Source organism: Lampetra fluviatilis, chromosome 8 (assembly GCF_964198595.1).
Source record: "Lampetra fluviatilis chromosome 8, kcLamFluv1.1, whole genome shotgun sequence".
In the NCBI taxonomy this organism is placed as follows: domain Eukaryota; kingdom Metazoa; phylum Chordata; class Hyperoartia; order Petromyzontiformes; family Petromyzontidae; genus Lampetra; species Lampetra fluviatilis.
Genome location: NC_136282.1, coordinates 15,748,287 through 15,887,355, shown reverse-complemented (window position 1 = coordinate 15,887,355; position 139,069 = coordinate 15,748,287). Strand labels below are relative to the sequence as shown.

The 139,069-nt window shown below is 55.1% G+C and overlaps 5 protein-coding genes across 29 annotated transcripts in view; 3 read left to right on the top strand and 2 right to left on the bottom strand.

Moving 5' to 3' along the window:
• The window catches only part of TP53I11 (tumor protein p53 inducible protein 11), a 54,787-nt gene extending 42,473 nt beyond the window's left edge, over positions 1-12,314 (bottom strand). For 8 of the 9 annotated variants that reach the window (XR_013637112.1, XR_013637113.1, XR_013637116.1 and 5 more), the window contains exons 1-2: positions 11,929-12,314; positions 10,411-10,582 (exon numbers count right to left, since the gene is read on the bottom strand). Coding sequence is in view for 2 of the 9 variants with exons in the window: in XM_078859332.1 (XP_078715458.1) it covers positions 10,411-10,539 (129 nt within the window). In the remaining 7 variants the exon portion in view is untranslated. Of the gene's footprint in view, positions 1-10,410; positions 10,583-10,771; positions 10,864-11,928 lie in introns of all 9 variants that reach the window. The other variant, XM_078859334.1, reaches the window with a different exon arrangement.
• A 15,685-nt stretch (positions 12,315-27,999) lies between these two features.
• Positions 28,000-81,135, top strand: LOC144933954 (deformed epidermal autoregulatory factor 1 homolog). Of its 17 annotated transcripts, none has more exons than XM_078859306.1 (12): positions 28,000-28,275; positions 32,869-32,954; positions 39,753-39,882; positions 40,630-40,776; positions 41,296-41,435; positions 52,235-52,300; positions 56,562-56,682; positions 58,936-59,088; positions 76,034-76,395; positions 76,924-77,013; positions 77,404-77,545; positions 79,074-81,130. In XM_078859306.1, the coding sequence occupies exons 1-12, from the start codon at positions 28,200-28,202 to the stop codon at positions 79,307-79,309; spliced, it is 1,749 nt and encodes a 582-aa protein (XP_078715432.1). In that variant the 5' UTR covers positions 28,000-28,199; the 3' UTR covers positions 79,310-81,130. The 17 variants fall into 17 exon arrangements, with proteins under 17 accessions (XP_078715432.1, XP_078715433.1, XP_078715431.1 ...); XM_078859307.1 differs by having other exon boundaries at positions 56,568-56,682; positions 76,921-77,013; positions 79,074-81,129; XM_078859305.1 differs by having other exon boundaries at positions 76,921-77,013; positions 79,074-81,129.
• A 17,298-nt stretch (positions 81,136-98,433) lies between these two features.
• LOC144933953 (D(4) dopamine receptor-like) lies at positions 98,434-109,846 on the top strand. Its single transcript, XM_078859304.1, has 4 exons — positions 98,434-98,975; positions 101,102-101,214; positions 103,295-104,091; positions 107,341-109,846. Exons 1-4 carry the CDS (start codon positions 98,556-98,558, stop codon positions 107,547-107,549), a joined length of 1,539 nt encoding a protein of 512 aa, XP_078715430.1. The 5' UTR covers positions 98,434-98,555; the 3' UTR covers positions 107,550-109,846.
• Positions 109,847-114,673: 4,827 nt separating this feature from the next.
• On the top strand, positions 114,674-124,320 carry LOC144933952 (interferon regulatory factor 5-like). The gene is made up of 9 exons (XM_078859302.1): positions 114,674-114,868; positions 116,232-116,396; positions 119,176-119,353; positions 119,980-120,029; positions 120,737-121,082; positions 121,532-121,791; positions 122,212-122,371; positions 123,648-123,778; positions 124,089-124,320. Exons 2-9 carry the CDS (start codon positions 116,235-116,237, stop codon positions 124,227-124,229), a joined length of 1,428 nt encoding a protein of 475 aa, XP_078715428.1. The 5' UTR covers positions 114,674-114,868; positions 116,232-116,234; the 3' UTR covers positions 124,230-124,320.
• A 2,229-nt stretch (positions 124,321-126,549) lies between these two features.
• The window catches only part of LOC144933951 (uncharacterized), a 46,672-nt gene continuing 34,152 nt past the window's right edge, over positions 126,550-139,069 (bottom strand). The window contains exons 11-19 of the mRNA XM_078859301.1: positions 138,544-138,585; positions 136,479-136,617; positions 135,341-135,404; positions 133,575-133,818; positions 131,488-131,960; positions 130,948-131,041; positions 129,757-129,831; positions 128,773-128,964; positions 126,550-127,296 (exon numbers count right to left, since the gene is read on the bottom strand). Of these exons, the coding sequence (XP_078715427.1) occupies positions 126,778-127,296; positions 128,773-128,964; positions 129,757-129,831; positions 130,948-131,041; positions 131,488-131,960; positions 133,575-133,818; positions 135,341-135,404; positions 136,479-136,617; positions 138,544-138,585 (1,842 nt within the window). The 3' untranslated portion in view covers positions 126,550-126,777. The remainder of the gene's footprint in view (positions 127,297-128,772; positions 128,965-129,756; positions 129,832-130,947; positions 131,042-131,487; positions 131,961-133,574; positions 133,819-135,340; positions 135,405-136,478; positions 136,618-138,543; positions 138,586-139,069) is intronic.

Sequence of the window (139,069 nt, the reverse complement as noted above, 5' to 3'; positions counted from 1 at the left end):
GCAAGACGTCTGCATAGCGTGGAAGAGTAGGCCAAATCCACTGTAGGGGGGCTCTCCGTGGTGGGGCAATCCCATCACCACGTGGGGACCGCGTCAAGTCAGCAACGCTCATCTCGGGCTTCATCTCCGAGCGTGGTGATATAAACTCCACATTACAGTGGCCGGGGATAGTCCATCCATAAGACGACGTGGATAACATTTTGCGCATTTTAATCATCTATTGAAAACGCGTTATGCAAATGAGCCCATTAAGTGTGTAGTGGGTTCAACTTAGTCACAGACGTAGACTTGGAGGCAACACATTTATTCAATCCAACACACGGGGTAACTTTCCCCTTAACAGAATAACAACCTATGGCAGTGACCACCAGGCTAGCTACACTAGTTACTACACTAGTCACCACCTAACTAGTGTAGTTAACCGGGTGGTGACCACCAGGCTACCTACACTAGTTACTACGTAACTGCGACTACGGACCGGGACCAACAGCTTTGGCCCGTTCGACGTGTTGGAGGATCGTTGAACGGAGATCGTAGACGAAGGTTTCTTCTAGGATTAACAACCCTGGTCCCTCTCGGACCCGGCTGATATTCTCTGCGGCATGGCCGGCTCCGCCCTTGGCCACGACCACCTTCCAGAATCCTCTGGAAGGATCTGGGTCCCAATCACGTGACCACCCCCAGCCCCCTCCTGGGGCCTCTTTGTAGACTTAACCGGTCACGTGTCCTCCCGAGTCAACCAGAGTGCCATGGCCTCTAATGACCTCATCCCTCGGCCGGCACTCACACACCCTGTCCTGTAGGGACTGGCACTGCACGCAAAGCGTGGCGCCATCCGGCGCTGTCAACCAGCGCTCACCGGGCCCCTCTAGGGCCGCACTGCACCCAGCATGTTGACATCCAGCGATGTCACTTCAAGTGTAAAGGCCGTCTCTGATGAACTGGAGCCATGCGGCTGCACGTCTGCTGTGGGCCCGCGCTGCCACCGGAGACACTTCTAATGCCGCCGTCCTTCAGCAAACAAAGGAGGAACGCCGAGGCTCGGCGGTTCTCACCCCTACACCCGCACATCCCTTGAGCCCGGAATGGGGAGCCTACGGGCCCTGTAAGCCGCACACGGCCCGCGACTTCGGTTCAGACGACCCGCGGGCCGCGTGGGGCCTACCACTTTGAAATTCGGTACGGCTCGCGAACTCGATTTACCCACCACGGCGGCAAACAATATGTTAGCCGTACTAATCGGGTCCTCGAGGGGTGTTGGACTGGGCTGCGGCACCCGCGTTTACGATTCCCCTTCTCTCAGTCGCCTCTGTCACTGAACGAGCCGCTTCACACTTCGTGCACGCGCACGTTCTCGTCGAGGTGGGCGCGTGCGTGTTCACGTGCGGGGAGCGGTGGCGCAGTGGTTAGCGCTCTCGGGGACAAATCCGGCCACCCCGAGTTTGATTCCCACTCACGATCAATGTCAGGTGACGAGCATGTGTACCGGTACTGGGCCTCACCTAGGTCGACTCAGCCTTAAACGAGTATCTGATGCGATGTGTAGAAATCGCCACGAGGAAGACAAAGGCGGCCGGGTGTGTTGCTGGCCACCCACCCCCCTCGTGTGTTCGTGCCAGCCTTCAGAGGTGCACGCTAAATGCACTTGCCCCAACAATCTGTTAAAGCTATACGGGGGGTCTTTGTCGTTGTTCACGTGTGGTGGCTGACACATGAATTATAAAATGCTATTTGGCCCTCAGTAAAAAAGAGGTTACAACCCCTGCCCCTAACGTCGTTACCCCCACCCTTGTGACCGTCCAACAACAACCCGCGGGGAGGGGTATTGAGGTCGGGGAGGGGCGGGGGTGGGGGAGGATGGACTCGATTTGTGCGTAAATCTCATCTCGTCACAGACTTCCTGGAACATTTACTCGACTCGTATACCCCACAAACACCACCACAACAACGATGGTAATACTGACGAGAAATATTGCCGCTTGCGTCTCCAGGCCAGACTCGCCCCGTGTGAGTTCTCGTTTTGGCGATGGGTCTGTGTGTGGGGTGGGTGAATGCGAGGGCAATGTCACGGTTTAAGTCATCCAGCCCCCAGCCTCAAACACCTCCTTTTGTCCCCCACGTTACCCAGATTTTCCCATCATTTGACCCAAACTGCTCCCACCTCTCAACTCAAACACATCACCATCACCGAAACCACAACCACTACAGTCACAACCACCACAGTCACAACCACCAAAGACAACGTCACCAACATTCTCACAACAACAACCACCATCACCGCCACAACCACCACCACCACAACCACAGTTACAACCAAGAGCAGCTACCCCCATCACAGCGACATCCACCATAGCTCGAGGCAGAGCTGCCGTCAGCACCACCACCACCACCACGCCCCTGGCATCCCCACGCACGCCGCCAGGGTGCGTGGGGATATCGCCTCTCTCGCCGCTCCCGGCGCAATCTCTGAGCAGCAGCAGCAGCGGGAGGAGGACGCACCACGACCCTCGGACGACCCCGCGGTCGGCCGCGGGGCCTGCGGTGGACGTCACGCGCCACCAGCCCGCGGATGATTGCGCGCGGGAGGGGGAACAGATCCCACAAAGTGACGCGCGTCATGCGCTTGGAGCTCAACGACGATGACGACGACAAGTTTGAATGAGGACACGCGGAGATTGTGTTCACGCGTCACGGGGACCGTGTTCACGCGCCACAGTTCGGATGTGAAGCGTTGCTGCGTTCGCTCCGTCTGTGTCTGTGACGCGGGGTCACGGTAACTCGTTCCGCTGATGCGATGTAAACGAAACTTCACTCCCGTCGATCTGTGTCTGGAACCCCTCAATGATGACAGGGGACAGCAGAGCTTCGTGGGGGATTCGGTGGCGGCTTCTCAGCGCTCCTCATCTGCGGAGTCGTCCCCTCTCGCTCCGTCTCTCTCTGCGAGAGCGAGCGAGCGAGCGCCGTGTTCGAGGTGACATTATTATGAGTAGGCACTTGCCCTGGAGGCAACCGGCCACATTGATCGATCGGTTTCCCCAAAACGTGCGGCCACAGCCGCTATCCGAGCCCCGTGGGTGATCGCGGCGTGTACAGACGCCCTGTTACCAGCGCACGAGGCCTCAATGCTACCGGTACCGGGGTTTATGACATTACAGCGCTAATGACATTACAGCGCGTACTTCGTAACATTACTTCCGAGAACCGAGGCATGTTGGGGAAACAACGCGGTTACAGAAAAAAAAACACGTTTCGGAATCCCCACACGGGCACGATTGTTCTTCCTTGTCTAGACTCCGTGGTCCCTCTATGACCGTGCGATGGAGCACTCCGTGACTCACGACGCGGGCACAGGCCGCAGGACGCTGCGCCATCACTTTGGTGTTCGCATCGGCCCACGCTAATCCGCTTCAATCTCCCCCGCCGCCGCAGCAGCAGCCGCAGCCGGCGAGAGCTCCTCGTCCACACGCCGCTCTCTGCTGCTCTCTCGCCCATTGTCTAGAAGCTTCCTCCCGCCCGCGCGCTCTCTGCAATGTCAAGACTAACGATCGTGCCGTGCGGCGATGTTGTTGTTGCACGGTTGCTGAGGACATTCCAAGACAACAACAAACAACAGCTCGCAAGCGGACAGCAACAAACAGCACGGTGACAATCAAGAGCGAGATTCCATCGTGACAACAGCTGTTGATGTCTGCTCCCCCCATCGCCCTCCCCTCCTCTTCCATCCCTCCTCTTCCATCCCCCCTTTTCCATCCCCCCCCCCTCTTCCATCCCCCCCCCCCTCTTCCATCCCCCCCCCTCTTCATCCCCCCCCCTCTTTCATCCCCCCCCCTCTTTCATATCTCCCTCCCCCATCGCCCCCCCCTCCTCTTCCCTCCCCCATCGCCCCTCCTCCATTGCCCCCCCTCTTCCCTCCCCATCGCCCCCCCCCTCCCCCCATCGCCCCCCCCCCCTTCCCTCTCTCATCGCCCCCCCCTCCCCCAACAGCTCGCAAGCGGACAGCAACAAACAGCACGGTGACAATCAAGAGCGAGATTCCATCGTGACAACAGCTGTTGATGTCTGCTCCCCCATCGCCCTCCCCTCCTCTTCCATCCTCCTCTTCCATCCCCCCTCTTCCATCCCCCCTCTTCCATCCCCCCCCTCTTCCATCCCCCCCCCCCTCTTCCATCCCCCCCCCCTCTTCCATCCCCCCCCCTCTTCCATCCCCCACCCCCCTCTTCCATCCCCCCCCCCCTCTTCCATCCCCCCCCCTCTTCCATCCCCCCCCCCCTCTTTCATATCTCCCTCCCCCCATCGCCCCCCCCTCCTCTTCCCTCCCCCATCGCCCCTCCTCCATTGCCCCCCCCTCTTCCCTCCCCCATCGCCCCCCCCTCCCCCCATCGCCCCCCCCCTTCTTCCCTTCCTCATCGCCCCCCCCCCTCCCCCATCGCCCGGCGCTCTCTGTCCTCCTGCCGGACCCCAGCTTGATGCACAGGAGACGCGCGACCCGATTATTGCCACGGATATTAAAGTTGTAACCGCCTCTCGAATTGGAAAAGGTTATTTATTCTACGAGGATGATGATGATCATGGGCGGAGGGAATTCTAAAGTGAGGCAATACGAGGGGAGAAGCGGCCAGAGAAGTGTTGTGTTCTGCGGTGCGGTGAGTGAGTGGGGTGGGTGAGTGGGAGGGTGCGTTGTTGTGACGTGCAGTGTGGTGAGTGGGTGGGTGAGTGGGTGGGTGAGTGAGTGGGTGGGTGAGTGGGTGGGTGAGTGGGAGGGTGCGTTGTTGTGACGTGCAGTGTGGTGAGTGGGTGGGTGAGTCCGTTGTTGTGACAAGCAGTGTGGTGAGTGGGTGGGTGAGTGGGCGGGTGAGTGGGTGGGTGGGTGAGTTGTTGTGACATGCAGTGTGGTGAGTGGGTGGGTGAGTGGGTGGGTGGGTGGGTGAGTGAGTGGGTGGGTGAGTGGGTGGGTGGGTGAGTGAGTGGGTGGGTGAGTGGGTGGGTGGGTGAGTGAGTGGGTGGGTGAGTGGGTGGGTGGGTGAGTGAGTGGGTGGGTGAGTGGGTGGGTGGGTGAGTGGGTGGGTGAGTGAGTGGGTGGGTGAGTGGGTGGGTGAGTGGGAGGGTGCGTTGTTGTGACGTGCAGTGTGGTGAGTGGGTGGGTGAGTCCGTTGTTGTGACAAGCAGTGTGGTGAGTGGGTGGGTGAGTGGGCGGGTGAGTGGGTGGGTGGGTGAGTTGTTGTGACATGCAGTGTGGTGAGTGGGTGGGTGAGTGGGTGGGTGGGTGGGTGAGTGAGTGGGTGGGTGAGTGGGTGGGTGGGTGAGTGAGTGGGTGGGTGAGTGAGTGGGTGGGTGAGTGGGTGGGTGAGTGAGTGGGTGGGTGAGTGGGTGGGTGGGTGAGTGAGTGAGTGGGTGGGTGAGTGGGTGGGTGGGTGAGTGAGTGGGTGGGTGAGTGGGTGGGTGGGTGAGTGGGTGGGTGGGTGGGTGAGTGAGTGGGTGGGTGAGTGAGTGGGTGGGTGAGTGGGTGGGTGAGTGGGTGAGTGGGTGAGTTGTGACATGCAGTGTGGTGAGTGGGTGGGCGGGTGTGTACACGTGTGTCTGTACAGTACGTTGAACTTTTTTCGCACCGTACGTAGCCAACCCGTGCAAATCGGAGGTGCGGGGGAATGACAACAAACGAACGCACAAGGAAGTGGGTTGTGACCTGCAGTGTGGTGGTTGGATGAGACGAAACTGTTGCTCATTATCATCATCATCAGCCATAATTAATCCACTGCTAGATGAGGTTCTACCCCCAAGGAGCCGCCACATCTCGCGATCCTGCGATGCCAGGAATACCCCCAAGATCTCCTCACGAACTGCTTTAATCGCTCCATCTCCCTCGGTAGAGGACCTATCGGACGCGTTACATTCCTTCTAACGTGGCTATCAAACGTGTTTAGACAGCGTGTCGTGTTTCCAGTAATAATAATGATAACACTTAACATGTTCATCCACTGCTGGATGAAGGCCTTCCCACGCCGTGTCAGTCATGCGGGTTATTTGACCATACTTCACCGCGCTGGTTGTGAAGGCGGCGAGCACAAGCACGCTATTTGATTTTACTGCAGTGCCCCATGCTACCCACAACGCAACCTCTCACAGCTCTTAACACGATCGTCCATCTTCACCACACTGGTCAGCGCAGGTTGATAAAGTGCGGGGGACGACGTGGGGGGGGGGGAAATACCCAAGCCCAGTTCAGATATCACCAATATCAGCCATGGCCAGAGTTCCTCGTACAGTGCGCTAACCACTGCGCCACCGCTCCCTCTCCCACCGCACGCAGGGTTCACGCGGTTCATGGGAATCGTTAACGTGGAGCCGAGCTGAGGATCGACCCCGGCCCCCGCCTGGAGTCACGGAGAACCGCGGGGGGACTTGGCACAGAGATGTTGGGCACAGGCGTCCGGCCAAGGAGGAATGAGTGCAAAGGTCGACCGACTATCGGCTCGCTTCCTCCAATAATCCCGCGTGTGCCGCTGGACGGAAGGTGGCGGGGGAGTAGCGTGGTGATGACGTTATCGGCATCATCAGCCGCGTTACGCTGGGCACGGCTTGCCGGGGGTTTCCCGCCTTCGAGAGTGGACCGAGGAATTGGACCACAAGAAAAAAAAAGAGTTGATTAAAGTTCCGAGTGGACGAATGAACATTTCGGGTCGTGGGTGTGATTTAACCGTATTTCACCAGACTGGTCAGTGCAGATGTGTCCGCTCTGTAGAAGGGCCGTTGCCCGACACGTCTGCCTTCTATAAATATGTTGCTACAAGGTTGGTGCCATTGAGTTGGATTTGGTTCGTTTCGTAGGAGCGGGCTCTCGGTCATCAAATAGATAGTTCGTTTAGGAGACAAACGAGTTTTACTCCCTCGGGCGGTGCTGATTGAGATCTCTGCCCCGAGGCTGTGGGACAGACAAATATAGACACATAGATGATGGTCTTTATTTATAACCGGTGATGAACCGGCCGGAACCCATCGATTGCCTTGGCGATTTCCCCCCATTGTTAGTGGTGCAGACATCGTTACGTGTTTTTTATATTACCAAGGATCACAGAAAATTGAGGAACATTTTTCCCTCCGAAGCATTTTTGGCACGACAGCTACCTCGTCAGGAACTGATTGAGCAACTTTCCCGAACCGATGAAGCTCCCGGCATGTGTGCAGCGAAACGTCGGACGTCGTGGCGAACAACACGACGCGAATCTAAAGTGCAAAGTACGCCGCCACACATCTGCGCAGCACAAAAGGGCGACGCTGACCCACATCTCCCGAAGTGCCCGCGATCTCATCAGACCGCTGTCTACATGAAGCGCATCATCTGGTGACGCTGCTGCAGCGTTGGCAGTGGTGCATGAGAATAATCAACAACAATTGTCAACAACGCTGGCTTAAAACACAATTATATTTGTATAGCATCGGCGACGTTTCGGGAAATGTCCCTTCTGCGTGATGTGCAATGAAGAAGGGAAATCGCCCAAAATCTCGCGGATCATATTCATAGAACAAGTTGCTATAGGCTGCTGCCGGGCTAGATTGTGGGGCAATGTCGAGCACAACAACAACATCTACTGTTGTACTGTACTATTCTCTCACGTCTAGACGCACCTTGTACTCTGGTGGTAGCGCGCCTTACGCCGATAATCCTTACTACAGCCTGAGCAGCAGCGTTCCGGAGACTATTGAGTCATTGCACGGCACACGCGCACACACGTGTGCACGCGTACACGTGTGCGTATAGACACGCTCGTGTGTGTGCGCGCACGCGTCACGGAGACCGCTGTCTGTTACGAAAGAGCCGCGCGGCGGAGCTCGGTTGCGGGTTGGGCAACCCGGGCGTGCGGGGACCCACGGGGCGCGAGGCCGGGGTAAATGCGCAGCAGCTGCTGCTGCTGCGGTGGTGGTGGTGGCCGTGGTGGCGAATTGTGAAACATTTGGAAGACGTCCACGCAGCGAGAGAGAGGGAACCCTTCACGCAGAGCACGGAGCGGACGGGCGGCTCGCTCGCTCGATCAATTACTTCCCTTGTGCGGACGCAGCTGAGAGCCACTTGATGAAAGCGCCCGTCTCTTGTGAAGGTTGAATAATGGTAATGGCCATGATACTAATAATGACGATGCTGCTGCTGCTGCTCTGGATTTAAAGCCGAGGGAGCTTCACTGAGCCACCCAAGGCCTGGAGTGTTCTTTGTTTTCTCAGAAGGGTTCAGGTCAGACAAAGCGGAGAATCCGGGGAAACCCCCCAAGTGGAGGGCAGAGGCAGTGGAGCGCGCTGACAACCTCGGCTACCCCAGTTCGATTTTACGTTTGAATATTTGAACCGGTTCTGGGCCACCCCTAGGTCGACTCAGTCTTAAATGAATACCTGGTGCGGTGTGTAAACATTGCCACTGGGGAGGCAAAGGCGGCCGGGCGTGGTGCCGGCCACCCCACTTCTTAGGGTCTGGGCTAACAGCACTTGCCCCAACGATCGGCTCAAGGCTACACGGGCGATCAGATTCACTGGAGTGAGGCTTCGCGTCTGCGCTGCCCCCACCCCACTGGCTCCCATTCACAGACCTGGGGCAGCGGGAGGAGACACTGCGGGCTCTGTCTGCCGAGTGCGCCTCTTGGCTGCGCGCAGGGCGATGAGGCCGCTCGCACCACGCGAGGCGGGAACAACCTGCAGCTGCGAGGTTTGGCGAGGGAAAGATGCCAACCCCCCCCTCCCCCCGCTGCGGTGCCAGTTTCATCATCATTGTAGCACTGCCCCGTGTCGATCCCGCTGCTGGATGACGGCCCACCCCATGACCGTGTCGCTCACAGAGGTTGTTTAGCCATACTTCACCGTGTTGGTCTCTCGCGCGAGTTGGTGACGAAGTCGGAGGGGGGGGGGGCACGCAGGACCGGTTCGGAGCATCACTCGCCGCTGATTACAGCCGTGGCCGCGAATCGAACTCCAACGTTCGGAATCACAGCGCGGTGCGCTCACCGCCGCACCACGGCTCATTGCCGTTCGCGGTGTTGTGCCAATGGCTGCGATTACAGCCACTGGCACAGCGTGCGACGACTGCAATGGGGGCGCACAGTGAGCCCCATTGTCACCCAACTGCTGGACCGGTCGAACCTGCACGCGTAACAACGCACAGCTGTCCTGCGTATAGCCTTAGCAGACTGAGGGGGCAAGTGCTGTTAGAGAGCAGCGCCTATGAAGGCCGACAGGGCACGCGAAGGGAAGGGTCGCCAGGACCACGTCCGGCCGCCTTTATCTTCCGAGTGACAATGTTTACACATCGTAACTAAGTACTAATTTGAGGCCGAGTCGACTTAGGGGAGGCCCAGGACTCGTTCAGATATTCGTCACTGACGTTGGCCGTGAGCAGAAATCGAAATCGGATCGCTGGGTTCGTATCGCATTGCGCTAACCGTTGCACCACCGCTCTCCAACATGCACCCACATAAAACGCACACGCGTGCAAACACACGTAGACACTTAAACGACAACACACACACACGTGTGCACGCAGCGTGCACCACCCGTGTACACACGGAGAGCACACACGGAGAGCACACACGGAGAGCGCACACAAAGGCACGCGGTGGCCGCGTCGGTCAACCGTCCTCCGTGGGACAACACGGGGGGGAGGGGGGGGGGGGCTTTGTGTGCCTCGTGGACTTCGCCTGTCGCCAGACTCCTCTGTCGCCTCAGTCGCCGTGGCCGGCGTGCAGAGGTCGCGCGCGTCTCGCCGCGAGGGCACTGCGGGCACGGGAGGTCGCCCACTGGCGGCCTGGTGAGAGCGCCGCGAGGGGCGCCTGCCGGGTCGCTGTGGCCACAGCGACCCGGCAGGAGGTAGCCACGTGGTGTGGCCACGGTCGCCGTGGCCACACCACGTGGAGTGAGGGGCACAGGGGGGGGGGCGGGAGGGTCCAGGCACCTGTCGCAGTGCCGAGCAACAGGGGCGAGACCCAACCTGGAACACGACCCGCGTCTCCCCGCGAGCGTGTCGCGCTGAATGGAGCTCATCAGCAGCTCGCGGTGACCTCTCGCTAGCGCAAAGTGATCGCCACCATCAGTAGCACTTCACCATCACCAACACCATCACCACCACCATCAACATTGTTGTGATCGTTACGTACTCGATGACTCATCCACGCGCTATTGTCCGCAGGCGCTGTCTGACGCACGCACAGCCATTCTCACCATAATACACATCGCCTAAAGCCCTACAGAGCTGTTAGCGAGAACCTATGAAGGCCGGATCGGTACACGAAGGGGTGGGTGGCCAGCACCACGCCCGACCGCCTTTGTCTCCCCAGTAACGATGTTTACACGTCGTAGCCGGCACTCCTTTGAGGTCGAGCAGACCAACCACCACCTCCACCAATGTCGCCACCACGAATCGATGCCGCTGCTCACCTTCGAGCGATGAACTTCGCCGTCGTCATCCTCGCCTCCCACGCCGAGGATCTTGCGTGTCTTGAGCCGACTCAGCAGATCCGTCTGGCTGTGCTTCTTCAGCAGCGGTCCGTGCGTCTTGGTCGCCATGGGCGCCGCGAGCCTCTCCGAGCCAGCGTCTCCACTCCGTGCCCTGCACGAGCAGCGGGGAAGAGCGGGGTGGGGGAGTCACATCCACCGCCTGACGAGTGCTGACGCTCAGCCCGCAGAGTACGGAACGCCGAGTTATTTTAGAACCACACATCCATCTCGCGTGAGTTGTGAACTGCTCTATATTCTCACAAATTGGTTCATAATTTAGGGTTATTATGGATAGGCATACCGAGTATTCTAGTGGTGGTGCCTTACGCCGATACTTCCGACTCCAAGCCAGCCCACCTCCCCCTCTCATCTCCTCTCTCGCGCTCTCTTCATCTATCACACAGACAGAGAGAGCTGATGCTGTGATGTGAAGTTTTCGCTCTCCGAGAATGTTTGTGTTTTGAATATTCCCACTGTATAATCCCTTGAACATCTCGTTCGCAAGGGTGACCAGGGTGTCAAGTGACACGCACAGAGCACACACACCGACACACAGACACACCAGCAGACTCGCAGACCTGCACAGCCACACACCTTTACACAACAACAATAAAGGCCTACCCCAGTCTGCATTCTGTTTGGGACAATTGCCGTTAGCGAAAGTCGAAACAACGCACAAGGGGGTGCTGTGGCCAGCACTGATCCAGCTCAGACCCAGCACTGATCCAGCTCAGACCCAGTACTGATCCAGCACTGATCCAGCACAGACCCAGCACTGATCCAGCTCAGACCCAGTACTGATCCAGCTCAGACCCAGTACTGATCCAGCTCAGACCCAGCACTGATCCAGCTTAGACCCAGTACTGATCCAGCACTGATCCAGCTCAGACCCAGCACTGATCCAGCTCAGACCCAGTACTGATCCAGCACTGATCCAGCACTGATTCAGCACTGATCCAGCACTGATCCAGCAACTAATCCAGCACTGATCAAGCACTGATCCAGCACTGACCTCGCAGAGCTCACGGCTCCAGTAAACTCCAGCAAAGCGGGACCCACCAAGGGCATCGCGCAGTGAATTGCAAATGCGTCGCGCTCATTATGTATGCATGCGTGTGTCCCTGTTTACACGTGCGTGCGTGCGTGTGTGCGTGGGTGTATATGTACAGACGTCTGCGCGTACACGGACTGTGTATATACGTGAATGTGTGCATATACGGGACTTGTCCCAACAGTCTCGTTTGGGTAAGGCTATACGGGGATCTTTGTATTTGTATGCGGTGGTGTGTGCGTGCACGTGTGTGCGTGCACGTGTATAAACGTGTGTGTATGGACACGCATGCATATGCGTGCGTGCTCCCTTTGTGCATGCCTGTGTTTCTGTATCGCCTGTGTGTGTACACGTATGTGTAAACGCATGCGAGGACACGTGTGTGCATGCAGACATCATCTCGGCACCTCGCTGGATAAAGACGCGTCGCGTCTCCCGCGGCCTCGTCTCCCGCGCGCGGTCCCAGGGCTCGCGAGTTCCTGGATGCCAGCCGGGAGTCGCGCGTCCCGGGCTCCCCCCTGCAAGAGCGAGTGGCCACCGGAGCTCCCTGGAGAACGCAGCGCCCACGGAGCGTCCTGCAGCGCGAGAGAGAGGGAGACCACGGACGCGCCCTGCGCTGCCGCTTGGCCACGAAGCGCCCTGCGCACGCGGGTGGCCACGAAGCGCCCTGCGCAAGAGAACTCGACGAGGCAGGGAGCGCGGCCCGCACGACGGCGCTGGGGCGGCAGGAGAGTCAAAACCGAGCGGTCGATTCCCAGGCTGAGACGAAGCGAGTGGCTCCCCCCGCTCCCCCCCGCGACTGCCTGTGGCCCCCCCTCCTCCCCCTCCGAGCGCTCCCTCTCGCTACTCCCTCCCTCGCTTCCTGCGCTCGACGCGTGGGAGTCTTTGTGGGAGTCTTTGTTGTGCCGCGGGTGACGTTGGTCTGCGCGGGCGGGCGAGGAGGCCAGAGTCGGCAGGACGGGGGGCGGGGGGCGCGTGGTTTGGTGAGAGCGTTGGGGGCTGAGGGCGGGGGGTGTGGCAGTGGTGATGTCGTGGTGAGCGCGACCCCAGTTCGACACTCCCTCGTGGTCAGCAACAGTGGTGATTATCTGAACTGACATTGGGCCTCTCCTAGGTCGACTCAGACTTTAAATTAGTACATGGTACGATCTGTAAATATCGCCATTAGGGAGACAAAGGCGGCCGGGCGTGGTGCTGGCAACCCACCTCCTCGTGTGCCGTGCCGGCCTTTATAGATGCTCGCTAACAGTACTTGCCCCAACAGTTTGTCCAAGGCTACACAGGGAACCTTTGTCGCTGGAAGGGGGTGGTGGCATCTGTGGGGTTTTTGAGCGCAGGGGACGAGCGCAGGTGGTGTCACGTGCCGGGTGTCACGTGCCGGGTGTCAGGTAGGGGAGGAGGTGCGTGGTGGATTGCAGGAGACGGAGGTGTGCAGGGTGCAGAGAGTCGCGGGGTGCACGGGGCGGGGTTGGGAGGCGCAGGAGAGGGAATTCGGGGAGTGGAATGGGGGTGGGGTGGGGTTCGGAATGTGCGAGTGCGGTTTGGAGGGGGTGGGGGGTGCGGGCCGTGAGGTTCCGGCTGTCAGTGCCGAGTGGGTGGGTGGGGGTCGTGGGCACTGAGGGTGGCAGGCGGCGCAGCGTGCAGAGGCTGGGGGCTTCCTGGCAGCGTCGGGTGATGTCGCGTGCTGCCATTCCGGTGGCATTTCGTTTGTTGTCCTTCTCCCGCACCTCCGAGTATCACGGTTGGCTACATACGGTGCGAAAGAAGTCCAACGTGAATACAATTGCCGCTATTCAGTGGTTTCTATTCGGCTCAACAGTACATTGTTTATTTAACATTGTGTTCAATGTAGCGGCCTGTGGCTGGGTGTGTCACGGTAACCCATTAGAATGCAACGTATCGTCATCGCAGGCACTCTCTATCCACTGCTGGATGAACGCATGCCTACGCCACCCCCTCCCCCCACGCTCCAATGCTGCCGTCACCAATCTCCACTGCTGCACGAGAACCGATCCCGTCGCTCCGTTCCCACGGTGGCGTGCGGCTCTCCGCGCTTCTTTGCGCACTTTGCAGCAGCAGCTGCTGCAGCAGCAGCAGCCGCTCGCTGTTCAATGTCTCTCCGTCAGTCTCCGTGCCTCTGATCGGTGCCGCAGCTGCGAACGCGCGCTGATTAAACGCCTTCTTCTCGACGCACGCGGGACGCTCCTCCTCGTTACCACCACGGCCACCCCCACGGCGGCGCTCGCAATCTCCTCCTTGTCCCATCACTTCGCTTTGATGCAACAAAGATGCCGACGAAGCAAAGCACGTCGGGACTCTTCCCTCGCAATTCTTAAAATTCACAATCGTGAAGCTTCGCCATCGATATTTATCATCGACTAATCCATGCGTGACTGTGTTCCAAGTTACTGCGATGTTGGGTGCGTGGTGCAGGGCTCTGGGTGTGTGGTTCAGGGTTGCAGGGTGCGTGGTGCGGGGTGCGTGGTGCGGGGCGCGTGGTGCGGGGCGCGTGGTGCGGGGTGCAGGGTGCGTGGTGCAGGGTGCGGGGGGCGGGGTGCAGGGTGCGGGGTGCGGGGTGCAGGGTGCGTGGTGCAGGGCTCTGGGTGTGTGGTGCAGGGTGCGGGGTGCAGGGTGCAGGGTGCGGGGTGCAGGGTGCGGGGTGCGGGGTGCGGGGTGCGGGGTGCAGGGTGCAGGGTGCGGGGTGCAGGGTGCGGGGTGCAGGGTGCGGGGTGCAGGGTGCGTGGTGCAAGACGCAGAGCGTCGCCAGCTGTTTATGGAGATCCCGAACCGCTGATGAGGCCAACACCGTCTCCCCGTGAAGGTGATGATTATGCTAAGTGATGATTATTCGAGGTGATGATTATTCGAGGTGATGATTATTCGAGGTCACCGTCTCCAATTAACGCGGCTCTTTACCGAGCGCGCCGCCGCGATAATTGGGCTAATTGGCAGAGACTCGGCAAGGAGCCCCCCCCCCCGCGACGCGTGTCTCGCCTCGCAAGGCGTGACGGTTAATGCCACGTGGCTTGGTCCATTGGCCAGGGCGTTAATTTTCTACCACGTGGACCCGGGGTAAGTCGTGGCTTTCCACGACATACCCCGAGTACGCGTTTCTGGGGTATCTTATCACAATAATGATCATAATTCACAAGACTTTGTCAATTCACTGCTGACTGCCACCGATCCACCCTTACCAGCAATGCTCCGTTCAAATACATATGAAGTCGTTACATGCTGCACGCGCCTGATGATTGTTACACGCGCCCCACCCGTGACGTGGGGAGCGCTGATTTAAGCGCACGTGGGGCACATACGTGCACACAAGCACTACACTGAACTCTGATTATAACCCAACGAGCCAACCAGCTACTCGTCCTGATTCTACCCCTCACCTCCCCCAAGTATCCAACCAGCCACAGATGTTTAGCATTTACGGGTCAGTAAGTTGCAACAGCAAACAATACATCAAACGATAGGAGTGAAACAGTCGAGAAAATGGTAAAGAAAGTCGCTAAATAGAAATATATTAATTATATAAGTCGGATGTATCAAGATTGGGCAAAGGCAGCAAAAACAACAACAAAATAGTCCGAGACCACGCCAAGATGCCCCACACAGCAATAGTCCCTCCATACAATGGCACATTAACATTGAACGATCGACACAGAGGTAATGATCAAAGTTAAAACGACGCTTGCAAGTATCCAAGCAGCCAGCAGCACGAGGTCCACACATTCACCGCAGCCCTGCCCGGAATCCATCCCCGGGACCTTTGCCAGGTCTTCTGATTCGCCTCCTCCACCCATCCTCCTCCACCCATCCTCCTCCATCCATTCATCCTCCATCCATCCTGCTCCATCCTCCTCCTCCAATTCCCGTTGTTGCTTTGTTGGGGTCGTCGCGGGCGGCGCGCAGCCACGTGGGGCCTCGCCGCCGTGCGTCAGACCTCGGAGAGGCAGAAGGAGAAGTCGCCGAGACACATCGCTGCGTCGCAGTGGGAGAGACACTTCATTTGCCACTTCTGAACTTGAAAGTCGGGCACAGTGGCGGCTCGTGATATGTCCACTAGGTGGGGCTGTTGTGAGTGACCTCTGAAAATATGGTGTTATAATTAAGAAGAACCTGGTCATGTTAATGGACTTCTCGTGAAAGTGATATAACTGTCTTATATACCAACGGTATGCATCTATAAACAATACGAAACAAAACAACAAAGGACTCAAATGCTGTCCCCATGACCCTCAAGTCCACACGACACAACCCCTTGGAGACTGCCAAAAGCCGAGAGCGTGGAGACCGTGAGCTGCTGCTCTGTTTGCAGAGTGCCACCTCGCGTCGTGACGTCGTCTCTCATCACAGCCACAGGCGACTTTTTCACCGCCCTCAATGGGTCTCACACGGCGTGGCTACCACGCTACAAGCTGAAACGCAACAGACGAAGGGGAAATCTCTCGCTCGGACGACGCCTTCACAGCCGCCCCGAGACCTCCCCGAGGCACAAATCAGACTGTGGCGTTGCAGCGGCGGTTTCTAATACAAACAGCTTCAAATGTTATCTTCATTAGATAATTCACGTTGAAAGAATCATTATATATTCATGTTTGTAAACGCAACAAAACAATTTATAGAAAAGTATTTTTTATTAGAAAAAATATTTCTCATCTCCAGTCGCCTGGTGGGGTGGCGCCCCAACGCCCCGAGTGTGCGAACCGCGCCTGGTCTGGCACTCGGCGGCTTTGTGAAAGAAAAACAAACATTAAAAAACCCCAAAGAACCAGAGAGTATACACATTTAAAATTAACGCCACCGCGAAGAGAAGCTCTGAGGACCCCAGACTCACTGTTGTCGAGTTTCCCAGTCTCTACCCATGCAGTGGAACACATTCACCATATCACTGCTGAGCAAACGCGCGCAGTTTGTGCTGTGTGGGTTGGCCGATGGGTTTTCGCGTCGCACCGCATGTTGTTCGACGCAATGTCCGACGTTTCACTCCCGTACCGGAAGCTTCGTCATTGCGCGTCTCGGTAACTGCAGGTTGAGAAATCTGGGGCCATGGTAAGCATGTGTGCCGTTCACAGCCAGAACCTTTTGTTAATCGACCGTGCGGGTCGTGGGGTTATTTGGCGGCTCTTCACCGCGCTGGTCACTGGAGGCATGTCCGCTCTGATGAAGGGCCGCTTACGAACGTCCACCGTCTATCAGGAGTCCTACTACAAGGCGGCGTGAGTGAAATATGGCGAATAAATGTTTTTGTTACAAATGAGCTGCCTATCACTCACCAGTCACAGTGCCGGTTGGCGAAGGTGCGGGGCATGGACCACGGGGAGCATAGAAGTACAGTGCAGCTGCACTGCCCCCTGCTGTCCACGTCGCCCCGCGGTGTTGGCGAGTGTTTCACTCCGAGCCACGCAGGGCAGGAGCCGCGCTCTCGGTGGCTTTCAGTTTCCATCACCGCGCCCCACGGTGATTGGCGCGCACGGTCCAGCCCACACCGACCTCGCATCCAGCATCTGCCGGGCAGCACCCCTCGTCCCACCCCCCCCGCCCCCACAGAGTGGACGTGTGGGGACCCCTGCGTTCCTAGGGGGGGGGGGTGTTATGGTGTCCGACGGGGGTCATTGCCCGCACGCGCCTCGTCCCTAACAAATGGGATTGACATTCATCCACGGCTATAAGCAGCGAGGTGCTACTTGGAAATAGAGCTGTATCGATTGACAACGTGTTTGTACTCGCGTTACCGTAAAAAAACTGGATTTAAAAAAAAAACGAGACTACAGCATGATCAGTTATTGGGCGAAGATTCCTCGGTAAATGATTGCGCCTCTCCTCGTCTGGAACAAACAACAGAGGATATAGAGACGAGAGCCAAGAGCTCAGACACTGAGCACAGAGTCTCAGCCACATAGCGCAGCGCACAGATCTCACATCTTCGGACACATGTATCATATATCAGCGTACAGATCTAAGGGCTTGGATCTCAGATCACAGTTCGTAGAGCACACGTCTCAAATCTCAGAGCACATATCTCAAAGTAGAGATCTCACATCTCCAGAGAGCGCAGATATCACATTGCAGGGGAGGGATCTCAGCTCACACGTCGTAAAATCTCAGGCGACAGAACTCAGATCCCAGAACCTCGGACCTCAGCGCGTAACGCACGGAGTGCAGAAGCTGTACGCGTCTGTGTTGGCGTCCAGGTCGCGGCCCCATGACTGCGACGAGGAATGAAAGCCGCATGCCGCATGAGTGTTTGTGTATTTGTGAATGTTTGTGTATTTTCTTCTGCCTTAGTGTGTGCACACGCGCGTGGTCGCACACGCATGGCACGATCCCACGGGGTGGTTGAAAGACGAATTGAACGCGCAGAGCCGCTACTCGCTGCGGGAAACAGATAATGTATCGTGCAACACGGACGTGTTGATATAAGTGCGCAAACCCAAGCGCGCACATACTCCCACGCTCGCGTTCACTTACAGCGATGCGTTAATTTATTTTGATACATAATACGACAGAGATTCCCCTCCTCTCGAGGATTCAATTTTAACCGGTCGACAACCCCAGAAAATGTTTCCGCACCCCGGCACATCAAATCCACAAATACATCTCGACATGGCTGTGGTTACTCCTCGTCGCGTGTTCCTCCCGTTCTAATGGCACGTATGCGACGCACGTGCCGATGAAGGTTGCAGACCGCTGCAGCACAGGGACAGCTGCCACTGGAGTCCCCTTGGCTAGACTGTAGAAGGACATAGAATGGTTGAGGGGAGATGTGATGGAAGTTTTTTTGAGGTGCTGGGTGATTTAAGCAAGCGTCACTATAAAAATGCCACGACTCATCTCTTTCCTTATGACGTTGCACGACACGTGGGGAGAGTAGAATATGACTCACGCAAGATTGACATTTTTGGATTTGACACATCCACATGTGGGATCAGAGCGCCCCCCCCCCCCCCAATTCTGAGATTTGTCATTAAGAGCCACGACTCCATCGGGAAGAGAGGGAGAGGCATTATATTATCAGACACTTCATTAGAAGCCCATTCATCTTCATCATTCAGAATCCCATCTGCGCGCGGGGTTCCATCCCAGAGCCTTAATTAGCCGCGAGGCTGGTGGCGGGGGAATCGACGGCTCACCGGGGTGGGAGGGAGGGAGGGACTGCATGGGGCTGCGTGGGACGTTCAGGGATAAAAGCAGCGGTCAAAGCCGAGACTCGATGCGATTGTCCGTCACTATCCAGGAAAACCTCAAGTGCCACTTGCCACATTGGGATTCACGGCCAATTCCAATTATTATTGAGCGTTTGACTTCTTGTGGGAGGAAACCTGAGAATCCGGAGAAAACCCGTCGTGTATAAACACGAGGGGGTGACACTCAGCACTGTCATCTCCTAACAACATCCAGCAGCTCCACGCCTACAACAGCTGGCAAGCAGCGGTGGTGGCCTCCATTGCAAGTACTAACGCGCCTACATCCTGCTTAGCCTTCGAGGTCTGACGACACGGAGAGCAGTCACCGCGGGGTGGCGAGGTGGTTACTCGGTGAATCAACAAGACTTGCACACCGAGAACCCAGAAGCTCGACTCCGCGCTGATGACGCCACCCCGGAGTCGCCTCGCTGCCCGCGTCGTGGGAATTCTCCGCGGCGATTGCTGCTGGTACAGAGGCTGCGTCTCGCATCGATTTCCTTTCGTTTTTCTGAAACTTCACGTTGAATCAGTGTCTGGACCGCGGCCTTGGGGAGCCGCGGGGAGGGACGGGGAGTCGAGACGAGGCGCAGGGAGCCAAGGGGAGCTCGGAGGAGACACGATGCGACACGATGCGACGCAGAACGTTACAGAAAGCAACCGCGAGCCAGGTGGGCGAGAATGATGAGAACCAGGCAGCCATGAGAAGCCAGGGGGTCGGCATCATCAGGTGCAGCGTCAGCGACAGGTAGTTGGTTACATGAAGCCGCTGGGGGTATGGGAGCCCTCTGGGAGACATGAAGGGGCGCAGGGAGCCGTAAGAAATAGGGGGGAGGGGGGGGTCAGAGGCAGAGCCATGTCGAGACACGGCGAAGGAAAGTCTTGACGAGGGGGAGGCAGGGGACTACTGGGGGGCAGCTGGGACATGGGAGGAGGCACAGACAGCCACTTAGAGTGACGATGAGGAGCGGGAGACTTGGAGAGAGAAGCTGCGAGCCACTGGGAGGTGCCGAGAGCCACGGGCGGAGAAGTGAACTGCGGGGAGAGAGACACGCGAAGATGAGAACAGAAGAACGGAGAGACGCGGGGAAACACAGCGAGACACGGGGAGACACGGGGAGACACAGCGAGACGCTGGGAGACACAGTCACACACAGCGAGACACGGGGAGGCAAAGTGGGGCTACCGGCAGCCGACAGTTGTGTGTGTCCGCGAAGTGATCAAAACGCGCACGGTGAAAGGAGCACGGGGATCGCGCCGGCTTCAAAGCGGTCGCTACGAATGTGAGGCGTCGCTTTACGCGATTGACGCATTCATTACGAGCGCGGCTTTGAACTTAATAACAACAATAATCAGATACGGGCGGATTGATGAAGCGTCCGAGTCAGCAATGCCGCGCGCCGCTCCGCGTTCGGGGCCCCGCCAATGATCGCATCTCGCCGTGTAGATGAATGCTTTTCATCATTTATGATATTCTGGGGGGGTTGGTGGCGGGTCGCTGAGGACATCGCGGAACTGTGAGCGAGAGTGGGGGAGGGTGGGCCGCTGTGTTTCGTGCCCGTGGCGGCGGCGGCGTCTCGCAGCCCCACGGCCCGTGCCAGGGTCCAGGGGTCTCGTCCCCTCGTCTCGTCGCCTCGTTCCGGGCAGGCATCGCGCGCCCATCGCGACAGATGAGCGAGACGAGGCGGACACCGCACAATCTGGGAGCGCGCAGGTGATAGCGGCGGGCAGCGGTGGTGACACGACGTTGGGCGCACTGCGCTAAGAACTCGGCCACCTGAGTTCGATTCCCAGCCACGGCTAACACCAGTGGCGAGTGATGTGTGAACCGGTCCCAGGCGCACCCTCACCCCTTACCCCATTCCAGCCCTCTCCCCCACTGATAAAACATACAGACACACAACGTATACACACTCACACATACAGACACACAACATACACACACTCACACGTACACACACACAACATACACACAATCACAAACATACACCCACACAACATACACACACTCACACATACACACACACAACATACACACCCTCACACATACACACATACAGACACACACATACAGACAGACACAATAAAGGCAAAGCCCCCGGGTAAACCCGTTAAGAGACCGTTGAGGCAAGTGTTCATTAGCGAGCACCTATTAAGGCGGGACGCGGCTGGCTGTCTCCCCAGTGCTGATGCCTACACACCACACCAGGTTCCGATTTAAGGCTGAGTCGACCTAAAGGAGGCCTAAGACAAGTTCAGATATCGATTGCTGCTGTTGGCCGTGAGTGGGAATCGAAGCCGGGTTCGTAACGCAATCTGCTAACCACTGCACCACCACTCGTCACTAACCATCACTAACCACTGCGCCACCACTAATCACTGAACCACCACTAACCACTGCACCACCACTAACCACTGCACCACCACTAACCACTGCACCACCACTAGCCACTGCACCACCACTAACCACTGCACCACCACTAGCCACTGCTCCACCACTAACCACTGCACCACCACTAGCCACTGCACCACCACTAACCACTGCACCACCACTAACCACTGCACCACCACTAACCACTGCACCACCACTAACCACTGCACCACCACTAACCACTGCACCACCGCTAACCACTGCACCACCACTAACCACTGCACCACCACTAACCACTGCACCACCACTAACCACTGCACCACCACTAGCCACTGCACCACCACTAACCACTGCACCACCACTAACCACTGCACCACCGCTAACCACTGCACCACCACTAACCACTGCACCACCACTAACCACTGCACCACCACTAACCACTGCACAACCGCTCACCACTGCACAACCGCTCACCACTGCACCACCGCTCACCACTGCACCACCACTAACCACTGCACCACCACTAACCACTGCACCACCACTAACCACTGCACCACCACTAACCACTGCACCACCACTAACCACTGCACAACCGCTCACCACTGCACAACCGCTCACCACTGCACCACCGCTCACCACTGCACCACCACTAACCACTGAACCACCTCTAACCACTGCACCACCGCTCACCACTGCACCACCGCTCACCACTGCACCACCACTAACCACTGAACCACCTCTAACCACTGCACCACCACTAGCCACTGCACCACCTCTAACCACTGCACCACCGCTCACCACTGCACCACCGCTAACCACTGCACCACCGCTCACCACTGCACCACCGCTAACCGCTGCACCACCGCTCCCCAAGGCAGGCAGGCGGGTGTCCACACGCTCCTGCCGCAGGCTGCACGCTCGTGTGAGTGTCCCCGGTGTAATATTGCTCACGCGTCAATCTCACGGCTCCATCGTGCTCGCCTCTACTTAGCATTCCTCAGCACGGAACGGGAGAGAGAAAGACGCCACACGGTGCGAGGTTTCGGGTGGTAAACACGGTGGAGTGGTGGAACAGCGGTTAGCACACTGGAGGGTTACGAACCCTGTCACCCGCATTTGAGTCCCGGCCACGGCGCACAGCAGCGACGAGTGATAAGAGGACCGCTCCTATGCCCTGAGACACTTAACGTGGCCTCAGCGTGCACCGAGCCTGGCACACTCGCTGCGGTGACGCCACCGCTAGTCGGTGGCCATTGGCGGCTGCCGTGTGTCACTGTGTGCCTGTTTCTGCGTGGGGAGCAGTCGCGCAGTGCTCTACGATCCCGGCGTCCCAAGTTCGTTTCCCGACCACGGCTAACGTCAGTGGGGACTATCTGAGGTCTTCCCTTTGGGTCGACTTAGCCTTAAACGAATACCAGGTGCACGAGATGAAGCGATGAAATCAGTTTAAATTATTAGTTCGTGTGCAGGGGCTAGTGAGCGAATTGTTACGCCTCAGAATCGTTCGATGTGACGGCGGCTTGGGGAGAGAGGGCTTCATCCAGCAGTGGATTGACCAGGTTGCTGATGATGATCAGGGCGCGGTGTGTAAACAGCAGCAGCGGTGAGGCAAAGGCGGCCGGGCGTGGGCCTGAGCACGCCGCCCGCTCTTGTGGCATGCCAGCCGTGAAATAGGAGCTCGCAGACAGCAGCAGCAGCATCTCGCGTGGGCTCCATCGGGCATCTCTCTGATGGAGGAGGGGTGGTGAGTGGGAGGCAGCACGGGCTGGCTGAACCATTTCGGGGAGCGTGTCGGTGACAGCCGCCGCCGCCGCTGGGTCCCGCGTGATGGAACTTGACATTGCGATAGTGAAGACAGAGACGCGTGGGCCACAAATGGAAATGCCTCAGTCGCCGTGGAGACAGAATTGTGGGCGTCTTGCCATTCAGGACTGAAAGGTCGTTCATTCGAGAGCTCGCAACATCTCCCACAACCACCTCCATTGTCACCCCCCCCCCACTGCCACCTATTCTCCTCTTTGTTCCCTCGTCCTCGTCTCTACTCTTCTGTTTTCACCAGCTCGCGTCTCTATCGGCTCAGCTGCGTCCCCGATCCGTTTGTCTGAAAGGCGAAAAGTTGAGGCTGCGCGATGGGTGCAGGGGATACGGGAAAGGCGCGAGAGATTGGTTCGATGCAGGGCTGATAACGCATGCAAGGCTGGGCGGAGGGGAGGGTGGCAGCAGCCTCTACCTCCTCCGCCGCCACCGCTCGTGGTAACGGCGTTTGTGTCGATGGGGTCTGGCTAATGGGTGATTTATGGCGGCACGGCTCCCGCAGATGCGCGCCCACGCACCAGCGAGCGGGCGGTGACCAGAAAACTTGAAGTAGCATTGATTGATGGATTCGTTAATTCGTTCAACGCGTACACATCGTCAGAAAGAGCGACGCACGAATTAGAGTTGAGAGCATACACAGGTCAATGACATCGTGCAACAATGTTAAGAAACGTTTAAGTGGGCTTGGGCAGGACGCGCCGCTGGAAGGAAATATGGGCAGGAATAATGTATGCGTGTTGAACTTCTTTTGCGCCGTACGTAGCCAACCGCGCTAATCGGAGGTGTGGAGGAAGGACAACAAACTGAGCACAAACAGCAGTTATAAAGAAATTAGTTTGCAATGTAGATTTAGAAGTGCATAGCTCCAGTGACTTCCTAACAATAATGGAATGGCAGGCAATAAATGTAACGCATACGCGTAGGTGTCCACCAAGAAGATGGAGAAATGAAATCAGCTTCGCGTGCAGGAAGTAGAGGTCGTTGTATTACAGGCTCGTAAGAGATGGCGACAGATTGAGGAGGCATTTCTTTAACATTGTTTTATTCATTCCTGATGATAATGGGAAATCGTCACGATTTTTATCACGGCATGACCATCCCTCACCATACTGCGATGACAGTCTCACTCCTGCAGAGGACTAATCTCATCGCTCCGTCTCCTCGGTGGTCAGACTCTAGGGCGTGTTCTCTCCTTTTACTAAAAATACCTTTTTTATTAACTTGTCATTTATTTAGATATTATATAAGTCCAACTTCATACTAATGAAGCCGCAACTTCATACACGCTCCCCTGTTCAGTTTCAGTAGTGTTTATTAGCACGGCAACAAGGGGCTTTGTATCCTGGCAAACGAAGAAAGAACCGCTTTAGTAAATTTTTTGCCACAGGCCAATTTCAGAAACCCTGGGATAAATCCTTAAATTTGACGGATGTGGGCCATGACACCCACACAGCGATTTGTGCTGGTGGCTTCCACTTCTATAGAACACTCCGCTTTGATAACTCCTCGCAGCCAGAGGCGGTGGGTTGTGGGATTCCCATTCTGCTGAATCTCTGCAAATTGTTGCATCAGTACTGTTGCAAGCAATAAGCTCCTGGCACGGCCAGCCATTCAGCAACTGCCAAAGTAACATTGGGCACACAAATACATCGTGCAGCCCTTTTGTCCATCCACTGCTGGATGAGGGTCTCCCAAAGCCATAAGGGTCATAGTGATTAAGGCGCCCCGGTGGCGAGATGTTATTTGCCTCGCCTGGTATACAGGCAGTGGGTTAAATTCCAACCTTGATGCCTCTATATTTAGAGTTTGCATGTCTTTTTCCACGTGGGCGTATGGATTTTTCTCCGGGTCCTCCGATTTTCCCTTTACGTTGAGAAACATGCATTTAGAGTATTTGGCTGCTATAAATGTCAACATGATAAGCCACTTCGTTGATATATCATTTGTGGCCAGATTTTTTTCTGAAAAAGAGTTAAAGAGCTCAGTCAGCCTTACCTGGTCAAATTAAAAATTGTTTAGTTGATTATTTTACTATATTTTCGAGATTGAGAAGGCAGGGAGCACCAAAATACAGCACCCCAATGGATTTGACTGCACTGCATTCTCCTCCCAGCCGGCTCTGTGTGGAGTGGTCACCCACGCAAGCACCGTCGAGGCTCATAGCTGCTGAGCGTCTGAGATCTGACGAGATCGGGCGCATTGCAGATGATTTGGTCCACGAGTGCACACACATATCAAACCTTGCCCACGGCTAAATCGATGCCCTTGCTAGAGCTGACCCCTTCTGCATCAGCCCGGCGTTCTGACATTTTGTTGACAGCTCCCGGTCTGCTTGTTTCAGTGCTACTGATCGGTTGTATATAAAATATATATATATACATTCCCTTCCTTTTCTATCCAAATAGATATCAAATAAGGGAACATTTTACGTCGTGTTTTTTTATGCATCTGATCACGGGCTTCCATTGCCCAATGGCTTTTGCTTGCTGTCTGTCACGGTTTTTTATACGTTTCTGAGCACAGGCCTAAAATGTCAAGTTGCCAGTAACAACGAGCATGATCGCAGTGGTATAGAAGATCGTTGTAATACTTTTATAAAATTTAGGAAGCTCATAGGAGCTTAGGGGGGGGGGGGGTGGGGGGGAATTAACAACTGGAGGAGAATTCCAAGGTGGAACAGTGCGAGAAAAGAAGCAGAAATACAAGTTTTGTGACCTGCAGTGCGGTGGTTGAGTGCGTGTGGATGATAAAACAGTGAGTCTGGTATACCGAGTCCTCAATATGGGAGGTCAAATTAGGAGAGAAGTTAATGGGAAGAGTAAACCATGCTGATAGCGATATAAAAGTGATACGGTGTTAACTGACCGCCGGTGAGCGAGTTACTTGAGTTCATCAGTGAGTGCTGGAATCACTGAGTCAAACCACCCACGGCAATGTAAATTCATTTTCATTGTAGTCACAGGGAAACATCCTCAACGTGTCAACACCATCTCGTATGTTCCTACAGATTAACCACAACCTTATTCCTGAACCCATATCGTAATAATACCAATTAATAAAATGTCGATTATTTACCATTAAAGCTGCACTGAGTGTAGTACGACTCAAGTTTTGGAGAATACTGTATTGCAATATTTGGCCAAATTCATGAATGTTTGGAATGCGAAAGGAAACCAAAGTGCATTATTTGGAGCAAACCTCCACGAATGGGCGATTCAACATTGCCAACCCTATAGCCCGACGCCTATAACGCCTGGCAAGCCCTGCTGGTCACACATCCAAGAACTCACCAGGTACCAACCTGCTGAGGTCCAACCAGATTGAGTGCGTTCAGGTTGATTTGGTTGCAGTGTGCAGGCGAGAGATCCATGCACTTGAGTAGAGTCCCTAATGTATTTCTTAGATCGACCTGATGTATTCTGGAATGTTATAACATAATTTTAGAACATTAAAGTCAACACTTAGTAATCCCAGGGGATGGGAAAGAGGGGTGTACTCGTGAAATATGTCTTAACACGTGGCGGCTTGTTGGAGGAAGGCGATGCAATGGGAGGGTGGGCAGCGGTGTTCAGAGGAAAGGGTCAATTGACCCTCTTGCATTCTGAAATATTTTCTTGCACCGCCATCATATTTGCCTTTAATTTCAACTCCAAATCCCTCATGTTTGTTTTGGCTCCGTTATCAAGGGATAGGGAGTTTGAGCGGGTAGGCGCTGGGTGTCTCTGGAGAGGATGCCTTGTGCACACATGAGGGAAATGCCCTGCCCCCTGATGACAAAGTATTCGTACGCTACATCCAGCAGCCAGGTCGAAATTGCCAGCCATTACTGTGGCCCATAGGCGTTAGGCAGCTGATGGAGGAGCCAGGATCAGGATTGTCTTCCTTGGGTTGAAGGTCCAAAATGTTGTGAATTGAAATAAAAACTGTAATTTACAGCCCCTCGTCAATCTCAAGTGTCGATCATGGGGGTTCTTTGACTGCCCCACCATGGTGGGCAATGGTGATGGGGACCGGCAAAGCCAGGACCAGTTCAGATATCACACGTAGCCTGGAATCCAACTCGTGTAACCGATTTGAGAGCAGTCAGGTAACCACTGCACCACAGCTTCATCCTAGAAAGACGACGCATAATGGCTCCTTGTTCAACCCTGTACCTTGTTGAGAGCCTTAAATATAATGTATTCTGTTTAAAAAAAGTAAACTTTCATAATTGCACCGTCTGTCAAGGTCGTGAACCAATGCAGTCAAATCAGCAGCAACGCTCCTCGCTGATTTTCCTGTTTGCATTTCTATTCAAACGTGTTGGGTAAAAGGTTGGAAAATCAATTCAAATCAAAAACACACACACAAAGGAATATCCTGTATCTAATTAATAAATATCATGTTCAGGACCATGGGCCAGTTTGCTTAAAGGTGAAGCGAAAATGTGCCTCAGTTTCCCCTCACTAATCATTGGAAAACGAGGGAAATTATGACTTTAGGTATTGTGTGCTCACATTTAAACGTCCATAATTTAATTTGCGGACCGTGTCCCAGGCTCAGCTAGCATTAAGAAATGTGACCTGCATGATGATGAATGAGAAATACGATTTTAATTCATTATAACAGTGCAATAACCTCTCATATACTCAATGTAATGGGGGCACAGCGTGATGCCCCCGAGTGTGGAGGGAGCGGTGGCGCAATGGTCAGCGCACTGCGCTACGAACCCGGCGACCCGAGTTCGATACTCGCCCACGACCAATAATAGTGGCGGTCCTGGACCTCCCCTAGGTCGATTCAACCTCAAATGAGTACCTTGCTTCGGTGTGTAAACATCGCCACTAGGGAGACAAAGGCGGCCGGGCGTGGTGCTGGCTACCCCCACCTCCTCGAGTGTCGTGCCGGCCTTCATGGCTGCTGCTGCTCGCTGACAGCACTTGCCCCCACCCTCTGTGAAGGCTACAAGGGGGTTCTTTGGTGTGGGGAGGAGGAGGGGCTTCCCCCGCATTGCTCCGCCCCCCTCCTACGCGTTCTCTATGGCAACAGCGCCCCCTGGCGCGCGCCCTGCGTTTTGGCGCGAACGGGTGACGTCACACCGCGCGCGTGACGTCACCAGCCCGGACGCGCTTCGACTCTGTTCGGGCGCGTCCGCCGCGCTTCGGGCGTCGCGCCGATGAATGCCGAAGCGCCTCGCAAATTCTCGAGAGGGATTTTTTTTCGCGACGCAAATCACAGCGAGGGTCGCCCCGTGCCGCGAGAAGAAATAATCCGGCGGCGCGGGTAATTTTTTGCAGCCGTCAAGGGTTCGGCGAATCAAGCGCCCATGGACTCGGACGGAGATGGCGATGGCGGCGTCATGGCGGACGAGCACGCGCATGCGCACTCGACGCATTTCCCAGGTGGGAGGGGTTGACGGAAAGGTGGGGGACGAGGGGGAGGGAGATGTGGTGGGGGGAGGGAGACGTGGTGGGGGGAGGGAGACGTGGGAGGAGGGAGACGAGGGGGAGGGAGACGAGGGGGAGGGAGACGAGGGGGAGGGAGACGAGGGGGGAGGGAGACGAGGGGGGAGGGAAACGAGGGGGGAGGGAAACGAGGGGGAGGGAGACGTGGGGGAGGGAGACGTGGGGGAGGGAGAGGTGGGGGAGGGAGACGAGGGGGGAGGGAGAAGAGGGGGACGGAAACGTGGTGGAGGGAGACGTTGGGGAGGGAGACGAGGGGGGAGGGAGACGTGGGGGAGGGAGACGAGGGGGAGGGAGACGTGGGGGAGGGAGACGTGGGGGAGGGAGACGAGGGGGGAGGGAGACGAGGGGGAGGGAAACGAGGGGGAGGGAGACGTGGGGGAGGGAGACGAGGGGGGGGGAGACGTGGGGGGAGGGAGACGAGGGGGAGGGAAACGTGGGGGAGGGAAACGTGGGGGAGGGAGACGTGGGGGAGGGAGACGTGGGGGAGGGAGACGAGGGGGGAGGGAGACGTGGGGGAGGGAGACGAGGGGGGGGGGAGACGTGGGGGGAGGGAGACGAGGGGGAGGGAGACGTTGGAGAGGGGGAAGGGGGTTCTGGGAGGACGGGGAGGGGCAGGGGTTCACAATGAGTCACAAGTGCCATAAATGTAACTGCAGGGAGTTTTGAACGATGAGTTATCCCAGCTCAGAGCATTCTGACAAGTCCAGTAGTTTTCTTCTGTACCTATGTTTTTTCCTTGTAAGGGGCCGTCCATAAATGATGTCACACACCTAGAGGGGGAGGGGGGTCAGACATTTGGGACGATGTGTGACGAGAGGGGGAGGGGGGTTTGAGAAATGTGACGTCACATCAAAATGCGCAACTTTAAATAAATATAAACAATAGAATTGCTATTCTTGGTTCTTTCGGTAAAGTCACGTAGAAAGAACCAAAAATATGAATCCCTGCAGTCACGAAAGCTTTAAATCGAAATATAATTGTTATAACAACACTAACTGTGATTAATTTTCATTATGTTTTTGTTATTTAAATGTACTGAGGTCACCTTTTATTATGGAGAAGCAAAATGCTTCTTCATGGAAGAATGGAGAAGCATACATTTTGTAATTTTTTTTAATGATTGTTAAACATTTTGATTTTAATGATTATACCAGGGCTTTTCATTCTGTGGAATGAATATATGATTGTTATAATTGTACTCTCCATTTTGCTTCGTTCTACTACAATGTTTCAAGTATTTGTTTTATAGTTATAATAGCTTTTAATATTTTATAATTATAAGAGAATTTCAATATAATATTCTGAACATCTGCAGTTTTAGTTAGACGTTGAATATTTTCAAGTGAATTTTATGCAAAATTTCATCTTTCCAACGCCTTTTTAATAAATGTTTTCTCCTACAACATCAGAGTGCAGCGCCACATTAAATACGCACTACAATGACAATAGCTTAAAGTGATTTGAAGCATGTTTTATTTTAAAAAATGGAAATATCGTTTGGGGGGGGCAGAGCTTTATGACGTCATATCTGAGAGGGTCTGACTTTTTGTGACGCCGTGTGACGAGGGGGGGGGGGTCAAAAATTCGTCAAAATCACGTGACGTCATTTTTGGACGGCCTCCAACGCAGCAGCATCACCAAATAATTTGTTTTTTAATAATCATCATCGGCCCCTTTTACCCTTCCCAATGACATAAAGTTACCCGATTGGGCGCACCTCAACTGCGCGAGGTTCATCTTCTTGGTTCTTTCGGTAAAGTCACGTAGAATGGAAATAATAAAATAATAAAAATAAAACATAATAAAATAATTCTCACGACGTTATATAGACGGTGAAGACGTTGAAGAAGGATAAGTAAACGCCAATGATAAATCTATTCTTAGTTGCAAAGCGCAGTCAGGCTTCCACAACCCTCATCACTGTACCCTGAAAGAGGCGGGGCCTAAATAATAATGGCGGGGCACAACATTAGAGGCGTGGCCTAAATCAGACGAGGGCGTGGCCTGAAAAGGAAAGGTGCACAGATCCTTTTGAGGAAGAAACTGGCTGTAAGTGGCCTCAATTCTAGAAATGTATTTCCCTAGTAAATCCCATTGAGCTAATAATCTGATTTTCAAGGGTGACTTGGCCAGCAGACAACATAAAAGCATCCCACAATAACAGATTAAAACAACCCTTAATGATAACAGGTTCCAAAACTCTGGGACAGCTATATAATATAATTTTGATTCAGGAATGCGGGCCTATAGAGAAAGGGTGGGTCTCTGTAAGCAGCAGGCAGCATACTTGCAATACTGCCAGACGTGGCCACAGGCCAACTAGTTTAACTGCAGTGATTTAAGCAGCACCGTTAACATGAGTGCAAACAGTTCAAAAGGTGAATTCGGATGATATAATGTGGGTTCTCCAGAGCCATAATAATGTCCCCCAGCTGGTGTTGATAGAGGTTTTGAGAGATTTATCCTTGATGTTACAGTAATTGTACTTGTCCATTGCTGGATGATGGCCTCATGTTGAGCGTCGTGGGGGTGTTTGACCACAACGTGCCTAAGCAATGCCGCTGGTCAGTATGGTTTGGTGAAGGCGGAGAGTATACAATGACAGCAATATGAATTATTTTGCTGCACTCTGCCATCGCTGCACCTCCAGTGTATATGCTTAACCACAACCTACTGTCATATATCTGTTATGAAATGCCACTGAATTTTGACTTAAAACTTTCGTGAATGCAGGAATTAATATTATTGGTTCTTTCGGTAAAGTCACGTAGATAGAAATGAATAAAAAAGAATAACATTTATTAAAAATACAATTAATAAAGAAAAAATAATAAAAGCTAAATAAATTATTATATATGTTCTTATATTCTTTTTTTCTTTTATTTGTATTTTCTATCTACGTGACTTTACCGAAAGAACCAAGAAAATGAAATGCCACTGGTTGCTGAAGCTTCTATGCCTGAGAAATTACACCTTCGTACCGAGGTGGCCACGCTTAAAAGTGGGTCGAAATGGGATGCGAGGTAGGAGATACTGGGAAGATTGCTTTGGACTGTCGTCGCTGAGCGTTAAGGTGGGCTACATTTATGTCGTCAGCAGGTGGCATCCAAAACTACCACAAGACAGTTATGACAAGGCGGGTTGAAAACCTTATAGCATAGCCATTGTATTTTTACTTCAGACCATGTATTATTCAAAATAAAAAAAATGGGTTATGGCTATAATGGGTCCTAACCTGGCTATCACAGCTTGATTCATGATTGTGAATAATATCAGTGGCACGCGATATCTGAACCTGTCCTGAGTGTCCCCTTCACCAAACAGCTTTGACCAGCGTGATGAAGTACATAACACAAAACCCCGTGACCCACAGTGTGGGGAGGGCTTCACCCTGCAGTAGATTGACAAAGGGAGGATAGTTATGGCTTCTATGCGGGTGAGGGGTAGTTCCAACAAAGGTAACACAAACCTGAAAGCAGGCCAGTGCCGGTTCCCATTTATTATTATTACGTTGAAGGGTTGCTGTGATATCATTTTTTTGGCAATAAGTGATATGGAATTTAATTATATGATGATTATAGTGATATTGTGTTAATTTAGGTTTGTGTGCTTTACTGTACTTTTTATACAAATAAAGATTACTTGAAAACATCTTCAACTGTAGTTCATTTAAGAAGAGCCTTTCATAGGTCTTCTGATAATTTCAACATTACAATCAATAATGCATATTCTGTCAGCTGCACAAAAGTTATTGAACAAATAAATGAGCTACAAAAATGATGACATTGTATATTTTCGATGCCATAAATTACCCCAAAAACAATGTGAGCAAAGAATTAATTTAATTGATAATTTAATCATTTATATTCAACTTGAATTCTCGAGTTTGTTGTTAAAAATATGACGTCAGGAAATTAAACATACCAGTCAACCCATACGGTTTAGCCATATTCTCGTACAGAGAAATTGAGTTTTCAGGTCCTTATAGCGTATAGCCGTTTCAATACAGGCAAAAAAACAATGCGTGTATTTGTTACTCCCTTTGTAGGATGAACGTTGAGATTTATAAGGGCACAGGGTGACCAATAAGGTCTGAATTGGTCTGTAATAAGGTAGGCACTGATAAGGGGTTGACAGGTATGATAGAATATCTCATACAAATAAAACGACCAGAATTAATTGCAATGTAACGATATTTTGGATAATGGGCAGTGCGATTATCATGCTTCTTACAGTTCATCGCACGATACATCATGGCATTGCCACATCGCGGGAAGCTTACTAAGTTCTTACCTATATAACCTCTTTGCACGGCAGCTCTCTTTTTTGATGTGGTTGTTCCACCTGATGAAGATTGCTTGTGTTGCGATCGAAACGTCGTGATTTGTTTTATTTTATTTTATTTCTACCTACGTGACTTTACCGAAAGAACCTAAGAGTATGGATTCCTGCAGTCACAAAAGCTTCAAATCAAGATTGAGCTTACTAAGTTGTCGCGCTAACGAGCACTGCTTTCTCCCGCTTGCACAGAGGGCTCGGTGAGCGTGGCCAGTGTCGCGATGCCTTCGGACCACGTCTTCACTTCAGCCGTGTCGGCGGTGTCTGACCATATCCTGGTGGGTATTAAACTATTTACGTCAGCGGTGACCCACGCCCCACTTCGGCATCAATGACGCGTACATGTTCGACTCATACATGTTTGGTCCCCGTTGTCAATAAATGGGATGTCCTACACAAACTATATTTTTTTTAATGAGGAAAAAAGGATATTCAAGGTTCTGTCAAGCACGCCACCACAGCGCTTGATTATTAATTTACCTCCGTTGACGAACACCTTTCGGGAACAAAAGTGGGGTATTAACGTACCGTGGAATGAAACTCGGCACACGATTACGCGAACCGCGACGCAGCGCACGTTTGACCCTGGTGCTTGATAGGCGCAGGCCTTGGTGAGATGGGGTATACAACGATAGAACGCAGCAGGTCATGTCGCAGACTTTAACTAAATTTAAGACGAGATTGTTAAAACTTATTTCATAACCTCAAGCATCAACACAAAGGGAATATAGTGTATTGTTTGACTTGCAGTGTTTATATTTGCTGAACAATGGTGAATAGTAATAGAAATACAGACACGTTGGGCACTTGTATACGATATGGAAATTGGTCTCCCAAATACAATACTTTTGACATGCAGTAGTTACATGCTTGTACTGTATATCATAAACATCATCATCCATAATTATATATCTGCTGCTGGATGATGGTCTCTCCAAGCCAGCACCGACCCTCATGGTTTCGCGATGCAACAATCCTTCTGGCTCCTGGTAAGTGCGCTCATTTCATCACTCAGTCTCTGTGGGGGACGATTTCTCAGGCGCGCTCCACTTACTTTACGTAACAGTCAGTACGATGTCGCTACAATGCCTCTCTAATCCGTGTGTTCCCAAATTCTCTTATTTAAGTGGCCGCCACTCTTTGCTTCTGCGTGTGGTTTTCACAAACGTTGTAATACGCCAAGACGGGAAGACTTAGAGGCAGAAGGAGTTGCAAGGAAACAGAGTGAGATAGGACAAAAGGAGAGAGAGACATAGGGTGATGGAGAGAAGCAGACATATATACAGTGAGACACAAAGAGACAGAGAGAGACAGGGGAAGACAGAAGGGCAGAGGCACATTCACAGACATGGATACAGAGAGATAGACAGATGGAGACAGGGAGACAGATGTTCATGATATGGAAAGAGACTTTCCAATTTCTGGAAAAAATATGTAAAAAAACATACTGTTCGGCTTCCATTTTTGAGTGTTATGTGGTGCATCCTGTTTAAAATACATGTTCAATTAATCAAGTGCTTCGTTTTCATAATCAGACATGGCTCTCGAATTATAGTCAAGAACGCTAACAATGTTCTATTTAAGAGAATGCAGCGAGGGTATAATGAAAAGTGATTACTTAATTGTTCTTGTGTCGCCACTGCATTAATGACCTTTTAGTTAATTGAAACACATACTTGACAAATGCATTGCTCTTTAAAATTTAAACAAGACTGATATGCAAAAAATGTTACTCTACAATGCTCAGGTTGGGGCTCAGTGGGTCAGCAGGCAGGGTCAGCAGGCAGGGTCAGCAGGTTAATCTGATGCTGTGGCCGCTGGTCACACGCAGCAGCAACGGCGCCGTATCCACCCGCAAGTTACTCGCTCTAACGCCGCGTGCGCAGCGGTTCATTCCAAGTCATTGCCACTGTCACTTTCCCCCTGCGACCCGAATGGACGTTGATAACAAAGCGGCTCTGGCTGTAAGCGGCCGTGCACTGCGAGCAGCTTGTGGTGGGTGCCCTCAGCTGCTCGCACTAATGGGGGTAGAAACTGCAGCGCATGGACTTTTTGGCGACAATATGGAGGGTGCTTACACGTTTGACCTTTGTACAGGCTTTTACGTGTGTTTGTGTGTGCTGGGTGTATAACGCAATGTAATTTAAAAATGGAAAGGGCCAACACACAGTCCCGTGCTATCGCGCTGGCCAGAATGCCCAGGACAGAATGCAGTGTTTGGCATTACTCACACTTTGCCTCACCGCGACACGTACGTTACGCCAATTGACTTGCTGCAGCATGACTTACTGTCACCGCTGAGTCAACAGTTGGTGTGCAACGTGGGGAGACTTGACTGACATTTGAGCTCGGGTTGTTAAACAAGAACCACTAACCGGTTTTAGAATTTGTTACCTGGTGCCAATAAGGTACCGGTATCCGATCGCAGTGGAATTTGAGTCACAAACGCGCCGAGTGGCCTGCACGAACGTGCCAACGGCATCGCGGCCTTGGTCACTGCATGGTGCATTTGATCCCTTTCTCAGAAGGGCGTCCACTCGGCAGGTTATGTGGTCTACTCTTCCTCACAGACTAGACATCTTGGAATAGGTGGGTGTACCCACACTTTGCCCCACCACACGTGACCTGCCAGTCGTAGACTAACTGCGGTGTACTTATCTACATTGGTGGGTGGACAAATATTCAGCTGACGCACCAGGAGGTGGAATGGAGTTATAAAAGGTAAATAGGTTGTGTTTGTTGATAAACGTTTATATATTTGCAGCAAACCAGCACTTTACTTGCTTCTCATGCGGGATCTCGGAAATACATTTTTAAGAATCTGTTAATTATAGTAGCTTGACCACTGATGACACCCAATACTTCAGGTCCGTGCTGTAATGAAATTTGGCCACCCACATAAACGAGAAGATGTTATTGTGGTCCAGAAACTAACAAATAAAAACCGAAACGATTCCTGTATTTACCACGACGTTTGGTCAGGCCACCCCATGCAACACCAAGCAAGGGCCTCCGCCCTGTTTGGTATTGAATCAACGAGTGGACGGGAGACAGGTTCCCCTCCTGTACGTGTCAGCGTAGCCTTTAACCCCAAAACATTTCCATGACGCTTGGCACATTACAGTACTCTGCTCATGGTCCACATCAGGAATGCATTTGTCACTGAATATTTTGTAGGTGGCTGGTAATAATACTGGGGTAGGCACATGACTAGTAGTAGCCACAGCAATAAGTGAGAGGTATTCTGGATGTGATGTTCGAGGTGTGGAAATTAATCCCTGATCCAGATGTTCCCACATGTGCACGATAGGATTTATGTAACAGGCTTTTTGTGCCACTCCAAATCCATGGTCTATTGCATGAAACTCACACCTCCATACTTGACCGTGGGCACAATACATTGGGGTTGGAGGTACCCGTTTGGTCTTCACACCCAGTTGCAACCTCCTTGCGTGAAGTACTGAAACCTGGACTCATCAGAGAAGTGTACAAGCTGATAGTATTGAAGGGTCTCGACAGACCGTGTCCTATGACCAAACATTTTAAAACCGTTAATTTATATCATCAATAAAGAATTCCCGGCTTGAGACACACTCCTTGTAGTCAAGTCAGTGGATATGACATTATAGCATTTGTAGGCTCAAAGGCATTGCATGGGTGATGTTAATATGTAGCATTTCGAAGGTGCATGTGGACCTGCAGCGGGAGGCCTTCCAGATCGCTTTGTCGCAGCAGTGGCATTCTCCTGTGTGAACTTCGCGATGATTGTTGGCCACATATGCACGAGAAATGCCACGATGTCTATCTGTGGTTAACTCGGGTCCACACTCGGAAGGTCCCGTGGCATGTCTTCGGATAAACAGTGAGAATATCACGAGCGCTGCCTTTTTTTCGGCGGGGTGATTGCGCCCGCTGGTTATCTGGCCATCCAGACGTGCGCGATGTGAGTGATAACACCATCAATATGAAAATTGCTGTCTGATACATTTATGTGGGTGGCCAAATTATTATGGCAGAGACCCGTATACATACACACGTGGAATATAAATACACAGCAACGTCCATTGTATTGTGAAGTGCACGGTTTGAAGGTCGGGGTTTGTAAAGGATGTTAATGTAATGGCAATGGTAGCTTATGAGTAAATAACCCTGAATTCGACGCATCTTCTTAGACCTCGAGAGCCAGGCAGGGTTTGGGCCTTGACGGTGCTTGGAATGGGCCACGGGTATAGATCTAAAACAGGTGTTGTTGTCTACCCACCTTCGCAAGTCCGCATTAACCACCGTGATTATGGTCAAACAATGGCCACATCTTCCTTGCTCTGGCCATCCACATGGCCACCTACATCCCCTTGCTCGAATCCAGGATTTAAGACATCCACTTCTCTTCAGCCTATGCAGCACCGATTACAATGGTCCTCTTGTCTTATTACAGAATTCATTTTCCCCATTGCCATGCTCCCTACCTAACTTTCCTCTTCATCTCAAAAATAATATCCCTCCTCTTCCACTCAATCTCATTTAGTGGCAGTATATGTACGTATGCAGCTTCTTGAGATGCGGTCGCATTTAGAAGCTGTATAAATTCAAGGTTCTATGCATTATGAGAGCACACCGTATCTCGGAAACCAATTGACTGATGCGAGCCATTCAACGTCTATCTGGCGTCTGGCGTGCCATCAGGCTGACGCGACATTACCATAACATATTCCACTTTAAGTGCACTTTAACAGAATCCATGTTGGTGGGGCCTAGCAGTGCCACGGAGAGGTTACTGCACGTCGATGTTGCATATGCGTGTAATTAGTAAAGAGCCAGTTAAAATGTGTCACTCCTCTGCTGCTGATAGAATGACGGTAGAATTGCAGTGCGGTCGGAATACTTCTGAAGGTACCCACGCAATGCTCTATAACACGGCCTCCACTTGAATAAACCACATATTGTATTTGTATAACGTGCACGTTGTATGTAGCTCATTTGTATTGCATTACAGACAAAATAATAAAAAATATGCATCACCCTTCGTTACAACCACACGTTTTTTAAGGCCTCTCCGTGCTGTGTCGGCCATAGGGGTTGTTTGACCATACTTCACCACGCTGGTTGGTGCGGGTTGGTGAAGGCGGCACCCAGAAAACTGGTTCAGATGTCACCACTGACGTTTGCCGTTGCCGGAAATCAGATTGAGGTGTGCGGGAATATAGCACAAGACGCTAACCACTGCATCGCCGCTCCACTTCCCGTTTTGTTTGATACAAATCCAAATATTCGTTTTGTCATTGTTCAGCAGGTGGCAGATTTACAGTGTCGCAGAACTTGCAGTCATGAGGCTCAGTGGATGGGGCCACGGGTGAATTAATCAGATCACCTTCAGGGTTCAATCAGCAGTCCCAACCAAAACTGCAGGGAGGACGTAGCGAATCTCCTCTGCAGAGAAGTGAGCAAACCTCAAAGTGTTGTGTGGGCAGTAACGGGATTCATACGAATAAAAATCAACCTCATCACTTACGCCCACCCTTCAGGAACACTCCGCGCCTATAAAGAGACTTGAAGGCACGGTTGCGACTCTTAGAGTACAAAACAATTGGCGGGTCAGCTTTTATCTGTTCACTTCTTCAATTTCCCGAGAGTACTTCATTTGATGTGGCCTTCGTCGCTCCGCTTGTTAATTGTGCTCTTGAATGCGAATGCCCTCTCCATAACCGCAAGGCCACTGCCATTTGCAGTAGACCTTCAGCCATCGGTGGCATTTTAAAAACGCTGATGAATTTAAATATATCATCTGGAGTAAGTGAACGAATGTCCTCTTCGTCAGCCATTAGGCACTTTAAATGCAATTAGCTTCAGTGTAGTGATTAATTATTATTTTTACACGACTCGTGTGTGGGTTATTTATTTATTTACCTCATTCTTAACTCGTTTTTTTCTCTCTCCTGCACAGTCGTACCCGTGCAGAAATTGTCACTTTGTTCACATCCAAAGTCCCCCCCCCCCCACCGGTAAAATCAATGCGGGAAATCTATCGCTACAATCATCGCACGCCGCCACCCACCGAGCGCTCGTCACGCCTCCCTCCCTCCCTCCCGGGGAGCGCGAGCCCTCGGCACTGTCTCTGCGCTATCGCGGCGGTGCCAATCGCGCGAGCGGTGGAGCCAATGGGTTAGTCGGTAAAACCAAAAAAAAATTAGATGTGGGAATTCAAACCTGTCCGGATGAAACTCCGTGATGAAATTCGTGCCTTCCAACGATAGCCCCACGTGCTCACGGACGGCCGCACAGCGGATGTGTGGCGTGTCGGGGTGTGTGGCGTGTCGGGGTGTGTGGCGTGTCGGGGTGTGTGGCGTGTCGGGGTGTGTGGCGTGTCGGGGTGTGTGGCGTGTCGGGGTGTGTGGCGTGTCGGGGTGTGTGGCGTGTCGGGGTGTGTGGCGTGTCGGGGTGTGTGGCGTGTCGGGGTGTGTGGCGTGTCGGGGTGTGTGGCGTGTCGGGGTGTGTGGCGTGTCGGGGTGTGTGGCGTGTCGGGGTGTGTGGCGTGTCGGGGTGTGTGGCGTGTCGGGGTGTGTATGTTGAACTTCTTTCGCACTGTACATAGCCAGCCATGCTAATCGGGTCAGCGCTGAGCTGGTAGGGCTGAGATCTGGCACGCGGACGGCACCCAGCCACCTGTGACGAAACCGGGTTTCCAAGTGCAGTGAGTTGATGGTCACGGCCCAGTCACCAGTGACTAATGCACAGAACAAAACATCGTGCAAACTTTGGCTCTGGAATTAGATGGACTAAATACTAGCTCTTGAGAATTTAAAATATCCATTTGACTGCCATGCATTGAACATTCCTCTCGGTGGCCGAGTACCTGGAAAAGTGCTTCCCCCAGCGGTAGCTCTGTGATATCTGCTTCCGTGGGCCGTTCTATGCCACTGGGGATTCCATAGCTCTGCGAGAGATCGTGACTTGACCCAGTCCAGGATAAAATTGAGGGGAGAGGTTTGTAATATATTAAATATAACTAAATTAAAGAAACAAATAGTCGGAGCCCTGAGGAGGCCTGTGTTGATCTGTGCTTGCGGGTCTGGGTGCAGAACGGCCGCACCACCCTGCAGCTCGGAGACTCGCTGCCCCAGCAGAAGACGAGGCTGATAGTGGTGCACGCGGACGGCACCCTGGTGGAGACCACGAGCCTCAAGCCGCCCACCGCCGCCCTCGTCTCGGGTGGGTTCCCCGCCTCCAGCTCGCCACGGTGGCTAGGAGATGTTAACTACCTCGTCTGGTATGCAGGAGGTCGTCGGTTCGATTCCGACCCTGAAACCTGTTTATTTAGGGTTTGCACGTCTCTCTCTCTCCCTGTGGTGGCGTGGATTTTTGTCCGGGTCCTCCACATTTAAAAACATGCGTTTAGAGTATTCGGCTGCTATAAATTTACACGTGATAAACCACTTTGTTGGGCTATCATTTGTGATAGCCAAGTCGCTTCTAGTTTAACACCGCCGCGTCATCACACATCCTCCGCTGCCCACACAGTCTGAGCTCCTTCCCAAGCCACCCGTTTTGTCGTCTTTCTACCCTTATTCGAGTCTAGGCTCGAGAAGGACCTGCACCATTCCTTTGTGTGTTATAATAATAACTATTTACCCCAAGAGAGCCACATTGAGTCTGAAGACTATTTTTAAAGAAGGTCTTGCATTGTGATGTTTGGCCAACACAAGTTACACCATGATTGTGTGTTTTCACTATGGGAGGAAGCCGGGGAACCTGGAGGAACCCACGCAGAAGAAAGAGAGAACTTATAAACTCCACACAGATCGGCGCCCGGGTCGGGAGTTTAATTTAGGCCGTTGTTGCTGTGACACACAAGTGTTATCACTGCGCCATTGATGGAAAACAAATCATTTTAGTCGCTTAAATCCAGACCACAGACCGCAGAACGTAAACAGTCCCCGTCGGTCTGCGTCTCGCCAGGCTCCCAGCCCACCTCGGCCCCGCTGTCCCCCGAGCCCGAGAAGGACGGCACCAAGTACAGCTGGGACACGTCGGCCTACGAGAACGAGCTGCCCGTGCGCTGCCGCAACACCAGCGGCGTGCTTTACAAGAACCGCCTGGGCTCCGGTAACCATCGCCGTCATCACTTGCGATGCACGCCCGCGCCACAGCCCTTTCTGTCAATCCGCTGTTGCATGAGGATGACCTCCCTGTGCCGTGTGGGTCAAGGGGGTTATTTTGACCGCACTTCGGCATTGAACAAACGTTTGCGAGACTACCTTCGCAGCGGTGCGCATGGGTATATAACAAAAACGCGACGCATCCGTCAATAACGCCGCCCTATGTAAGAGGCGATGTTCCGGTTAGTGGCCCTTATTCGGAGCAGATGGATAGAGGGGCCAGAGAAATTAAGTGAATAATTATACACCATGGGGCTCTGATATAAATAAAGTTTCAAGAGTGTGAAGTCTTAAATCGTCACAAAGGATAATACAATTTGGTAAAGGTGTGGTGCTTAGATGCAGGAGCAAAGAAGTACAGTCTGACGCGACATTGTTACAACATTGCCACTGATCATCATCACCGTTAAAGCAGTCACCGTCCTCCTCCTGCTCTTGGTATCGATCTCACACCCTGTCCTGGCAGGCGGGCGAGGGAAATGCATCAAGCACGGCACCATGTGGTACACTCCCAGCGAGTTTGAGGCCATGTCTGGTCGCGCCAGCAGCAAGGACTGGAAGCGCAGCATCCGCTACGCCGGGCGTCCCCTACAATGCCTCATCCAGGTGGGTAGGACTCACTAGGCAAGGAGCCAGGCTGAGGCCTTCAGTTCCGTTCAGTTTTATTTGGCGACACAGGTAAGTAGCGTTCAGTAAACAGGCTGCTTTGCAAGCGATATGTGTATAATACCTGAGGGGAGATTGTACCTCGTTAATAGCAAATAATAATACAGAACAATAATCATGAATAAACCGTGTTCAACATAAGGTTGGTGCTTCAACATTTGAAGGTATACAATCACGGGCAATGCTTTACAGAACATGTGGAACAATAAATAAATAAAATGCTGAGTTTGGCAGAGCATGGTAGACACACGTGCAAGTAAATGGGTATTTAAAATCAAGTATAAAATGCGAATAGGCCGGCGAGGGGAGCAATTTTGTCTGGAAACACGAAGCGAGCTCGTTTCAATGAAAGGGAGCAGCAACAAAAAATGTTCTTTAACCCAAGAGTGATTTCACTCTTGGCACGTAGAGAAGCACGGGAGAGCAGCTTCTAAGGCAGCGCGAGGGTGGCTGGGGGTGAGACGCTCACGTCGGTAACTCACCGATTTTCTCTTGAGCACTGAGGATGACCGATGCCCAGCTGTCTCCGGATGTCGAGGGGAGGTAAGTTGGTGTTTACATACGAGTCGCAGTGGTGCGTTATTTCGGGGGCATCCAGTGGAGAACGGAGAGCTGAGTGATACAAGGGGACCGGGCATTGAGGACCGTGTCCCGAGGCTGATCTGTAGGTGACATCATGGTCGCACAAAATGGGGAGTGCGGTGGCCTTGACTGTGTCTCACGTTACGGGAGGCAGGATGCAATGTTTGCTTCTTTGAGGAAGCCAATCTTATTTTTTTACACATTTTTGCGACTTATTCAATATGTGCTTGAAAATACATTTTAGAGTAAAAAATGACAACTATTTCAATTTTCTGCGAGTCTAGGGACATGATTTGCAATGGGGTGGAGATGGGTTTATATTTACTGGAAAACACCATCAATGTTGTTTTCTTACGGTGGAGTATGAGCTTAGGGGCAGCTGGGTGATGTTGAACGCCGTCGAAATCCTGCTGCAATTTGGAGCTGAGATCATCCAGAGATTTACTGGAGACAATGAGGGCCATTTCCTCCAGAAATAGGTTTATGTCCGAATGGGATAATGATTTGCCCAGGTTGTTTATATGAAGGGAGAACAAGATTGGACCTAGGACTCAACCCCTGTGGATGTAGGAATATGCCATCTGCTGTGAAGTAGAGACACTCCAGGAATTGTCATCTTGTACTGTGAACGCTGAAATAGACAAGTGAACGAAACGTGAAAAGGGGTCTTGCTAGGGTTGCCACCTCTTAGGATCGTCTCCTTTTGGAGGCAGCTGTCCTGGGAAATCTGGAAGTCTGCACGTGATGTGAAAAGGCACAGGTTTTGTCAGAATTTTGAAACCACACCTCTCAAGTTATTCCATTTACATGTAGTTATCGCCACTTATCTAGAATTGTGAGGTATTCTTCTTCCCATGATATGACCTGGTGTTTGGACTGGTGTCTGATTGTCTGTTTGGTTAGGGCTAGGGGTAAAGATAGTGTTTGGTTGGCTGATGTTGTTATGGTTAGCGTCATTGGGAAGGCTGACACTGGACAGCTGGAACATAGTTGTTTCCTGGCCTATAATTCCCGAAAATACCGCGGCACACCGGCAGCGAATCACTGTGTTTGAGGCTTTGAATTCGCGATTGAGACCAATTTTGCACCACCATGTACCATAACAAATGGGATAAATAATTTCAACACACTGCACGTATTAGCGATGAGCCAGGCACACCTGTGTCTGAGCACATGCGCTGGTATCTGGAGTCGCGTCACCGGTACAAATTATGACCAAGAGAGTGGGTGCAGTTAATCTTGTCCGGGGAAGGAAATTGCAACTGTTGCTTGCTCAGATATGGCTCGATGCACCGCTATCAGAAATTTAATAAAAAAGAAAACTCACCTGCATGAAAATAGGCTTGCGTTCGTCACCACTGCAGTCATTTTGCGGTGCGCCTGTTGCTGAACCGAGTTGGATCGAGTGGCGGGGAGATTGTGGCACTGCGCGAGTGCTTCACAAGGGCATGCACAGGGAAAGACCTGACACAGCTGGGCATCGAGGAAACGTCATGCTCCGGTGTCAACTGTGCTGCACAATAACTGTCTCTTAGACATTCAGTTGGCCTGCTACCTATCCACATAAAAATGGTGTTCCACAGCCCTTTGTCAACACACTGCTGGACGATGGTGTCCACACGCCGTGTCGATGGTGGGGACTGTTTGACCGAATTTCACTTTGCTAGTTACTGCTGCCTGGTGAAGTGGGGCAGATCAACACTGGTTCTGATATCACTTGCCACTGATGTTAGCCGTGGGTTCATGGCTTACTGCACTAACCACTATGCCACCACTCCACCCACAAATCCAAATACCTGCCTACACGCTTGCTTGTGATCCAGAATACATACCAGCTCACATGGCTAATGATGATGATGATACCAGCCTCTATTCCGCTTCCGCTTAAAATGTTAGCTTATGGCCTTTGCTGAATGGGTGCAGGAATTCTCCACACATCGTGGCCTCATAGCTCCGAAAAGTATTTGTGAGTATCCATTAGCAACCGTTTACATGAATCTGCCATTGGATTGCGAGATATTGAAACAGGATCAGCTGGCATTGGGCCGCTGCCCTCGATGCGCGCACGGCCGCTGATTTCTTGCCACATAGCTGCAATGTCTGTTCCTTCGTCGCGCGTGGCTGGAACACGACGGGCGGTCGTGATGTGTGCGATGTCGTTATTTCGTGGGGTAGCACTTGATGTGGTTTGCCTTGACATGCTTTGTCAGGGCTTTCAAGGCCAGTAAAACCATTATTCTTGGAGCAATTTAAAAAAATTGCCAAAAAGACAGCGGCATATCGCGGAGTACGGCGTTTAGTGCTGGCTGTGCGATCACTGCCCATTAGCAAGCTTTGCAACTGCTCTGGGTGTGTTGGACCGGATTGGCCCTGACTCACAAATTGGACTAACCATGCTTAATTGTGAAGCTACCGATGGGCGTAGCCAATTATGAATGGCAATTACACGGAGCGATGATGGGGCCACCTGTGTTGATTTCAGCACTCTCACTCTGTTGCGATGATTGTGGGGTTATTGGCAGAGGAAGTGGCTTCACGTGTGCTCCTGCACAGTGCTGCATGCATGTTAAGGTTTGTGTTACTTGAGGGATGTGGGCCATTTGAAGAATCGGTTGTTATTTTTCTTCTTGTTTTTACTGCCACACGTGCATCGTTTTTCATTTGTACAGTCTCGTTTGTATTGTCTTGTTCGCCCCATGAGCATAAATGTAACATCCACACGTAATTTACACATGGTTTACATCCATTGCAAATAATCAACTCTTAGAATCTAGGTTCGATGCATGTGTAGTGACTGACTCAGAGACACTGAAAGTAGGAGACACTCTGTTTATTAACGACCTTAACAGTTCACACTTGGTAACTACAGTTCCCAGTCAGGACAGCTGATAGACTGCCTCTGACTGGCGACGCCGAGATGGTGAAGACTCCAGCAACGGGGACCCCCCCCACTCCACACGGCAGCCCCGAGGTCCCCTCCCGGGGCCCCTCTTACACCGTCAGCGTGGCCTGGCTTCGTCCCGGCCACGGAAGGGGCACATCGAGCGGGTTCTCGGTGTGCCCCTTCCGTGACCTTTTCCCTACATCCCTCTCTGGTCCATCACGTGACCTGCTGTCAGTCAGGGCTGCTGTAGCTGCAGATCCCCTTCCCTGCCAGCAACCAGTGCTATGCTGCTAAGTGACCGATTCTATGTCACTACACATGTATCATGAGAGTTATAATTCCTATTAATTGAAGTATTTGCGAATTGGCACGTGCCGAGTGAAGTGTCAGTTCCGTTGGTGACCTCTTACCGTCATCAAAAAGTTCAAGAGGTTCCGTGCTCACATCACTGCTGAGGCAATGGTGCTCATCTCCTGTTAACAGCCCTCAGCCTGTGATGGAAATTACACATTCCTATGCCGGGCATGGGGAGGGGGGTATTCTCTCCAAAGGATATCGACCCTGCAAGGATGTGAACTCGCAACCTTCCCATTGCGAGCCTCTCGCTCTACTGCTGAACCACCCTTCCTGGGAAGTTGCTGTTGGAGAGGAGTCCGTTCTGTTGGTCCTCACTCCGCTTGCCAGTGGGTCCTTTACAACCTTGATGGCGTCTTATCCGAGACGCCCATCGAGTGAATTTTCTCCTGATTGCCCGATCATCCAGGCAGCCTCCCGCATAGTTAATCGGTAGATCGCTCTGTCTCTTATTTCCCTCTTGGCCAACAATACATCAGGCTGCCTGCGATAACCACACCCTTGAGATGCAGATTAACCTAATTTGTGTGTAAAGAGCCATCCCGCTTGCGTGTAATACATTATGCTGCTGGGGAAACACGGCCGTGCACATTGTGGTCGCTCATTTTAACACCGCGGTTGTGATGAATGCGGCTGTCTTTTCAGGAATTTTTTTGCTTTTATTTTCTCTTATCGAAGAACAGGCTTCTGCATTTCTTCCTTTAAACGAGTGTGTCAACTGTGCGAGTATTTATGCAGTGCCTTGTAGGCAGCCAATGATTCATGGGCTCGTCGATTAACACCGATTCTAACGCTCACTGATACACGCGTGGAATACTGTATTGTGCGTGCGAGAATCAAATATTTTATGATTTATAGAGATGTTATACAAATAATGTTGCATTTTGGCTACTTGAGCGTACATAATTGCTCGATATTATAACATAAACAATACAAAAAAGACCTTAAAACAAGATCGAAATCAATCATGTCGTTGAATTGCAACCCGGACACTTGACAATGAATGGAACCCATGGGGACTGGGACGGTGTAAAGAGAGTTCCATGCCGCGGGTTAAACTTTATTGTTTGCGATAGAGCGTCGGCAGTGGCGCACAAACACAAATAACAAGAACTCAACGCGTTCGTCTACAGCTCTGTGGCCGTGAAAGGCAAACGAGTAGAGTAGGACAAACTTGATTTGAAGCTTTCGTGACTGCAGGAATTACTCTTTGGTTCTTTCGGTAAAGTCATGTAGAAAGAAAATAAATGAAATAATGGAAGACGACGTTTCGATTACAACACAAGCAATCGTCATCAGGTAGAAATCAAACCTAGTAAACTTAGAAATACAATGCAATACAACACAGAGAGTCGGCTAACACAACAGTCAACACCCTACCTGGTTGATTACGTTCTTCCAAAGATTGCTAAATTTGACAGAGAGACAAAACACAGACACGAAGACACACAGACAGACACACAAGCAGAGAGAGACACACACATAGACACACAGAGACACAACACCTCTATGTCGAGGCCTTAAATAGAGAGAGGGGGGGCCAGAGAGAGAGGTGGGGGTAGGTCAGGCGACGTTTTGGGCAACGGCCCTTCGTTGAGCAGGACCTTTGCCCGAAGCGTCCCCCGTTGCATGTTTCCCCTTTGAGGGTCGTAGTGTCATCGACGATTGCGTTGCGCGCATGTTTTCCATTGCGTGCTGTGGGTAGTCGGATACTGTTCGTACCTCACGAATCCTCGGCTCGTTGCTGTTTTCCTGCCGGCACGGTTGAGGTTGAGGCGGCCTCCCACCCTCGGCTGTCCAGCCAGTTCCTGCGGCATTTGCAGGAGTCGTGTCCGCCAATCAAATCCGGCGCCTTGCTCACGGCGCGCCGGCGCCAGGGTCAAGCCGTAATTCCTCCGCCGCTGTAAAATCTTGCCGGACGGACCCCCCCTGCCGCTGCGGCCGTCGGTACCGCACGGGCGGCAAGCGTTGCCCCCCGCGCACGCCGCTCCTCGTTGTTGCTTCACGGGAGCGGCGGCGAGCGGGGTGACCGGGCGCACGCGAAGCTGCCCGCTTGGCCAGCGTACCAAGGAAGCAAAACAGTGAAAAGGCCAACCAGATTTTCATCCCTTTTATTAAATTATGGTTTACGAAAGTGTTGGCGCTTGGGATTTTCCATTTGGGCCCGGTAATCCGATTGGTGCCAACATGCTTCGTTACCCCCAAAGCTGTTTTTGGAAATGTTGCTCTGATCAGATTGCCGGAATTTAGCTTTCGTGTTTAATTCCACACTACCACGAAAGCAGAGAGTGCTAAGCTCAACCACAGTAGCGTGCTGTCACGTGCAATCGGGTGCAATCCAGTGTGATGAGCAGGGTGGGCAAGGAGCCCACTCCAACCCCCCACACCCCTGCCCCCAGACACTGCGGTCCAATCGGTGGCCAGGGCCATATTTACCAACACAAGGCATACTGTGTTGGTGTTAGCAACGGCGTAGGGGCACGTGTGAGTCTGTGGCACGCTATCACGGTGGATTTGTTTGCCTTGTTCTCAACTTCGTGCCGTTTCTGATGCATTGAAGCGAGTCGGAGCTTTTCAGTGCTGTCCGTTAGCAGATGACTTTCGAGGTATGGCCCGTGAACTCCCATCACGTGCCTGCCCAATTGTGAAAATATATCAAAACCACATCTGTAGCAAGATGTGAAAGTGGGTTTTTGATTAACTAAAATATATTTGAAACTAGACGTTGGAAAAGAAATAATGTTCTTTTTAAACCGAGTTCTCAAACCAAAACTGTGAACCAGAATTTTTGAAGTCTCTGTATTGTTACCACCTGGACGTATCGCGACACAGCGGAGACGTTTGGATTTTTTTGAGGAGAATGAGCGAGCTCCTGCCTAGCGCAGGCTGACCAGGAGCTTTGATAGAAAGCCGTTTAAGCGCCGCGCTGCCCTCGGAAGGAAGGGGGGCCCCTTGGGATCTCGCCGCACGTCTCCGTAATTGACCCATCAGGAGAACGTGCCCGGTGCAGCCGTTTGCTCGTTTTTGACCAGCGCGTGTCCTTATAGATTTTGTGCTCAACCCGTTTCTGAAAAGATTAGCTTTTGAATATAGTGCACCTCCATTTTTATTTTCACCTGAAATGCATTCTTCACACTGTTGAAATGTTATTCTGTTTTTAAAAAAAGATTCTCCACCACAGTTTTGTCCCAATTGTGGAATGGATGCCATGCTCAAAGGCAAAGTCTATTAAAAACTTTGGCAGAGCAGTGCGGCCTTCGAGTTATAGAACAGCCCACAGAAACAAATATCACAGAGCCACCGCTGAGATCCACATAGCAGGGGCAGCACTTTCCCACTCACCCTGCCGCTGAGAGCTGCTTGGATTCAAACCCAGGAGCTCAGCGGCACCGGCTCAGGGCTCTTGATTTCTGAGCCACACAGCCACCTCGTTGCGACGTTTTCACTTAATATGGCCGTTTAAAATCGGTTCCAGCTAAATGATTCAATTTCGCAGTCACCCATAAACACATCCCAGTTGATGACATCATTCGCCAGGTTGACGTAGCCCTCAAAGATTTGGGACACATTACTGCAGACGTGGCAAGATGGGAAATCGCTACAATCCTAAAAAACTCTAAGGCACCTATTAGCAACATCATTAAGGATGAGCACTTTGAGCTTTCTCAATTAAAAAAGAGAGATGACATCGTCATCCTCTCAGCTGACTAGGGCAATGCTACAGTCATCATGGACAAAACCACATACAATAACAAAATTCAGGACCTACTTAATGATGGTAGCTATACTAAAATTAAAAGAGATCCCACCAACAGCCTCGTTATGAAAACCAACAATATCATCACCGATTCGACATCTTTAATCGAACCAACCAAGCGGTTTTCATTAAAACCCTCTGCTGCTCGATCACCCAGATTGTATGGCTTACCAAAAATCCATAAAGAGGGTTCACCACTCCGTCCTATCGTCTCCACCATTGAGTCACCCCACCTACAAACTGGCCCGATTTCTGTCTGAGACCACCTCAGCTGTACTTAACTCAGCTCACTTGGTATCGCTAATTAAGGACATCTCACTATCTCCAGGTAATTTGCTCGTTAGTTTCGATGCAGTTTCTTTGTTTAGCAAAGTTCCTGTGCCTGACACCATTGCAATCATTGAAGATTTGGTCCAACAAAGACTGAATGCTGATGTACCGGCCCTGGTTAGACACTGCCTCACCAACACTTACTTCACCTGGAATGGAACTTTCTACAAACAAGTTGAAGGTACCCAATGGGTTTTCCCTAATCTCCGGTTGTAGCCAATGTTTTCATGGAAAATTTTGAGACAGATGCCATCCAGACATCCACTCTACGTCCGTCCCTTTGGAAGAGGTACACCCAGCCATTTACCGAAAGACCCAAAGAATATGGCCATTTACTTGACATTTTCAGAGACGTCACAATACATCTGTGACGATGTGCGGAGATGGAATGTTTTGTTTTTTGCCTTCCATAGCGCCAGATTTACAGTTGACGGGGACCCATCAAATATTTCGAGCTTACTGAAGCGTGCATCAAGTCCGGCGAATACAAAATCGTATAGAAAATGGACTGTTCGTTCAAATCAAACAGTCTTGGAAAGGAGAGACACGGCCATTCTACAAATTGCAGGCTGGCTGCTTTTCGTTCCATGTAAAGCAGACAAAATGACAACACTTTTGTACGTGCATCATGCGACGAGGCTCGAGCATGCGCGCGTCTGCTGGCAGATATCCGCGCACGGGTGGCAGCTTAGCGTGGCGCACGCATGTGCGTACAGCACAGTGGGACGTTAAATCTCCAAAGTGAGCTCTTGCGGAACCCGGCGTCATAATTAATTTCGAGAAGCATTCAGAAAAACGATCCAAGCTTGGCAATGGAGCATTGTTCACGACCGCAGCGCACGAGCGGAGCTGAGTGAGGGAAATCTCTCGACGCAGTCGGTGAGCGATGGCAGTCAGCACCACGTGTTTGTTAGGATTGCTCGCTGCGAATGTTGTGAACGTGGCAGTGGCTGAGAGGTGACGCGGGTCAAAGCCTCCCGCGCGGAGACGGTATTCCGGAAACACGGCGACAGGAGAGATCTTGGTTTTCTGCTTGACAACATGGCTCTCGGCAGGAGAGATCTTGGTTTTCTGCTTGACAACATGGCTCTCGGCAGGAGAGATCTTGGTTTTCTGCTTGACAACATGGCTCTCGGCAGGAGAGATCTTGGTGTTCTGCTTGACAACATGGCTCTCGGCAGGAGAGATCTTGGTTTTCTGCTTGACAACATGGCTCTCGGCAGGAGAGATCTTGGTTTTCTGCTTGACAACATGGCTCTCGGCAGGAGAGATCTTGGTGTTCTGCTTGACAACATGGCTCTCGGCAGGAGAGATCTTGGTTTTCTGCTTGACAACATGGCTCTCGGCAGGAGAGATCTTGGTTTTCTGCTTGACAACATGGCTCTCGGCAGGAGAGAAAAAGCTTTTCCAAGCGGTGTGCGCGTGTACGTTCGTGTGTGGGGAGCGGAAGTGTAGTGGTTAGCATGCTGCGCTACGAACCTGCCGACCCGGGTTCGATTCCTGCTCTATTCCGGTCCTGGGCCTCCCCTAGATCGACTCAGTCTCAAATGAGTACCTGGTGTGGTATGTAAACATCGTCAATAGGGTGACAAAAGTGGCCGGGCATGGTGTTGGCTACCCACTCCCTCGTGTGCTCGCTCACAGCACCTGCCCTAGAAGTCTGTTAAGGCTATACGGAGGATCTTTGTCTTTGTGGTGCACTGTCCAGTCCGTGGCATTGCCACTTGTGTTGGCCCGTTCAGCCCTTTTCAACCGGGCGGCGGTGGTGGTGAGTGTGCACGTGGCTGCCTGTCGTCCACAGATGTTGCGAATTCCCCTTCCTGTGGGCGTGGAGGAGGTGCTATACACTGGCTAGCCAGCAGAACGTAGTACAACAAAGTGTGGACTAATATCATCTGTCTCCACTGTAGAGTGTTGCCCCCTCACATTCGTGGGTGTTCTCAGGCTGCTCCGGTTTCCTCCCGGCTCTGTAATTAAACACTCACAAAAACGTTAAGACGTTTTCAGCCAACTGCAGAACAATTTTGCGGAACAATTTTTGGCGCCGGCTCACCGCCTGGCAGCCTTCCAGCTTGTCTGTGCTTCCTCAGCGATTGTGAGATTGCAATTTGGATGAAGTACAGAAATATATAAAACTAATCACGTGATTATTTTTTTTTACAGTTGCCCCGAGGTCCAGAGACAATCCGCGCCTTCGTGGAAGCAATTCCGGTGTTTGATGATGGCGGCAATGTTTTGAGCTTGGGATGCCCTGAGAGTGCTTTATTCTTTAATTTTGTATTCTGTGCTTGCGGTGTTCGTGTCTGCTCTCGTATCCCGCGACACTGCACGTCTCGGGCTGTTTCCGCGGTGATTTTATCACCAGTCACAACGAGTGAACGTGGTTCACGCCCGTCGGAAAAGTTAATTTTGGAGTGCTCATAGCTTTACACAAAATATAATAACTCGACAACAGGTTGCAGCCTTTTCGTCAATGCAATGCGGTGTTGGGGGTCGTTTAATCATGCTTCACCCACGCTTGTCACTGTGGGCTCTTGAAGATGGGATGGCCCATCACCGGTTCAGACACCGCTCGGCGCTGATTTTAGCCACCGGGTGAATTCGAACTCGCTTTGCCAGGCTCACAGCGCAGTGCACCAACCACCGCGCCACCGCTCTCCCATTTTTAACTAAAACTGCACTTTAAAATAACACTTTAAAGTGCAAATTATTTCAGCGCAGTACAGCGCATGCCTTCCATCAAAGCAGAGTCGCTTTTGTTCAGCCTGTGAGTGACCGAGCAACGATCGGCTAACCGCCCCTCTTTGATGTGGCCCTGTCATTGTTGTGCAGGATGGGCTGCTCACCCCTCACGCTGCCTCCTGCACTTGTGCCTCCTGCTGCGATGACATGTCCCTGGTGAGTGCGTGTGTGTGCGCGCGTGCATGTATGTGTGTGTGTGCGCGTATGTGTGTGTGTGCGCGGGCGCGTGCGTCTGTGCATGTGTGTGTATTTGTATGTATGTATGTGTTTGCATCCCTGCGTGTATGCATGAATGTGTGTGTATGCATGTGCGTGCGTGCGCGCGTGCGTGCGTGCGTGTAGTGCAAGTGCATTCCCCACTTTGTCTCACTTTGTCCCGTTTACCGGGCCATGGCGTGTGCGTGTCTGTCGACACTTAGTCACACACTCAGCCAAGCCACCACACTGCATCCATTTTGCTTCTTGCTGGCTGCTGCTGGTTTTATTCACCGTACAATTTTTATTGCCCCCCCCCCTCCCCCACGGCCCCTCGCCCCCGGTTTTACCATTGGTGTCGCGTCATAAAACACAAAAGCCATTTGGATTTCTCGCACAGCACTTCAACCCCCGAGAACAGCCCACAGAAGTGGATATCCCAGTGCTACCTCTGAGATCCAGAGAGTAGGGGCAATACCTTCCCACTTGCCCTGCCGCTGAGAGGAATGTTCGTTGCATGACAGTCAAACCAGTAATTATTGACGAGCTAGAATATATCTTAATTAAGTGCAGAAGCAAATTTAATGTGATGAGATTTTTTCGTGCAGTCATTGATGACGGTGCTGGAACTATCAATTCCATTACACTTGACATCCCGGTTTAAGCGCAAGCAACGACCTGATTTGTAACACAGGATCTCAGCGGTGCCGGCCATGCTCTCTGTCCTTTAAGGCACTTGTTAAAAACGAACACGAGCCTGGCGCGCCGGCTTATGGAAAAGAAAAGCACTTAAAGAGTTTCATTGTAATCCCAAAAACCCCTACGGCGCGGCGTTGAGGGCTTATACCGTGGCCCTCTCCCACCCGGCGCCTCCTGATTCACGCTGCCTTCCTGCTGGTGGTCAGCGAGGCCGCTGCCATTGTTGTCCACACCGCCACCGCCGCCGCGCGATTGGCTGTTTATTTCCACGAGGCCGGGCCGAGTGGGGGATGCCGGGCGATCCCGGTGAAACGGAGCGCATTGTCGTCGCACGGACATGATCGGATACAGTGAGGGAAAAAAGTATTTGATCCCCTGCTGATTTTGTACGTTTGCCCACTGACAAAGAAATGATCAGTCTATAATTTTAATGGTAGGTTTATTTGAATAGTGAGAAACAGAATAACAACAAAAAAATCCAGAAAAACGCATGTCAAAATGTTATAAGTTTATTTGCATTTTAATGAGGGAAATAAGTATTTGACCCCCTCTCAATCAGAAACATTTTTGGCTCCCAGGTGTCTTTTATACAGGTAACGAGCTGAGATTAGGAGCACACTCTTAAAGGGAGTGCTCCTAATCTCAGCTTGTTACCTGTATAAAAGACACCTGTTCACAGAAGCAATTAATCAATCAGATTCCAAACTCTCCACCATGGCCAAGCCCAAAGAGCTCTCCAAGGATGTCAGGGACAAGATTGTAGACCTACACAAGGCTGGAATGGGCTACAAGACCATCGCCAAGCAGCTTGGTGAGAAGGTGACAAGAGTTGGTGCGATTATTCGCAAATGGGAGAAACACAAAAGAACTGTCAATCTCCCTCGGCCTGGGGCTCCATGCAAGATCTCACCTCGTGGAGTTGCAATTATCATGAGAACGGTGAGGAATCAGCCCAGAACTACATGGGAGGATCTTGTCAATGATCTCAAGGCAGCTGGGACCATAGTCACCAAGAAAACAGTTGGTAACACACTACGCCGTGAAGGACTGAAATCCTGCAGCGCCCACAAGGTCCCCCTGCTCAAGAAAGCACATATACATGCCCATCTGAAGTTTGCCAATGAACATCTGAACGATTCAGAGGACAACTGGGTAAAAGTGTTGTGGTCAGATGAGTCCAAAATGGAGCTCTTTGGCATAAACTCAACTCGCCGTGTTTGGAGGAGGAGGAATGCTGCCTATGACCTCAAGAACACCATCCCCACCATCAAACATGGAGGTGGAACATGCTTTGGGGGTGTTTTTCTGCTAAGGGGACAGGACAGCTTCACCGCATCAAAGGGACAATGGATGGAGCCATGTACCGTCAAATCTTGGGTGAGAACGTCCTTCCCTCAGCCAGGGCATTGAAAATGGGTCGTGGATGGGTATTCCAGCATGACAATGACTCAAAACACACGGCCAAGGCAACAAAGGAGTGGCTCAAGAAGAAGCACATTAAGGTCCTGGAGTGGCCTAGCCAGTCTCCAGACCTTAATCCCATAGAAAATCTGTGGAGGGAGCTGAAGGTTCGGCCTTGAAACCTTAATGACATGGAGAAGATCTGCAAAGAGGAGTGGGACAAAATCCCTCCTGAGATGTGTGCAAACCTGGTGGCCAACTACAAGAAACGTCTGACCTCTGTGACTGCCAACAAGGGTTTTGCCACCAAGTACTAAGTCATGTTTTGCAGAGGGGTCAAATACTTATTTCGCTCATTAAAATGCAAATCAATTTATAACATTTTTGACATGCGTTTTTCTGGATTTTTGTTGTTATTCTGTCTCTTACTGTTCAAATAACCCTACCAGTAAAATTATAGACTGATCATTTTTTGTCAGTGGGCAAACGTACAAAATCATCAGGGGATCAAATACTTTTTTTCCTCACTGTACATCTGAACTGGCCGTTTGCTTATTTGTGATTTGGACATTGATTCATTGACATGTTTTACCATCGATGCGAGAAGTCTCTTTTCCAAGAGTGACTTGGGTCAACAAGTAACAAGAACCACGCTCATATTTCAGACCTGGGATGCAGAGCTAAGAGGCCCACAAATGGAGTTCGATTATTACTCCTTTGCATTGAACCAGCTGAATCAAATTCCCATCCTGCTCACGTTCACTCAAAGTCAAAATTAAATAGATTTTCTGCTCATGTAAGCACTGAGGCTGTATTCAACACCTGTTGAAATTACACATTCCTCTGGCGGTGGTGAGTCTATCCATCGAATGACCACTGTTGATTCTGAAAAACAAGGGTTACTCATATTTATTGATCCCGTGATACTCATTTTGTCAACCCTGCAAGGACGATGGGCTGAGTTACCCCCCCCCCCTCCCGCGACCAGGGTTTGAACTCACATCCTTCTGCTTGCGAGCCACTCGCTCTCCCGCTTAGCCTCCTGGCCACTGCTCCTTGTTATCGCCACTCGCCAGCATTTGGCATCTTTCGGCTGAGATATGAATGGGCGTTGACATTTGAATTCCGAATGTCAAATTCCATGCCTGGCGGTATAAATAAATAAATATAAACCTACAACTAGTGGATGCACCATAAGGGCATGTACAAATTAATAACCGTGGGAACGTGATAGAAAGAATGAACGTTGATTTTACGAGTTGCGGTAATTAGCGTGACAATGAGCACAGGGGTTCAATGTGAGCGTGTCTGCAGCGGCATTTAGTGTGCACCACGTCGGTGATTGGGGCACCTGAAGAGGAGCGCAATCAGGGGGTCATTCATCGCCACGGGGGTCGTGGCCCCCACCGCATGCCGCGACGATCGCGTTTCGCTCGGTCGAATTTTGCGCCCTCGATTCGTGTGCGTTTTGCGACTGCGGTTTCTCTGCCCGCGTTCGGCGTTGCCGTGGGAACGCCGCAGTGGTCGTTCGTGACCGTTCGCGGATTGCGCGGTTACCCCTCCGCCAACGCAATCGCACGGACGTACGGACACACGCTGAAAACCCGACGGCGTTTACCTCCGCGCCGGTTTTCCGCGGTCGTGCCATAGAGCTCTTAGGTGCACTTTCGGGTTGCTCCGCATATCGCTCGCAACAATGTCTTCGGTTTCTGCAGAAGTTCGCAGCAGCGTGGTGAGAAACGTTGGACAACGACACGCGGTGCAACCTGAAAATGCATTCAATCGCTGGAGGGTATTTCAATGCGAAGGCTCTGTCAGCCATTGTTATTATTCACCATTGTTTTTTGAGTAAAGCCATGCAACGATGATCCGACAAAATCAGTGTCGTGAAGGTCCTCACCCACCCGACACAGCCAAACAGATGAATTGCCACGTGGCATACAAGCGTTTCACGTGCCAGTCACTATTGATTCAGCTCACCTACCGGTAGGTTATAGGAGAATCCTCGCATCCAAATGTGCCAATTGGATGCGACGTGTCGTTTAAACATCGCGCGGCTTAACCCCGAAATCAATCGTGCGTGGTATTTCTCTTTTCACCCCAACCCTGGGCTCCCTCGGAGGTGCAGTCGGGCCCCGTGCGGCTCTTCGTGCCGTACAAGCGCCGAAAGAAGGACATGGAGCTCTCCCACCACAAAAAGGACGGCTCCAAGAACATCACCCTCTTCCCCGCCACCCCCACCTGTAGGGTCCCACGGCGCCCCCCCCCCCCCCAATCGACACTGCCGCTGCGTTTCCACTCTCGGTTTCTCGTTCATTTCCATCCCAGAAGGGATTTCCTGCTCAAATGAGCCCAGATCCCTTTTATGCCCGTGAGCCGGTGCCGTAAAAATTCCACAACCCTATCCAGAGGACAACCACTGTCGACTTTCCCACAAAGTGACGTCTATTTTATGGAGTCCAGAGGGATGATGGGCCAAGTTGACCCCCCAACCAGGATTTGAACTCTCAATCTTGCGATTGTGAGCCACTCGCTGTGCCACTGAGCCACCTGTATTTAGTCACGGACGTTTCCGTTAATCGTCCTTGCAGGGACGTTTTTCCTAAATACTTTACTTGAATCGCGAGGCATGCCTAGGGATTGATTTGGTAATTATACGCGTGCGTTGCATTCTTTTACACAAATTAGTGTGTGCGCTAATCCTTTAATCATGAAAGGACCTTTGGATGTTCCAACAAACAGTGCTTACGCACGGTTAGACACAGTTCAGAATTGTTCTCGTGACTCTAATATGCACAAAGCAAACAAATCAAGGAAATAGTGCAGATCGTATAAGATTATTGCTGATGCCGTGGGTGTGTGTGTGTTTGCTTTAACATTTCCGTGGGGAGCCGTAGTGCAGCGGTTAGCGTGCTGTGCTACGATCTCAGCGACCGGAGGTAGATTCCCGCTCATGGACAGCATCAGTGACGAATATCTGAAATGTTCTTGGGCCTCCCCGAGGTCGACTCAACCTCAATTGAGTACCTGGGGCGATGTGTAGTGAACATCGCCACTAGGGCACTAAGGCGGCCGAGCGTGGTGCTGGCCACCCACCGCTAACAGCACTTGCCCCGACAGTTTGTTGAGCTATAGGGGGGATCTTTATCGCTTTAGTCCTAGGTTTAAAAGACGGTCAGAGGGAAAACACGATGATTCATCGTCATATTTGTACCATCAGAAATTGAACGTAACATTTAAAAGCGCGTACACTTTGTGAATATTTCCTGAATGTTAATATATTGAAAGGGGTTTCATGGGAAATGTTAATGATGCGCCTGCCGACGACCGAGACACGCGAGGTAAGAAGGCGGGCTGCGTCAGTCGCTCCGTAATTCTCTCGTTACGCAATTAAGAGCCCTCAGCTCCCGGGGTGGGAATGTCGCACATCGAGTGCTGCCGATTTAACGAGGCCGCAAACTTTTTACTTTTATATCACGGTTGCTGAGCTGAGCACAGGTCCGAAGGCATGACACGTCAAGTGGCAAGCAACAAACGGCATGATTGAGAGTGCCACATAGATCAGAGTTGTGGTTGGGATTCCTTGCATCGAGCAAGGTTATAAGAACTTGGGGAAAAGCGACGATGGGAGGGAATCGAAAGGCATTCCAAAGTGGAGCGGTGCGAGGGTAGAATCAGAAAGGAAAGTGTTGTGACCTGCAGTGTGGTGGGTGAGCGAGTGGGTGAGTGTGTTGTCATCTGCGGTGTGGTGGGTGAGCGAGTGGGTGAGTGTGTTGTTGTGACCTGCAGTGTGGTGGGTGAGCGAGTGGGTGAGTGTGTTGTTGTGACCTGCAGTGTGGTGGGTGAGCGAGTGGGTGAGTGTGTTGTTGTGACCTGCAGTGTGGTGGGTGAGCGAGTGGGTGAGTGTGTTGTTGTGACCTGCAGTGTGGTGGGTGAGCGAGTGGGTGAGTGTGTTGTTGTGACCTGCAGTGTGGTGGGTGAGCGAGTGGGTGAGTGTGTTGTTGTGACCTGCAGTGTGGTGGGTGAGCGAGTGGGTGAGTGTGTTGTTGTGACCTGCAGTGTGGTGGGTGAGGGAGTGGGTGAGTGTGTTGTTGTGACCTGCAGTGTGGTGGGTGAGCGAGTGGGTGAGTGTGTTGTTGTGATCCGCAGTGGGGTGAGTGAGTGAAGTTCATGGGGACAGTAACCATGGCAGTTGCGATAGAAGAGTAGTAAGGAGGATGTAGGAACTGGATGCTCCACCCCAGATATGACATCATCAGGATTCCACCGGAGTACGAGTTTGTGCTTTGTACAGCAGCGGTAATGGTTGTTTACCGTTAAAGACAAAGGCTTTGTCACCGAGAAGAATACCCCCCAGGCTTCTCCAGCCCCTCCTGAGCCAGAGTGGCGGTGCGATGATGCCACCACGAGACTGGAGGAAACAGACCGGTGAACCCGACCGCTCTCCCCAACCCCTGTGCGTGAACGTGTGCACGTGGTTCTGTGCGCGTGCCCAGACGGCGTGGCGTCGACGGGCGTGCTCGACGGCTCTCCCCCCGAGCTGCTGCCCTTCGAGCGCGGTGGCGGCGTCGGGGAGCACCTCGCCGCGGGCCCCACGCTCCTCGCCGACCCCACCGGCCCCGCCGCGGACGTGTACGGCACCTCGGCCGGTGAGCGTCGCGGGCGGCCTGCATCGTCGTCCTCATCGTTTGTTCTAAATATTGATAATAACGCTGATGACGATACCTGCGTTTATGTTGAACCTGCAAGGGTGCGAATCGTATCAGAGCCGAGGGGACCACCTAATGGCAGCTTGTCCATTGTGTGGCACGAGGCGGCGGGGCACTGGTCTGCAAAGTGGGTTGGATTCCGCCCCTAGGGGGCGATGGTTGTGACGCGTAATCCCAATTGATATCGCACGTCACGTGAGTGCGAAGCAAGTCCCGAAGAGCCAGCGGAGTCAACGGAGCTGGATTGAGCAGAGTTCTGCAGGCAGGTAGCGACCGATACCATTGTGCACACTGGCGTGTACGATAAAGCAACACAAAGGACAACTCATGTTTAGGGACATCATTGTGTGCTTAGGATCTACTACATTCCATGCACGGTTTTAAAGCGTGAGTGATCGGACGTGCTCTTAACTGGCGTTACACTTCCAGAGGGAATCGTATGGTCAGGGCGGTCGTGCGGGTAGCATCAGTGCGTGTCGTTGGGCGCGATGTCCGCGTGTTTTTCGGCGAGCAACGGGCGGCACAACGCGAAAACACTTGTCGGAGCGCCGCGCAGCACAGCCACGGAGACCGACGCAGCAGTACTCACTTTATCCACTTGGCGTGATGATGGACCGAGACGACCCCCGACCTGTCGCCCTCCGCATATTTGTCGCGGTACCCTTCCACGAAGCAAGACACCTCTGTCTTGCTTCGTGCCCCATTGTTCCTCTACATTTAGCCAAGCAAGTATTTTGTTACTGTGCAGACAATTATAGTAATTGGCTCTTTCTCCGCGTCCAATTTGCTTACCAATTGATTCACCCCAAAGTCTGCCGTCGGCTTTGTGATCCCGAGGGTCGGTGTCTGCAGTGGGAGATTGCGCCGATCACTACCTGGATGTGGCTTCGGTGGAGGCTGCCTTGTTGTTTTTTTCCCTACGGATAAATTCACGGCATATCTTGGAGATCTGCGATATGTCCCTGTGGTTTACGTGAGCAGTGGGTGCCACAACCCTTACCGACTCACGGGGCATCGTCGGCCGTCGACAAATTTTCGCGGACCACCCTGCCCTATTAGCATATTTGTATAACTTAAAACGACTCTAATCGCCGTGCGAAGTGTTCATTAAAAAGCCATAAAAATCAGTAGATTCAGTCAATAGCCAGCTGGGTTGATGAGTCGTGAATAAAATAACCACGGTAATGATGATGACGATTTGTGTTTAACGCAGCGCGATAGGGCCTCCTTTGCCAGTACCAAAATATGAGAATAGGTTTTCACCTTTTTTCTGGCAACAAAAGAGGTGTTAAGATGTTTAAACACCAAGCTGAAACCTTTGACAAGAAATCATGTCTGCATTAACCATAATACTTTTGTTTGCATTCTGACCACAAGTATTGTGGTTAATACAGACATGATTCCTTCCTTGTAAAAGGTTTCAGTTTGGTGTTTGAACATCTTAACACCTGTTTTGTTGCCATAAAAAAGGGGGAAACCTATTATCATAGCGCGATAGGTGACTTACATCGCATCTCATTCAAAACATTTGAAAGGGCACCCACAGTGCCAGCTCTCCCTGTGTGAACAAGGCAATCGGGCATCAGTGTGGCAGTTGGGGGAGATGATTGCTCCTGTTTGAGTACAATCTAAATAGCTTTGCAATTGGCAGTAAAAATTAGATGGTGTTTTTTGAGAAAAACATCGAATATCCAACTGTTCCCACGGCAATGTGGGCCTCAGCTGGGAACTGCTGGGCTGGAGTACCGAGGATGATATGTCAATAAAAGCCACTGTGCTCGACTGTTGACCATAATTTAAAGCTCTTTGACATAAATTACTTTTTATGACCTCGTAATACCTTCCTACGTTGCATTAATCATATAGAGATGCAGTAGAAGATATGCAGGCAGAGACCCTGCATAATGGGCTTACTTCACAGAGTACATATTATTATGAAAGCAGTGAACTCGACCGCATGTGACGCAGGAGGTGCCCTGCCCCCGGGCACCTTGGCGCTCGTTCGGGGCCGACGAGCACCGTCGCCCCTGTAATCTTCGCGGTCATCGTCGGCGCGGTGATTAGACAGCGCCACGAGGCGAGACGCGACCTCGATGGCGAGGCGGTGCCTCCCGCGGCGGGGACGTCGCTCCAGCGGCAAGGCCCGTCGAGATTCGCCCAGCGCGGAGGCCGATTGCACTGTGACGACGATCGTTGTGCGGCCACGTTGACGTGACGCTCGTGACGCCCGGCGCCGAGGTGGAACTCGAGCCTCTTGCTGACGGAGGCTGTCAGGGACGTGTGACGGCGTGAGCCCCGCGCCACGGCCCGCAGGGTGTTTTATTATTTTTCCAGCTGGGTAGCTAAGGCCTTGATGTTTGTGACGGAGCTCGCGCCATTTCCAGCCACGAGGTTGCTAATTGCCGATAGGCTTGGCGCAGCTGCCGACATCTCGCGTTCGATCACAGACACGGCAGGCGGTGTGCGTGGGATGTTCACCCCGTGGTTAGCGCGCTGCCATAAAAATGTAAAGGCGTGAAACTTGCTGACACCACTGCTGGCGGAAGGGGCCTCCACGAGTGGAAGCTCTGTCGAGCCCCTCTTACAGATACTTGGGTCTACTCGATCACACTGGCCAGACGTCTTGGAATACCAAGGAGCGCCCACACTTTACCCCACCACACGTCACACGCCGATCGTAGGCTAACCGTGGCGTACCCATTGATGCCGCTGGGTGAAGAGAAGCTCAGAGGGGAACTGGAACCGTTGTTTCAAACTGGCGCGCCGGGAGGATGACGGACCGAACCGGCGAGCCCTGCATTGCACGTTCGGTGTGCCGCTTGATATTGCGCCGTGGTAGCGGCGCCGCGCTCCGGTGCGCGCATGTCGCCCGAGCTCCGACGAGCGCGGCCTACAGGGGAAATTTTCGTGGGTGAAACGCCGGCAGGCCGTCAGATGCGCAGCATGGCGAGGGCACCTTTTGGCATTGGAATTTTTGTGTCGTGCTGAAGGCGACGGCGTCGAGGTCCGGGCAGACAGGACCAGAAGCGGAGACTCCGTCGCGCCTGTCGCTGAAATGATTCGGCCGAGGAGAGGTCGGCACGGCGGCTCGTAAACTCGTGGTTCGCAACCCTGAGTCGCGCGGATATGTCAGGTGGTAAGATGTTCAGACACCAAATAGACACCTATCACAAGGCATCAAAGTCTGCATTTAACCACACATTCTTGTGGTAAAACTTGCAAACAAACGTGGTTTGATATTAATGTGTGTATCGTCCTTGAAACTGATTGGCCTTGTCTCACCTGTGTTAGATCAAAGAACGCCAAAAGGCAAACAGAGCAAACACAATGCAAACATCAGAGCCCGTGTGGTTAATGCAGACTTGATGCCTTGTGATATGTGTCTATTTGGTGTTTGAACATCTAACACCTCCTGTATTCTTGCACGAAAGGCTAAAGCCGATGCACTTATTTTTTTATTGTCGTGTGTTGAGTTTGGAGAAACCGTTCGATGGCGTCTGGGCTCACCGGATGGATTCCGTGAAGTGTGTGTGGGGCAATGATTGGGTGATGCAATGTGAAGACGAAGCAGGAGGCACGCAGGCACACACACGCAGCAAAGTTTGGAGTTAAAAAGATGCAATGGGTAAATAGTGAACCCTCGTCTCGCCTTGCGGGGAGATGAGCTTACGCGGGTTAGGGTTAGGGCAAACACGTCCACAAGTAAACCGATTGCTTTGAGAAGCAATTAGAACAGCCTCGCTGCACTGTACTCTTCACGCCCATTCCACAGAGGTACACATTCGTACAGTGCATGTTTTCGTAGCTTCATTTACATACCTTTTATAATTATCCGTGTTGGTTTTATTTGTGCCTGGGCCACCCCTCTCCCCATTACCCGGGATAAATTGAGAGTTGATTTAACCCAGATTAGAAATCCACATTCATTTGCATTTCGTAATGAAGCGAGCTCGTTTGTTTGAGCCACGGTGTAACGGGTTAGCGGCAGAGTGTGAGGGCGACGGACTCGGTGTGATGTCTTTGCCGGTCTCCAGAGAGAAACTGTGTTGAGTGATGTTTTTATTCGACCTTCGCTTGACTTTGTATGATTTCACATTTACTTCTACTCAATTTCATTCACACGGCACGCGTTTACAATTTTATTTTTCACGAAAAAAAATGATTCGATGACTGTGGCGGCGGCATTCTGCGGCCGGCGGCAGCGGTGCTGGCTTCGTGTTCGTGGATTATTACCCTGCTTGGACGCCAATGCTCGTGGATTATTAACCTGCTTGGACGCCAATAACGCCGTCGCGAAGCTAGCGCGCGGCCGGATGGTCGTAATGAAATGTGTGAGCATGGCACGGGGGACGTCGCCTATTATTACCACAAACCGTTAAAGGTGAACGCAAATTGCGTTGTGTCTCATACCGTTTATTTTTATACAGACATGCTGAAAACTACAAATTATGTTCGGACTGCATTCTTGGCAGTGGTGCACAAACACAAATTCCAAAAACTCAACAGATTCATCAATAATGCTGCCCTAAAAGAACATGGGTATATATGTATATTTGAATAGATAAAAGGTAACTTTCAGGCAATGGCCCTTTCTAGGTTCAGGGTGATCCACCAAACCTGGCTGCTGCCTCCACAGTGCCAGACTACAGGCGGCCACGTGCAGCAGTTGCACAGCCACCGCGTACGCAGTGGCAGGATTGCCAGCCAATCCGTGCCACCTCCCTCACCACTGGGACCAATTTCTTGGCAGGCGAGAGACCTTTGTGGCAGCGATATTTTATGTTGTCACTCGGTACGAGGTGTGTGTTAGGTGGACTGTCCCCAACGCCACACCGTCCAGTCCCCACCAACCTCCCCGTAACGCAGCGTGGGTTTCACGGTCCTCGTGTTCCCATGATTCAAGGCCCCCATGGGGGACCACCGTAGGAAACCTGAAGAGAAATATAATGGCTTCTGCTGTGAAGGAGAGGAATGTTTCATTCTCTACTCATTCTGATTGAGGTGTCAGCGTGTGGCCAGAGTTGTTGACATGTGTTTTCGCGTTACAAAATTGAAAAATAATGTCAAGAACCGAACTGAACGAGGTCACGAAATAAACAAGGTTAGAAAAAATAAAATATAATTCACTTCGTTTTGAGGTGTAGACGTTTTCTTTGGAATCCCCTGCATGCAATTTTCCTGGCTTGCTGATGGTGTGCTGGTTTTTAACTGCTGAGCACGTGGATTCCTGAAATTTAAACGGCCTCACAGCATATTTAATATCGGAAGCTGTGGCCTCACAATAGGAAAAAACGTATTCGCGAAGCACATCCGCCGTCCGCATCAGCAGAGCCGATGACCGGAGACGAGCCGCAACATTGCGAGGCTACGAGCCGACCGTGCCCCTGCAGCCTCGTGATCCGGTCGCGTGCACTCAGAGTCACCCCACCGTTATTAGCTGGTTAAGATCTTACCCGTGAAGTTCAAACCAAATTCCAAACGCGACTGAAGGCTGCGGTGTTTGCCATCAAAATTCTTATTTTGCCAAGGAGAGTGCGACGACTGGATAAGGTCTGCGTGTTCAGAATTATAAAGGGCGTGGAACCGGCCATGGGAGATTATCAACCGCAGCGCAGCAATTGTCTCGCGAGGGACGTGCCGTGTGATTCCCGCAGTCTAAATTACGGGCTACGAGGCCCCCTCTGTGCCATCGTGTGCCACGCAACGGGCTCGTCATGGACCGTGCCTCTGGGCTTGCGCGCTGGGGAGATGCGTGCTCTGGGAGGGAGCGGGAGTGCCCCCCCCCCCGCCACAGGAGAGCCACGCCAGAGAGAGGGATTTAAATCGACCGGCGTAGAAACCTGGCAGAGGCGGCGCTGTCTTTACCAAGACTCACAGAACTGTCTTGGTCCTGAAGGGGGAACAGCACAGCCATATGTTCCCTGCATGAGAATGCCACTGGTAATTAATTTAAACCACGGAAACATACTAATCAGTAATCACTGCCACCTTCATTTACAAAAGAGTCATCGAAGAGATTTGAAAAATCACGTGGTGGCTTTTAATTTGAAAGCGAAGTCTGCCTTGTTTAATATTCTGCACAAGCTAAAATTATCCTTGTGAGAGCATTTTGCTTTGCTCACGACTTGTCTGTCACGCTGGTTTCGGGCCGTTCCGTAGGGCACCCACGGTCACGTTGTGCGTGGAGGTGGTCCCGAGCCGACAGCTCCGGGGGTGAAGGTGCACGGCGAGCGCCGATCGTCTCCAGCGGCCGCCACTTATTGGTCGCCGCGGCGTCGTGGCAGAACGTCGCGGCGTGACCGCGGCTCGGCGAGAACGCTCGCGGCTTGAGTGCCCGTGTGAAGGTTGCGGCGCCACCGAGCCAGAATTGTGTCGCTTCGGTGACACGGGACGTGCTGCTGCCGTTTCACAGTCAAGTGGAATTATCTCGGCTCGTTGCAGCCTTAGTGCAGAAGCGTCACTTCGGTGCTCAGGCTCCCGAGCACCGTTGCAGCGAGCCAGCACGTGCATTTCACCGAGTGAGTCAAATAGAAAACAAGTAGTGCCTCCTTTATTGTTCAAATTCTGTTTTTATTATTGCTAAAATAATTAAATTAAATATGGCTTTCAATTGACCGTCAGCTCCTGAACTCTTCAACTCAAACTGATCATCGGCGACGCTCACCAGCCACCTCTGAAGCGAATGGCGAGAGTGGCCCAGCTGCCAGCAGCTGCCAAACATTTAACGCTTTAAACGTTGACACGAGCTACGGACATCGGTACCGTTTCTCGCGAAGCAAAGTAATGAAGACGTGCCGCATTTCGCCAGCTAGAGGACGCCATCAACGTGTGGCGCAAGGCGCGGGATGGACATTGAGCACGCGGGTGGCTAACAGCACGCGGGAGCAACGGACGCCGGCAAACCGAACGGAACGACTCTGCGCTCGCACTTGGGCCGAAATCGCCGGCAGCCGAATGGCCCTGCCGGACGTGGCCACGCTCCGTGGTGCGAACGCTCGCAGCGTTGCCTCGGCTTTCGTGGGCCCCCCCCCCCCCCCCGTGGGCCCCCCCCCCCCCGAGGGCGTCTCTATGGAGCCGCCCGGGGGCCGCGCTCGCTCGATCGTGCGGCGCGTCGGCGCTACGAGCCACGGTGTGTTTGGCAAAACCCGACAAAGCGACAGCCGAGGCAATTGCCTCGGCCCCGGTCACGGCCGGCTTGTTCGTGCCTGGCTAATGGTCTGTGAGGTCTTGGGTGAGAAAACTATATCGTCATTAATATATAAAAGATTACTTCTAAGTAACTGCACCAGAAAGGTTACAGCACGAATCTTGGTAATTGGATTTTGTGTGCGCTGGACAATTGGTTTTAAAGGGGCTTAAAACATAAAATCAGTCGAAGAGCCAGTCCGTACAGTGTGCTGAAATCTTCAATCGGTGGCATGCGTTGATAATTGGGACCCGAAATGTTCGCGGTTTTGGAGCGAGTACACGCACGCGCACTTGCGTACACGCGCACACGTGTGCACGCGTATGATACGTACACGCATACGTGCATACACGGCGCGTGCCCGCAGAGAGATCTCCCCGCGGTTTTCCCTCTGTAAGCAGCTGGACATCTCTCCCCACCGGCTGCCTGCGCTTTGGAAATCGTCGTTCATCTCGGTTTGAGGCCGACGCAAGGTGTGCAGAGCGGGTGCGCTGCCTGTCGCGCGTTTGGGCTGTCATGTGGCTGGGTAGGAAGATGACGCGCGTTAATTTAGAGCCCGTGCCGTGACCGCACTTTTGCTGCGGCCTAATCCCCGTAGCGTCCGGAGAGGTGGACGGGGATGGAGAGAGAGGGAGAGAGAGGGAGAGAGAGGGAGAGAGAGCGAGAAAATGGCTGAATTGATGGCTTTTGGGAAATTTCATTATGTGCTTGCACTGCCTGCGTTCGTGCACGGACGTCCAACTATGGGTTTGTCGTGTTACTTATTAAAACGCGCCCTTCTTTCCCCATTACGCAAAACAAGTCAAATCGCATTGCGTAATAATGTCCGCACCAGAATGTAAAGGTTGAAACATCTTGAACGAAGGAGTTTGAGTGTTTTGTATAAACAAAAAATCTTCACGGTCATCAATGCCGTGTTGACGATCGATCTTTAAAGCAGCTTTGATCACGGTGCATTGAATTTTTTTTTAGTTATCGTGTTTTCAGTCTCAGTTAAAATCAACGCGAGACCAAACGGAGCCTCGGGCCAGCGTTATTGACAAACGTGTTGCGTTTAAGCTAGTTGTGCTTATACACCACCGCCAGCGTGGCATCGCAGAACAATTATTTTAGAAAACAAAGGTCGTTGCCTTTCGCCGGCAATCGGCGTGGCTCCGCGCCAGCAGCGTGACCGAGCGTCCGAGTTCCCGGCGCTCGGCTTGGGGGAGACGGGAAGCCTTCCGTGACCTGTGACCCCTGGCCGGCACAATCTCAGCGCAGCCCTGGAGATTTGCGACGGCCTCCAGGGATCCATTTCTGGCTCAAACCCCGCCGTCGATGATTTATGTTTTGTGCACTTCGCACCGAAGAATTGCAGTGGAGAGAGAGAGAGTGGGGAAGGATGGAGGCAGAAGGATTCTCGTGCCCGTGCTTAGATTGCGCGTATATTTTTCACATCGCTCGCATACTTGTTCTGCCGTCTTGCTCATCGCTGCGATGTTAAAATCGGTGGCCAGGGCAGAGGACTCCGCACATGGAACATCGATCGGGTTTCCACGCCGCTTGCTCACAGCGGGCGATCTGTCCGCTGTTGGCAAGCGAAGCTGTACGTGTAGCGGTGAGCTCGTGCCGCTGCCCTCAGCGAGGAAGTCGCCTCTTTGCGCTGCGTATGAGTTCGGGAAATGGGCGGCTCACCTTGAATGTGCTTTTGGTCACCATCTTCATGCAATTGCCTTTCCCTGTCTCCACATCGCTGACCATAAGCCTGGCTCTGCTGATGAGAGCAGTAAGGTTGCTGGAGCAAATGCTGCTTCATGGTGTTGGTCTGGGAAGGCAATTGGCTGATGGACTAAGACATTATTTTATTATTATTATTATGTATATGTGGAGGACGTAAAGTATGGCTGGTTTATATACCTGAAAGCTTTCGTGACTGCAGGAATTCATATTCTTTGGGTCTTTCGGTAAAGTCACGTAGATAGGTTCAAATGAAATATTATTTTCTTTGAATATGGTTATATATGCTTTTACCCATGATGCTCCATGGCAATGGGTAACGAGATTGGGTATGAGCTTTATTTGAGTTGATCGACCGATCAACTCTCCGGGCCAGTGTTATCCGGCAGCAGCATCTGTTTTAGAAAGCAATCTTTGGACCAGGTGCAACCTTTAAGGACCTCTCCAACAGACTTGTTAAATAAACACAGCAGTGTCATCCAAGGTTATTGGCAAGAGTACTCCATTTAAACTATGGGCTATGTATTGTAAAAAATATATATATATATATATATGAGAAAAGCTAATTAAATATGAAAGGCTTTGATTAAATCTCACTTTTGTTTTGGCCACGATTATCCGTATGTCTCGCCTTTAGTATGTGCAGTCATCCGAAGCCCGAGTAGTAAATTGAACATTTGCACATGAGAATAAAAACAACCGTTCCATTGTTGGCTGCGGCGATGCAGCAACTCGCTTGGATTTTGGCGTTGCTGAAGGCTCTGAGTTATGCGCCGCCGTGATATAAAACGTATTATGAATATAAGTAATCTTATTATTGTTTGTATTTTGGTGGCGCTGACAGCTCGGGGTGATGTGCCACGGTGGATAATGCGGTACGCGCGTGCGCGCCAGTCCCATTGCTTTAATTACGACAAAGAATATAACTCTTCCTCCCATCACCATGCGGTTGAACATAAACAGTCTCTACGCTTGTCCTTGTTGTTCGTGCGAGAGAATTTTGATTCCGTTGGTTCCATACGACACTGCCATGCTTGAATGGTCAGCACACTGGATTTAAAATACAGAGATCCTCTGTTCTATCTCCCGGCGTGGCAGTTGAAACAAGTTTATAAAATCTGCCCCTCCCACCTCCGCTGCCCTTGTCCACCCAGCAGTTCACGACAGTCTATCGGCAGGCCGCGTGTGGTTGGGTAAAGTGTGGCTACTCCCACGTCTTGCAACATCATGTCTGGCCATTGGACATCTTCATATCTCATCGGATTCCTCCAATATAAATACATATTCTGAATAAATGAAAGATTCTTATTCGGTAGCCCAAATGCCCTGTGAAGGAACTCTCGTAGCTGCCTTCTGACAGCAGTAGCATGAGCGAGCCGTTTCAGGGTTGCCCCTGTGTCTCTGTGTCTGTAAATCTATCCTAGGGGCACAGTGGGAAACACAGCAGAGTACGTTTCCCGAGGACACCTATTGAAGTCAGACATGATTTAAAATGATAATGATGGTTATGATGTCCACTGAATATCAACTATGTATGAGAGATTCATTTGTAATTGATTGAAGCCATTCAATTGCTTGGTCTGGGAAAAGTTGGTAAATTGCAGATACACTGACTTCCACATTACTTTTGGGGCAGTGCGAAGCTGCATGGGCTATGGTTCGGTGTTCGTAGTTGCAGTCGCTCTCGTGTAATACTGAGGCACACCAAAGCAGATGGTTTGGGAAAGCTGAACTCGGTGATGAAAAGCAACGCAACAATGCGCGTAGAGAAGGAAACTCTCAATGGGTGCGTCCTGCCCACTATGACGCACGGTTCAGCAACACGGTCATTAACAAACAGAGAAACAACTGACACGTGGACAAAGAGGCGTGCAGAGACGCATGATTGGAATTGCGTCGAGTGTTTGAAAGATGAGCACGTGGATTTGAGAACATAACGCAGGTTGATGTCATCCAAACGGTTCAGCAGAGCAAGTGGCATTGGGCAGGACGCGTCCCGGCTCGAAGGGGCGATGGCCCGTGGTCAAGAGTCACGACGGAGCCGCAGCCGAGGAGTGGAACGCATTCGGGAGGGCGTCCACCGAGAGCGATGGCACGACGACGATGGCATCAGCTGGGTGTGCGGCTGCCGGGTGGATTTAAATAGCAGCGTGAACAGGTGGCGCTGCAGTCGAACAGCAGGGAGGCACGACTCCCACTGCGCCTCGCACGCACGCCACGTGAGAACTCCACGCCGCGTACTCAACGTCCTCGGACTCATCTCGACTAGCGGCTCAAAGGCGCTGAAGGCAAGGCCATCTCCGGAGGGGGCAGCGGTGAAACGGAGACACCCGAAGACCGACTTCTTCGAAGATGGCCTTCAGCCAGCAGTGGAGTGACGATGGCTTACGACGAAGAGGAGCACGCTGGCCGGCGCGGTGCCAGGAGCGGTGCGTGGCGTCGTCCTGCCGGCTCCTGGTCGAGCGTTTGCTGCGGTCGGCGGAGGCGGACTACGGACATCAAACATCATCCGCACGTCGATTTGCTCGTCCGGGCGCCGTCGGTCGTGCTCCATTACCGACCGCCCTTCGCGCTCAACACAATCGTGCATTGTGTTCCACGATAATTACGTTACGTAATTGCTCCCAAGCACACCTGTTATTTTTAGAGGGAGAACATTCCAAGCGCGTGTGGGTTGATTGAAAGCCTTTGATTGCAACGCGCACGTGCGAACGTGTGACGCTCGCACGTGTGAACACATTTACGAGCAAATAATTATACACGCTGCGTATGTGTCCGGCGTGGAGATAAACATGCGCTGAGACGCACGCATGGCGCGCCAAGACTACAATTATCGCTGCAGGTTTTAGGCGTCGAGCTCTGCTTCACTTCGGATGCAAGACACGACTGCCGTGCAGCAATTAAAATGGGCCCTACCGATGTCATTTTGTCATGGGGTTCGATGTTCACAGATCGCAAATTATAACCTGGGTGTTGAACTGCCTGCGTGCCACTTGCATTTGTCCATCAAATGAACCGACGTTTTTTGCAACGGAATCGCGAACGGTTCGTGCAAAAATGCATTAAAATAAGAAAAATTACAATATTGAGCAATTTTGAAGACATTTTATTTAGTAATGGCAATGTCACTATCGGTGGTCTCGTTTTATTTCTATCCAGTCGTACATCAATTACATCCACGTTAAAATATGAACGTTCTGTATACGCATGTGTTTGTGTTTCTTCTGGTCGCCGGGCGGTAGTGGATTGACTAGGGCATCGCGCTACGAACCCGGCGACCGAGTTCGATTCCCGCTCATGGCCAACATCAGTGACAATTATCTGAACCTGTCTTGGGCCTCCCCTAGGTGGAGTCGGTCTCAAATGAGTACTTGGTGTGGTGGGTAAACATCAGCATCGGGGAGACAAAGGCGGCCAGGCGTGGCGCTTGCCACCACCCCCTCGTGTGCCGTGTTAGCTGTCATTAATGCTCGTTAAAAGCACTTGCCCCAGTAGTCTGTTAAGGCTATACGGGGGGAGGGGTCTTTGTCTTTGTACGTGCTTGGCCATGGTAAAGTACAGTAGTTGATTGCGCATCCAGTGGCATGTTTTGAATACATCTACTCCTGTTTATAGAATACAATGCGGATTTATGTATTTATTGATTTATGCATCTAATTTGTGATTCTGTTTCTGGATGCTGTATATGAGGGGTAGGAGACTTGCAGATTTGGAGAGGTGGGTGGTGTTTTAAAGTATGTATGTGATAACGCGTGCGTTGTCATGCGTACGGCGACCCCGGCAAACAGAGTTTGATTCCTGGCCAAGGCTGACATCAGTAGTGAATGACGTCGATACCGGTTCTGGGCACTGCCTTCACCAATTGGGACTGACGAGCGTGGTGAAGTATGGTCTAACGACCCCCACGACCGGCACGATCCAGCTGGCGATTGACAAAGTGACTGTAAAATAGTCACGAAAAATGTAGTCACATTGATCGCTCTGTAAAATAAGTGCTTGTGTTTAAGTACTCGCACACTGCCAACTGTCACGTGTAATCTGTCAGGATAGAAATCTGCAATTGAACTTCCCTCTTGGCTCTCAATCACAGTTCACGGCGCAATGAGGAAACGGTACAATGCCAATGATGAAATAGGTTCATCAGTAGATAAATATCTTGGGCGCACCTGACAGTGTGGAAATCCTGGGCAGATGTGTCCTCGCCACGCCATTGTATACGGAACTAATCACCGCACTTCATTAAAAAACTTGGAACGGATTTTGAGCTTTTGCCCGGACCGCTTTGTCGTGCCGCTGAACGCGGCGCCGCGTGCCGCCCAATCTTGGCTACGTACGACTCCGAGTGTGCCAGGCCGGGGGGCACCTGGGGTCGTTCTGTTAACGGAATTAGTGACAATCACATTTGCCGACAAAGTGGGTTGTTGGTTTTTTGTTTATTGTTTTTTCATCGGTCAGCGATGACTGTGAGTGGATGATGAATCATCCGACGCAATGCCGAGTGCGACCGCCCGGCAGGGACCACGGCGTGACCGACCGACTGACCGGAGCAAATGATTTGAATGAAGACGCAGGTGGCAGCGATCAATTGGCAACGTTACTGGGGACGTCATCAGAGCAAAAGTCACAGCCCTTCAATCGCCTGCGCACGCCGCTGCTGGCGGAAGGAGGCTCTGGAGTGCCCCTGTAGGGAGGGCAGGGGGGGAATTTGGTCTACTCTTCCACACAGACCAGACGTGTTAGAGGAGGTGGGTGTGCCTACACTTTACCCCACCACACTGAACCCATTTACATGGCTGGGAGGACAGAGGCAGTGGGTGGGGATTTAAGAAGCTTGCTCCGTTGTTTTAAGACTCAAGGACAATTCCACCTTTTGTCATTGACCGGTCAATGACCGAGTGAGCAAGCAATGCTGGGTAGCTCACGTGCCGGTGGCTGCGGTGGTGGTGGCTGCGCTGAGCTGGAGAATGCCGCTGGTGCCGGTCTGTAGGCCCTGCTGCCCGGGATCAGCTTCAGAGATTCACGGAATCTGTGGCAGCGATTAGTGATGTATGTGAATAAAACTGTACACGAATAAGTTGAGTTTTGACCTACACAGCTCTTAACTTGTAAAATGGTTAACGCCAGACGCTTTGTTAGGGCGTTGTGTCGTGTTGCTTGCGTAAACTATGAATGAAATGATTCATTGAGGAAAATTTATTATTATTATAATGCTCACGTTACTGACACGCAATTATGCCTAAAACCGATTATTTTTGACTGTGTGTGTACCCGATCTGATCAGATCTCAGGAACTAGGCAAAGGTTAGGCCTGTTCAGTACGTGGATTGGAGACTACCTAGGAAAACCAGGTGTTGTAGGCTAGGGCTGCGAGGTGTTTAGTGAATATTCGTACGGCATTGGATTCTTGGAACCATCTGTGCGTTGGTTTACTCCAGATTCTCCGGTTTTATTCCACACAAAGTCAAACAGCCATTAGCAAAAAAGAGATTGTGGAATTCCCTATCTCGGTCCACGAGGGAATCAGTGTCTGTTACACTTTTTAAACCGCTTTCTCCATAACTTAAGATTTTACGTTAATATCTTTGAGGCCTTGTGAGAATTGTGCTATAAAAAACCGAGCTTATTATTATTGTTATCCCACTGCAGCACCCTCCGGAAAGAGAGTTTTGACACTTTACCACAGCCCTTGGTGTGTTAATAACGAGCATTATCAACATTATTATGAAATGCAAATGTTGCCATTGTAGGTGCTCTCCATGCGTACCACTGCAAGGACAAATCGTGACCAAGAATCGTAACAATCGAATCGTTGAGGGGGTGAATCGTGAAGTCCCCATCGTCGACCGTTTTATTTTCCCCGTTGGATCGTCGTTCCGGTTCCCTTGTGTTGCCGCTTCAGCAGGAGATGCGGCCGTCAGAAGCCGCTCGCTCGTCGCAGGTGCAACGGGCGGCTGAGTAGCGGCGCAGCGTTCTTCACCTCTTGGGGCCAATTCCCGCTGAAGCTCCCTCCCCGTTGCTCCACACCTGCTTGAGGCCGGCGGTCGTTCGTTCGTTCGCTCCCATTCACAGCGTCTTCACGCTTCGCTTCTGATTATGAATGCGGAGTGAACGACTGCGATTATTTTCCGCGCTGACGGATGGGCGCGCGTCACAGTCGCGTGTTCCACAATAGGACGGGACGTCCTTGCAGGAAATTGCCGCCGTCTCACTTTGCGAGCCGCTTACCGTGCCGTGCATCTCAGCAGGCGTGCTTAAGCGGGACTTTCTTGAGTTTGGCCGCCACTCTCGCCGGGTCCTGAGACGCCCGTTAGAGAAGATTGACGTCGTTCAGTGGAGACTCGCGCGGGCCTGCGTTGGCGAGACCCCACGGGCGCTTGTGCCACAAGTGATGCATCGTTTATGCGCTACCCTGGGTTTATCGTTATTAATATCATTCGTCTTGAATTGCGGGCTCGCGCTTTCCTGCTCCGCATCGTTTCCACGTTGTGCGTGCGTTGTGCTTGTTTACGCGTTTTTGGCCACTGCCTTGCGTTACGCCGAGCGATTGCGAGAGACCTTGACGGCAGGCGACCGTGCCTGCGCTCGCACCGCCCCCCTCGTCCCCCTTGACCCCCGCGTCGCTCTCTTCCCACGCTTCGCTCGTGTCCTACGCCGACCACGCAGCCCCGCGCGGACGCGAAACAATGTCGGCAGCATTCATGCATTCTGTGCATGTGTGCGCGTGTATTTTTAGTGGATATGAATTCCTTTGTGTTCTAACGATTATTTTGCTACTTTGGTAATTGCCCTCCCATTAAAACCATTAACTCGAAGCTCCGCTTGTGTCTTCGGGGTGGGCAAATAATTTTTACCGGAGCTGGAGACGTTTGCCCCGGTTCTCCCGAGTTGAGCGGCATCTGCCGAGACGTTCCAGGACTTGGGCGATCGGCATCACCGCGTGTAGCCGCAGCTCTGCCGACTGCTGCTGCCCAACTTGAGAATGGCTGCGAAGGCAAACGTGGCCGTTCGGTTCCCACGTTGCTTTGGTTATAAAATCGCAATGTGAGTCGCAGTGGGTCTAGCGGTCCGTTAATTTATCGATCACAATCGCATAGCACACATATTGAATCGTATGTAGAATTGATAACTTTCAAATCCTATACTCTGTAGAGTAGGTAATGTACAAATGTAGTGACATTGCGGGATGTCACTGAGTAATGCCGGCCCTAGAGGGTCACGGCGTGTGGTGTCGTAACATCGCGGACACCACGAGGATGTGGTTGCAGTACCGGCCCTAGAGGGGCTCGGTGAGCGCTGATCGACAGCGCTGGATGGCACCACGCTCGGCGTGCAGTGCTGGCCCCTACAGGACAGGGTGTGGGCATGCCGGCCATGGAAATGGGGTTACTAAGGGCAGTGGCGTCACGAGGGGGGTGCGGGGGGTGCTTGCTGCACCGGGTGACACCATCAGAGGGGGTGACACCAAAATGACTGTCTATACAGTTTCTGTGCAGTGTTTCAGCATAAATTTTGTACTTTTTTTAATATCCCTGTAGTTAGTTATAACAACAACAAAATACATTTTTGTTCATATAACTAAGCCCAGCTTACATACACAATATAACTACCTATGCTAATTGACTTTTTGAACCTTCTAATGCGCTCCGGTCAGCGCTGTCATTATTACTCAACTACAGTGACGCTTTGAGTCACGTGGTTTCGTCTGCACGTGCTACAAGCACGCGCTGTTGTGTTCGTCGCTGCTCGTGTTTTTATAGTCGCTGATTTTGTCAAATTTTCTGGTATTTTAGCTACAATATCGTGGTGATTAGTATTTGTGAACCTATATCAATAACTCTTTTGAGAGTGAAGTAGTAAATTAAGGAAATATTATAATTTAAAGGTGTCATTTAAATTTTGCTAGGATGGAGGCAGCGCAGTCGCGCTTGGCGTGGATTGTCACTGCTGTTCTGATGCTGTCCGTCGTCCCTGTCGTCGTCGCAGCGCTGTCTCCTCTCCCTCCGCTGAACGTGACGTCACCGCATGCCGGGAAGCCCGTGTCTCCGACGCCGCAGCTGCTGGGCCTCGAGTGTCCGCACTCCGAGCTCACGTCTCACGTGGAGCAGCACCACCAGCAGCAGCAGCAGCAGGATGAGCAGCAGCAGGAGGAGGATCACCTGGATCAGCAGCAGCAGCAGCAGAACCAGCACCTGTTGCAGCAGCAGCAGAGGCAGTGGCAGTACCTGGAGGAGATGGTCAGCTCGCTCATCAGCACAGCGCAGCAGCTCAAGGCTGCCTTGGAGCAGGCGAAACAGGAGGCCGCGATGGCCCAGGCGAGGCTGCAGGCTGAAGCGGAGAGGGCTGAGGTAAGTGTGGAGGGCGGCAGAGAGGAGGGCAACGGGCGAGAGGGCAGTAGCATGAGCACCGACTGTGCTCTCATCAGCTTGGTGTCACGAGACAAAGCATCCATTTGGATGTCTCGCAGAGCATTATTGACCTTCGTTTTAGAGAAAAGCCCACGATAGTGCATATCACAGAGCGACCTCTTGAGATCCCTTGAAGTGAACTATGGTGCAGTTGGCGCAGAAGGAGGCAGCGATTTGCTCCCTGCTCTGCAACTGAGAGCAACGTTCGCCCCTTTACAATAAAAGTGAAATTGTAGTTTTCATTGCCAAAATGTATCCAAATGAATTGCAGAACAAAATTGAATGTTTTTATTTATTTGTGCAGTCATCGCTGACCGGGCTGAGACCATCACAGTGTACAGTGTTTGTTTTGTGACCGTAATAACTATATTGTGTGCACATGTGTGCGCGTGCTTTTGCACGTACGTGCGTTTGCGGACGCGTATGTGCGTGTGTGTGTGTGCTTGCGTGCGTGTGCCCTCGCAGCAGGTGCTGAACCCGTACCACGCGCGCCTTGAGTCTCAACTCCATTTCCAACGCGTGGAGCTGGGCGATGGGAAAACCGAACTCATCATCAAGGTATCGACAGCGCCATATCACACAATCACACCCCTGACGCATCCGAAGATCGCAAAGCGTTGCAGCAGAGCAGCGATCACGCTTCATCGCCATCATCATCAGCCACGATCGATCCACTGTTGGACAAATCCCTCCCCAAGCCGAAGCCGTTTCTCATGGCCCTGCCGTGTAGCCGCTCGGTCTCGCTGCTGCTCGTGAGCCGATCTCGTGGCTCCGTCCTTTCCCTCTCAACGTCCCCCCCGGGCGCGCCCCCTCCCCTTGGCTGCCATTCCGTCGCTAGTCTCGCCCACCGGCCCCTCGCCACGACGTGTCCTGCCCAAGCCCCCCCGCTCCCTTTTAATGACGGTCGAAACGTCATCCAACTTTGACGTGAGTGACGGATTGTGGCAGGAAGGGCGCTCTCGGCGCGCGGCTCTGCCGGGTCTCTCCGCTCGTTGGCGAAGTAAAACGTGCCCTCTCCTCCTCCCTCCGCCAGCAAATGTGCGTAAACTGCGGGCGCGAGGCCATGAACGAGTGCACGGGATGCCACAAGGTACACTACTGTTCCACCTTCTGCCAGCGTAAGGTCAGTGCCCGCATGAGCACCCTCTGTGTGACGGGCGAGGCGCGATTTTGTGCAAGCGGTGCTGGCGCCGGGGTTCTAAACGCCCGGAGGGAAGACGCCGCCCTGACAATGAATCGGCTCTTTAATAGCGAATCCACACACCCCGGCTGCGTGTGTCCTGGGCTCTCCCGCACGAGCAAAATATTTCCACTTCATGCTCCGTTATTATTTCGATGACAGGACAGAGACGCAGAGGACCGGGTTACAACCGTCCTGCAATTGAGCGATGCATCCGAGCGTAATCGTGGCGTTCCCCAGCTGTGATCTAGGGAGCGAGAGAGAGAGAGAGGGACAGGGAGGAGGAGAAGAAGAGCATCAGGTAGAAGACATGCGATGCGGGAGGGGGGGGTGAGGATGCCTAGTGCGGAGTGAATTGGTGCCAAGATTTCCCTGTACTCCATTCGTGACCCCTGCAGCACAGCCCCTAGGTGTTGCTCAAGGTTGGGAGCTCGTGAGCAGCGTGAAGTTTTGTTGATGGCAAATATTCATGAAAGTGACTTTGAGGAGAGCTGCCACAGCACGCGAGTCGAGCGTAGCCGGACACGCACTGGGTCAACAAGCGGCAGCATCCGCCCTCTGGCACCAACCCCTTGTGGGGGGGGGGGGGTCCCTCCTGGCAAAGCTCCCTCGGGAGACGTGGCCGGAGTTTGACCGCTTTTTATTTTTTATATATTTTGAATGGGAAGACGGAACCAGGATGTGGGGCATCGCTGCGACCTGCACGAGCGAATGGACCCACAGGAGAGACTCGTCGTGGTAGGGAGACAGAGGCGAGGGAGAGACACACCAGAGTAGACAAAGAGATTCAGAATGAAGACCGCTGTAGATGTAGACGTGATATCGCTGCACAGTTGCGGTGGAGCTGCCGGTAACTATTTTACAAATCCAAAGATGCTTTGAAGTCGTGTGGGATAGTTCGGGACGCAGAGCCTCGGTGTGCGTAGCTACAAGATGAACACCATTGGTGTCTTTTGGTCACGTCTTCATTTAAACCTCTCGTCAGAAACAATCGGTGCTCGTGTTCCCTCTGCCCCGCGGGGGAGGCACCCCCCGGTGCTCGCTGCGCAAAGAGCCGCACATTTTGAACAAGAACAGCGAAATTGCCAAACCCGACTAAATTTCAGGCAGGGTGACGACCCCTTTCTGCCAATCACAGCCACCACCGTCACGGGGCAATCGTCAGGGCACTGGCCGGTTTCACCACCACCACCACCACCTCCAGCACCACCACCTCCAGCACCACCACCTCCAGCACCACCTCCACCCCGGTGATTGTGTTCCATGGTGTGTGCTGCGCCCCCCCCCTCTCATCCCACCGCCCCCACCACCCCCACCACCCCCACCACCCCGCAAAGCCTCCCCTTAGAGTCCCACCCATCACCCCACATCCCAACCCCGACCCCCAACCTCTCCTTCAAACCCCCGCAACCTTCCCCGCTTGCAATCCCCCCACCAGTTTTCCTAAATCCCTCTCCCTCCGCCCTGTCCCTCCCCCGCCTGCCTCGCCCCCTCCGCCTCCTCGCCCACCTCGTCGCCCACCTCTGGTCGCGGCCGTCGCGGCCGTCGCGACGCGTGCAGGACTGGAAGGAGCACCAGCACGTGTGCGGCCACCCGCTGGGGACGGCGCCGGTGGCGACGGGCGCCGACGTCGCCGTCGGGGACGCGGAGGGTGACCACCGGGACAAGGTGTGAGGCGCGGCGCCGCCTCCGCCCGCGCTGCTCGTCGCTCGTCCCCTCCAGCGCCGCCGAGACGGCACCGCTCACCCCTGGCTCACCCACACAGCTCACTCACACGGCTCACTCACACAGCTCACTCACACAGCTCACTCATACGGCTCACTCACACGGCTCACTCACACGGCTCACTCACACGGCTCACTCACACAGCTCACTCACACAGCTCACCCACACAGCTCACTCACACGGCTCACTCACACGGCTCACTCACACAGCTCACTCACACAGCTCACTCACACAGCTCACTCACACGGCTCACTCACACGGCTCACTCACACAGCTCACTCACATGGCTCACTCACACAGCTCACTCACACAGCTCACCCACACGGCTCACTCACACAGCTCACTCACACAGCTCACTCACACGGCTCACTCACACAGCTCACTCACACGGCTCACTCACACAGCTCACTCACACAGCTCATTCGCACGGCTCACTCACACGGCTCACTCACACAGCTCACTCACACGGCTCACTCACACAGCTCACTCACAGAGCTCACTCACACAGCTCACTCACACGGCTCACTCACACGGCTCACTCACACGGCTCACTCACATAGCTCACTCACACAGCTCACTCACACAGCTCACTCACACAGCTCACTCACACAGCTCACTCACACGGCTCACTCACACGGCTCACTCACATAGCTCACTCACACAGCTCACTCACACGGCTCACCCACACGGCTCACTCACAGAGCTCACTCACACAGCTCACTCGCACAGCTCACCCACACGGCTCACTCACACAGCTCACTCACACAGCTCACTCGCACAGCTCACCCACACGGCTCACTCACACGGCTCACTCACACGGCTCACTCACACAGCTCACCCACAGAACTCTACCTTCCAGCTCAACCACGGCACCGCTCAAGCATTGCCACGCCGCTTGGTATCGCAGTCACAGCCGACGTGCGCACCCGCTGTGCGTACCGAACGCACCCCCTGTGCGTACCGAACACGCTCAAAACGGTTATTAAGCAGCTGTGAACCGCCCCATCGCAGGGCGCTCCTCAAAACAAAACGTCTCGAGACACTCGGAGGCGTTTAACTTATTATCGTTCTTATTATTAACATAATTAGCATTGTGTGTGTGTTTTCCCCTTGCGCACATCTAATTGAGGTGAAGCGTTCGTTGAGTGAATCGGCGTCCCGCGTGGCGCGGAGCCGCGGGCTCGCCGCCGCGCGTTTGACGAAGGCGCGCTCGTGGGCTCGCGAGTGATCTCGAGAATATATTTGTTTCATTTTGGCGAGCGTTACACCACGACGCGGAGCACTTGTTCATTCGTACGCAGCCCGCCTCAGCTGGAAGCGCAGAAACGGTCACGGATGTGTCCCTGGACGGTTCACTCCGCACCTTTTGCCACACGCCATTTCCACGCCAACGGGAAGTGGCGTCCCTGCCAGAACCACCTCGGGATTGCCTCTTTGGTGGCGAGGGTCGGTGGTGGCGAGGGTCGGTGGTGGCGAGGGTCGGTGGTGGCGAGGGTCGGTGGTGGCGAGGGTCGGTGGTGGCGAGGGTCGGTGGTGGCGAGGGTCGGTGGTGGCGAGGGTCGGTGGTGGCGAGGGTCGGTGGTGGCGAGTGTCGGTGGTGGCGAGGGTCGGTGGTGGCGAGGGTCGGTGGTGGCGAGGGTCGGCGGTGGCGAGTGTCGGTGGTGGCGAGGGTCGGTGGTGGCGAGGGTCGGTGGTGGCGAGTGTCGGTGGTGGCGAGGGTCGGTGGTGGCGAGGGTCGGCGGTGGCGAGTGTCGGTGGTGGCGAGGGTCGGTGGTGGCGAGTGTCGGTGGTGGCGAGTGTCGGCGGTGGCGAGGGTCGGCGGTGGCGAGTGTCGGCGGTGGCGAGGGTCGGCGGTGGCGAGTGTCGGCGGTGGCGAGTGTCGGCGGTGGCGAGGGTCGGCGGTGGCGAGTGTCGGCGGTGGCGAGTGTCGGCGGTGGCGAGTGTCGGCGGTGGCGAGGGTCGGCGGTGGCGAGTGTCGGCGGTGGCGAGTGTCGGCGGTGGCGAGTGTCGGCGGTGGCGAGTGTCGGCGGTGGCGAGGGTCGGCGGTGGCGAGGGTCGGCGGTGGCGAGTGTCGGCGGTGGCGAGTGTCGGCGGTGGCGAGGGTCGGCGGTGGCGAGTGTCGGCGGTGGCGAGTGTCGGCGGTGGCGAGTGTCGGCGGTGGCGAGTGTCGGCGGTGGCGAGGGTCGGCGGTGGCGAGTGTCGGTGGTGGCGAGGGTCGGTGGTGGCGAGTGTCGGTGGTGGCGAGTGTCGGCGGTGGCGAGGGTCGGCGGTGGCGAGTGTCGGCGGTGGCGAGGGTCGGTGGTGGCGAGTGTCGGTGGTGGCGAGTGTCGGCGGTGGCGAGGGTCGGTGGTGGCGAGTGTCGGCGGTGGCGAGTGTCGGCGGTGGCGAGTGTCGGCGGTGGCGAGGGTCGGCGGTGGCGAGTGTCGGTGGTGGCGAGTGTCGGCGGTGGCGAGTGTCGGCGGTGGCGAGTGTCGGTGGTGGCGAGTGTCGGCGGTGGCGAGGGTCGGCGGTGGCGAGTGTCGGCGGTGGCGAGTGTCGGTGGTGGCGAGTGTCGGTGGTGGCGAGTGTCGGTGGTGGCGAGTGTCGGCGGTGGCGAGGGTCGGTGGTGGCGAGTGTCGGCGGTGGCGAGTGTCGGTGGTGGCGAGTGTCGGTGGTGGCGAGTGTCGGCGGTGGCGAGGGTCGGCGGTGGCGAGGGTCGGTGGTGGCGAGGGTCGGTTTTTATGAAGCTCCCGAAATCCTGCGAGGCGCCCACGGGATGGCGACACGGTACGCAAGTTCACGAACCCATCTGTGCGGACCTCTGAGTGATCGTTCCAGGCAGGTGACTCTCACAAGCGAAGGCTGTCGTGGTCTCGTGCGTTCTCCCCTGGTTCAACAACATTAGTGTCTACTCCTCACGTGCATGGGGCTCTCTCCGGGTATGCGACTTGTCTCCCACTCGCAAGAGGACAGCAGCAGCAGCTTTAAATGGAATTGGTAGAACAACCCAGCATCTCGAACCCTCCTGAAAACGAGCCTCGAGATTCGGCGAGGCTTTCCCGTGTAGGTCGACTATTATTAAATCACCTTTCTTCATACGCAGTCACTCAAAGTCCCTACTGAGTGCACACTCCCGTGGCTGATTTGTTGTTAATTGAGTAATTGCTGCAATTTCTCTGTGTTCAGGATTTCACGTCCCCCCCTCTCCCCAGGGGGCGGGGCGGGGTTGGGGTCTCTACCTTTCATTCACGTCACGTTTGCCGCACCGCCCGCTAGCGCTGGGCACGCGGTGGTCACAGCGGGGGGGGGGGGCGTGATGATCCCTCCCGAGTGGGACGGCTTTTCCGAAACGCAGTGGCTGCCAACCTGCGCTGTGTGCCCCCCCCCCCCCCGGGGCTGCCGAACGCGTGTTTTATAGTTTGTTAAAGAGAGCAAAGCGTGCTTTAAAGTGACTGCCGAGGCCCATCGCGGTTTCACGATTTTATTTTCTAACCTCCAGCATCAATGTGTGGATACAAGAGAGAAACCGTGCATTGACATCGTCACTATTGTGCTATAAAAATGAGATTCCATATTTTATTATTATTACTATTATTGAACTTGTTCACCCAGGGAAGCCGCAGACTCTTTTATTTGGGAAAGTTCTAGAAATGTTTCCGCAAGAGGGGGAGGGGGCGGGGGCGATGTTGTCTCTGCTACTGCTGCTGTGTGATCCCAATTGAGTGAATTTGGAGGTGATTTTTCAGCATTGGGATGACTTTTTGGCCAGTAACCAGTTTCATTCAATGTTGGGTTTTTTGCCATGGGAAGAAACCGAGAAACCAGAGGAAACCCGTGCACAACACAGTGGGAAAACGATCAGGCTCCACACAGAGAGGCGCCCGGGTCAGGCATCGAACCCAGGCCTACGCGGCTTCGGCAGGTACCCTTGTCGCTCTTGACAAAGAGACTTGAAGTCCCAATAATGGTTTGTCATGTACACGTGCACAGCCCTCTGTCAATCCACTGCTGGATGAGGACCTTCCCACTACGTGGATATTATTTGCACCTCACAGTGCTGGTCAGTGCGGCTTGGTGAATAGGGGGGAGATTGAACGTGGGAGCATAGATGCACAGTCTAACAATGGTTTTTGCAGTGCTGCCGTCCGCTGCCACGACGAAGCCCCGTAGCAGCCTATAACACCTGGTGAGCGTGGTGGTCGCCCACACAGACCCTGTCAATACAGGCCCTCAAACCTGCCTAGTCGGTTATCGCCTGATTCAATAAAGATCGCTCAGTTACGACACAACTACTCCAACTTTAGCCTTCTTGAGTTCCGTCTTCCTTCGAGCCGTCCCCACGCACAGTGGACGCCTCCTCTCTTGCGAGGCGCGGAGATGTTCGGGACGTCACGGGTGGCTGATACCCCGCGCTCCCACACACTTCCCACGCACCTCGCACACACAGCGCCTGATGGATGTGCCGGTGGCCGCTCTCTGCTGAGAGCCCCATGGGGAGTGGACGCGTTAACCCGTCTGTCCTGACCTCAGACCCCCCCCCCCGCTACGTCCGCACGGGTTTCCTCCAGCCCACTCGTATCTCCTACTAAAACAACAGCAGCAGCAGCAGCTCGCTAAAACGTAACGGATGGAACTGACGCGGCGTAGGTGCTCTGACGCTGCTGACGTCCGTGACTCATTGCCACCACTTTGGGGTTTGCGGCCGTGCGGTCCGGCTCCCCGACGTGCAGCTCGGCTCCCGGCAAGCGGAGCGAAACGTCGGACGACGCGCGGTGTGGCCCGAGGTCACACCGGGGAGCGCTGCATCTGGTGCAGGAATAAACTTGCACCGAAGGTTAAGAGCGGGAGTGTTCACGCGACGGGACCTCGTCGGGATATCCCATGCATTTGTTTTGCGTTTCTGTACCGCTCACAGTTCCCGTGCTTGAAGGATTGAAGTGCAATGATGATGATCCAAGCACAATAGCTGCGTCCAAATCACCCTCCAATGCCCCTGGTCTCATCAGATCTCAGCTGCTTAGTCGACTCGAGCCTGCTCCGTGTTGGGCGAGGTGACCAGGCGTTGCAGGCGCGGGGCTGCGAGGCTGCTCGGAGGAGGTGGCAGTCTCGAGTGTCTCCCCTCGTCCACAGCGCGGTTCGGGGTTTTCTCCGGGTTTTCTGATTTCATCCCACGTGGAGCCAAACTCCTCATTCACGGTATCTGCCAAACATCCCGACGCATGAACACCCTCCTGACGGGGAGTCTTGAGGCTCAGCCAGGCTCTTGTTTAGTAAATAATTGGCATCACGGGGTACTCCGTCTCCTTTGCCAGGTGTCTGATAAATGTACCCAGAAGTTTGATTTACCATTGTGCGAATCGACTGTCCGAACCACGCTACGCCTCGTCGTCTTTGGGCAACTTTGGTTTGCACATGGATGCAAATCAGTCGTCTTCATGCGCGCATACATTATGGAGGGCTGGTTTTCCGCGCGATAAAAAGCAACGGCGTGACCTATAAGTTTCAATGAATACGTTTAGTGGAATTTAACAGCCGATCCAATGCGATGTTTCAGCGGGAAATGTGCAGTGACAATGTGCAATTTGCTCTCGCCCCTAAACAGCATCGGGAGCCTCAGGGCCAGCGGTTTGCAAAATCTCTCTTGCGAGAAATCAAAGCCGGGTGTCAGCGCCGCGCTCTTAGCTCGGGCCTCGACCCCACACATGTGCCCGGAGAGATCATAGCGGTGATGGTGGTGGTGGTGGGAGGGATGGTGGTGGTGGTGGGAGGGGTGGTGGTCGTGGGAGTGATGGTTACAATGGTGATGATGGTGGTGGGAGTGATGGTGACAATGGTGGTGGTGAGAGTGATGGTAGCAATGGTGATGACGATGTTGGCGACCACGCTTCCACTCGTTACACGTGCGGAGGCGGGATGAGATCTCCCCGATTGCTGCCGCCTGCCACCTCTCCCACCTGACACCTCTCCCACCTGCCTGGCAGTGTTCCACTCGCAGCAGCAGCCTCCTCCTCCTCCCCCGTCCAATGCAGCCAGGGCGGCTGCTGGGCGGTCGAGCGAGCGGCTCGCAACCGGAAGAGTTTGAATCCCGGGCGGGGAGGGTTAAACAGCCCACAGTACACCTCGAGGGTTGATACAATAGATGTCGCTTCGTGGGGACGTCAACAGCGGTTGTCCTACGGAGATACTGGCCCCCGCCATAGAAACGTGGAATTCCCAGTACCGGCTCGGGGCTGTGAACGGTAATGAGCATCGCCTGAATGCTCATTTTGCGCAGCAAAATAGCTTCGACGAGGGCCTCCCCACGTCGTTCTAGTCGTGGGGGTCACTTGACCACACTTCACGCTCTGGACCATCGCGTGGATGAAGGCGGGCGTTTGCCAACCTAACAAAGAGACAATAATGGAGTGTGCTGACTGTTTCTCCGCGGCAGCCGGCACGAATCGGTTTCATGCAAGCGCCATCCAGGCTCAAGCCCTGCCCGGCTTCCGAGATCTGACGTTGGGACCGGGCGCGCTGTTCCCAGAATGCCTCGTCCCGTTGACGGGAATCCCACGAGTGGTAAAGACGCGGGCCCCTCGGCACAGACTCACGGCCTCCGGAATCACACGTCAAGATGACGTCCGGCTCATTTGTTCCCTCTCGTTCGTTCTAACTTTGTCCCTTCAGTTAGCCGGGGAATAATTTGCTTCAGTTGTAAATATGCCGTCTACAAATGCCGTGATGAATAATTGATACCGGAGCGCAATTTGCGGAACTGTGCGCCGCGAGCGTATGAATCGATTTTAATCGATAATTATTTGACGCACGCCGACTTACATTCAAATGCAAATTGTGGTTGTGGTAGAAACGCCCTGAGAATGTGAGCAGCACAGGGGGGAGATAAGAATGTGGGATGGGGGGATGTGGGGTTAGGGGGGGTGTGGGGGGGGGTGCCGTCGTTAATGAGGAGTGCGGCTGCTCTGGTGGAGTCTGAGCGAGCCGCTTCTGAAAGGCGCTCCCAGGTGCGCAAACACGGCGCCCGATAGACGGGAGGCCGCGCCAGCGAGGGGTGGCCCATGGCAGCCCTCGTGGTGGGTGGGGAGTGGCGGTACACAGGGGTTGTCGTCGCGAGCAGAGCGACGGCGGCGGTGGCGTGATTATCATCCCAGCTCCCTCAAATGCGTGGCGTACTAATGATAAATACTAATAATAGGTGCTCACGACTGCACGCGTGCAGTCGTGAGCGTGCGGGGTTTGGAGTGTGTGTGTGCGTGTGTGCACACGTGTGTGTGTGTGTGTTGTGGAAGGGAAACCCCCTCAGTTCGAATCGTAACACGGGGCAAGGTGGGGGCTGTCGTGCCTCAAATATCGGAGGAAGTGACCGCTCCCTGCGAGTGGCTGGCCGATGTTGCCATGTTTTGAGGAAGTGTGAAGGACGATTCGGAACCTGAAACCGGGTAACGCGAAGGGAGAGAGATGACCTCCCAAGCGAACTGCCGAGGGAGAGTGGCGTCTGTGTGCACACTGCACTATTTGACATCATTACAACTGTCTGGTCCACAGGACGGGTTCCGCAGGATTAGAAGTATGCCCTGGTTTTGAAAGAGGGACCGCACTGGTTGCAACAACTATGGGGGCATCTCCCTCCTCAGTGTGCCTGGAAAAGTCCTGGCAAGAATGAGTTCACATCGCCGCCTTGCCAGACATGATGAGGAGAAGCTTTCGGAGCCCCAATGTGGTTTCAGACCGGGGCGGTCCTGTACGGACGACACGTGATCTGTCTACTACAACAGGACCTACATCTTCTCTGCTTTATTGACCTGTCAAGGCCTATGGTACCATCAATAGGCAATGGCTCAGGGTTATTATTCGTGCTTTCGTAGTCTCTGACTCTTTGCTCACAATCATTAAGGACGTGCATGATGGTGGGTAGGCCCAGGTAAAGCTGCGTGAGCAATAGTCAGAGCTACTGCCTGTTCGCCTTGGGGTGCGACAGGGATGTCCTTTGTCCCCCATTCTACTTAACATCTTCGGCCACGTCGTTTTAGAAGCTTTCCGCGGATGTACCGGTGGAATTCCCATCTGGTATAGATGCATGGGAGGCTCTCATCAATGCCTGGGTGCGATTAATGGGTGGCTTCATATTGAGCAACCATGTTATGTATGCAAATTATCTGGTAGTTGCTGCTCACTCTGAGAATGAGTTGGAGATGCTACTGCTGAACCTGGAGCATGCCACTAAGAGATGGGGCCTTACCAATCAGCCCTACAAAGCGCAGCAAGTTGGCACAGTGGGAACAAAGGTGGTGCATCTGCCAGTCATCTCAGCCAGTCAATCCATGGCACCTGGGTCTCTTCACGATCTCCTGTCAGCCTTCACGTGACCTCAAGGTGCACCTTACCTTAGCACAAGCGTCGTGTTCACGTCGCCGCCACTCCGTGTAGAACGGCAGTGGTTCTTGTGTGTTCATACACGTGTCGTCATCACCATCGTGCGAGCGGTGGCGCAACGGTTAGCATGTTGTGCAACGAACCCGGCGACCTAGGTTCGATTCCCGCTCGCAGCAAACATCGGTGACGAATATCTGAACCCGTGCCGACCCTCTCCTAGGTGACACAACCTTAAATGGGCACTTGGTGTGTAAACATCGCAACAAGGGAGACAAAGGCGGCCGAGTGTGCGTGGTACTGGCCACTCACCCCGTTGTGTGCCGTGCCGGCCTTCAGAGGTGCTATGAAGTCCAAACAGTATGCATGACTACACAGAGAAAATCCGTGTTTGAAGCGGTGTGTGTATGTGTGTGCCGTATATGTGCCCGGTGGCATTGTTTGTGTTCATATGCGTTCTTCTGTGTGGTACGCGTGTTTATGTTCGGATTTTGGTTGTGATCGCTCTTAAGCTCAGAGCTTTGGGCTAGAGACTCGGAAGAGACTCGGACGAGTCTGTAGCTGAGTGCGCGTTACACGCGACGCTGCAGTGCCTGATTCCATCCGGGCACGGCGGCTGGGTTCAGGGCAAGACTCGGGATGTGCGGCACAGTCAGCCAGGGGCCAGCGCTCGTGTTTTTCTGAGCCGCTTTGATCCTGAATGTTGAAGTGCTCTGGAAATGAAGCGCCCCTCACGGGCGCAATGCTAAGCGAGCGGTCTGCCAGCATCAAGCCACGGCTGCAATTCAGAATCTAGCAGTAATGTATTCATCGTGAATTTATTATTGTTATTATGATTACGCTTGTTTACCCAGTAAAGCCTCGGTGAGTCTCGTGACCCTTTTACAGGAGGGTCTTGCCAAAGTGTTTGCACGAGGATGTGATGCTACCTACACTATATTCAAACTGAGGTTTTTTTCCTTCAAATTTCGCCAACTTGGACCCTGACACCGGCACTCACTCGTCAACTCTTGCGAATTATGTTGCGGGATCTTTAACGTCCACCGGAAAGCAGAAGGCTCGTATAATGTTTTATAGTTAATCCACTCGCAGTATTAGCCAGGGCGGCTGCTGGAATCGAACCGTGAACCGCTGCAACACGCTGCTGTGCAGCCGACCTCGGATCTCGTCAGATGTCTGAAACTGAAGCAGATTTGAGCCTAGTTAATTCTTGGATGGGCGACCAACGGAGCTCGCAAGGGGGTGAGATGTGGACAGGGGAGGGTGTCGCTGAGTGGTGTCCCATCGTGTGCAGGAGATGTATCTAGTACCAAAGCTTAGCAGGAGACCAAATACACATTCATAGAATTGGACAAACATCCCAAATGCAGGACCCACCAGATAAATCATTATTGAAACTCATTGAGGCTTTCCTGAGTAAAATAATTGGCAATTTGTGTGTGAATAATAATGCCACTTAAAACAATTATACTTTTACAGTCATGTCTCTATCCGCTGCTGGATGAAGGCCTCCACACGCTGTCAGTCGTGGGGGTTTGTTAGACCATACTTCACCGCTCTAGGTCGTGCATTGTGCTCCGTTTGATTTTGCGCGGTTATCTCGGTTGTGTTGTCTCTTGAAATTAATGAGTCGTCGTGAGCGTGGACCGATATGTTTGTTGGTTTTAAGTGCGTGAATGATTTTTTTCCCCCATGGCAAAAAATAACCCCCGCGCCCCCATGCCGCGTCTAATAAACCCGTGACGGTAACGATCACGCCGCGCGTCAGGCTCCTGGCTGTGTCGCCGCCGCCGGTGTTGGGTTCGCTGCGAACAATGTGCCTTCTCGAGCCGCCGCTGGTGTTTGGAGTGGAAGGTGCCCGCCTCGCCCTTCGCGGTCGTGCCAAGTCGCTCCCTACCACCTCGTGCGCCCAGCGGGGTTGGCCTCATCCGTGCGGGGCCCTGGCCGTGTTGTCTCCTCGTCCGAGCGGTGGATTCTCTACGGCTTCTCGAATGTCCCCACCCAAACGAAACCGGACCCCCTCGATGGATTTGGTCAAATATCCATCCCAATGCAGGTCCCTCGCGAGACTTGTCCTGAGTCAGACACTGCCTCCTCCTCGCTGCCCGTGGAGCACGTGACGACACTGCAATAAGCCCACGCCATCCCGGGTCGTCTTTCATTGGTCTTGAACAGTGCCGTCGCCAGGTGGACTTCGGCCTGCCACGTGGTCTCTTCCCTCGTGGTGTCCACCGTAGGGCAGCTTTCGCTGGGTAAGTAAAGCGAATAATTCTTGATAGCTGGAGGAATCCGATGGACTATGAAGCTCGTGTTTCGCCTAAAACCGCGACGCGAGCGCCGACACCACCACTGCCGCCTGGGCCCCTGGCTGCTCTGGTGAAGAAGAAGAATGAGGAGGAGGACTTTCTCTGAGGAGCGGAAACGCCGTTCGGCTGCCGCTGCTTGGTTCAACTCGGGGCGCGCGCTCGATTTGACGAACGGCGAGCGCAGGAATTGGCTCCATTCACATCACACAGCTGCCGGACCCCGCCACTCACCCAGCCACAAGAGGCCGTGACATTAATTGCAGTGTTACACATTTATATTAAAAAAATGGTTATTCGTTCTAATCGTGAGCCTGGATCGCTACATCTCATTGATTCGCTAGTTGACAGCCCTTACCTCCCCACTCACGCACAGAACGCGGAGTTGTAGTGGCAAACTGCATCCAATTCACTTTCCGAATTGTTTCCCGTTCAATTCAGCACAGAGTCTCGTCTCTTCACAGCCCCCAGTGCCAGCGGTGTCAATCCGACGTTCCTTTGTAGAGGGCGAGTCGAACAGACAGCCGCTGTTGCCTTCCTCGCCAAGTGGCACGCGTTTGGTCCACGCCAGAGGGGCTGGAGGGGGTGACGGGGATTGTCACTTACACGGTGGAGATTGAGGGCCGCGTCTGAGTTAACGAGCTGCGGTGTGTGGGTGGTGACGCACAGGCGAGCCCGCCGTGCCGGCGCGTCTGACATCCCCTGCTCGATATTCACCCCTGGCAGACAACGTGCCAGCAACGTCCCTCCCACGACATCCAACCCGATATTGAAGATCTCGGAGATAGAATTTCTCCAAATCAAGTGCGGAACCAAATTTAATGGAGTGGGGGGTGTTTTTGTTGTTTGCAGTCGTCTGTGACCAGGGCTGAGAAGCCGGTTTCATCACAGGTGGCTGAAATATGGATTTTAACTCAGGCTCTTAGCAGTGCCCGGCTCAGCGCTCTGAGCCACCTCGCCCTGTGGGTGACTTTTGGATGTTTGTTTTTGTTGCAGTAAGAGTTATTTTTCTTTTATTCACGGCGGGAGCAGAGAGAGAGAGAGAAATGCACAAACATCGGACACTCTTAATCCCATTGGACGCGCGCCAAATCCACCATGCCACCGGCGTCGCCATGGCGACCTCTGTAGCCGCGATGTATCGCGAGCCACTTTTATCTCCCCTCGCCTCCCTCATCCCCCAGTCCCCCCTCCCTCTCAACGTCTCCCACCCCCCCCCAGTCCCCCTCCCTCTCAACGTCTCCCTCCTCCCCCAGTCCCCCTCCCCTCTCAACGTCTCCCACCTCCCCCCCCCCCAGTCCCCCTCCCTCTCAACGTCTCCCACCTCCCCCAGTCCCCCTCCCTCTCAACGTCTCCCTCCTCCCCCAGTCCCCCCTCTCAACGTCTCCCACCTCCCCCAGTCCCCCTCCCTCTCAACGTCTCCCTCCTCCCCCAGTCTCCCTCCCTCTCAACGTCTCCCACCTCCCCCCCCCCCAGTCCCCCTCCCTCTCAACGTCTCCCACCTCCCCCAGTCCCCCTCCCTCTCAACGTCTCCCACCTCCCCCAGTCTCCCCCCTCTCAACGTCTCCCACCTCCCCCAGTCCCCCTCCCTCTCAACGTCTCCCACCTCCCCCAGTCCCCCTCCCTCTCAACGTCTCCCTCCTCCCCCAGTCCCCCCTCTCAACGTCTCCCACCTCCCCCAGTCCCCCTCCCTCTCAACGTCTCCCTCCTCCCCCAGTCTCCCTCCCTCTCAACGTCTCCCACCTCCCCCCCCCAGTCCCCCTCCCTCTCAACGTCTCCCACCTCCCCCAGTCTCCCCCCTCTCAACGTCTCCCACCTCCCCCAGTCCACCTCCCTCTCAACGTCTCCCACCTCCCCCAGTCCCCCTCCCTCTCAACGTCTCCCACCTCCCCCAGTCCCCCTCCCTCTCAACGTCTCCCTCCTCCCCCAGTCCCCCCTCTCAACGTCTCCCACCTCCCCCAGTCCTCCCTCTCAACGTCTCCCTCCTCCCCCAGTCTCCCTCCCTCTCAACGTCTCCCACCACCCCCAGTCCCCCTCCCTCTCAACGTCTCCCACCTCCCGCCCCCCCAGTCCCCCTCCCTCTCAACGTCTCCCACCTCCCCCAGTCCCCCTCCCTCTCAACGTCTCCCACCTCCCCCAGTCTCCCCCCTCTCAACGTCTCCCACCTCCCCCAGTCACCCTCCCTCTCAACGTCTCCCACCTCCCCCAGTCCCCCTCCCTCTCAACGTCTCCCACCTCCCCCAGTCCCCCTCCCTCTCAACGTCTCCCTCCTCCCCCAGTCCCCCCTCTCAACGTCTCCCACCTCCCCCAGTCCCCCTCCCTCTCAACGTCTCCCTCCTCCCCCAGTCTCCCTCCCTCTCAACGTCTCCCACCTCCCCCCCCCAGTCCCTCTCAACGTCTCCCACCTCCCCCAGTCCCCCTCCCTCTCAACGTCTCCCACCTCCCCCAGTCCCCCTCCCTCTCAACGTCTCCCACCTCCCCCAGTCCCCCTCCCTCTCAACGTCTCCCACCTCCCCCAGTCCCCCTCCCTCTCAACGTCTCCCACCTCCCCCAGTCCCCCTCCTTCTCAACGTCTCCCTCCTCCCCCAGTCCTCCCTCTCAACGTCTCCCACCTCCCCCAGTCCCCTCTCTCAACGTCTCCCCCCCCCCCAGTCTCCCTCCTCTCAACGTCTCCCACCTCCCCCAGTCCCCCCTCTCAACGTCTCCCACCCCCCCAGTCTCCCCCCTCTCAACGTCTCCCACCCCCCCCAGTCCCCCTCCCTCTCAACGTCTCCCACCTCCCCCAGTCTCCCCCCTCTCAACGTCTCCCACCTCCCCCAGTCCCCCTCCCTCTCAACGTCTCCCACCTCCCCCAGTCCCCCTCCCTCTCAACGTCTCCCACCTCCCCCAGTCCCCCTCCTTCTCAACGTCTCCCTCCTCCCCCAGTCCCCCCTCTCAACGTCTCCCACCTCCCCCAGTCCCCCCTCTCAACGTCTCCCCCCCCCCAGTCTCCCTCCTCAACGTCTCCCACCTCCCCCAGTCCCCCCTCTCAACGTCTCCCACCCCCCCCAGTCTCCCCCCTCTCAACGTCTCCCACCCCCCCCCAGTCCCCCTCCCTCTCAACGTCTCCTCCCCCCTCCCCAGTCCCCCTCCTCTCAACGTCTCCCACCTCCCCCAGTCCCCCTCCCTCTCAACGTCTCCCACCTCCCCCAGTCCCCCTCCCTCTCAACGTCTCCCACCTCCCCCAGCCTCCCCCTCTCAACGTCCCCCCCCCCCCCAGTTTCCCTCCCTTTCAACGTCTCCCACCTCCCCCAGTCCCCCTCCCTCTCAACGTCTCCCACCTCCCCCAGCCTCCCCCTCTCAACGTCCCCCCCCCCAGTCTCCCTCCCTCTCAACGTCTTCAACCTCCCCCAGTCTCCCTCCTCTCAACGTCTCCCACCTCCCCCAGTCCCCCTCCCTCTCAACGTCTCCCCCCCCCCCCAGTCTCCCTCCCTCTCAACGTCTCCCACCTCCCCCAGTCTCCCCCCTCTCAACGTCTCCCACCTCCCCCAGTCTCCCCCCTCTCAACGTCTCCCACCTCCCCCAGTCCCCCTCCCTCTCAACGTCTCCCACCTCCCCCAGTCTCCCCCCTCTCAACGTCTCCCACCTCCCCCAGTCCCCCCCCCCTCTCAACGTCTCCCACCTCCCCCAGTCTCCCCCCTCTCAACGTCTCCCCCCTCCCCCAGTCCCCCCCCCCTCTCAACGTCTCCCACCTCCCCCAGTCTCCCCCCTCTCAACGTCTCCCACCTCCCCCAGTCCCCCCCCTCTCAACGTCTCCCACCTCCCCCAGTCTCCCCCCTCTCAACGTCTCCCCCCTCCCCCAGTCCCCCTCCCTCTCAACGTCTCCCACCTCCCCCAGTCTCCCCCCTCTCAACGTCTCCCACCTCCCCCAGTCCCCCCCCTCTCAACGTCTCCCACCTCCCCCAGTCTCCCCCCTCTCAACGTCTCCCCCCTCCCCCAGTCCCCCTCCCTCTCAACGTCTCCCACCTCCCCCAGTCTCCCCCCTCTCAACGTCTCCCACCTCCCCCAGTCTCCCCCCTCTCAACGTCTCCCCCCTCCCCCAATCTCCCTCCCTCTTAACGTCTTCCACCTCCCCCAGTCTCCCCCCTCTCAACGTCTCCCACCTCCCCCAGTCTCCCTTTCTCTCAACGTCTCCCACCTCCCCCAGTCCCCCCCTCTCAACGTCTCCCACTCCCCCAGTCTCCCCCCTCTGAACGTCTCCCACCTCCCCCAGTCTCCCCCCTCTCAACGTCTCCCACTCCCCCAGTCTCCCCCTCTCAACGTCTCCCACTCCCCCAGTCTCCCCCTCTCAACGTCTCCCACTCCCCCAGTCTCCCCCCTCTGAACGTCTCCCACCTCCCCCAGTCTCCCCCCTCTCAACGTCTCCCACTCCCCCAGTCTCCCCCCTCTCAACGTCTCCCACCTCCCCCAGTCTCCCCCCTCTCAACGTCTCCCACCTCCCCCAGTCTCCCCCCTCTCAACGTCTCCCACTCCCCCAGTCTCCCCCCTCTGAACGTCTCCCACCTCCCCCAGTCTCCCCCCTCTCAACGTCTCCCACTCCCCCAGTCTCCCCCCTCTCAACGTCTCCCACCTCCCCCAGTCTCCCCCCTCTCAACGTCTCCCACCTCCCCCAGTCTCCCCCCTCTCAACGTCTCCCACCTCCCCCAGTCTCCCCCCTCTCAACGTCTCCCACCTCCCCCAGTCTCTCTCCCTCTCAACGTCTCCCACCTCCCCCAGTCTCCCCCCTCTCAACGTTTCCCACCTCCCCCAGTCTCCCCCCTCTCTACGTCTCCCACCTCCCCCAGTCTCCCCCCTCTCAACGTCTCCCCCCTCCCCCAATCTCCCTCCCTCTTAACGTCTCCCACCTCCCCCAGTCTCCCCCCTCTCAACGTCTCCCACCTCCCCCAGTCTCCCTTTCTCTCAACGTCTCCCACCTCCCCCAGTCCCCCCCTCTCAACGTCTCCCACTCCCCCAGTCTCCCCCCTCTGAACGTCTCCCACCTCCCCCAGTCTCCCCCCTCTCAACGTCTCCCACTCCCCCAGTCTCCCCCTCTCAACGTCTCCCACTCCCCCAGTCTCCCCCTCTCAACGTCTCCCACTCCCCCAGTCTCCCCCCTCTGAACGTCTCCCACCTCCCCCAGTCTCCCCCCTCTCAACGTCTCCCACCTCCCCCAGTCTCCCCCCTCTCAACGTCTCCCACCTCCCCCAGTCTCCCCCCTCTCAACGTCTCCCACCTCCCCCAGTCTCCCCCCTCTCAACGTCTCCCACCTCCCCCAGTCTCCCTTTCTCTCAACGTCTCCCACCTCCCCCAGTCCCCCCCTCTCAACGTCTCCCACTCCCCCAGTCTCCCCCCTCTCAACGTCTCCCACTCCCCCAGTCTCCCCCCTCTCAACGTCTCCCACCTCCCCCAGTCTCCCCCCTCTCAACGTCTCCCACCTCCCCCAGTCTCCCCCCTCTCAACGTCTCCCACCTCCCCCAGTCTCCCCCCTCTCAACGTCTCCCACCTCCCCCAGTCTCTCTCCCTCTCAACGTCTCCCACCTCCCCCAGTCTCCCCCCTCTCAACGTTTCCCACCTCCCCCAGTCTCCCCCCTCTCAACGTCTCCCACCTCCCCCAGTCTCCCCCCTCTCAACGTCTCCCCCCTCCCCCAATCTCCCTCCCTCTTAACGTCTCCCACCTCCCCCAGTCTCCCCCCTCTCAACGTCTCCCACCTCCCCCAGTCTCCCTTTCTCTCAACGTCTCCCACCTCCCCCAGTCCCCCCCTCTCAACGTCTCCCACTCCCCCAGTCTCCCCCCTCTGAACGTCTCCCACCTCCCCCAGTCTCCCCCCTCTCAACGTCTCCCACTCCCCCAGTCTCCCCCTCTCAACGTCTCCCACTCCCCCAGTCTCCCCCTCTCAACGTCTCCCACTCCCCCAGTCTCCCCCCTCTGAACGTCTCCCACCTCCCCCAGTCTCCCCCCTCTCAACGTCTCCCACTCCCCCAGTCTCCCCCTCTCAACGTCTCCCACTCCCCCAGTCTCCCCCCTCTCAACGTCTCCCACCTCCCCCAGTCTCCCCCCTCTCAACGTCTCCCACCTCCCCCAGTCTCCCCCCTCTCAACGTCTCCCACCTCCCCCAGTTTCCCCCCTCTCAACGTCTCCCACCTCCCCCAGTCTCTCTCCCTCTCAACGTCTCCCACCTCCCCCAGTCTCCCCCCTCTCAACGTTTCCCACCTCCCCCAGTCCCCTCCCTCTCAACGTCTCCCACCTCCCCACTTCCCAAGTCTCTCGTCTCTCCCGTCTCCCACCTCTCCGTGGCCCCCCCCCTCGTCTCCCACTCAATTCGATCGCTCATTCATTGCATAATTTGATTAATCAATTTCCGGTCGAAGCGTGGTTCCTTCTCGTCCTGCACTGTCAGACGTTCCGTGCTGCCCCCTCGCGCGCGACCCCGTCCCACTCCGTGCACTGAGATATATATTTATTTATTTCGCTTTGCGTCGCGCCAAGGGGAGGAGCGCACGCGCGTCCTCGCCGTCGTTGGAGGGGGGGCTGCAGTTTCCACTGCTCACTCCTCCGTGAGCGTGAGAGAGAATCAGAGAGAGAGAGAGAGTGTGAGGTAGAGAGAGAGTATTTGTGGACATGTGCTAGCTGTGTGCGCTGCGCACATAAACCGCGGAGTCTGCATCGTGGGGATCTCTGCCGATTCATCCCTCGCCCTCTCCCCGGACTCGTGCGACCCTCGGCCCCCTGCTGCCGTGGCGCGCGGAGAGACGCGCCGAGAGACGCGGCCGCCACGCGGACCCCCGACTCGAACCCCCGTGCGGTCGCTGCGCGGCCACGCGCCGTGATTTACATTCATTCACAACACCGCCGCTGCTGCTGCTGTTGGTGTTGTTGGTGGTGGTGGTAGCGGTTGCGCACGTTTGTGGGACGTGGGTGCAACGCGTCTCGAAAACCCCCGCGTGCAGGAGACACGGGGGGACAGAACGGATCCATCTGTCCCTCCAGTCCACCGCCACCACCAGCACCACCACCACCACCACCGCGCGTGGTAGCGCAACGCGCGGGTGTTGGAGCGCCTCGTGAGGGTTCCGTCGAAGCGAGGAGACCTCAGAGGAACTAAAAACAACGTCGCTGCTCACTGCCCGCTCCTCCTCCTCGTACTCGGCGCCTCGCGCCCCGTCTCCACCCCGGGCTGCTGTCGCGCTGCGGAGACTCCGAGCCGGAGCGGAGCGCCTCGCGCGTGGGACCCGCGGGAGCCGCTCCGCGTTGCGCGCCTCCCTGAGGGAGGGAGGCGCCCCCCGGAGACCCCCCCCGTCCCCCGCCTCCTCGGCACGACGCCACGAGCTTCATCCAGCCCGGGGCGTCTCCACCTCACCAGCCTCTCGGCGTCTCCACCTCACCAGCCTCTCGGCGTCTCCAGGAGTCTGGTTCGGTGCCGGGATCCGCGTCCCCGCGGGGCTTCGTGCCGGGGACCGACCCCGAGCGCGGTTGTCGACGTGCGGTGTGAAATAAGTTCAAAGTCCACACATAGCAGTAGTCGTGTTGTTGTTGTTACCATCAACCCTAACAACAACCACCACCTACAGCATCTCCATCGTCGATATCACCAGCAGCAGAACCACCACAACTACCAGCAGCACCACAACTACCAGCAGCACCACCACAACTACCAGCAGCAGCAGCACCACAACTACCAGCAGCAGCACCACAACTACCAGCAGCAGCACCACAACTACCAGCAGCACCACCACAACTACCAGCAGCACCACCACAACTACCAGCAGCACCACCACAACTACCAGCAGCAGCAGCACCACAACTACCAGCAGCAGCACCACAACTACCAGCAGCACCACCACAACTACCAGCAGCAGCACCACAACTACCAGCAGCAGCAGCAGCAGCACCACCACAACTACCAGCAGCACCACCACAACTACCAGCAGCACCACCACAACTACCAGCAGCACCACCACAACTACCAGCAGCAGCAGCAGCAGCACCACCACAACTACCAGCAGCACCACCACAACTACCAGCAGCAGCACCACAACTACCAGCAGCACCACAACTACCAGCAGCAGCAGCACCACAACTACCAGCAGCACCACCACAACTACCAGCAGCACCACCACAACTACCAGCAGCAGCAGCAGCACCACAACTACCAGCAGAACCACCACAACTACCAGCAGCAGCAGCACCACCACAACTACCAGCAGCACCACCACAACTACCAGCAGCACCACCACAACTACCAGCAGCAGCAGCACCACAACTACCAGCAGCACCACCACAACTACCAGCAGCAGCAGCACCACAACTACCAGCAGCACCACCACAACTACCAGCAGCACCACCACAACTACCAGCAGCAGCAGCACCACCACAACTACCAGCAGCACCACCACAACTACCAGCAGCACCACTACAACTACCAGCAGCAGCACCACAACTACCAGCAGCAGCAGCACCACAACTACCAGCAGCAGCACCACAACTACCAGCAGCGGCAGGGCGTCTCCAATGCCACGCTGCACGCGCCATGAGCGGCCCCGGCGCGGCCTCTGAGCTCCCTGCGCTCCCTGCGCTGAGTTTCGCGGCGAACGGAACGCGGCCCGCGGCGCCATGGAACCTCTCGGCGCCGGGGTCGTGGCCGGGGGCCGGGCTCGGGCCCGAGCTGGGGCCCGAGCTGGGGCCCGAGCTGGGGTCGGGGCTGGCCTCGGCCGAGGAGGAGGGGGACGCGGGTCGTGCTGCGGCGGCGGTCCCCCTGCAGCACAACTACGCGGCGCTGACGCTGGGGGTGGCGCTCATCGCGGTCATCATCCTGGGCAACGTCCTCGTGTGCCTGAGCGTGTTCACGGAGAAGGCGCTCAAGACGGCCACCAACTACTTCATCGTGAGCCTCGCCGTGGCAGACCTCCTGCTCGCCGTGCTCGTGCTGCCGCTCTACGTCTACGCAGAGGTGCGTCCCAAGGTGGTGCTGCCGTGGTGGTGGTGGTGGTGGTGGAGATGGATGTCGCTTTGTGACAGTGTAGGTGATGGAGGAGATGGTGGTGCTGGTGGGTGGTGGTGATGATGACAGTTTGGATGACATTACGTGATATCGGAAGTGATGGAGGTGAGCAGTGGTGATGGAGCTGGCAAAGATAGATGACGCTTGGTGCGAATGGTGGTCGTGGTGGTGATGGAGGTGGTGGTAGTGGTGGTGGTGTGGGGAGCGGTAGTGTAGCGGTTAGCGCTACGCTGCGCTACGAACCTGGCAACCCGAGTTCGATTCCCGCTCACGGCCAACACCAGTAACGATTATCTGAACCGGTCCCGGACCTCCCCGAGGTCGACTCAACCTCAAATGAGTTCCCGGTGCAATGTGTAAACATCGCCACTGGGAAGACAAAGGCGGCCAGGCGTGGGGTTGGCCACCCAACCCCTCGTGTGCCGTGCCGGCTTTCATAGGTGCTCGCTAACAGGACTTGCCCCTACAGTCTGTTAAGGCTATACGGGGGATCTTTTTTTGGTAGTGGTGGTGATGGAGGTGGTGGATGTAATCGTGGACAGTTGGTCGTCCTGGTGATGTTGAGTTGAGAGGCGCCTAATAAGTGTCAATTATGATGATTATTATTAAGTGGTGGTTCGGGTTGATTATTAATGTGACGGGGGATGGGTTAGGACGGTTGCGGTGGTTACGGTGGAGGTTCGTGATGATGGCGATGGTATTAGGTGGTGGTAGTAATGTATGTACGTTTCACTTCTTTCGCACCGTACGGAGTCAACCCTTCCAATAGGCGGTACGGGGAAGAAGAACGAACTGATGTTCGTGATGACGACGTTGTGGTGGTTAGGGCTGATGGCGATGGTTGGTGGTCGTGGTAATTGTGGTTGGTGATGATAAGATGATTGTGACGACGACGACTACGATGGTGGTAGTTGGTGGAAGTGGTGGTGGCGATGATGGTGATAACGACAACGACGCTGATGATGGTACTGTGTAGCCGGTAGACGTGACGTGGACGGCGGTGACGTACATGATGATGACGCCGATGTCTCTACGCACCTCGCGCGCTACGGAACACGTTGCGGCCTCTAACACCGCCTCAACTGCATCTCCACCACAATCCCTAGAGATGTCCCCTGGCACCTCCACCACAACGAGACCACAATCCCTAGAGATGTTCCCTGGTATCTCCACCACAACGAGATCACAATCTCTAGAGATCTCCCCTGGCATCTCCACCACAATGCATCACAACATTGGGCAGATTCCTTGCACCGGTGGACAGTTAAGGGCAATCAACAGTGCGCTTGCTGCTGGCACCAATCATCATTAGCACCACAGGCGAAAGCATTTTCTGAAGCCACCTCTACTTGAACCTTTGGGTATCTGTGCAGGTCTGTTGGCCTCTGTGTAAGTATGCGAGTCTCCGTATGAGTCTGTATCTCAAATCACGGACCGCATGGTAACGCCGCCACCCGCTGTGTTCATTCGTCGGCAGTATGCCAGATATTTTCACCGTGAAGCCATCTATAGTTGAGTCTGTGGCTCTCTATGTAGGTCCATCGGTCTCTATGTGAGCCTGTGAGTCTCCACGTGAGTCTACATCGCAAACCGCGGAGCGCGTAGCAGCACCGCTGCCCACTTCCAGCATCCGCTGGCGACACAGATTCCCATCACGAGGCCACTCCTGGAGCCCTCTCCCCGCTCGCCCCCCCCCCGCACCACGAGCGGCACCTGGACGAGAGGGCGCGCCTGGGGCTTCGTGACCGCTGTCCGCACTGCCCGGGTCGCTGCTCTTAATTGAAAGGCGCCGCGGCGCGAGGAGCGGCTTCTCTGATTGATGGCCAAGCCGTGATCCGTGAGGCGCGGGGCCACTGGCAAGGCCGCGCTGCGCGCTCGGTGGAGCCAAGTAATGTGGGATGAGGTGACATCTTAATTGATCATGATGATGAGGGTGATTGATAGTCGCCCATAATCATTATCATCGGAGCGTTGAGGCTTAATTATCTGGGTGTGACGCCATGCCCATGGAGTCTGACATCACCTTCCCTCCCCGCCCGTTCGCCACTGTTACCCCCCCCCCCCGTTCTCTGCAGTTTCTGGGGGGCACGTGGACCCTGAGCACGGCTCTGTGCGACGCGCTCATGACGATGGACGTGATGCTGTGCACTGCCTCCATCTTCAACTTGTGCGCGATAAGTGTGGACAGGTGGGGGTCATCTCCATCGCGGTCATCATCGACAGTAGCAGCATCGTCACTAGCAGTAGCAGTAGCATCATCATCAGCAGCATCAGCAACAGCAGCAGTAGCATCATCAGCAGCAACAGCAGTAGCATCATCATCAGCAGCATCATCAGCAGCAGCAGTAGCATCATCATAAGCATCAGTAGCAGCAGTAGCATCGTCACCAGCAGCATTAGAAGCATTGTCATCATCAACAGCAGAATCATCATCAGGAGTTGCTGTCGGAGGATGATCATCAGTAGCATCATCATCAGCAGCAGCAGCGGTATTTGTCAAGGTTTGGCCACGCACTGCTGCGGCGTCAGTGTCTCTGCTTCTGCGGCAGCAGGAACGGGTGAGAGGCGAATGTGGCCGAAGCTCAGTGCCTCCTCAAACAACCCGGGGCCATGGCCACTCACCACACTCACCCCACACAATCACCACACTTACCACACACCCTCACCACACACACAGCCCACTCACCACACACACTCACCACACACACAGCCCACTCACCACACTCACCCCACTCACCCCACACACACAGCCCACTCACCACACTCACCACACTCACCCCACACACAGCCCACTCGCCACACTCACGACACTCACCCCACACACAGCCCACTCACCCCACACACAGCCCACTCACCCCACACACAGCCCACTCGCCACACTCACCACACTCACCACACACGCTCACCACACTCACCCCACACACTCACCCCACACACTCACCCCACACACTCACCCCACACACTCACCTCACGCACCACATTCACCCCATACACTCACCACACTCGCCACACTCACCACACACACAGCCCACTCACCACACTCACCACACTCACCACACTCACTCACCACACACACAGCCCACTCACCACGCTCACGACTCTCACCCAACTCAACCCACGCCGCATCTCAGGGTGAGGTGGGCATCACGTGAGAGTTGCCTCTCATCTCGGAAGAGCGCACAACGCGCTCGGTGCTGCAATTGTAATTGGCTGTTGCGTCGGGTGGAGGAGGGTGTACGACGCAACATTTACACCTCCGCGATTTGTGTTCAAGCAAAGCCTCTCCCGGCCTCGCGTGGGTGCGGGGTGGTGGGTGGTGGTGGTGATGAGGTGGTGGTGGTGGTGAGGTGGTGGTGGTGAGGTGGTGGTGGTGGTGGTGAGGTGGTGGTGGTGAGGTGGTGGTGAGGTGGTGGTGGTGAGGTGGTGGTGAGGTGGTGGTGGTGAGGTGATGGTGGTGAGGTGGTGGTGGTGGTGAGGTGGTGGTGAGGTGGTGGTGGTGAGGTGGTAGTGAGGTGGTGGTGATGAGGTGGTGGTGGTGGGTGGTGGTGGTGAGGTGATGGTGGTGGTGAGGTGGTGGTGAGGTGGTGGTGATGATGAGGTGGTGGTGGTGAGGTGGTGGTGGTGGTGAGGTGGTAGTGGTGAGGTGATGGTGGTGAGGTGGTGGTGGTGAGGTGGTGGTGAGGTGGTGGTGATGAGGTGGTGGTGGTGAGGTGGTGGTGGTGAGGTGATGGTGGTGGTGAGGTGGTGGTGGTGAGGTGGTGGTGAGGTGGTGATGAGGTGGTGGTGGTGAGGTGGTGGTGAGGTGATGGTGGTGAGGTGGTGGTGGTGAGGTGATGGTGGTGAGGTGGTGGTGGTGAGGTGATGGTGGTGGTGGTGAGGTGGTGGTGGTGAGGTGGTGGTGGTGAGGTGGTGGTGGTGAGGTGGTGGTGATGAGGTGGTGGTGGTGAGGTGATGGTGGTGAGGTGGTGGTGGTGAGGTGATGGTGGTGAGGTGGTGGTGAGGTGGTGGTGGTGAGGTGATGGTGGTGAGGTGGTGGTGGTGAGGTGATGGTGGTGGTGAGGTGGTGGTGATGAGGTGGTGGTGGTGAGGTGATGGTGGTGAGGTGATGGTGGTGAGGTGGTGGTGGTGAGGTGGTGGTGGTGAGGTGGTGGTGAGGTGGTGGTGAGGTGATGGTGGTGAGGTGGTGATGGTGGTGGTGAGGTGGTGGTGGTGAGGTGGTGGTGGTGGTGAGGTGGTGGTGAGGTGGTGGTGGTGGTGGTTGTCCACAGGTATATCGCCGTGGTGGTGCCCTTCCAGTACAACCGCAGCCGCTTCGGCTGCCGCCAGCTGGTGCTCATCGGCGCCACGTGGGTGCTGTCGCTCGGCGTCGCCAGCCCCGTCATCTTCGGCCTCAACGACGTGGAGCGCCGCGACCCGGCCGTGTGCCGCCTGGAGAGCAGCAGCTTCGTGCTCTACTCGTCCGTGTGCTCCTTCTTCGTGCCCTGCCCCATCATGCTGGCGCTCTACTACTGGATCCTGCGCGGACTCCGGCGGTGGCGCCGCTCCCGAAGGAGCCGGAGCCGGGCCGACGGTTCGGGCCGCGGCCCCCGCGAAGCGCGCAAGGCCGGGGCCGGCGCTGCGGCGGCACCGGCGGCACCGGCGGGGGGGGAGGCGCTGGGGAATGGTCGAGGGAGGGCGCCCCCCCTGCGAGGGGACGCTGGGGGTAGATTCGAGCAGCAGCAGCAGCAGCAGCAGAATGCGGGGTACCTCCCCGGCCCTGCTGCTGTTGCCTTCCTCTCTCGGGGGGCCCCGACGCCGAGCCCCCCGGCAGGAGGAGGAGGAGATGGGGTCTCGTGCGCGGCGGCGGCGGGGCCCCCGAGTGTCGACATCCCCCGGGCGGACGATGAAGAGGAGGAGGAGGAGGAGCACCCGGAGGGACACAGCGGGGGTCCCTGCGGGGGGGGTCTGCCCCCCACACAGGGACCCCGGACGAGAAGGGGTCGGGGCGGGGAGCGGCCGTGCCGGGGCGGGCGGAGAATGAGCGGCAGGGAGCAGAAGGCGATGCGGGTGCTGCCCATTGTAGTAGGTGAGTGGCGTGGTAGGTGAGTGGCGTGGTAGGTGAGTGGCGTGGTAGGTGAGTGGAGTGGTAGGTGAGTGGAGTGGTAGGTGAGTGGAGTGGTAGGTGAGTGGCGTGGTAGGTGAGTGGAGTGGTAGGTGAGTGGAGTGGTAGGTGAGTGGAGTGGTAGGTGAGTGGCGTGGTAGGTGAGTGGAGTGGTAGGTGAGTGGAGTGGTAGGTGAGTGGAGTGGTAGGTGAGTGGCGAGGTAGGTGAGTGGCATGGTAGGTGAGTGGAGTGGTAGGTGAGTGGAGTGGTAGGTGAGTGGCGTGGTAGGTGAGTGGAGTGGTAGGTGAGTGGAGTGGTAGGTGAGTGGAGTGGTAGGTGAGTGGCGTGGTAGGTGAGTGGAGTGGTAGGTGAGTGGAGTGGTAGGTGAGTGGAGTGGTAGGTGAGTGGCGAGGTAGGTGAGTGGCATGGTAGGTGAGTGGAGTGGTAGGTGAGTGGAGTGGTAGGTGAGTGGCGTGGTAGGTGAGTGGAGTGGTAGGTGAGTGGAGTGGTAGGTGAGTGGAGTGGTAGGTGAGTGGCGTGGTAGGTGAGTGGAGTGGTAGGTGAGTGGAGTGGTAGGTGAGTGGTGCGGTAGGTGAGTGGCGAGGTAGGTGAGTGGCGTGGTAGGTGAGTGGAGTGGTAGGTGAGTGGAGTGGTAGGTGAGTGGCGTGGTAGGTGAGTGGCGTGGTAGGTGAGTGGCGTGGTAGGTGAGTGGCGTGGTAGGTGAGTGGAGTGGTAGGTGAGTGGCGTGGTAGGTGAGTGGAGTGGTAGGTGAGTGGCATGGTAGGTGAGTGGAGTGGTATGTGAGTGGCGTGGTAGGTGAGTGGAGTGGTAGGTGAGTGGAGTGGTAGGTGAGTGGCGTGGTAGGTGAGTGGAGTGGTAGGTGAGTGGAGTGGTAGGTGAGTGGAGTGGTAGGTGAGTGGCGAGGTAGGTGAGTGGCATGGTAGGTGAGTGGAGTGGTAGGTGAGTGGAGTGGTAGGTGAGTGGCGTGGTAGGTGAGTGGAGTGGTAGGTGAGTCCCTGTGGTTTCTACTTCGGATTTTGATTGAACTCGGTTGACCAGGGTAGCGAGGTTGATGGTCGCAGCCAGGTAACGATCGCACACAAAACATTCCCCAAATTACTTTTCACCTAACTCGGCTTCTGCGACGTGTCGGGGAGCGGGTTATGTTGTTGCTGCTGAGGTTTCAACAGAGACGCTCCCCTCTCAGCAGGGATTGTGAACAGTCGCAGCGCCCACCCAGAGTTTACGAGCAGCAATCGCAGGGCTCTCAAAAGTAGTTCTGCCATATCAACTTTCCGAGGCCGTTCTCGAACGCGGGGCGAGGCTACGCTGCTCTCTGGGTGAGCTCCCAATGTACGCGTCTCTGTCTCCCCACCGTACGGTGAACTTCTTTCGCACCGTACGGCGCGAACCGTGCTAATCGGTGGTACGGGGGAAGGACAACAAACTCCGTAGCTCATGTCACGCCACGCGCCACCTGTCAGCCAGGACCTATATCAGCTGTCACCTGCAGCCTAACCAACCCGTCAGCTGTCGCCTGACACGTGACAGCTGCCGCCCGTCATTGTTGTCAAGCCGATACCATCGCACCTTTGGCGCGCCACGTGTGTGCTGCCACCTGTCACGCGTCTCGCACCTCACCTGTAACTTGCCACGTGTCACCCGCCGCCCAGCAACTTTTGTTTCAGCTGGGGAGGTGTCAGGGCGCACGGTGCGTGCGTGGTGGGGGCAGGGCAAGGGGTGAGGAGGCGCGGTGGTGGTGGAGGAGGGATGAGAGGAAGGGAGGGAAGCGATCGGTATAAAGGGAAATTATTCCTTTTGATATCTAAAGGGGAGCGATGCCGATATTGAGCGGGGCGGGGGGGGCAAAACCACTCGGCTTTGATGTCGCCATGGACCGGGGGTGGGGTCGCCGCGTCGGGAACCGTCGACGCCTCGAGATTTGCAATCCCCCCCCCCCCACTGCGTCGTTAATTACGAGCGTCACGCTCCAGCGAGGGGAGGGGGTGCTGATGGTGGTCGCGGGATTTAAAACCTCGCTGTGACTGCGCCTCGCGCGGCGCCACTCGGGGAACGAGCGCCGCGGCCCTCGTAGCCTGGGTAACGCCTGTGCCGTGATACACGTGTACCTGAGAACGCGTGTACCTGGGCACGCGTGTACCTGGGCACGAGTGTACCTGGACACACGTGTACCTGAGAACGCGTGTACCTGGGCACGCGTGTACCTGGGCACGCGTGTACCTGGGCACGAGTGTACCTGGACACACGTGTACCTGAGAACGCGTGTACCTGGGCACGCGTGTATCTGGGCACGAGTGTACCTGGGCACACCTTGTCATGGGCATGCCTGGAAGAGCATGGCTGGGGTGCAGGAAGGGCACGGCTCTCGATCGATCAATCGATTGATTGATCAATCGATCGATGCGCAACGCGCAGCAGCCGTGACGTGCGTGGGCCTCCCACGCGGAGCGCAGGGAACTCGATCGGTGACCAAAGGGGAACACGGCGCTCCGTGTTCCGTTTACATTTTACTTCTCCCAGTATTTCATGCCAATGGCTTGTGCTGCCGTGGCACGAGATGCAATGTCCCGCCCAGAGCCCTCCGAGAGCCGTGCCGTCACCGCGTTCTCTGTGCTAGGGAACGAATTGCCCGAGGAAGCAGATTTCGCAGAACTACCGCTGCGAGATGTCTTCAACTCGTGACCTTAATTTGTTTTAAACATTCCACACATCAGGGGGTGCTGACGTTCCCACGCACGCTACCGCGGAGACGAGTTCACCGCGCGGCAGTCAACCCGACGTTTTCATTCTCAGAGAGGTGTTGCTGCGCGCGTCGCGGCGACCAGGGCTGCTACTCTCAGCTGCCGCTTTGAGCGAGTGAGTTGGCGGGCGAGTGAGTAGGTGGGGGGAGTTAATGAGCGAGCGAGCGAGCGAGTGGGTGAGTGAGTTAGCGAGTGCATGGTCAAGTGAGTTGTTGAGTTAAGTGAACGGCCGAGCGAGTGAGTGTGGGTGGTTTGGTGACTATATTGATGGGTGAATGGGCAAGTGAGTGAGTGACAGAGTGAGCAGTTTATAGAATTGCCGAGTAGCTTGAAGCAAATGAATGGCCGAGCAAACGAGTGATCGCGTGGGTGGGTGAGTCGCTGAGTGAAAGACTGACGCGGGTGGGCGATCGAGTGAGTTGGGGACTGCGCGGGTGAGCCTCGTCTCCTCCTGCCCCCCCCCCTCCCCAGGAGTGTTCCTCGCCTGCTGGACGCCCTTCTTCGTGGTGCACGTGACGCACGCGCTCTGCGCAGAGTGCGGCGTCAGCGAGGCGCTCGTGAGCGTCGTCACGTGGCTCGGCTACGTGAACAGCGCCGTGAACCCCATCATCTACACGGCCTTCAACGCCGAGTTCCGCGGCGTCTTCCGCAAGGTGCTCTGCTGCCGCTCCGCCTCGTAGGGAGCCACGCGCCTCCACTCAGGGGCCCGGGGACCCGCGGAAGAATGCCACGTGGGGACCCCCCCCCCCCACGGCGTCACCATCCGCCGGCCCCTTGTGGGGGTTTTCTCTCGTGCGAGGCCCAGCGGCTCCCCCACTGGGCGGCTCTGGGTGTGTGCACAAACAACCACCCCACAAAGACAAAGATCCCCCGTATAACCTTAACAGACTGGAGGGGCAAGTGCTGTTAGCGGGCACCCTTGAAGGCCGGAACGGCACACGAGGGGGTAAGTGGCCAGTACCACGCCCGACCGCCTTTGTCTCCCCAGTGACAATGTTTACACACTTCACCAGGTACTCATGTGATACTTAATTCGATCTCGGGGAGGTCCAGAACCGGTTCAGATAATCGCCACTGGTATTGGCCGTGAGCGGGAATGGAACCCGGGTCGCCGGGTTTGTAGCGCAGCGTAGCGCTACCACTACACTACCACTCACCCATCCACACACCCCTACACGTACACACATCCATCCACACACCCACACACGGACACAACACCGCTTTCTCACCGTCACTCCAAGCACCTCGTCATCCTCTCCACTCGTCTTTTGAATCTTCTCCCAACGTTGCTGCGCTGATTTATATCGAAATCCGCTTCTGCTCTGATCCTGAATCAAGTGGCAGTCAGCGAGTGACTAATTTGCATAATTTACAATTTATTTATTGTTGCCGTCGTTATTTACTTACAATCCATTGACATCGAGTCGGGGGCTATATGCTATGTAGAGAAACTCGACCGCGGAGAAAACCCGGATAGCGAAGCAAAGAAACTCCGGCGTGGAACGGAGAAACTTTGGCGTGGAATATTTTAAAAACTTCGGAATGGAGTCGAGAAAACGTGGGATGGACAAAGAACTCTGGCACGGAGCCGATACATCCCAGCGACTGCAAACTGTAAACCCTGACATGGAGCCATTAAACTCTGGCAACCGGAGACGAGGAACTCCGGAATGGAGCAGACAAACACCGTCGTGGAGCCGAGAAGCTCTGGCATCAGGAGCTCCGCGGGAGTGGAGCTTCGGTAATGTGAAGTCTCGGCTCCCACGGCCTCACCTCCCTTCACAAAGAGGAAGACTCCGCCCCCCCCCCAGCGACCCCTCTACCCCGCCAAGGCTGCATCAACCCCACAGTTCACACACGTGGCCGGGGACGGTAACCCCCTTCACTGGATCCCCTTTGGCCCCGGTGTGTGGAGGTGTCCCCGGGGCCCCCCTGGGGTCGGTGTGCGCTGCGGCTTTCGTGGTTTTGTCCTGTGCGGTGAGTGTCGGGAGAATAACATTCAAGGTGATTAATTCTAGATTTGAAGTTTTCGTGACTGCAAGGATCCGTACTCTTTGTTTTTTTCGGTAAAGTCACGTAGGTGAAAACAAAATAAAAACTAAATTAAATCACGACGTTTCGGAGGCAACACAAGCCTCGGTGATTGGCTACCGCACAGATCACCGCCGTTTCTTACAAACGGCGGTGGTCGTGGTGGTGACGATGCTGGGGGTGTTTCTAGTTATGTATAGGCGGTAATTGTGGCGTTGATGGTCGTGATAGTGATGAAGACGTTGGTGGTGGTTGATTAGTATTGGTGCTCGTGGCGATGACGATCCTGCTGGTGGTATGATGATGGTGTGATGACAAGACAGACTCCTACACACATTGAGCACGCGTCTTGCTGCTGCTGCCGCTGCTGTTGTTGTTGCTGCTGCTGTTGTTGTTGTTGTTGCTGTTGTTGCTGCTGTTGCTGCTGTTGTTGTTGCTGCTGCCGCTGCTGCTGTTGTTGCTGCTGCTCGGAACATTCAATCGCTGTCTCCGTCGACTTCGAGCTTCCTCGGGAGCCACGACCCCGTGTCCATTCTCGGGGAATCAAAAACAAAAGCAAGAGCGGCTGTCGTTCACGAAGACAGCCGCACACTCCCTTCATGCACTTGTCGACTTGGACACGTGGGCGGACACCTGGTCACACCGTCCACCGGTCGCGGATTTATCGGTTGACGTGTTCACCCGCTTACCTGGTGCCGTTTGTACACCCTGGCATCTCTGTTCGCTCGATCACCTTCGCACCTGTTGACGCGATCAGCCGCTCGTGTGGTTCACCTTCGCACATACAGTACAGACTTGGACACCCGTTCATTCGTTGTTCACCTCTTCATTTGTTCACTTTGAGAGCTCTCCACCCGTTTACCTGTTCGTGTGTTTGCGTTGACACTTTTTCATCTCAACACCGGTCCATCGTGTTCACGGGACACCTTCTCACCTGGACACTGTCCACGCGTTCACTTCGGCAATCACCCCCCCACCCTCCTCCGAGCCGCACGCTCGGTGCCCCCACCTCGCCCCCCCCTCACCTCGCCCCCCCCCACCTCGCCCCCCCCTCACCTCGCCCCCCCTCACCTCGCCCCCCTTCACCTCTGCCGCCACCACCCCCACACCACTGCCGCTCCTCCTCCCCTCCGAACCATCACCAAACATCACGACCTGCCCAGCGCATGGCCGGCAAATCGCCACCCTCAACTCCATCGCAGCTCCTGCCTCGGCACGGACACTCCCGCGAGCGACTGAGTTCGTGATGAGTTCCAGTGAGGAGTTCCAGTGATGAGTTCGTGGCTGTGTGTGATGGTGATTGAGTAGCTTGTTGTCATTTTCGAATTTGGCACATGTTCGACCGGGACACCTGCACGCAGTGACCGACGCTTGCGATGACGTCACGGGATCTTTAACGTCGACCGTGACGTATTGGCGAACGAGGATCGGTCTGCGCGCGTCTATCGAGGAATGCCACAGTCCGTGGTGAGACTCGCGAGATAGAAATGTCGACTCTGAGCGAATGAGTGATCGAGCGGTTTAAAGTCTAACAATGTTCTGAGAGGGTTCGTAAGCTGAGAAAGTGGCGCAAATGCAGTGGATCACAGTTGAGATTCTGGGTACGCTAAACTCCTGGTTTCAGCCCACGCGTGATTAATCCGGGATCTCAAGTGCAGTAAATTGATGGTCTGCAAAAAATCCCTCCGGGGCCGTCGTCGTTTTGTCGCCCCGCGTGGCCGCAGCGAGGATCGCCTCCGAGCTCTGAGGACGATGCAAGTCCACAACCAGCACCACCACCAACCAGCACCACCACCAACCAGCACCACCACCAACCAGCACCACCACCAACCAGCACCACCACCAACCAGCACCACCACCAACCAGCACCACCACCAACCGGCACCACCACCAACCACCATCACCGACCAGCACCACCACCAACCAGCACCACCACCAACTACCAGCACCACCAGTCAGCACCACCAACCAGCACCACCACCACCAGCCAGCACCACTACCACCCAGCACCACCACCACCCTGCACCACCACCACCACCACCACCCAGCACCACCACCACCACGATGCCTCCTGCCTCTAGCCGAGCCTGCTCGTGGCGCGCCGGCTGCTCCAGGCGGCCGTCAGCGAGCGAGTTGCCACTCGTGGGTCGATGGGCACCGAGAGACGATGGCAGGGGGTGGTGGCATTACCCTCGAGATCACGCGTCTGTCTCTCTCGCCTGGGACTCGGCACGCCTCGCAGGCTGAGCACGCTCTGAGCCTGGCCTCGCGTGCTCTGGACGGGCGAGCGGGAGGCGCAGGTGGAGGTGTTCAGGTGGAGGTGTTCAGGTGGAGGTGTTCAGGTGGAGGTGTTCAGGCCTCGGGTGGACGCAGGGGACGCAGCCAGCATCCACCACTGTTGTTGTCCACCACTCCCCGCTCCCTCCCCCAGCATTCACCAAGCGGCACTGAGCGGTGGTCAAGGATGGTCAAAGCGCCTTCACGCCCAGGCCCTCATTCAGCAGTGACTGGACACGCACCTGAACTGTCACTGTACTCACACCTGAACTATTACTCTACTCACCTGAACTGTGACTGTACTCACACCTGAACTGTCACTGTACTCACCTGAACTGTGACTGTACTCACACCTGAGTTGTTGTTGGTCGGGCGGAATCGAAACTCAAAACAGAGCCCTTGGAGGGGCTCTCCGCCGCTTCCCCTTTCTCGCCTCGACCCGAGAGAACGAAACCTGAGACCCGCGGGGCGGGGCCTGCACGTGGTGGAGGAGAAACCACGACACTTTAAACCCTCGCTGATAACACCACCACCACTCACCACCACCACCAATCACCACCACTCACCACCACCACCACCAATCACCACCACTCACCACCGCCACCAATCACCACCAATCACCACCACCAATCACCACCACCACTCACAACCACCACCAATCACCACCACCACCCTGGTCGCCCCCACCTTCACTCGCCTCCCATCCCCACTGCGACCTTGCCCGGTGGCGACACCCGAGGCTGCCTAGCACGGGACGCGCGGAGCGTGGGCGGCCCCGGGGTGGATATTTTGAGCGTCCTGGGGCATTCACGGGGAAATTCTGCAGCTCACGGGACTCAACGCGTCAACAACAGAATCGATCGCAGACAACAAATCCCCCCGTCTGTGAATAGAACAGGCCCAGTGTAAACAATATGCCGATTCTGAGCCTTAAGCAGACTGATCGCGAGTAACGCCTCCGAATGTCGGCACGGCACGAGATGGGGGTTGGTGACCACAACCGCATTTGTTTCCCCCCCATCATGACGTTTTACACATCGCACCAGGTACTCATTTAAGGCTGAGTCAACCTAGGGGAGGCCCAGGGCCCGGTTTCAATTATCTTTGCCGGCTTTGTCGCGTAGTGGGCGAACCACTGCACCACCGCTCCCCGCCAAGACGCATACAGGGAGGTATTTAATGTCCGCAATAAATACCATAAACTGAAGTTATTCTTCTCTATTATTTATGAATATGATTTTAATTCAGTAAGCGTGAAACTCAATAACTAAGTCAGTACAAGACAAACAGAACACCACTCGCTATGCGAATACCTTGTCTGTGTCGCACTCCAATTACTCCCACCCCACTCACTCCCACCTCACTCACACTCCACTCACTCCCACCCCACTCACACTCCACTCAGACCCAGTCCACTCACACTCCACTCACACCCCACTCCACTCACACTCCACTCACTCTCACCCCACTCACACTCCACTCCCACCACACTCTCACCCCACTTGCACTCCACTCATTCTCACTCCACTCACACTCCACTCACACCCCACTCTCACCCCACTCACACTCGACTCACTCTCACCCCACTCACACTCCACTCCCACCCCACTCTCACCCCACTCACTCCACTCACTCCCACTCCACCCTCACCCCACTCACACTCCACTCACTCCCACCCCACTCTCATCCCACTCACTCCCACCCACTCCACCCTCACCCCACTCACACCCCACCCACACTCCACTCACTCTCACCCAACTCACTCCCACCCCACTCTCACCCCACTCCCATCCCACTCACTCCCACCCACTCCACCCTCACCCCACTCACACCCCACTCTCACCCCACTCACTCCGACCCCACTCACACTCCACTCATTCTCACTCCACTCACTCCCATCTCACACTCCACCCACTCTCACCCCACTTGCACTCCACTCATTCTCACTCCACTCACTCCCACTCCACTCAGTCCACTCTCACCACACTCTCACCCCACTCACTCCCACCACACTCACTCTCAGTCCACCCACTCCCACCGCACTCTACTCACTCTCACCCACTCACCCTCACCCCACTCACTCCCACCACACTCTCACTCAGTCCACTCACTCTCACCCAACTCTCACCCCACCCGCACTCCACTGACTCTCATCCCACTCAACTCGTACACTTCTCTCACCACCCCTCCTCATCGCTCTCTGCGCCCTGAGCTGACCTCATGCAACTCCCCCACCCGCCCGTCTGCATCACCGCATCACTTACTGTCATGCTGTTATCGGCACGTCTCCGTGTGCTCATGGCAGGTAAAGATATCCTGCAGGTGTTCGCTGGCCTCGCGTGATTGACCGTGAAGGAGGAGGAGGAGGAGCAGGATCTTTCGAAGACAGCTTAAAAGCTTCCCGGCACGCGTGTGAGAGTCACCACCACTACCATCACCACCACCATCACCACCACCATCACCACCACTACCATCATCATCATCACCACCACTACCATCATCAACACCACCACTACCATCACCACCACGATCACCACCACGAGCTCGGCTCGTTGTAACTGGACGCAATTCCTCACTGAACATCTCGGCTCGCCAGAGATCCTCCAAGAACGACAGGTGAGCGACCTTCATAGATAACACATTCGCCATGCTCAAAACAACTCCACTATCTTATAGGTTTTTTTTTATCAGACCAGGTAAGGCCTCACTGAGCTGTGTAGCTCTTTTTCAGAAGCGACCTGGCCACAAACGATAGCTCAACGAACTGGCTCATCATCATCATCACGTGGGCGGTTCGAGCAGCCAAATAGTCTGCAGCTGCTCCAAACCCGGGGCTCAGCGCAGCCTAGGGAGTCGCGTGCGGCTCTTTAAGCGACTGCTTTGGCCGCTCTTGGAATGTTGAGGTTTCTTTAAAATGACCAAATTCGTAGTTTCTTCCTGCGATTGATTTTTATTGTGACGGGGGGAAAGCCGGAGAGGAATTCACGCGACCACGGGGAGAGAGAGAGACGCAAACTCCAAATATGCAGCAGCAGCAGCAGGCATCGTCAGGGTCGGGATCGAACCCACGGGCTCCTGCATGCCCCGCGAGGTAGTCAACATCTCATAGCCACCGCGGCGCCGTGCCCCTGGGCGGAAATTCCCCGTGGCGAACGGCGCGGGGGGGGTCAAGGAGTGTGGCGCGGGGGGGTCAAGGAGTGTGGCGCGGGGGGGTCGAGGCGTGTGGCGGGGGGGGGTCGAGGCGTGTGGCGGGGTGGAGCACGGAGTCGGCCGGGTGGCGTGAGAGAGGAGATGATGCGCGCTCTCGTGATTCACCAACAGCTTTAATGTAGCGAGCAAACTGATCGCTTCCATCAAGAGCATAGCCGACATTCGTCTCTCGCACGCGTGTCACGTGACACACGTGTCACGTGACACCAGAGCACGCGCCTGCGATGTACGCGGAGTCGCCCAGGTGTCGCGTTGACGAATGAGAAGCTGCGTGGGCGGTGACGTCATTTCTCGCTACGTCCGCGTTTCCGGGTGGAGGTTTCTGCTCAGGCGTGGAGAGTGATCCACCTCGCGCGTGATCCACCACCTCGCCCGTGATCCACCACCTCGCCCGTGATCCACCACCTCGCCCGTGATCCACCACCTCGCCCGTGATCCACCACCTCGCCCGTGATCCAGCATCTCGCGTGTGATCCACCCCGTGAGTGCCAACTGATCCACCCCGCGTGTTTAACCCCGTATCAGCTGATCGACCCCTTGAGTACCAGATGATCCACCCACGTGATCCACTCCGCGTGTACCAGCTGATCCACCCCGCGTGATCCACCCCGCGTGTACCAGCTGATCCACCCCACGTGATCCACCCCGCGTGTACCAGCTGATCCACCACACGTGATCCACCCCGCGTGTACCAGCTGATCCACCCCGTGGCTTGTGACATCGTCGTATCTGCAGTGTGGGGGGCTGTGCCGGTCGAGTTGGAGCTGTGGGCGCCAGGCTCGACTCGACACCTGGGCGACTTCACATCGGACAGCTTCAGAGACACGGGACGCACACAGACTGCTGTTAGCGAGCGCCTATTAAGGCTGGAGGGGCTTTGCCTCCCCAGTGTTGATGGATACAAACTCGCACACCGAATCTGGCACGCTACTCAGGGCCGTGTTGGACATCGCCACTGGTGGCAGCCGTGGCCTGCAACGGCGCCGTGGCCGCAGGGTCCACCACGTCAAGTGCAGTGCGCCCGCTCCCGCACCTCCGATGGTGGCAACTCAGACCGTGAGATGTGGCGGCGGCGGCGACTTGGGGAGGCCCTCATCCAACAGTGGACTGATCATGGCTCGTGATGATCGATATCGTGGGCCATGCCTGTGATGTCAGAGGCGACGTGATGAGTGATGTGGCGGCTGAAGAAGGCGACGTCACAGGCGATGTGTAATGCCCTGGGTTGGTGGTTGGTGTCTCAAGCAATGCGGGCAGCCACCGGCCTCCTGGTGTTTGGTGATTCCTGGGACGGCTGATCTCCTGCGTGATTGCTAACATCACACTTGATATCTGGGGGTCACGGTTCATGTCCTGTGCGATGTACAACACCACGCGTGATATTCTGGGTGACGTTGCATCTCCTGTGTGATGGTTGACATCTCCTGTGTGATGGTTGACATCGTCTGTGTGATGGTTGACATCGTCTGTGTGATGGTTGACATAGTCTGGGTGATGGTTGACATAGTCTGGGTGATGGTTGACATCGTCTGGGTGATGGTTGACATCGTCTGGGTGATGGTTGACATCGTCTGTGTGATGGTTGACATCGTCTGGGTGATGGTTGACATCGTCTGTGTGATGGTTGACATCGTCTGGGTGATGGTTGACATCGTCTGTGTGATGGTTGACATCGTCTGGGTGATGGTTGACATCGTCTGGGTGATGGTTGACATCGTCCGTGATTATCTCCTGGGTGACGGCCGACCATCGCGCGCGACATCCCGTGGCGCCGGTCCACCTCCTCGTCCGTGCACGGTCACCGCCCTCGGTAATTGTCCGTGTCCCGCATCCCCGCACCCTAGGCCATGCCCGGCAAGGGCCACACGCTCCTGCGGGACTGGCTGGGCAACCTGGCCGACGCGGGGCTCTACGGCGTCGCGTGGGAGGACGACTCCCGCTCCGCCGTGCGCATCCCCTGGGACAGCGCCAAGAAGCGTCTCTCTCGGGACACCGACTCCATCTTCCGGGTGAGCTGCCCCCACTCCCACCCCGTCCACCCCCCGGCTGCCGCTGCTGCCCACGCCGAGCCCCCCACTCGGGAGTGGGCACCAGGCGCCACGGGGACTCGGGCGCCCGGCCTGGGAGCGGGGCAGGGATCGACATTCTAGATGTGAAGCTTTCGTGACTGCAAGGATTCATACTCTTAGGTTTTTTCGGTAAAGTCACGTGGGTAAATACAGTAAATTTAGCTGTGACGGTCCCACCTGATGACGGAGACGTGTGTTGCCTTCAAAACGTCGTGATTTATTATTTTATTTCTATAATTAGCTCTATTATTTTATTATTTACTTATATTTTTTACCTACGTGACTTTACCGAAAAAACCTAAGAGTAGGGATCGACATCTCACCAACGGCCACATTCCGGGTGATTTGCCAGTGAGTCCCACACGTGGCGTTTGACCAGATTTCACATTGGTTAGTGCTGGTTGATAGAACAATGGGCTTTTCTACACTGCCCTCTGCTGATAATGACTGCGGCATAGCGACCTGTTGGGAGGTGGTGTGTGCGGGTGACGGCGTGAAAGAACATGAGAGTGCGTGCTGTGTGGCACTGAGATCTATTTGTGCCAGTGAGCCGCGGAGTGCGAGCGAGCCGTGCAGTGTTGGTGAGCGTGCGGTGTTGGTGAGTGATGTTGGTGAGCGGTGTTGGTGAGCGTGCAGTGTTGGTGAGCGTGCAGTGTTGGTGAGCGTGCGGTGTTGGTGAGCGGTGTTGGTGAGCGTGCGGTGTTGGTGAGCGGTGTTGGTGACGTGCGGTGTTGGTGAGTGATGTTGGTGAGCGTGCGGTGTTGGTGAGCGTGCGGTGTTGGTGAGCGTGCGGTGTTGGTGAGCGTGCAGTGTTGGTGAGCGTGCGGTGTTGGTGAGCGTGCGGTGTTGGTGAGCGTGCAGTGTTGGTGAGCGTGCGGTGTTGGTGAGCGTGCGGTGTTGGTGAGCGTGCAGTGTTGGTGAGCGTGCGGTGTTGGTGAGCGTGCGGTGTTGGTGAGCGTGCGGTGTTGGTGAGCGTGCAGTGTTGGTGAGCGTGCGGTGTTGGTGAGCGTGCGGTGTTGGTGAGCGTGCAGTGTTGGTGAGCGTGCAGTGTTGGTGAGCGTGCAGTGTTGGTGAGCGTGCAGTGTTGGTGAGCGTGCAGTGTTGGTGAGCGTGCGGTGTTGGTGAGCGTGCGGTGTTGGTGAGCGTGCAGTGTTGGTGAGCGTGCAGTGTTGGTGAGCGTGCGGTGTTGGTGAGCGTGCAGTGTTGGTGAGCGTGCGGTGTTGGTGAGCGTGCGGTGTTGGTGAGCGTGCAGTGTTGGTGAGCGTGCAGTGTTGGTGAGCGTGCAGTGTTGGTGAGCGTGCAGTGTTGGTGAGCGTGCAGTGTTGGTGAGCGTGCGGTGTTGGTGACGTGCGGTGTTGGTGAGTGATGTTGGTGAGCGTGCGGTGTTGGTGAGCGTGCGGTGTTGGTGAGCGTGCGGTGTTGGTGAGCGTGCGGTGTTGGTGAGCGTGCGGTGTTGGTGAGCGTGCGGTGTTGGTGACGTGCGGTGTTGGTGAGTGATGTTGGTGAGCGTGCGGTGTTGGTGAGCGTGCAGTGTTGGTGAGCGTGCAGTGTTGGTGAGCGTGCGGTGTTGGTGACGTGCGGTGTTGGTGAGTGATGTTGGTGAGCGTGCGGTGTTGGTGAGCGTGCGGTGTTGGTGAGCGTGCGGTGTTGGTGAGCGTGCAGTGTTGGTGAGCGTGCGGTGTTGGTGAGCGTGCGGTGTTGGTGAGCGTGCGGTGTTGGTGAGCGTGCGGTGTTGGTGAGCGTGCGGTGTTGGTGACGTGCGGTGTTGGTGAGCGTGCGGTGTTGGTGACGTGCGGTGTTGGTGAGCGTGCGGTGTTGGTGACGTGCGGTGTTGGTGAGCGTGCGGTGTTGGTGAGCGTGCAGTGTTGGTGAGCGTGCGGTGTTGGTGAGCGTGCGGTGTTGGTGACGTGCGGTGTTGGTGAGCGTGCGGTGTTGGTGAGCGTGCGGTGTTGGTGAGCGTGCGGTGTTGGTGACGTGCGGTGTTGGTGAGCGTGCGGTGTTGGTGACGTGCAGTGTTGGTGACGTGCGGTGTTGGTGAGCGTGCGGTGTTGGTGAGCGTGCGGTGTTGGTGAGCGTGCGGTGTTGGTGAGCGTGCAGTGTTGGTGAGCGTGCGGTGTTGGTGAGCGTGCGGTGTTGGTGACGTGCAGTGTTGGTGAGCGTGCGGTGTTGGTGAGCGTGCGGTGTTGGTGAGCGTGCGGTATTGGTGAGCGTGCGGTGTTGGTGAGCGTGCAGTGTTGGTGAGCGTGCGGTGTTGGTGAGCGTGCGGTGTTGGTGACGTGCAGTGTTGGTGAGCGTGCGGTGTTGGTGAGCGTGCAGTGTTGGTGAGCGTGCAGTGTTGGTGAGCGTGCAGTGTTGGTGAGCGTGCAGTGTTGGTGAGCGTGCGGTGTTGGTGAGCGTGCGGTATTGGTGAGCGTGCGGTGTTGGTGACGTGCAGTGTTGGTGAGCGTGCAGTGTTGGTGAGCGTGCGGTGTTGGTGAGCGTGCGGTGTTGGTGAGCGTGCAGTGTTGGTGAGCGTGCGGTGTTGGTGAGCGTGCGGTATTGGTGAGCGTGCGGTGTTGGTGACGTGCAGTGTTGGTGAGCGTGCGGTGTTGGTGAGCGTGCGGTGTTGGTGAGCGTGCGGTGTTGGTGAGCGTGCGGTGTTGGTGAGCGTGCGGTGTTGGTGAGCGTGCGGGCGAGCGAGGCGCTGACGTGGTGCTCGCGCTCCTTCCGCTGGGCGCAGGCCTACGCGACCATGAAGGGCCGCGTGGACTCGTCGAAGCCGTCCGACTGGCGCCAGTCGCTGCGCTGCGCGCTCGAGAAGATGCTGGAGTGCGAGACGGACGGCGCCAAGCTCAGCCCGCCCGAGCTGTTCCGCGTCTACCGCCTGTTTCCCCGCACGACGGGCTGCTCGCACAACCGTGAGTCGGGGCTGGCCTCTCGTTAACCGGCGCTGAATACGCTACTGAACCCCCCCCCCAACCCCACCACCCACCACCACCCCTGACCTCTCCCACTCTCCCCTATGTCGTCGAAGATAAAAAAAAAATTGGGTTTGGCCACCAAATGGTCTGGACAGATTTTGTTGTTGCCCTCCAGCACCTTGTGCTGAAGGGTCTAAAGGCCACAATGTCTCTCCGACTCGCCAGCAAGTTGAAAAACAATTCTCACGGCCTACAGGTCAAGCTCATCAGTAGTTGCACACACGCACGTCATCCTGGACTGCGGAACGCATAGTTCCGACTGATAGATGTGTCCTTCCATCATGCCTTGCATGCTGCCTGTATAACGCAGACAGCAGTCTGCTGGAGTCGACTAGCAAGAGTTGACTTGTGGCAATCTTATTTTAGACAGCGGCAGCATAAAAGAGACAACTGTATATCGGTTTCGTCTTTGTTCGGGATCTTGGGGGTAGTTTAGCCATCATTGCCTTATGTCTAGGGGGGGCTTCGTCTGGACAGGCCCTCTTCCTGGTCACTGAGAACACGGATGGAATTGCCACCACCTCTCTTTAACGCTTCCTCCGTTTTTTGTCTCACTGTTGCAGAGAGAACAGCAGAGGTCTCTCAAGTGCCGGAGTTCCGGGCAAGTGAGATGGTGAGTGAGAATGTTGAGTGAGATGGTGAGTGAGAATGTTGAGTGAGATGGTGAGATGGTGCGTGAGATGGTGCGTGAGATGGTGCGTGAGATGGTGCGTGAGATGATGGTGCGCGAGATGGTGAGTGAGATGGCGAGTGAGATGATGGTGAGTGAGATGGCCAGGGAGAGTGGTGGTGGGCAGGATAGCGTGAATGTAAATGATTGGTCCTCTTGCCCAGTGGTCGTTAACCACCTCGTTCTAGAGGCGGCAGCAGCTGCAGAAAGCGACCGAACAAGGTTTGGGAGTTGCAGCGATTGTTTATTTGTTTTCACCGAAGGAAAAAAATTCAGTTTTTTTTCCTTCGTGCATTGCTCCAAAATGCCAACACAGTATTCATAACGCGGTTTTGTTTCATGAGCTCTGCAGTCCTCTATATACTAAGATGTATTGAGCCAAATAATGAGTGTTCGTACGCGTTTATCGGTGGGATTCTTGGTAAGAGGTGCAGTTGACAATGCAACACTTCCTCATGATGGGGCCTACGACAATGTTTGAAAGTAATCGCTTTAATTGTCGATGCGTTTGCGGTCATGTGACTTGCTGACCCTCGACGAGTGAGCAGTGGTTAATAAGTAAACGAGGACGCGTGGATATTGTAATTCCTGGTGAAGCGTGGTTGATACGCAAAAGGGCTCGTGGAGCCTAACCTGTTCTCCTCCCACAGTCACATCTCCAAAACTCGTTTGGCCAGATGAATATTGAGCCTCACTGTGCGACTCTGCTGGCGCGCGGCATGGGAGAAGACCCCGTGCTGTGCCCGCCCCTGGAGACGACAGGGACCTTCCGTGGCCCCGAGGTCTGCCTGGCGCCGGGCACCCAGGAAGAGGTGGCCTATCATCTGGACCTACGCATCGCCCTTCCTCACCACCACCACCACCACCTCCCGGCGCCGGGCGAGTTCTACCAAGGCGGGGCCGTCCAGCCCTGCGTGCACGACTCCAACGTGTCCATGGAGAGCGTGGGATCCTTCCAGGGGGCGGCAGTGGCACCAGCGGTGATGGAGGAGTTGGGTAAGTAGCTGCGTGCACATCTGCGCGTGCCGTGTGCGCATGCCTCTGCCTGCATGCCTCTGCCCGCACATAGCTGCAGACGCACGTACCGTGCGAGGTGTACGCGTGCACGGTACGAGGCACACCGTGTACGCGCACGAGGTGTACCGTGTGAAGTGTACGCGAGCACGGGACGCGCACAGGTGCGCACACGCAGACGCGCCTCTGTGCATGCGTCTGCTCGTACCTGGCCTCACGACTGCGCATGCGCACGCCAAACATGCTCGGACCCAAACACAAATCCGCGCGTTAGGAGGGAGATGATTCAAATATTGCAAATCGGCGGTTCGCATATGCCTGGTGAACACTCGTCATCTGCTGCAGCAGTCCATGTAAATCATTTCCACCCCCGCGCCCGGTTGTAAATTTGCGTTTCTCCCACGGGGTGGGGGTTCCATTTTGCCCGCCAGTGCACCGGCTCAAGGTGAGCATCAGCTACTTCGGCCACGTCGTGCTGGTGACGGAGGTGGCCGCCGCCGCCGGGGTGCCGGTGGGCTGCCTCGTCTGCAACGAGGAGTGGGAGCCCAGCGAGGTGGCCAGGTACAGCCTGCCCGGCATGCCGGAGCCTCGCGTCCTGCGCCTGCCCGCGCCACCCCCGCAGCTGGAGGAGATCAAAAGGCAGGAGGTCGCGGAGAGAATCTCCATCATGGGCAATGGGCTGCTGCTGGAGGTGAGTGCTTGGGCAAGTGGGACGTTGGCCACGAGCCCAACCCCAAAGCCTCGCCGCACTGGGCCTGACAATACCAGCCAATTGCACGGGCCCCACGACTCAGCCAGTCACACTAACCACACTATATACCTGCCCATAATTTAGCCAGCCATACACTTACACTAACTAAACACTATCACAATCCCTTCACCATAATAACTAGCCAACCAGCCCCAAGCACAAGCCATACCTGACACACACCCCCAGCTGTGTTGGTTTGCGCAGCCTCCATTTCAATTTTCATTTGCTTTACACTTTTCGTGCCGACTGGGCACGTGATGGTTAACGCTAATTGTCGACCGCCGTCACCCTGGGGCTAACGGGAGGGAGTGCAGGAACCTGCCCTCCGACCCTCGTGACCGTGCGTTCTGCCCGCCGCAGGCCACGCCGAAGGGGGTGGAGGCCACGCGCCTCTGCCGCTGCCGCGTCTTCTACTCGGGGCCCGGGCAGCACGCGAGCGAGAGGGCCAACGCGCTGACGCGCGCCGACAAGAGGACGCGCGCTCGCACGCTGCTCTACGACTTTGCGGACTTCCTGCAGAGTACGTGAGCGCCGCGGCCGCCACGACGCGCTCGCCACGACGCGCTCGCCATTAATGGACCTTTGTCGTTCTCCTGTCGTCCCTTTGGATGTCCCTGTCCGCCGAGCTCTCCCCGCTTGGGACGCCCATCGGGTGGAGGAGGAGGCTCCATCAGGGGGGGTTGGGGCGGGGGTGGTGGCGGAGATGCAGGAGAGTTGAACTGCAGGTGGGGAGCAGTTTGCCTCCGGGGGCCTCAAAGGAGCGCGCAGTTTTATTAATTCTTAATGGATTCTGACGGACGCGACCACTATTTGACCGGTTCTGCCTGAACTCCGCCTGTAAACAATTCTAACTTCAGAACGCGACGGATTAACGCTGCAACGAGCATTTGCCGCATGTTGCAGGGGTTCGCGGTTCGAATGCAGTGGTCGCACTGGTTCTAACTGCGGGGTCGATAACCGAAGTAATACCATGCACGCCGTCTGCTTCACGGTAGCCGTCAAAGTTCCCAGGACGTCATTTGCAAGAGTAGGCCATTGTGTGCCGGACATCAGGATCTACATTTGCAAAACTTGGAAAATGACACCACAAGCTACTTGATTTGGATCAGACAGCAATCGTCGTCTCCCACTGGCACTGATGCCCCCTGGTCTCTGGCGTTCCCAGCTGGTGACACAATTTACATTTTCAGCATCTTTCTACTCAAAACGAATGTTGGACAGCGCTCGGATCCAATTGGGAGGCAATTGGTAATTTTTGTGGCAGGAATCCGTCTCCCAGGCCATTAGATACTTTAACGCGGTTACATTTAACACCACCACCGCCGCCTTCGTAAGAATTACCTGCGACCCATCACCGGGTACGCGCCCAATCTCATCACGAGAGTGGACGGTGCTCGGAGGGGCGACCGCTATGCGCAGATCGGTATGGGGCTGCTGTGGAATTTGGAGGTGGACTGCAAATGTACACGGTGAGAAGCAGAAATAATGATCACGCGGGGGACTGTGCAGCGAGTGCCCGGGTCACCATCAAACACGTTGTGATGGCGTCGTCGTCGCGAAGCTGCCTAGGCAGTGGTGCACAAGCGCACACAACAGGACCCCAGCACAATCGTCAACGTGGTGGACTTTGGAAGGAAAGTTATGAATAAGAGTTATTGCCTGAAATGCCACCTACAAGCAATTTTATATATTTTTTCATTTTAGGGCAAGAATATTATTGACGAATGAGGTTTGTGTGTTAATGGCCGCGCTGGCGACCGTCGATTGACCGATGTTCCGTGCCGCGTGCGTCACAGAGATGAGCGCCTGGTATGACGGTGGCGCCGACGCGCGGCGGCAGCCGCCCCCCGACTGCGACGTCGTGCTGTGCCTCGGCAGCAAGTGGCCCAACGGGAAGGCCGCGCACAACAAGGCCATCACCGTGCAGGTGAGCGCTTCCTAGCATGCCCTGATCTATCCACCGCCGGACGGACGCTTCCCCAAGCAGGGCCCTTGTTCCCCGCGAGCTCGCGATGCCACGGCCCGTTCCTCGCGCCATCCTCCGGTTGCCACTCCCGTCATTAGTCTCGACCGCCGGCCATCGTCCCGTCCAGCAACGACGCGTTCCTCCCTATCTCTCACCTGCACGCGTTCTCAAACCAGCACGCGGCGTTCTCAAACCAGCACGGGTTAGACGGTGGTACGCGCGATGCGCAAACTCGACGCGTGGACCCCGACCCCTCTCGCGCCGCGTGCAGGTGACGCACATCCACTCCGAGATGCTTCTGGCGACCGCCACCGGCAGGGAAGACCCGGAGCTCTCGGTCCCCAACTCCGCCGACAACTTCCTCTCCATGATGCGGCAGCTCCGCCGGTCGGACTGCGTCGAGTTACAGTGACGCGGGCGGCTGGTGGCCGGCCTCACCGGACGGGGCCCGGTGCTCCCAATACCTTGATGTAAATGTGGGAATCGACTTTTGTTTTAACGGAAAAATATGTCGCGTGAAGGATGATGTACATTAATAGCAAGGTCTGGTATGTTAATAGCAATACGTTGATTTTTAATGTTGACAAACACAAAAGTGCACATTCTCTCTTGTGAATTAAAATCAACAATGTTTATCGTGACGTTTGCGATGAAGTGAATTATTATTATCCACGCACGTCACGGTCCGTTCAAATTTAATGCCACAAGTCCGAGAAACGTCCATCGAGGAGACGGAGCGATGCAATCGGCTCGTGCGTGGGTGGATTATTAGATGCATGATTGTGAGAGATGGTGACAGCCTGTGGGGGGGGGGGCATTCATCCATCAGTGGATCGATCACGGCCGATGACGACGCGGTGAGCGTTTACGACCACCGCAGCAGACCCTGGGGGTGTGCCGGAAGCCCCGGCCGAGGGGGCTGCTGCTATCGTTACCCTGTTGGACGCCGGGCTCTCGCGCTACGCTTGGTTTCCCACTCGCAGTCTGCCACGCCGAGCCAGAACCAAAGCGATACGCTCAGCCTCGGCAGACATTTCAATCTCTCTCGGGGCCGGGAGGGGACAATGACCGCGTCCACGCCTCGGGTTCTGCTGGAGAGAAAGAACCCGGCCGGCACCTCCTGCGCTGGGCCGGCTCGGCACGGCGCGGCTGTACCGGTGGAAAAAGTTATTTGAGAGCAGATCCATCGCCGATGACCACCGGGGTCCATCTCTGACAGGAAAAACATCATGGGACCTCCTTTGCCAGTAACAAAATATGATAATAGGTTTTTCCCCTTTTTCTGGCAAACAAAACAGGTGTTAAGATGTTAAAACACCGAACTGAAACCTGACGCCAAAAGGCGTTACACGCCCTTTGGCGTTCTCTGGTCTAACACCGTTTGAGACGAGGCTAAAAAGAAAGCTGCCTCTGGTGTGGACCAATCAGTTTCAAGGACAATGCATATATTATCAGTGTTATTTGTTTGAATTCTGAAAACAAGCATTGTGCAGACACGATTCCTTGTAAAACGTTTCAGTTTGGTGTTTTTACATCTTAACACCTGTTTTGTTGCCAGAAAAAAGGGGAAAACTCTATTATCAGGAAAAATACACGGACGTCACTGGGCGAGCCTTGTTTTGGTTCTTGTTATCGACACAAACACAGTCTTGCAGTTCAATTACCCCCCCCCCCCCAACTAAAAACAACGCTTAAACCAGAAACAAGCTCCTGCTGCAGCCACCGACTACGGTAGAACCGTTCCGCGTCGCGCTCTGCCAGCGTCACACCACGAGCCGCCAACGATGCCGCAGAGAGCGCGCCGTGAGGACGCTTAACTAGCCTGCGCCTGCGCGCGCCAGTCCGTGTGTGCGTGGGCTTGTGCGTGGGCTTGTGCGTGGGCATGAAGACGAGGCCAGGGGGGGGCGGGGGAACAACGGTCGACGAAGGATGAGCCACGGGAGATGAAGGATCCTTTCGTCATTCAGAGAAGTCTCTCTCACCTGCAGCCCCGCGGTGGAGGTACGGGGGTGGGCGAGTGTGTGGGCGGCCGTGCAAGCGAGTGGGCGGGCGGGCGAGCGGGGCGCTGGCTCTCGTTGGGATTCATTAGTTCCAGGTCCGTTGGGAACGCGCGACGAGGTGATTCGAAGAGAAGCCAAGTGATTTCTCTGCCGAACGTCGTGATGGCGGGGTGCCGTACCGGAGGACGGCCGGCACGTGCGCACGTGTAGTAGCCGCAAGCTTGACCGAATCGAGTCCGAGTCTGTACATGGGAAGACGAGGCCACGAGGCCCCCCCCGCCCCCCGCTTGGCTCACGTCGCGAACTTCAGGTAAAACCCTGAAAAAATAAAAAAAGTTACAACCCGTCTTGGTCGGGGGACACGGCCGCTCTCCTCTTGGAACAAGGACGTGCCGGTGGGCGCGCTTACCCCAGCTGCACGGCAAGATAAATACACTCCCACCCAGCCCTGCAGCAAGATGGTGATAAAATAAATACAATGATGATAATAATATTAAGAATACAACTACAAAAAACCTTGTAACAATCGCACGGCTAAACACACACTTGGTCATGCGTTGGGCGCTAAATGTGACGAACGGTGCCGCTCTTCGCCAAACCTCCACGCTGCTCGTACGCTTTGATCGGGGTGGGCAGGAGGCCGCGGCGGATGCTTCCTGTGGCGGCCCCGCAGTCGCCGCTGCCGCGTCCCGCGGCCCCCCCACCCCACTCCCGGGGAAGCCCCCCCCCCCCCCCCTACATTCACGCCGTGCAGCTCCCGCAACGCTCGGCAGCACTCGCTTTGGCACTTGGTTTTTCCCAAAATAGTCGCGCGTCCAAAAACTGGGTCTCGACGGGACGAGCGCAGGGTTCGGCGACGCGCACGGCCACTCGCACTTCTCGAGACGATCGTCAACCGCGGCCGCGAGATGGTTTCCCGCCGGGGTTCGTTGGGTCATGTCGCTCGGCGGCTGACAGCCGCTAGGGGCTCGGTTCGGCAGGATCCAGCCTGGCGCGCTTGGATTTCGGTTCGCCGCATTCGGCGTCGCTGTCCCCGCCCCCGTCGCCGCCCGCGGACGTCGAGACGTCCTCGGCGGCCTCCGCCGTCTCCACCTCCACTTCGGCGTCCTCAACCACGTCGGCTCCGGCGCCCTCAACCACGTCGGCTCCGGCGCCGGCGTCCGCATCCAGCGCGCCGCCCACGTCCGCGCTGCCGGCGCCCACGTCGGCGCACGCGCCTCCGCCGTCCGCGCGCGCGTCCGCCGTGCCGCTCGTCCCGGCGTCTTCGCTCGTCCCGGCGCTCGGGTCCCCGCACGCCTCTGCCGTGTCCACGGTCGCGAGCCCGTCCGGACACACGCCGGCAGCGTCCGCCACCTCCGCTGCTGCGGCGTCCACGTCGGCGTCCTCGGCCAAGTCTGCGCCGCACGTGCCGTGCGTCTCGCTCGGCCCCGGGAACAGCTCCCCAAGCCGGTCCGTGACGTGAGCCTCCAGCGCGCGGTGCTGTGGGTAAGCGAGGACATCCTTATTAGCCACGAGAAATCCACTGCCGGATGAAGGCCCGTCTCCAAGCTGTCACCATCTCGCACGGTCTGGCGCCCACATAGAAGCGAATTTCATCGCTCCATCTCTTCGCGGTGGTCGTCATCTCGGGCGAGTTTCATCCTCCCGCCATCATGTAACCTCCGCAAGCCCATTAACTTTTCTTGACAACCTGCGTAGGTTCTCTAATCCACGTGTTCCATTTCTTTCTGTCTGTGCAATCCCATGCAAGCGCGTCTCCATGCGCCTATGCGCACTTTTGAGTTTACGTTTCCCAAAGTCTTTAACCTACAAATGTTTTCAAATGCACGTGTTCCTCTTTCTGTTGCTGAACGTGCCCGTTACACAGTCTTAAGTTAACGACCACGACTTAAAGCAGCGGCAGTCGCACGGGGAGACCGACGCCAGGGGGCGCTGTTCCCTGTGGATGCGACAGACAGTTGGGACAAGTGCTGTGAACAAGCACCTACAAAGGCAGGCACGACACACCCGGCCACCTTTGTCTCCCGAGTGGCGATGTTTCTACACTGCACCAGGTACTCGCTTGAGGCTGGGTCTACCTCGGGGAGGCCCAGCACCGGTCACGACCTCTTGAGCCTCCCGGCCACCTCCCACCGGCGAACGTTTTGGTGCCAAGGCAACGATCCCACGACTCTCAAAGCCAGATTAGCTGCTGTGTCACGGCCTGTGACCCGTGGCCTCAAATCACTACCCCCCCCCCCCCCCCCTTTGACAGTGGAGCTCACTCGCTGGCATAAAAGAGACTGACGCTGAGAGAACACAAAAGCAGAGGCGCCACCCCCTGGGTGAATGAGCCGCTGCTCTTCAGAGACGCGGTCTCGCCGACGCGTCTGCCGTGTCAGCGGAAACTATCAGGGGCTCGGCGCTCTTTGTATGGCGAAGGCAACGACGTGGAGTCGATGGCGCGTTTCCTAGGACCGAGACGCTCTCCACATAACCGCGCAGAAATCTCCCTCCAGCAGTCCATGCCGTCGTCTCCCTGCCCAAGGATCAAGGGACCTTCCTTTTTCCCTCTGCCTATGATGACTCACTGCCTGTCTTTCTTTCTCTATAAAATAAATGTTTCTCTCCAGCATTCTGAGTTGCGCTCACATTCAGGCACTATTAAAATGAACATTGCATTGTATTGTGAGCACCAGCAAACACCAGCACCGGCAGATGTTGAGAGGCTGGGTTGGGGACATCGTGAGTAAACGAGCTACGTTGGCCTGGATGTGCACGGCACCGGTTACCCAGCGGCACTGGTTACCGAGCGATGGTGGCTGAGATGAGGGTATCCCTCGGTTAACGAGCCGTTCGGTCTACGTGCGAGTCAACGAGCGCAGCGCGCCAGCGTGGCCGTGCGGCGCCGCGGAGCAGGAGGGGGCCGGGCGCACGTGAGGCTCGCGAGGCGGCGCTAGCGAGGCGAACACTCACGTCCTGGTGTGAGCGCAGGCCCGAGCGCAGCGCCGACACAAACTCCTCGGGGCTGCCGTACGGCTCCGCGGAGTCGGGCTGGAGTCGCAGCCTCACCGCGTCCAGCCAGCCCGGCAACGGAGCGTCGCCACCGTCGCCACCGCCGCCTCCGTCGCTACCAGCTTCCGTGCCATTCATTTGCTTTTCAGCTTCCTGCGGGGGGGAGGGGGGGGGGCGATTGTCAGTGTGTTATCGTGGTATTTTCTTAATTTGAAAACATATTATTCATTCATTAACATGCTTTGGAGAAACCCGTCCTGAAAAAAATGTACGAAATGATGTACTGCTGGATGAAGGTGACGAGGGTTGTTTAACCCATACTTCACCAAGCTGCGCGGTGCAGATTGGGGGGAAGGGGGAGGGGAGCTGCTGGGAAAGATGGATAAATGATCAAAGCGGCCCGATTGTGGAGATTCACAGTCACAGGAGCACCTCCAGGTATGGGTTTCTCACGCTGGATTTTCTTCCTGTTTAAAATGTACCACCCCCTGTCCGTCTACTGCTGGGAGAAGGCTGCCCTGTCAGTCCTGGGGCTAGGTTGATCATACGTCACGACCATGGGTCGCTCTCACGTCGTGTCTGAAAGGGCTTATTTAATCTCCTGGTCAAATAAAGGAGACTCGCAGACTGAGTGACCACGGGTTGGTGAAAGCGAGCGCAGGACCAGTTCACTGATGTTAGTTAGCCGTGGCCAGGAATCGAACTCGGGTCACTAATTTCAAAGGGGAGTGCCGCGAACCTATGCACCACTGCTCCAGCCCACGCTGCAGCAGTTGTGTTGTCTATCTAGAAGCACCCAGTGGTTTACGTGACTCTTTCTGGTGGCTACATCGGTGGACTGAACAGCTGTGACGCTGGCGTGGGCCCTGTGGTGGGCGACGCTGGCGAGCCGGCCGGGTTGCCTGGTGAGGGTCGTTAGCGATCGGTCTCCGCGGGTGAACTCACCGAGACGCCGGTGCGCGGAGCGCTGGGCTCGCTGGTGATGCGGCACAGCACTGACAGCAGCAGCACCTCGCAGCGCTACGCACCACGCGGAGGGGTGATTAGCACCGCACACACGCACAGACACACACTGCGCACAGACAAAGATCCTCCGTACAGCCTTAACAGACTGTTGGGGCAAGTGCTGTCAGCGAGCACCTATGAAGGCCAGAACGGCACATGAGATGGTGGGTGGCCAGCACCACGCCCGACCACCTTTATTTCCCTAGTGCTGATGTTCATCACGGTTGGCTACGTGCAGCGACATTTCACTCCACTATTGTTATATTATTACTCTGCTCGTTTACCCAGGAAAGCCTCACCGACTCTCAAGGCTATTTTCAGGTGAGTCCTGCCACGTTTTCGCAGTAGGGGGGCGATGTTGCTGCTGTGTGTGATCGAGTAATTTGCAGAGTAATCTCTCAGCATACTCTTTGGTTCTTTCGGTAAAGTCACGTATCATCATCATTAGGTGATGATTGCTTGTGTTGCAATCGAAACGTCGTGATTTAATTTATTTTATACCTACGTGACTTTGCCGAAAGAACCAAAGAGTGTGGATCCCTGCAGTCACGAAAACTTCACATCTAGATTAATCTCTCAGCGTTGCGATGTTTTCTCCGATACCAGTCACACAGTGTTGTTGTTTTTAGCGATGGGAGTAGAGTGGAGAACCCGGAGCAAACCCATGCAAAACAGGGGAGAGAGAACATTTAGACTCCACGCACAGAGAGGCACCCGAGTCGGGAATCAAACCCAGGCCCCTTCTTGCTGAGGCGCGAGAGTCACCGCTAGTTGGGGTACCGCTGTGGCGAGATGTTAACTACCTCGCCTGGTAGACAGGAGGTCATGGGTTCATGGGTTTGACCCTGACCCGGATTCCTGTATATTTGAAGTTTGCATGTTCTCCCCGTGGTCGCGTGGATTTATGTCCGGCTCTTCCGGTTTTTTCCCCTACATTTAGAATTAACGTGTGTATTTGGCTGCTATAAATTTACACACAGTACGCCACTTTATTAAGCTACCATTTGTGGCCAGATCGCTTCTGAAAAAGAGCTACCTGGTAAAGTAAAAAAAGTTGAACAATAGTTTTAAAAATAGTTGTGGGGCTCGTTTGAGAAGGTGAGGAAGTTAGAGGGCGGCTCGGCCACTCACCCTCCGCTCGCCGGCTGTCACACCATCCCGCGCCGTCTCCGCCGCATCTTCCTCGCAGTCCGGGCCGCGGCACAGGCCACAGCGCCAGTCCCCGCTGGACACAGGGACAACATCGGACGTCATGGTGCGCGAATCGCCAACGATCCTCCGCTTCCGGCCGTGTGTATGTTTTTTGTTACCCTCACAATGCTGCTTCAGCTGGGAACAGTGTTTGTTGATTTAGCAGAAAAACAGCTGAAATGCACAAACACATCTGGGCTGCAGAGTGCCAACGGACAGAAACACTTACCAACCACACTCACGGGCTGCAGCGGGCTGCCGACACGAAAAAATATCACGCATATTTCAACAGCAGATGTCTGCACATGGTGTCCAAGCGTGTGTGCGGGTGTCGGTGTGAGATTACGTGCATGTTGAAAACTAATTTCTTTAGAACTGCTTCTTGTGTTTAGTTTTTTTCCTTCCCCCGTACCACCGATTAGCACGTTCGGCTACATCCGAGGGTGCGCGTGCGACTGTGCCTGCCACTCCATGCCGTACCCAGGATGCTCGGAGAGGACGGGCACGTGACAGGTCAGGTGATACCGCCCCCCGCACTCCGCGCAGGCCAGCACGGGGGCATCCGCACCGCACACGGCGCAGTCGCCCTCGGCACCCTCGGCCATCTGCTCCGGCGCCGGCTCCTGCGCCGCATCGTCCCCGCCGCCGCTACCGGCGGCGCCGTCGCTCCCCGCGCCCTCGTCTCCTCTCCGCAACGCCGAACTGCTGTCCGCGCCGCTGGCACCCCGGCCGGTGCCCTCGGCGCCGCGGTGTCCGGGCAGGCCGGTGGTGGAGTCGGGCTGGCTGTGTCGGCGAGGGGAGTGGCCGTGCCCGGCGCCGCAGTGCGGCGTGGAGCTCGCCGCGTAGTCGGCGCCGTCGAGCCGCTCCTCCTTGATGCGCACGGCGTGGATGGGCAGCGACTCGCAGCTCGGGTTGGACAGCGGCGGGGTGAGGATGCTGTCGGGGCTGCTCAGCTGTGCACGCACACACGGCGCACACGGGGGCGCATTTCAGATGTGTACGTAAATACAACCTGCGCGGCTATTTTAAATAAGCCAAACAGGTTTTTATTTCAATAAAAGCAATATTTACTTATGTCCTCTCTCTTATAACCGCCAGACGACGTACAATGGTCCAATAAAAAAAAGGAAGGAAAATGTATTTTGAGAGATTCCTGAGCAGCAGCACCTCATGAGCAGGGCTTAACGTCTCACTGTACGAATTTCCGGGTTGCTGCTCGACTGGAGCAGGTCGTGGTCACGCTACCTGTCACACGACCTACGTGCCCGAAATATCTTTCCAGGTCAGCGAGCCGGACGGAGCTGAGATGACTCCGTGCTAGTGAGAGACATGCCGACCGTTTCCCTTGACACTGCCCCGGGTTCACGCATATTCGCTCAACAGCCAACGGCACAGCGAGCGGATCGCAAGCGCAGGCTTGCGAGGTCACATCCTGGTTGGGGGTTGTCTCTGCCCATGGTTGGGGTTCGACAAAATGATTATCACTTCGTGGGGGAAGTCAACTGCAGTTGTCCTAAGGATAGAATCACCCCCTTCATAGTAGCGTGGAATTTCCGCTACTTGCGGCTCAGGGCTATAAACAGGGAATGAGCACCAATGCCACAATGCTCATTCTGAGCAGAAAATCGCACCGACGTTTCTGAGATGTGGGTAACGTCGCCCAATTATCCCAGGACAGCCCCACCGAGTCTCAAGGCACTGTACAGAAACAGTGGGAATATTTATTTGAAAGCGTCAATCACATGCAGAGGATAACAGGTCTTGATCGAGGGCTTTTCATGAAGATCCAAAGACTTAAATAGAGACTAAAATTTACGAGTAACAGATCCACCATTCACATAGATCCAAAATGTATTGCATCAAGAACCCTCATCCAACACAACGTGGATTCATAAAGAGGGAGCTGCGTAGTGGATCGCCACTTGACATTCAGCCCAGAGGTCGCCGCCACGATTCGATCTCCCGGAGCGGCCATTGGGAAAAATGCTCCAAGCTTGATTCCTAATTCACCCCTCCCCCGCCTCTGTCCACCCAGCAAGCATGAGGGAGTTTACCGCAGCAGTTAGCCTTTGAATGGCATGTCCGATTAGCACGGTTATCATGGTTGGCTACGTACGGTGCGAAAGACGTTCAACACACATACATAGATGTCCACCACATGTGCACACTTATACTATAGGCAGAACAAGGCAATCGGTAGGGCTCGAGCCTGGACTTGAACGGAAGCGAGGAAATCGACGGCACGTGTTGGGCGGCCTTCGCCACACACACTGTACGCACCGCCGCCACTCTCCCCGGCAAGCACCGCCGGCATGGACGAGGCAGCGTGGCACCACCTCCACCGCCCCGTCCTCATTAACGGTGCCGTTGGCCACGACCGTGCAAAGGCGTCCTCTATTTACACCGCCCCCTCCCCACAACCGTTAGTCTCGTGCGTGCACGAGCGAGCGTTTAAATCCTGGGGGACGGAAGCCGCGAGCCAAGCGAGACCGCTGCCTCCGGGGGGGCTCCCCGTCATTCGCCGTCGGCGCCGGCGGCCGCGGTTTCCGCACGCTCCGCGTTCTCACCACGCAACAGGCGCTCCCGGCGGCGCCGCCCCCGCCGAGCGCCGCCTCCTGCTTCACGCTCACGCTGTTGGCGGACGCGGGGGGCGCAGCGGTCGCGGGAGTCGCCGATGCCAACGCGTGGTGGTGGTGGTGGTGCTGCTGCTGCTGCTGCCCCCCGCACGCCGAGCCCCTCTCGGCGAGCGCCGTGCCGGGCTCGTGCTTGATTCGCTCGAGGCGCACGTATGGGACTTTGGGGGACGCGGAGCTGTGGGGTGCAGGCACGCGCACACACACACGCGCACGCACACACACATGCACGCACACACACACGCGCACAATGCCCACGCGCGCACACGGGACGGCCGCGACGTCAACGATGCACCGGTTCGTACGTCAGTTCAAATAAATTGTCATGCACGTGCGCTTGTAAAAATCGTCAACAGCAGCCATGATCAATCCACTGCTGGATGAAGGCCTCTCCAAGCTACCACCCCTATCAGGATCTTGCGATGCAAGAGGCACTGACGATTTATGCGAATTAAAGGATCAGAGAGGTGGTGAAGCAGTGGTCAGTGCACTACGGTGTGAACCAAGTGACCTCAGATTTCTGGCCATGGCTAACATCAATGGTGAAAAATATCTGAACCGATCCCAGATAACTCCACCCCTTCACCAACCCACACTTGGTTTTTCATCACCATTTCAGAGCAGCATCTTCTTCAGCCAAAATGCTACATTAGCATGTAATAATACTAATAATTTATAGCCCTACATCAATCCACTGATGGATAAAGGTCTCTCCACGCCACGTGGGCCATGGGGGTTGTTTTGACCATACTTCACCCTGCTGGTCCATGCGGGTCGGTGAAGGGGTGAAGGGTACCCACGAACCGGTTCAGATTTCGCCCGCCACTGGCGTTAGCCGCGGCCAGGGTTCAAACTCGGGTCACCGGCGGGTTTGAAGCGCGGCGCGCCGACCCAGCGCGTGCCACCACTCCACCGCACACACAACGCAATTTAAAATCAACTCATCCGTCACAGCAAGTCTAACACCGCCCCCCCCCCCCCCCAATTTAAATGAATGGTGCCGCTCGACCGCGGGGGCGAATGAAAAGGGACGAGCGTCTCCGGCCCCGACCTGGGCGAGCGTGGTGGTGGTGGTGGGAGGAAGAGCCCCCCCACTGATTGATGAACCCCATGTGCCGTTTGCGGCGGGGGTGGGGGGCTCAGCTCCCGGATCGTGGCAGCCAAAATAAATACGTTGGGGTCGCGGTGTTTAATCACACGGAGGGGGGACTCTCTACACCACCCCCCAGCAGCTGGTTCTCATCGGCAATACACACACACACAGCCCCTTTGCTAACCGAGTTCGACTCCCAGCCACGGCTGACATTGGTGACGAGTGACGCCGTTAATCAGTCCTGGGGCTTCTCCAACCCGCACTGACCGGCGTGAAGTATGGTCAAACAATCCCACCGACAAGGCACGACGCGGTGAGGCCTTAATCCAGCAGCAGATTGACAAACAGATCCACGTGATTATTATTATTATCCCTATTATCATTATAAATCCCCATTCATTGTATTGCAGAACCTGTAAAGGTGCAAAATGGGGTGCTCCACTCTTGAAGAATCACTCGTGGGTGACAAGCCTGAGCAATTGCACGCGAAGGCAATCGCTCAGACGCAAAATCTCGACGGATCGTTTATTACTCGCGGAGAAGAGGATGGAGGGGGGGGGAGGGGCAGGCGTGGGATAGCAGGGCGGGGGCAGCGTGGGGCAGTCACCTGCCGTGGCTGCCAGTGCTGGAGGCACTGGAAGGCCTGATGGGCGTCTGGCTCGCCACCGTCACTGGGAGGGCGGTAGAGGGGGGGGGGGCGAACACACGCACATGGACACGGACGCGGCAGCAGAAGGGTTATTCCTGCAGCGGCTCATTATGCGTTTAGTTTGTTGTCCTCCCCCCCGCACCGTCGCCTAGCATGGTTGGCTACGTTTGTTGCGAAAGAACTTCAACATGCATGCATACAACATGCGCTGGTGTGGTGGTTACGGTGGGTGTGTGTATGCGTGTGACGAGGGTGGTGCTGGCTACCCACCCCCTCGTGTGCCAGCCTTTATAGGTGCTCGTTAACAGCACTTGCCCCAACAGTTTGTTCAGGCTATACGGGGGATCTTTGTGCTGGACAAGCAAGCGAAGGTGCGCCGCTTGATGCGTTACGTCAAGTCGTGCGCGTGAGAACCGAGTCGTTTATTCACAGCTCACCGAGTGGCCACACAGTGGTTGGCGTACGGCGCTGCAAACGCGGCGAGATGAGTTCGATTCTCAGCCATAGCTAACATCAGTGGGCAAGTGCTATTTGAACCGGTGCTTGGGCCTCGACAAGGTCGACTCAGCCTTAAATGAATGGCTGGTGCAGCATGTAAAAATCAGAATTGGAGAAACAAAGGTGGCCGGGCATGGAGCTGGCCACATTACCTCCTTGTGCACCACGCTGACCTTCATATGTTCTCTCATAGCACTTGCCCCAACAGTCTACATTAACCATGTGGGTATTATTTGTCTTTTGTATGTGTGTGTGCACGCATGTGTGTGCACATGTGTTTGTCCGTGCGCCTGGAAGCGCACGATATTGCGTGCGTGCGTCTTCACGCCAGTGGGTGGCACAGCGGGGAGCGCAGGCGGTGCATCTGTTGATCATCTCAGCCAGTTAACCCGTAACACCTGGGTGTGTACCCGTGATATCCTGCCAGCGAGACCTTCCGCACTTTACGTGACAGCCTCAAAATGCATTGAGCCTTGCACAAGTCCTGCTGTTATGTCGCCCCGCCATTTAGCAGTGAGTGGCGGCTGTTGATGTTGCTGTTGCTGCTACTGCTGCTGTGGTTGTTGCTGCTGCTGCTGCCGCGGTGCACGCCACGTACCGGGCGAGTGCATGGCGGACCCCGGGGAGATGGAGAATGCGGGGGAGGTGAGGCGGGGCGCGGGGCTGGGCACACCGTCCGCTAGGGCCCCGTTGGCGTGAACCGCCGCCAGCTTCAGCACCGATGACACGTCCTCAAACTGCACGAGACGCGGGAGCGGCACGCACGCACGCAGGCACGCGAACACATGCGCGCGCACAAACACGCACACACAGATGCACGCAAGCACACACGCACACCGCCGTCACGCGCTCGCTAACGCACCCGACCGGACTGCTGTCCCTGCACGTGATACTCAGTCATACAGAAATGATAAAATAATTCCTATGAAATTGCTTTGATTTGTTTTGTCAATTATAATATAACCGAGCTGTGGGTATCAATTTCCATTCGGGAAAACTTAACAGCGAGCAGTGCACCACCGCGTTGCCAGCCAATGGCCCTGGAGGCTGACGTTTTACAACTCACTGTGAGGCCACTTCAACAGTCCTCTTCTTCCACACCAGGGGGTGGTGCTGCTGTACGTGTGGGCTCCAGCAGCTTCACAATGCCGCGGTATAACGCAGCACAGCGCTGCACCGGTCCTCGCATATATAGCAGAAGAACTCCGTTTTTGTGTCTCTGCCAGTAAGCCAAACAGCCGACGGGCATTCCAGAGCAACACTGTCCAGCAGCGTCTGTTTGGGCACCAGGGCTGCGCAGTGAGGATGTCGTGGGTGATCAAGTTTGACTAAAACTAAAAAGGAGACCAAATTCTGCACAGGTTTCCACTTCATGGGTTTCATCAGCAGTGTCATGTATGTACACGTAGAGGCAGAGAACAGAGTTCTGCTTGTATATGCTGTTACCCAAATGAATTTTGTGAAACAGAAATCCCGGGAGGCAAAAACCGATATTTTTTGTTTCGCAGGAAAACGTCGGACGACCAATTAAATGTGCGCCCCGTCGCTGCACCGCGAGCCGATTGCCGCAGTGAAACTGAAGCACTGCCGGCACGCATCGACCTCGGCGGCCCGGGTGGCTGCGGCGGCGCGGTCGGCTCGCACCGTCGATCGCGCGAGCAGGGCCTCGTGCGGCATGGCAGCACGAGGCCCCGATTAGCGTCTCCTCCGCTCGCCCGATTAACATCCGCACGCAGCTGCTCCCCAGCTGCCGGTATGAGGAATCCGCGGGTGAAGACAAATGGTGCGTGGGGCGCGTTTTTACGCGACTGCCAGGTGCCACCGCCGAGCGGGGCAGTCCTGTTTAGTAAACAAACGGAGCACCCCAAACCAATAATTTTTGGAGGCGGCAAAGCATTACGTCGGTTACGATTTGTTTACAATTTATTTTACGTTCATGAAAGATACCAAGAGATCGCTGTGTGACATGCAACGGCCATCAACACGTGTCGGGAAGGTGAGGGCAGAGGAGAGTCAACTCCCTCCTTTACCCCGCGACCCCCTCCCCCTCCTCTGGGTGCCTGCATTGAGGCGAGCGAGGTTGGCACGGCACCGCCGCAGCAGCAGCCTGGCTCTACGAGGCCTCGTCAAACGGAGACACGGGAGGCCCGGCACCAGATAGTATTTAGAGCCCATATAATCTAGAGGGCCGGATCAGCATACTCTTTGTCATTAAAACTCCCCCCCCCGCGGTAGTTTAACTCCACAGCCAGATTGAATCACTCTTCTCGAGTCCGGTACCACCGATACAGACATAAGGCAATTGGAACAAGGTTGCAAGAATCCTTGACCAGATACCCTAACCCTGGATAGTATTCTGACCCCCAAATGGGAGTAATTTTTCCACGAGGGCATGGGGAGTCGTTCTGATGTCATCGAAGATTTACCCCAGGGTTGAAGCAATGAGCAAGCACTCACTCCAGGGTAAGAATTATACGGCAGTGAAAGTAACGACGTCAGAGCGGCCTTGCGCAGGCCTGGGGGTGAGAACCCACCTGTATCTGGGGTATGTGTGGCAAGGAGGGCAAGTTCTCAGGGTTGGTCACAGACGGGATGTGGTCGTAAGCCACCAGGGGGGCTGGCTTGGGGTGCGCGGGGGGCGGGGGGGGCGGGTGGAGGCTCACCACGGGGAAGGGGCCCCCGAGGGGGACACTGCTGCCGGGGTGCTGCAGGGCAAGAGGAAGGAGGGGGGGGGAAGGGAGGGGGCACAGGGAGGAGGAGGATTACATTCGGACATCGTCGCCCACAGGTAAAGCGCACGGTGGATCGAATGCGGCAGCTGCCGTTGCTCTACTAGGCAAGTCGCAGAGACGCACCGAATCATCGATCACGCGCAATGATTTGCGCGTCTAGTGATCGGTAACGTACAACTTATGTGAATGATACGCTGATGTTGCGATGACGATGCGATAGCGAACCAGTATATACAATGGAGACAAGGAATGACAAACATTAGGAAAACACAACATGATTTTGTACAGCGCTCTTCGCGCGCTGAGACTGCTGTGCGTAGCATGACCAAAACGACACCAACGAGTCGGTAAAACTGGCACGAGGCAGAAAATCGATTTGCGGGTCAAATTTGCAAAATCATGCCGTGACAATGGATGGAATTCTCTGCGGGAGTGCATCGTTACATCGTCATTACGT

Excerpts from the sequence above, each read along its gene's own strand:
- LOC144933952 (XM_078859302.1), top strand. The coding sequence starts at position 116,235 with ATGCCCGGCAAGGGCCACACGCTCCTGCGGGACTGGCTGGGCAACCTG. Across the intron at positions 116,397-119,175 it reads ACACCGACTCCATCTTCCGG|GCCTACGCGACCATGAAGGG; the intron begins GTGAGCTGCCCC and ends CGCTGGGCGCAG. Across the intron at positions 121,083-121,531 it reads AGCGGTGATGGAGGAGTTGG|TGCACCGGCTCAAGGTGAGC; the intron begins GTAAGTAGCTGC and ends TTTGCCCGCCAG.
- LOC144933953 (XM_078859304.1), top strand. The coding sequence starts at position 98,556 with ATGAGCGGCCCCGGCGCGGCCTCTGAGCTCCCTGCGCTCCCTGCGCTG. Across the intron at positions 98,976-101,101 it reads CGCTCTACGTCTACGCAGAG|TTTCTGGGGGGCACGTGGAC; the intron begins GTGCGTCCCAAG and ends CGTTCTCTGCAG. Across the intron at positions 101,215-103,294 it reads TGCGCGATAAGTGTGGACAG|GTATATCGCCGTGGTGGTGC; the intron begins GTGGGGGTCATC and ends GGTTGTCCACAG.
- LOC144933954 (XM_078859305.1), top strand. The coding sequence starts at position 28,200 with ATGGACTCGGACGGAGATGGCGATGGCGGCGTCATGGCGGACGAGCAC. Across the intron at positions 28,276-32,868 it reads GCACTCGACGCATTTCCCAG|AGGGCTCGGTGAGCGTGGCC; the intron begins GTGGGAGGGGTT and ends CCGCTTGCACAG. Across the intron at positions 32,955-39,752 it reads CGGTGTCTGACCATATCCTG|AACGGCCGCACCACCCTGCA; the intron begins GTGGGTATTAAA and ends GTCTGGGTGCAG.